The 144,179-nt window shown below is 42.9% G+C and overlaps 5 protein-coding genes, 1 long non-coding RNA gene and 1 pseudogene across 8 annotated transcripts in view; 5 read left to right on the top strand and 2 right to left on the bottom strand.

Annotated features, from left to right (window-relative positions):
• Positions 1-21,350: 21,350 nt before the first annotated feature.
• Positions 21,351-25,072, top strand: LOC109865276 (zinc finger protein RFP-like). Its single transcript, XM_020453379.2, has one exon. It carries the CDS (start codon positions 21,351-21,353, stop codon positions 23,025-23,027), a length of 1,677 nt encoding a protein of 558 aa, XP_020308968.1. The 3' UTR covers positions 23,028-25,072.
• Positions 25,073-39,532: 14,460 nt separating this feature from the next.
• On the top strand, positions 39,533-41,318 carry LOC109865206 (GTP-binding protein Rhes pseudogene; annotated as a pseudogene).
• A 3,057-nt stretch (positions 41,319-44,375) lies between these two features.
• LOC109865725 (phosphoribosyl pyrophosphate synthase-associated protein 1-like) lies at positions 44,376-72,506 on the bottom strand. 2 transcript variants are annotated; one of them, XM_020454118.2, is made up of 11 exons: positions 71,897-72,462; positions 61,692-61,744; positions 57,591-57,657; positions 53,809-53,981; positions 48,985-49,100; positions 48,792-48,847; positions 48,499-48,653; positions 47,342-47,386; positions 45,598-45,668; positions 45,212-45,358; positions 44,380-44,863 (listed from the first exon to the last, which is right to left on the bottom strand). In XM_020454118.2, the coding sequence occupies exons 1-11, from the start codon at positions 71,977-71,979 to the stop codon at positions 44,705-44,707; spliced, it is 1,125 nt and encodes a 374-aa protein (XP_020309707.1). In that variant the 5' UTR covers positions 71,980-72,462; the 3' UTR covers positions 44,380-44,704. The 2 variants fall into 2 exon arrangements, with proteins under 2 accessions (XP_020309708.1, XP_020309707.1); XM_020454119.2 differs by lacking the exon at positions 47,342-47,386 and having other exon boundaries at positions 44,376-44,863; positions 71,897-72,506.
• A 193-nt stretch (positions 72,507-72,699) lies between these two features.
• LOC109865726 (scaffold attachment factor B1) lies at positions 72,700-75,849 on the bottom strand. The gene is made up of 4 exons (XM_020454120.2): positions 75,716-75,849; positions 74,612-74,876; positions 74,281-74,483; positions 72,700-73,905 (listed from the first exon to the last, which is right to left on the bottom strand). Exons 1-4 carry the CDS (start codon positions 75,747-75,749, stop codon positions 73,568-73,570), a joined length of 840 nt encoding a protein of 279 aa, XP_020309709.2. The 5' UTR covers positions 75,750-75,849; the 3' UTR covers positions 72,700-73,567.
• A 5,164-nt stretch (positions 75,850-81,013) lies between these two features.
• On the top strand, positions 81,014-93,939 carry LOC109865179 (cytoglobin-2). The gene is made up of 3 exons (XM_020453285.2): positions 81,014-81,549; positions 91,026-91,257; positions 91,429-93,939. The coding sequence occupies exons 1-3, from the start codon at positions 81,401-81,403 to the stop codon at positions 91,591-91,593; spliced, it is 546 nt and encodes a 181-aa protein (XP_020308874.2). The 5' UTR covers positions 81,014-81,400; the 3' UTR covers positions 91,594-93,939.
• A 2,594-nt stretch (positions 93,940-96,533) lies between these two features.
• LOC116355397 (uncharacterized) lies at positions 96,534-104,428 on the top strand. The gene is made up of 5 exons (XR_004204419.1): positions 96,534-96,783; positions 99,676-99,879; positions 102,131-102,203; positions 103,375-103,425; positions 103,804-104,428. It is a non-coding gene; the product is annotated as an uncharacterized LOC116355397 (long non-coding RNA).
• Positions 104,429-130,564: 26,136 nt separating this feature from the next.
• Positions 130,565-144,179, top strand: part of LOC109865275 (sphingosine kinase 1-like) — a 31,818-nt gene continuing 18,203 nt past the window's right edge. Inside the window, exon 1 of one of the 2 annotated variants that reach the window (XM_020453378.2) lies at positions 130,565-131,662. Coding sequence is in view for 1 of the 2 variants with exons in the window: in XM_031799060.1 (XP_031654920.1) it covers positions 133,204-133,636 (433 nt within the window). In the remaining variant the exon portion in view is untranslated. Of the gene's footprint in view, positions 131,663-132,817; positions 133,637-144,179 lie in introns of those variants that run through there. The other variant, XM_031799060.1, reaches the window with a different exon arrangement.

Here is a 144,179-nt window from a genome sequence, read left to right as displayed (position 1 = left end):
CTCTGTTATCATTCATATCCAGTCTTAATGCTAACCTGTATTGAGTGAAGGACAGTTCTGTGGTTCTCTGTTTGACATGCAAATGTGGAGGCTCTCTGTGGACCTGTTTAGAACAGTGAATCGATGTGGCAATTAGTTTGTGTTGTAATACTCTTGAAAAGCCATGGAAACCAGTCCCTGCACAGTCACTGCACAGTAGAACTCAATATCCGTGTCAGAGATTGGGGAGAAGGAGAGAGAGAAAGAGGGGGATATACAAATCAAATCAAAAGTTAATTGGTTTACGTACACAGTTTAGCAGATCTTATAGCGGGTGCTGTGAAATGCTTATGTAACTTGCTCCTAATAATGCAGTAAAATGTCAGTCCAGTACACAAATAATCATAAATTATTGCAAAAAAAGTAGACAAAAATTACACATAGGAGAGGAGGAGTGAAGGGAAATGTGATGATGAATTTTTGAGCTGCCATGGGTTTCTCGCTAATGTCTTTCTGAGATAAGACATTCCAGGGTTAGCAAAGCCACAGGGGGGGGGGGGGGGGTGTGAGGTTTAGGAGGGAGATGTATTCATATGTGAGTGACAAGCACACGGATGCTCACCTGTTGATCAGAGCTAGGGAGGCGACTGAAATGGCTTCCTATTGCCACTTCAGAAACACCCCTGGCCTTTTGATGGTAGTAAGGGATCAAGAGGTGCTTTTACAGTTTTTCTCAGTCGCTTTGGTGCATTTCTTAGATCAAAAGTGCAATTCTTGATACTACTTGTACAAATTCCAAATCATCTAGTCACTTGTGCACATCATTAAAGCAATTTCTTATTCCTTTGAACAAATTGCAATTGATAATGTACAAGTGTCAGCTTTTTTCCACATTTTTTCCACATTATCTGTCCACCAATGTACAGTGCACTGTTACTGTATATAAGCAGTATACTGTATACTTCCTACAATGCTTCATATTACAGTAGTCCACTTGTATTTCACAGCATATAGAAATATACTCTATACAGGTACATACTGCACCTTACATGCACCCATCTGTATGTTTTACAGTAAAATGTGTGTTCGCATAGTTTTTGTCTATGTGGAAGTGTGCGATGCATCACTGCATTAATCCCCACATAGGACTGCAAGATTACCTCAAACCGGTGGCAGAGGACGCCTTTTCACACCTCAACAGGAGGAGGCTATTTGCACCATGGTCCGAGCAAACAATGCCATGAGGCTCAGGGAAATACAAAGGACCATTATAGAAGACAGCGATGTCTTTGAAAACATCTATACGGTTAGCATCTCAACCATTGACAGGGTGCTGCATAGAAACTAGATGAGTATGAAACAGTTGTACCGTGTACCATTCCAAAGGAATGAGGACAGAGTTAAGGAGCTACGGTACCAGTATGTACAGGTAAAACATATATCTATGCAACTACTTTACAGCAACATTTTATAGTGATACATAGTACCGTAAGCATAAACTGCACACATTTCCATTGCTGTGGAAGGAACATGCAATATGTACATTTTATGTCACTCTTCCTTACCAAAACAAATTCAACTGTGTGTTCTGGGATATAGCGTATAATGGAGTTGGAATCAAGTGAACCCTCTCACAACTTTGTATACGTGGATGAGGCTGGCTTCAACCTGACCAAATGCAGAAGGCGGGGTCGGAATATCATTGGTCACAGAGCTACTGTGGATTTGCCAGGCCAACGGGGAGGAAATATCACCAAGTGTGCTGCTATTTCGGTGCATGGTGTCCTAACCCATATCCCCCTTATAGGGCCATACAACACCCAGCATCTACTCAACTTTTTAGAGACTCTCTACAGGGCTCTCATCCCTGATGATGAGAGGGGTCTGTTTAGAGAGGATTTGCCAAAGTATGAGGTCATTTGTGATAATGTGAGTTTCCATCGATCACACATAAGGCAATGGTTTGTGACCCACCCGAGGATGCTCATAGAATTCCTCCCACCTTATTCACCATTCCTTAACCTAATTGAGGAGTTATTTTCAGCATGGAGGTTTATTTATTTATTTTTTTATTTTACCTTTATTTAACCAGGTAGGCAAGTTGAGAACAAGTTCTCATTTACAATTGCGACCTGGCCAAGAGGTGGAAGGTGTACGATCGTCAGCCACACACACAGATGACCCTGCTGGCTGCAAAGGATGCAGCATGTGAGGACATCACAGTAGACGCCTGCAGAGGATGAATAAGGCATTCCAAAAGATTCTTTCCACGTTGCATTGGAATGGAAAATATCCGGTGTGATGTGGATGAGAGTATGTGGGCCGACAGACAGGAACGTCTGGATGTGTAGAGACAGCACAACAGTGCTGCGGGCAAAGTTGTGCCTTAGGGGTGGTTTCCTGTGTTTCTTTCTAATTTTGTTTTTTCCTTGGTGCCCCTTGGGTTGTCCAGTCTCTTTCAATCAATAACCCACATACAGTAATATGCAAATAGTACTGTTGAAATTGATATATGCCATAGAAGTGCAGCCTTGTGCATTTTCAATACAGTAACTGTCATCCAAACTGTAGCCTAAGTTTACATCAGGTAATACTGTCAAAGTGCACAGTTATATTTACAACATGCCTAAACATTTTGACGACCTTGTTTGTGAACAATGACACAATGACTTATCATTCTGATGACACTGACATGATCATTGGCATGAATATTTACTTTTGAGAGATGTACTAAGGATTTTTAGTGACTGACTAGCTTTAGAAACATATCTATTGTATGTTGCAGTTTGTATAAATTGTTCTGAGAAATACACCTATTATTTTGCACATGTTAGGGATGATGTGAAAAATGCACCAAAGCGACTGAGAAAAACTGTAAGGGGATACGTGATCGAAAGGAGGATGCATTCCTTCAATAAAGAAAAGGGTGATTTATTCATTCATTTCATCTTGTAGAATACCTGACTGGTTTGTCTAATTATTCCATGACGGAGCATGCAGAAATAAAGTCCACTAGAGAAGGGAGATAATACGGTAATTGGTAATTGGTTAACCGGGAACTATATTGCAGTGATTATATCCGCAGGGGTTACCTTTTCCCTATGTAGTGCACTACTTTTGACCAGGGCCCTATGTTAAAGAGAATACTGTGCCATTTGGGACGTGACCCATGACTCAAGCCCATACATGAAGATAGCCCTGAGTCACAGCAGGCAGCTGAGCTATCACTTCCCCTGGCTCCTTCTGAAGTCTTTACACCACCATGTTCACACCCAGATCACGTTCCCCTGAACCAATTGAAAAGCAATCCACTCACAGGTTTTAGCAGCCTACTCTGTCTCTTTACAAATTAGATCTACATTTTCCACAGACACCCCTACTTCCTCTCCAAAGGATGCCTTCCTAGCGCAAAGGTAAGAAAGGTCATTCCAGAGCCGGCTCACAAGTGGATGTACAGCTATTACTGTTATCTCTCAGATTGATTTCCATCTGTGTATTATGTTCTGTGTATTGGCACATGGGGCCTGATTGCTTCTATTTGCGTAGGGACAAATGGAGGGACATGAGGGATGGGGCCTTCATTGTCGCACGGATCCGCTGTGGCTTTTTGCCAATCATTGAAATGCCATAGTGAAGCTCTTCATCACGTTGTGACAGGTGGAGGGACAGGTGTGATTGGAGAATGAGTGAAGGGCTGATGAAGAGGATTGTAATAAACACAGAACTAGAATGATTATATTTCTATGGTAACTTTGAGAGGGATGGAGGGAGAGATACAGTAAGATACAGCATTCAGTTGGCTAATTCAACTTTAATTTGTCTGAGGTGCTCACAGAGACAGATGGGATTGATGAATAAAAGGTTGGCAGCGGGGTAGCCTAGTGGTTAGAGTGTTGGACTAGTAACCGGAAGGTTGCAAGTTCACACCCCCGAGCTGACAAGGTACAAATCTGTCGTTCTGCCCCTGAATAGGCAGTTAACCCACTGTTACTAGGCCGTCATTGAAAATAAGAATTTGTTCTTAATTGACTTGCCTGGTTAAATAAAGGTATAAATATATATATATATTTTTTAAGTAAAGGGCTGTAAGAACTTTGAGATGGAGGTGGGTTGGACCGCAATAGAGCAAACAGTTTACTAATTCAATCCTCCGCCGGGCATTTTTCCCTCTTAGGCCTTAACCACATGATGGAGAGAAGTCTCACAAAGCCCTGATCAGAGCCACAGTGGAGAGCAATGTTGGTGAGAGGGAGGAGGGATGGGGGAGCAACAGCAGCACTCCTAGATAAGACAGAGGGAGACAGATACTGTATGTAGGTGAGGGGAAGTAGGTAGATGGATGAGAGTGATTTACTGGGACTGTGAGATAGATAGATACAGTGCCTTGCGAAAGTATTCGGCCCCATTGAACTTTGCGACCTTTTGCCACATTTCAGGCTTCAAACATAAAGATATAAAACTGTATTTTTTTGTGAAGAATCAACAACAAGTGGGACACAATCATGAAGTGGAACGACATTTATTGGATATTTCAAACTTTTTTAACAAATCAAAAACAGAAAAATTGGGCGTGCAAAATTATTCAGCCCCCGTAAGTTAATACTTTGTAGCGCCACCTTTTGCTGCGATTACAGCTGTAAGTCGCTTGGGGTATGTCTCTATCAGTTTTGCACATCGAGAGACTGACATTTTTTCCCATTCCTCCTTGCAAAACAGTTCGAGCTCAGTGAGGTTGGATGGAGAGCATTTGTGAACAGCAGTTTTCAATTCTTTCCACAGATTCTCAATTGGATTCAGGTCTGGACTTTGACTTGGCCATTCTAACACCTGGATATGTTTATTTTTGAACCATTCCATTGTAGATTTTGCTTTATGTTTTGGATCATTGTCTTGTTGGAAGACAAATCTCCGTCCCAGTCTCAGGTCTTTTGCAGACTCCATCAGGTTTTCTTCCAGAATGGTCCTGTATATGGCTCCATCCATCTTCCCATCAATTTTAACCATCTTCCCTGTCCCTGCTGAAGAAAAGCAGGCCCAAACCATGATGCTGCCACCACCATGTTTGACAGTGGGGATGGTGTGTTCAGGGTGATGAGCTGTGTTTTGTTTTTACGCCAAACATAACGTTTTGCATTGTTGCCAGAAAGTTCAATTTTGGTTTCATCTGACCAGAGCACCTTCTTCCACATGTTTGGTGTGTCTCCCAGGTGGCTTGTGGCAAACTTTAAACGACACTTTTTATGGATATCTTTAAGAAATGGCTTTCTTCTTGCCACTCTTCCATAAAGCCCAGATTTGAGCAATATACGACTGATTGTTGTCCTATGGACAGAGTCTCCCACCTCAGCTGTAGATCTCTGCAGTTCATCCAGAGTGATCATGGGCCTCTTGGCTGCATCTCTGATCAGTCTTCTCCTTGTATGAGCTGAAAGTTTAGAGGGACGGCCAGGTCTTGGTAGATTTGCAGTGGTCTGATACTCCTTCCATTTCAATATTATCGCTTGCACAGTGCTCCTTGGGATGTTTAAAGCTTGGGAAATCTTTTTGTATCCAAATCCGGCTTTAAACTTCTCCACAACAGTATCTCAGACCTGCCTGGTGTGTTCCTTGTTCTTCATGATGCTCTCTGCGCTTTTAACGGACCTCTGAGACTATCACAGTGCAGGTGCATTTATACGGAGACTTGATTACACACAGGTGGAATGTATTTATCATCATTAGTCATTTAGGTCAACATTAGATCATTCAGAGATCCTCACTGAACTTCTGGAGAGAGTTTGCTGCACTGAAAGTAAAGGGGCAGAATAATTTTGCACGTGCAATTATTCAGTTTTTGATTTGTTACAAAAGTTTGAAATATCCAATAAATGTCGTTCCACTTCATGATTGTGTCCCACTTGTTGTTGATTCTTCACAATAAAATACAGTTTTATATCTTTATGTTTGAAGCCTGAAATGTGGCAAAAGGTCGCAAAGATCAAGGGGGCCGAATACTTTCGCAAGGCACTGTAGATGAGGACAGTGTGTTCAACTCAAATCAAATATTATTTGTCATGTGTGCTGAACACGACAGATGTAGACCTTACAGTGAAATGTTTACTTACAAGCCTTAACCAACAGTGCAATTTTTAAGTCAGGGACACAATGCAGATGTAGCCATTTGATTACCTGTTCAGATTACCTGTTCAGGAGTCTTATGGCTTGGGGGTAAAAGCTGTTGAGAAGCCTTTTGGTCCTAGACTCTGGTACCACTTGCCATGCGGTAGCAGAGAGAACAGTCTATAACTGGGGTGGCTGGGGTCTTTGACAATTTTATGGCCTTCCTCTGACACCGCCTGGTGTAGAGGTCCTGGATGGCAAGCAGCTTAGCCGCAGTGATGTTCTGGGCCGTACTCACTACCCACTACCCTCTGTAGTGCCAGTCAGGATGCTCTCGATGTTGCAGCTGTAGAACCTTTTGAGGATCTGAAGACCCATGCCAAATCTTTTCCGTCTCCTGAGAGGGAATAGGTTTTGTCGTGCCCTCTTCACGACTTCTTGGTGTCTTGGTGTGTTTGGACCACTCTAGTTTGTTGGTGATGTGGACACCAAGGAACTTGAAGCTCTCAACCTGCTCCACCACAGCTCGGTCCTCCTTTTCCTGTAGTCCACAATCATCTCCTTTGTCTTGATACCATTGAGGGACAGGTTGTTGTTCTGGCACCACCCGGCCAGATCTCTGACCTCTTCCATATAGACTGTCTCGTCGTTGTCGGTGATCAGGCCAACCACTGTTGTGTCGTCGGCAAACTTAATGGTTGGAGTCATGCCTGGCTATGCAGTCGTGGGTGAACAAGGAGGATAGGAGGGGACTGACAAACACCCCTGAGGGGCTCCAGGGTTGAGGATCAGCGTGGCAGATGTGTTGCTACCTACCCTCACCACCTGGGGGTGGCCCGTCAGGAAGTCCAGGATGCAGTTGCAGAGGGAGGTGTTTAGTCCCACGATCCTTAGCTTATTGATGAGCTTTGAGGGCACTATGTTGTTAAATACTGAGCTGTAGTCAATGAATAACATTCTCACGTAGGTTTTCCTTTTGTACAGGTGGGAAAGGGCACTGTGGAGTGCAATAGAGATTGCATCATCTGTGGATCTGTTGGGGCGTTATGGAAATTGGAGTGGGTCTAGGGTTTCTGAGATAATGGTGTTAATGTGAGCCATTACCAGCCTTTCAAAGAACTTTATGGCTATGGATGTGAGTGGATCTGTAGTCATTTAGGCAGGTTGCCTTAGTGTTCTTGGGCACAGGGACTATGGTGATATGCTTGACACATTGGTATTGCAGAATCAATCAGGGACATGTTGAAAATGTCAGTGAAGACACCTGCCAGTTGGTCAGCACATGCCCGGAGCACAAGTCCTGGTAATCCGTCTGGCCCAGCAGCCTTGTGAATGTTGATCTGTTTAAAGGTCTTACTCACGTCGGCTACGGAGAGAGTGATCAAACAGTCAACTGGAACAGCTGATGCTCTCATGCATGCCTCAGCGTTGCTTGCCTCGAAGCGAGCATAGAAGTGATTTAGCTCGTCTGGTAGGCTTGTTTCACTGGGCAGCTCACGGCTGTGCTTCCCTTTGTGGTCTGTAATAGTTTGCAGGCCCTGACACATTCGATGAGCGTCAGAGCCGGTGTAGTACGATTCAATCTTAGTCCTGTATTGGCACTTTGCCTGTTTGATGGTTCATCGGAGGGCATAGCAGGATGTCTTATAAGCTTCCGGGTTAGAGACTTTGAAAGCAGCAGCTCTACCCTTTAGCTCAGTGCGAATGCTGCCTGTAATCCATGGCTTCTGGTTGGGGTACATACGTACAGTCACTGTGGGGACGGCGTCCTCAAAGCACTTATTGATGAAGCCAGTGACTGATGTGGTGTACTCCTCAATGCCATTGGAAGAATCCCAGAACATATTCCTGCAAAACAGTCCTGTAGTTTAGCATCTGCTTCACCTGACCCCTTTTTGTTATAGACCAAGTCACTGGTGCTTTGTGCTTGAATGTTTGCTTGTAAGTAGGAATCAGGAGGAGAGAATTATGGTCAGATTTGCCAAATGGAGGGCGAGGGAGAGCTTTGTACGCGTCTATGTGTGTGGAGTAAAAGTGATCTAGAATTTTTTTCCCCTCTGGTTGCGTATTTAAGATGCTGGTAGAAATTATTTAAGTTTCCCTACATTAAAGTCCCTGGCTGCTAGGAGTGCCGCCTCTGGGTGAGCGGTTTCCTGTTTGCTTATTTCCTTATACAGCTGACTGAGGGCCGTCGTAATGCCAGCATCCGTCTGTGGTGGTAAATAAACAGTCACGAAGAAAATAGATGAAAACATAAAATATGACCGTTTTTGATGTCCTGTTGGTAGGATATTTGTGATCGTACCTCGTCTAATTTATTGTCCAATGATTGTACATTGGCAAGTAAGGTTGATGGCAAGGGCAGACTTGCAGACTTCCCACTCGCCGGTAGGGGGATCCTTACGAGGCACCCCGCCCTGTGTCCTCTATACATGCGTCTCTGTTTGATCTGGTACCCAGCATGGTGCCTGTTAACCCTCTTCCCCCGCTGTGAGGACACAGCCGCTGGTCGGCCAACCCTGTGGGGAGTGCAGAAAATCGTTCTAGATGTTTAATCTCTTTTTAAGCTTGGTTTAAGGCGTGCTGTTGGTGAACCTTGTTGTCAAAGACGATATGTTTCATAAGAGAAAATGCTGTGTAACTTGAGTCTTATTCCCAATGGTGGTCCAAATTCGTCAGTATTTTGCAATCTATCTCACCTCTTTTGGGTTAGATCATTGGTTGCCAGTTGCATCATTTAGAATGCATTCACCTATGTATTTTCTTTCATCTAATTTGCGAAGCCAATGCACATATTTACAGTGCAATGCCATACAGCTGTAGTGTAAACTATGGGAACATTGAAAATGGGTCAAGAAGGAATTAAATTGTACTTCATACAAATCATTCTGATTTTTTATTCCTTCCTGACAAATTATTCAATGGCACAAAGTCTGCCTCATGTGAAAGCCAGCTGAGTGTTGAGTACTGAGTGTGGGGGCGCATTTAGTCAGCAGCAGGCTTTCATTAGCATGCATTACTCCGGGAATGGGTTGACTAGTCAAGCTGCTTTCTGGGTAAGAGGACACCTCTGCTCCACTTGGCATCCTCTTACCAAGTCTCTTCAGTCAGTGTGCCACCTACACACACACGCGTGCGTGTGCACACACACACACACACACAACCTTGGCACACCTCTATGTTCAAGGTGCACAAACTGTGGTTGGACACCATGTCCTTTATGTGATTGAGACCATTCACCTGACTTTCTTTTTGCCATTTTCTGATACCACAGGGTTAATAAAGTGGCCCTGAAGAAGGTGGGAGTCACTCATGACTTTTCAACCTGGCAGGTCCCATTTCTCATCCTAACATATCAACAATAGGATATTTACAGATTATTGGCCTAAAATAATAAGCAGTCATTTTGACAATGTGGATTTTACTATGGCATGTGGCCAGTTGACAGTAATGATGGTGAGACAAGGCATCTGGCTGTGTCTTTTCGTTCAACTCCAAAACTTTCAGTGGGATTGGATAAGGCTCTGGGCTATTGGAGAAGAACAATGAAGGAGGAATGAAGGTAATAGAATAGTGTTCAGAGAAACACAACTGTTGCCTTCTTAACAGCCATTGGACGAGTCACAAATCCAACTTTGTTGGTGACCTGCTGACCTAACAGTGGTTCAACTCGTGGTCCAGTGGACCAGACTAAGACCAGACTAAGACCAGCACAGTACGACCAGAGCGAAAGAGACACAGCAGCATAGATTAGCATACACACACAACCCATATTTTCCATTTGCTGTGCAAGCCTGAGTCACAAGAACTGACGTAGTTGCGAAGCAACAGAGGGTTGTGTGTGTGAGATACCTTGGCCATTAGCCACCACTCATGTAATAAAATATGACCTACAGTCTGCATGTTCCATACCAGTACATTTGAAAAAATTGATTACTATCCTATGATTGATTGTTGGTAGAATGTCTTTGGATTGAAAAAAAACATGAGTAATTCACTCCTCAAAGACTGAGTATAGCCAGTGCTCAACTTAGGTTCCGGTACTCATTTTGGGTGCCGGTACTGTTTATATTTAGATGCAGGAGCTCCACAAAACGCTCAAGGTAATATTCTATGAGGAACAGGAGCTCAAACAGTAGAACATTTGAGGTGCCGGTACTCAGCTCCGGTGAGCTCCTGCCCAAGTCGAGCACTGAGCATAACATTTACACTGGGCATGTGCATGTAAAGGGTAGATGTTTCCAGAGACCTGCATAGGGTTCTTGGTCAAGAACACCAGTTCACAGGCATGTTCCAGTCATTGCCTTGACTGCTCCATCCTTGTCAGCAAATTATTTGCCTCTTCTACCTCCTCTACCTGAACTCTTCATCGTGTTGTCTCTGCCCAACAGGACCATGTCATTAAACCTTGTTCTTCAGGTCCTTTGCTGTTTTCCAGGTTGTCTCTTTTTACATTTAAAATGCTGTTGTTGAACCAGATTGTTTTCCTACAGTTTTGGTGTAAAAGGGGTAGGCCTTCCCTCATCTTTTAAAGCTGGTTTTCATACCTGAAAGGTGAAGCCATATTGTGACTTTTTAAAGAACCGGTACATCGATATGGCATGAGATATGAAAGGTTAACTTCACTAGCAGGAAATACAGACTTACAGTAAAGCATTGCAATGCAGGTATTCTGTCACTCGACTGACGGTACGGAAGATCAGAGAGTTGATAGAAGTGGAATGTAACACATCTTGTCTCATTTTGTCTCATCTTCAGAGGTTTCCTACACAGCTGCACTACTAGGACTCAGAGTTGCGGAGAGAGCAGTGTCCACACAAACACATTCATACACACAAGCGAAGGTGAGTAAAGAGTTAGTCACAGCCCTTTCTGTGTCCTCACCTGTTTTAACTTGTTTGTCTTTAGGCAAAAAAAAACTCATTTGTATACAAAATGCGGAAACCTACCCTACAGTTTCAATATGTTCCATATCAGCTCAATGTGACGAACTACTCTAAATCTGAATTAATTTACAGTTATTACTACTTTATATACAGTGACTTCAGAAATAATTCACACCCCTTGACTTTTTCCAAATGTTGTTGTGTTACAGACAGAATTTTAAATGGATGTCAAAGTGGAATAATGTTTATAGAATGTTTTACAAATGAATAAAAACTGAAAAGCTAAATGTCTTGAGTCAATAAGCATTCAGCCCCTTTGTTATGGCAAGCCTAAATAAGTTCACAAGTAGAAATGTGCTTAACAAGTCACATAATAAGTTACATGGACTCACTCTGTGTGCAGTAATAGTGGGTAACCTGATTTTTGAACGACTACCTCATCTCTGTACCCCACACATACATTTATGTTTTAGACATTTAGTAGAGCACTGACAATTAGTGCATTCGATAGCTAAGGGAGACAACCACATTACCAGTCATAGTAAGTCAATTCTTCTAGATTTTTTTTCAGATCAGCAATGTCTCCAGATGGGTAGGCGAGTGAGACATGGTCACCATTTCGACTGATACAGGGTGTCTTTGGGTAAATAATATTTACCCCTTTCTCACCTGGGCACACCAGCCATTAGGGAGCCTGGTTCACAACAGCACAGTGTTGTGTTGACCCTCTGTTCTGCTGATCCACTGACCACTGCTCTTTTCACAGCATTAACACAGTGGGCTGCCTTCTATGCAGTGCTGGTTAAATGAGGCGGGGAGGGTTGGAGGGCCTGTGTTGTGGCGGTATTGAGAGTGGGTTCACCATTCTCTGCCCATGTACATCGCGTTCTTATTGTTGTGGCTTTTTCAGGCCAGTATTGAGGCTTGGGAGTCAGGAATCAGGGATGCAGAGAACAAGTTGGAGCAGTTTTTGATTTATTTTATTTATTAGGATTAGTTGTCATGTCTGCTTTTAGTGGATTTTTACAGAGAATTTCAGAAGTGGGGCCAACAACCATACACGCATGCAAACACACACACACACACATTCGCATTTTTTGACAAACTTCTTTAATTAATTTTTATGTGAATGCCAATTGTGATCACTTTCCCCCATAAGTACAACAATCTGACTGGTATGATTAATACATTACAGTGTGAAGGACAACATATAATCATGACACCTGTTCCCTGAGAAAAACATATATTAATACACTACAATGCCAATGGACTGCAATAGTAACTCTATTCGAATGTCTCCTTTGACCGACTATTCAATTACTTAAATTCGTTATCAGTAAACGGCCATCTATTGTATGGAAATCCACTTTAACTTGGTGGTTCTGACTGCATAAAGGACTCCTGACAGCCTCACCAAAATGCATCAAGCGTTTGTGGGTCAAGCACCTGTCAGTTTAAAAGCAAACTGACAACGCTGTGCTGAAATACATCAGACTGTATGGTGATGGTAGAGTATAAAGGGGAAGGAGACTGGAGGTTTTATTATCTGAGGTGATGTCAAACTGTGCATGAGCAGCAAACAAAGGAGAATTTCTGAGTTTTCCGAGACCGGCCGGAGGATTGTATTCTTCCTTACAACCAGGTTAGGAGGACAGTGTTCAAGCATTCCCACGACGGGGAGGCCTACTGCAGAAAAAAACATTGTTCTTGCACCTTTCATGAGGTAATCAAAATAGGCTTAGCCAGAAAATTCGAACGGACAATTGTAGCTATGTAGATCCTGTACAGCGTTGCAAAACTCAACTGACTGAAAACACATTTTTGCATTACAGCTACAAATACAAAGAGGAAGTGTTTTCCACTAAGCTGTGAAAAAAAAAATCAAAAACAGAATACTTCCTCCCTCAGCACTCAACTTTCTTTCCCCTTATTGATCAGGATCTTCACTCCTTCACCTTCAACCATGCTTCACCTCCAACTTCACCTCCAACCACATGGGTTACATGTTCAAGTCTGGAGTGATGCCAATGTCTCGTTAATCCAGAGAGCTGTTGATGACACACCTTGCCATAACAATGAGCCTCCCCCACCTCATCTCCTCAAACAGCGTTGTCACATCGATTACATGTCAAACATATTTTTTTTTTAAAGTATTTTTATACTTTGCCGTTATTTCCTGTTGTTTTACCCATAAACCACTTTATTTTTCTAAGACTGGGAAGCTGTTGTTTAACCAGATTTTGGTCTAAACAAACGTGCAATCTTTGGAGAATAAAATCGACGAGCTACGCGGAAGATTAAACTACCCCCGGGACATTAAAAACTGTAACATCTTATGCTTCACAGAGTCGTGGCTGAACGACGACACTGTCAACATACAGCTGGCTGGTTACACGCTATACTGGCAGGATAGAACAGCGGTGTCTGGTAAGAAAAGGGCCGGCGGACTATGTATTTTTGTAAATAACAGCTTGTCAACGATATCTAAGGAAGTCTCTAGCTATTGCTCGCCTGAGGTAGAGTAACTCAAGATAAGCTGTAGACCACACTATCTACCTAGAGAGTTTTCATCTGTATTTTTCGTAGCTGTTTTACATACCACCACAGTCAGAGACTGGCACTAAGACAGCATTGAATGAGCTGTATTTTGCCATAAGCAAACAAGAAAACACTCACCCAGAGGCGGCGCTCCAAGTAGCCGAGGACTTTAATGCAGGGAAACTTAAATCCATTTTACCAAATCAGCATGTCACATGTGCAACCAGAGGGGAAAAAAACTCTGGACAACCTTTACTCCACATACAGAGACGCATACAAAGCTCTCCCTCGCCCTTCATTTGGCAAATCTGACCATAATTCTATCCTCCTGATTCCTGCTTACAAGCAAAAATTCAAGCAGGAAGCCCAAGTGACTAGATCAATTTAAAAAAGTGGTCAGATGAAGCAGATGCTTAGCTACAGGACTGTTTTGCTAGCACAGACTGGAATATGTTCCGGGATTCCTTCGATAGCATTAAAGAGTACACCACATCAGTCATTGGCTTCATCAATAAGTGCATCAAGGATGTCATCCCCACAGTGACAGTACATACAGTGGAGAGAACAAGTATTTGATACACTGCCAATTTTGCAGGTTTTCCTACTTACAAAGCATGTAGAGGTCTGTCATTTTTATCATAGGTACACTTCAAATCAAATCAAATCAAATTGTATTTGTCACATACACATGGTTAGCAGATGTTAATGCGAGTGTAGCGAAATGCTTGTGCTTCTAGTTCCGACAATGCAGTAATAACCAACAACTAATCTAGCGAACAATTCCAAAACTACTACCTTATAGACACAAGTGTAAGGGGATAAAGAATATGTACATAAAGATATATGAATGAGTGATGGTACAGAGCGGCATAGGCAAGATACAGTAGATGGTATTGAGTACAGTATATACATATGAGATGAGTATGTAAACAAAGTGGCAAAGTTAAAGTGGCTAGTGATACATGTATTACATAAAGATGCAGTAGATGATAGAGTACAGTATATACGTATACATATGAGATGAATAATGTAGGGTATGTAAACATTATATTAGGTAGCATTGTTTAAAGTGGCTAGTGATATATTTTACATCATTTCCCATCAATTCCCATTATTAAAGTGGCTGGAGTTGAGTCAGTGTGTTGGCAGCAGCCACTCAATGTTAGTGGTGGCTGTTTAACAGTCTGATGGCCTTGAGATAGAAGCTGTTTTTCAGTCTCTCGGTCCCAGCTTTGATGCACCTCTACTGACCTCGCCTTCTGGATGATAGCGGGGTGAACAGGCAGTGGCTCGAGTGGTTGTTGTCCTTGAGGATCTTTATGGCCTTCCTGTGACATCGGGTGGTGTAGGTGTCCTGGAGGGCAGGTAGTTTGCCCCCGGTGATGAGTTGTGCAGACCTCACTACCCTCTGGAGAGCTTTACGGTTGTGGGCGGAGCAGTTGCCGTACCAGGCCGTGATACAGCCCAACAGGATGCTCTCGATTGTGCATCTGTAAGTTTGTGAGTGCTTTTGGTGACAAGCCAAATTTCTTCAGCCTCCTGTGGTTGAAGAGGCGCTGCTGCGCCTTCTTCACGATGCTGTCTGTGTGGGTGGACCAATTCAGTTTGTCTGTGATGTGTACGCCGAGGAACTTAAAACTTACTACCCTCTCCACTACTGTTCCATCGATGTGGATAGGGGGGTGTTCCCTCTGCTGTTTCCTGAAGTCCACAATCATCTCCTTAGTTTTGTTGACGTTGAGTGTGAGGTTATTTTCCTGACACCACACTCCGAGGGCCCTCACCTCCTCCCTGTAGGCCGTCTCGTCGTTGTTGGTAATCAAGCCTACCACTGTTGTGTCGTCCGCAAACTTGATGATTGAGTTGGAGGCATGCGTGGCCACGCAGTCGTGGGTGAACAGGGAGTACAGGAGAGGGCTCAGAACGCACCTTTGTGGGGCCCCAGTGTTGAGGATCAGCGGTGTGGAGCTGTTGTTACCTACCCTCACCACCTGGGGGGCGGCCCGTCAGGAAGTCCAGTACCCAGTTGCACAGGGCGGGGTCGAGACCCAGGGTCTCGAGCTTGATGACGAGCTTGGAGGGCACTATGGTGTTAAATGCCGAGCTGTAGTCGATGAACAGCATTCTCACATAGGTATTCCTCTTGTCCAGATGGGTTAGGGCAGTGTGCAGTGTGCAGTGTGCAGTGTGGTTGAGATTGCATCGTCTGTGGACCTATTTGGGCGGTAAGCAAATTGGAGTGGGTCTAGGGTGTCAGGTAGGGTGGAGGTGATATGGTCCTTGACTAGTCTCTCAAAGCACTTCATGATGACGGAAGTGAGTGCTACGGGGCGGTAGTCATTTAGCTCAGTTACCTTAGCTTTCTTGGGAACAGGAACAATGGTGGCCCTCTTGAAGCATGTGGGAACAACAGACTGGGATAGGGATTAATTGAATATGCCCGTAAACACACCAGCCAGCTGGTCTGCGCATGCTCTGAGGGCACGGCTGGGGATGCCGTCTGGGCCTGCAGCCTTGCGAGGGTTGACACGTTTAAATGTTTTCCTCACGTCGGCTGCAGTGAAGGAGAGTCCGCATGTTTTGGTTGCGGGCCGTGTCAGTGGCGCTGTATTGTCCTCAAAGCGGGCAAAAACGTTATTTAGTCTGCCTGGGAGCAAGGCAACCTGGTCCGTGACTGGGCTGGTTTTATTTTTGTAATCCGTGATTGACTGTAGACCCTGCCACATACCTCTTGTGTCTGAGCCGTTGAATTGAGATTCTAATTTGTCTCTATACTGACGCTTAGCTTGTTTGATTGCCTTGCGGAGGGAATAGCTACACTGTTTGTATTCGGTCATGTTTCCGGTCACCTTGCCCTGATTAAAAGCAGTGGTTCGTGCTTTCAGTTTCACGCGAATGCTGCCATCAATCCACGTTTTCTTGTTTGGGAATGTTTTAATCGTTGCTATGGGAACGACATCTTCAATGCACGTTCTAATGAACTCGCTCACCGAATCAGCGTATTCGTCAATGTTGTTGTTTGATGCAATATAAAACATATCCCAGTCCACGTGATGGAAGCAGTCTTGGAGTGTGGAATCAGATTGGTCGGACCAGCGTTGAACAGACCTCAGCGTGGGAGCTTCTTGTTTTAGTTTCTGTCTGTAGGCAGGGATCACCAAAATGGAGTCGTGGTCAGCTTTTCCGAAAGGAGAGCGGGGCAGGGCCTTATATGCGTCGCGGAAGTTAGAATAGCAATGATCCAAGGTTTTTCCAGCCCTGGTTGCGCAATCGATATGCTGATACAATTTAGGGAGTCTTGTTTTCAGATTAGCCTTGTTAAAATCCTCAGCTACAATGAATGCAGCATCAGGATATATGGATTCCAGTTTGCAAAGAGTCAAATAAAGTTCGTTCAGAGCCATCGATGTGTCTGCTTGGGGGGGGGGGATATATACGGCTGTATATATTCAACTGTGAGAGACGGAATCTCTCACAGAGAGAAAATCACATTGTATGATTTTTAAGTAATTTTAAGAAATTAATTTGCATTAATTACTACCTCAAAGGAGATTATTGTGGAGTACTGGAAAAAGAGGACCGAGCATGCCCCCATTCTCATTGACAGGGTTGCAGATGAGCAGGTTGAGAGCTTCAAGTTCCTTGGTGTCCACATCACCAACAAACTAACATGGTCCAAGCACACCAAGACAGTCGTGAAGAGGGCACAACAAAACCTATTCCCCCTCAGGAGACTGAAAAGATTTGGCATGGGCCCTCAGATCCTCAAAAGGTTCTACAGCTGCACCATCGAGAGCATTCTGACTGGTTGCATCACTGCCTGGTATGGCAACTTCTCGGCCTCCGACCGCAAGGCACTACAGAGGGTAGTGCAAACCTCTATACCAGGTGGTGTCAAAGAAAGGCCCTAAAAATTGTCAAAGACTCCAGCCACCCTATTCATAGACTGTTCTCTCTGCGGCAAGCGGTGCCGGATCGCCAAGTCTAGGTCCAAGAGACTTCTAAACAGCTTCTACTTCCAAGCCATAAGACTCCTTAACATCTAATCAAATGGCTACCAATACTATTTGCATTGCCCCCCCCCCCCTCCCCATCTTTACACCGCTGCTAATCTCTGTTATTGTCATCTATGCATAGTCACTTCAATAATCCTACCTACATGTACATACTACCTCAACTAGCCGGTGCCCGCGCACATTGACTCTGTACTGGTACCCCTCTGTATATAGTCTCACTACTGTTATTTTACTGCTGCTCTTTATTTACTTGTTACGTTTATCTCTTATTCTTGTCCATATTTTTTTTAACTGCATTGTAAGTAAGCATTTAACTGTGAGGTCTACACCTGTTGTATTCGGCACATGTGACTAATAAAGTTTGAATTGATTGAAATTACATAAGGGTGTGATCTATGAATGGTTACCTTCGCTAGCAGGAAATACAGACTTACAGTAAAGCATTGCAATGCAGGTATTCTGTCACTCGACTGATGGTAAGGAGAGAGAGTTGGTAGAAGTGGAATGTAACACATCTTGTCTTATCTTCAGAGGTTTTTTTACACAGCTGCACTTCTAGGACCAGAGTGGCGGAGAGAGCAGTGTCCACACAGACACATTCATACACACAAGCGAAGGTGAGTAAAGAGATAATCTTACATCCCTTTCTGTTTCCAAACCTGTGTTTACTTGTTTGTCTTTAGCAAAGAAACTCATTTCTATATAAAATCCTAAAACATACCCTACCGTTTCAATATGTTCCACATCAGCTCAATGTAACTAACTACTCAAAATGGGAATGAATGTACAGTTATTACTACTCTATATACAGTCCCTTCAGAAAATTTTCACACCCCTTGACTTTTAAGTTGTGTTGCAGACAGAAGTGTATGTTTTTAGAATTGTTTTACAAATCAATTACATATGAAAAGCTGAAATTATTATTCGTATCCCACAGCTGTTTGCTTCGCTAGTTAAATCAAATCAAATTTATTTGTCACATACACATGGTTAGCAGATGTCAATGCGAGTGTAGCGAAATGCTTGTGCTTCTAGTTCCGACAATGCAGTAATAACCAACGAGTAATCTAACTAACAATTCCAAAACTACTACCTTATACACACAAGTGTAAAGAGATAAAGAATATGGACATAAAGATATATGAATGAGTGATGGTACATAGCGGCATAGGCAAGATGCAGTAGATGGTAACGAGGACAGTATATACATATGAGATGAGTAATGTAGGGTATGTAAACAAAGTGGCATAGTTTAAAGTGGCTAGTGATACATGTATTACATAAAGATGCAGTAGATGATATAGAGTACAGTATATACGTATACATATGAGATTAATAATGTAGGGTATGTAAACATTATATTAAGTAGCATTGTTTAAAGTGGCTAGTGATATATTTTACATCAATTCCCATTATTAAAGTGGCTGGAGTTGAGTCAGTGTGTTGGCAGCAGCCACTCAATGTTAGTGGTGGCTGTTTAACAGTCTGATGGCCTTGATATAGAAGCTGTTTTTCAGTCTCTCGGTCCCAGCTTTGATGCACCTCTACTGACCTCGCCTTCTGGATGATAGCGGGGTGAACAGGCAGTGGCTCGGGTGGTTGTTGTCCTTGAGGATTTTTATGGCCTTCCTGTGACATCGGGTGGTGTAGGTGTCCTGGAGGGCAGGTAGTTTGCCCCCGGTGATGCGTTGTGCAGACCTCACTACCCTCTGGAGAGCCTTACAGATTTGGGCGGAGCAGTTGCCGTACCAGGCGGTGATACAGCCCGACAGGATGCTCTCGATTGTGCATCTGTAGAAGTTTGTGAGTGCTTTTGGTGACAAGCCGAATTTCTTCACCCTCCTGAGGTTGAAGAGGCGCTGCTGCGCCTTCTTCACGATGCTGTCTGTGTGGGTGGACCAATTCAGTTTGTCTGTGATGTGTACGCCGAGGAACTTAAAACTTACTACCCTCTCCACTACTGTCCCGTCGATGTGGATAGGGGGGTGTTCCCTCTGCTGTTTCCTGAAGTCCACAATCATCTCCTTAGTTTTGTTGACGTTGAGTGTGAGGTTATTTTCCTGACACCACACTCCGAGGGCCCTCACCAGCTCCCTATAGCCCGTCTCGTCGTTGTTGGTAATCAAGCCTACCACTGTTGTGTCGTCCGCAAACTTGATGATTGAGTTGGAGGCGTGCGTGGCCACGCAGTCGTGGGTGAACAGGGAGTACAGGAGAGGGCTCAGAACGCACCTTTGTGGGGCCCCAGTGTTGAGGATCAGCGGGGTGGAGATGTTGTTACCTACCCTCACCACCTGGGGGCGGCCCGTCAGGAAGTCCAGTACCCAGTTGCACAGGGCGGGGTCGAGACCCAGGGTCTCGAGCTTGATGACGAGTTTGGAGGGTACTATGGTGTTGAATGTTGAGCTGTAGTCGATGAACAGCATTCTCACATAGGTATTCCTCTTGTCCAGATGGGTTAGGGCAGTGTGCAGTGTGGTTGAGATTGCATCGTCTGTGGACCTATTTGGGCGGTAAGCAAATTGGAGTGGGTCTAGGGTGTCAGGTAGGGTGGAGGTGATATGGTCCTTGACTAGTCTCTCAAAGCACTTCATGATGACGGAAGTGAGTGCTACTCGTCGTTTAGCTCAGTTACCTTAGCTTTCTTGGGAACAGGAACAATGGTGGCCCTCTTGAAGCATGTGGGAACAGTTATTTAGTCTGCCTGGGAGCAAGACATCCTGGTCCGTGACTGGGCTGGTTTTCTTTTTGTAATCCGTGATTGACTGTAGACCCTGCCACATACCTCTTGTGTCTGAGCCGTTGAATTGTGATTCTACTTTGTCTCTATACTGACGCTTAGCTTGTTTGATTGCCTTGCGGAGGGAATAGCTAATGTTATCTAGTTAACATTGAACCTGGATGGTAAGCTCCCAGCATATTCATGCAGGGTAGTAACGACATGATGTTTATTGTCGTTTAACTAGCAAACGTTAGCTGGCTGGCTCGTTAGCTAACGTTACATTCACTTGTATGATCTTACACGTTGTTTACCTAGCTTGGTTCATTGTTTACCTAGCTAGATAGCTACATGTCTTAAGCTAAAGTGTACAACGCGTTGAATATGGGCGGTGTCAGTAAACGTCTGCAAAAAAGCGCAATAAAATTGTTGCTAGCAGAGCTGGTTAGGCTGTTTTCATGTTAAGCTAAACAAATCATCGGCCAGAGTGTCAAGTGTGCGCTCTGAACGCTCTGAGGGAGAAACGAGAGGGGTGGGGGTAAAGCTTAAGAGGGTGTGAACGATGCTGAATGGGTGTAGACAAAGAGGAGCTCTTCACTAGATACCAATTTTTTTTCTCAAAAGTTCTTTCAAAGCAGAATTACTTTCCCTTTGTTCCTCAACAATGCAGTGTAGCATTATAGATATAGCATTTTGTAGCTCTGAGTCTCCACTTTTATCCAATTGTACAATCCGGGTGTGCAAACCTCTTAGTGACTTACCTAGAAAGACTCACAGCTGTAATCGCTGCCGATTCTAACATGTATTGACTCAGGGGTGTGATAATTGTGTATTTCATTTTCAATACATTTTCTAAAATGTCTAAAAACAATGTTTTCATTTGGTCATTATGGGGAATTGTGTGTAGATGAGTGAGAAACAAATATATTTAATCAATTTTTTAAGTCAGGCTGTAACATAAAAAAATTTGGAATAAGTCAAGAGTTATGAATACTTTCTGAAGGGCACTGTATGTTTAGTGAGCAAAGATATTGAAGTTGACTCATTCCAATAACTGATTTAGCCTATGTTTTGGGGGTTCTTTACAGTTTATATTCTGTATGTGTTCCAGATATGGCATCCCCCAGCAGTCTCCTGTCTGAAGAGCAGTTCCAGTGCTCTATCTGTCTGGATGTGTTCACTGACCCAGTCTCCATCCCATGTGGACACAACTTCTGCAAGGCCTGTATCAAAGGATACTGGGATAGCACAGGCCTGTTCCAGTGTCCCCTGTGTAAGCAGATATTCCACATAAGACCTGAACCGGATGTCAACAGAACACTTAGAGGAGTTGCAGAACTTTTTAAGGGATTGATAGTGAGAGACAGAGAGGATTTCACTACAGAGCCTGGAGAAGTGGTCTGTGATGTCTGCACTGGCAGGAAGCGCAAGGCTCTAAGGTCCTGCCTGGTTTGTCTGACCTCGTACTGTGAGCCTCATCTGGAGCCTCATCAAATAGCCCCAGCCCTGAAGAGACACCAACTGATCAACCCTGTAAAGAACCTTGAAGACAGGATGTGTAAGAAGCACAACAAACTCCTTGAGCTGTTCTGTAGGACTGACCAGATATGTGTGTGTCAGTTCTGCTCTGAGACTGACCACAAGGCTCATAACAGCGTACCTCTGGAAGAAGAATGTGACCAAAGGAAGGCTCAGCTTGGGAAGACAGAGGCACAAGTGAAGGAGATGATTCAGGAGCGACTGCAGAAGGTTAAGGAGATCAAACACTCAGTAGATCTCAGCAAAAAACACACTGAGAGGGAGATGTCTGACAAAGTACAGATCTTCACCGCTCTAGTTCACTCCATTGATAAATGTAAGGCTGAGTTCATTTGTGTGATTGAGCAGAAGCAAGAAGCTTCAGAGAAGTGTGCTAAAGGTATCATTAAAGAACTGGAGCAAGAAATCACTGAGCTGAAGAGGATAAGCTCTGAACTGGGGCAGCTCACACACACCAAGGACCATCTCCAACTCCTCCAGAGCTCCCCATCCTGGTGTCTCCCTGTAAAGGCCAAGGACTGGTCGGAGATCAGTGTTCAAAGCCACCTGCACATGGGGTACATGAAGAGAGCTGTATCTCAGCTGGGAGACAAACTGACGAGTGAGGTAAAGAGATTTCATAATGAGATGGAGAATGAGCTGAAGAAGTTGTGTGAAGCTGAGATGAAGATTCTGCAGTATGCAGTGGATGTGACTCTGGACCCTGACACAGCATATCCTGAACTAATCCTGTCTGTGGATGGGAAGCAAGTGAGGTGTGGGGACCAATCACAGAATCTCTCAAATAACCCAAAGAGGTTTACTTATATATACAGTGTCCTGGGGAAGGAGGGCTTCTCCTCAGGGAAATTTTACTATGAGGTACAGGTGAAGGGCAAGACTGAATGGGATTTAGGAGTGGCCACAGAATCCATCAATAGGCAGGGGTGGTTACCGCTGAGCATTGAGGATGGAGTCTGGACTTTGGGGCTGAGCACAAATAATTACTATGAGGCTAATGACCCCAAAGTACAGCTGAGCCTGAAAAAGAAGCCCCAGAAGGTGGGGGTGTTTGTGGATTATGAGGAGGGTCGGGTCTCCATTTATGATGTGGATGCCACTGCCAGATCTCACATCTGCTCTTTCACTGGCCACAAATTCACAGAGAAACTCTATCCATACTTCCACTGTGGGTATCCTAATGGTGATAGAAACATAGCCCCTCTGGTCATCTCTCCTGTCAGTCATATGACTGGCCCAGTGCTACATTAGGGATGCATTTTGTTACGTTACAGATTTATTCTAAAATTGATTTTTTTTAAATATCCTCATCAATCTACACACAATACCCCGTAATGACAAAGCGAAAAACAGGTTTGAGATTCTAAATTGAGCTCAGATGCATCCTGTTTCCATTGATCAAATTTGATCAGATCTCTCAAATCAAATTTGATTTGATTTGATTTGATCATTCTTGAGATGTTTCTACAACTTGTTTGGAGTCCACCTGTGGGGAATTCAATTGATTGGACATGATTTGAAAAGGCACACACCTGTCTATAGAAGGTCTCACAGTTGACAGTGCATTTCAGAGCAAAAACCAAGCCATGAGGTTAAAATAATTGTTTGAAGAGCTCAGAGACAGAATTGTGTCGAGGCACAGATCTGTGGAAGGGTACCAAAACATTTATACAGCATTGAAAGTCCCCAAGAACACGGTGGCCTCCACCATTCTTAAATGGAAGAAGTTTGGAACCACCAAGACTCTTCCTAGAGCAGGCCGCCCAGCTAAACTGAGCAATCGAGGGAGATAGGCCTTGGTCAGGGAGGTGATCAAGAACCCAATGGTCACTCTGACAGAGCTCCAGAGTTCCTCTGTGGAGATGGGAGAACCTTCCAGAAGGACAACCATCTCTGCAGCAATCCACCAGTCAGGCATTTATGGTAGAGTGGCCAGATGGAAGCCTCTCCTCAGTAAAGGGGACATGAAATCCTGCTTGGAGTTTGTCAAAAGACACCTAAAGAGTCTCAGATCATGAGGAACAAGATGCTCTGGTCTGATGAAACCAAGATTGAACTCTTTGGCCAGAATGTCAAGAGTCACGTCTGGAGGAAACCTGGCACCATACCTACGGTGAAGCATGGTGGTGGCTGCATCATGCTGTTGGGATGTTTTTCAGTGGCAGGGACTGGGAGACGAGTCAGGATCGAGGAAAAGATGTACGGAGCAAAGAGATTATGGATGAAAACCTGCTCTTAAGTGCTCAGGACCTCAGACTGGGGTGAAGGTTCACCTTCCAACAGGACAACGACCCTAAGCACAAGACAACACAGGAGTGGCTTCAGGAGAAGTTGATGAATGTCCAGATCGAACATCTCTAGAGACCTGAAAATAGCTGTGCAGCAACACTCCCCATCCAACCTGACAGAGCTTGAGAGGATCTGCAGGGGAGATCGGGAGAAACTCCCCAAATACAGGTGTACCAATCTTGTAGCGTCAGACTCTAAGCTGTAATCGCTGACTAAGGTGCTTCAACAAAGTCCTGAGTAAAGGGTCTGAATACTTATGTAACTGTAATATTTCAATTTTTGATTTGTCTTTACATTTGCAAAACAGTTAAAAATAATAATATTTTTGCTTTGTCATTATGGGTTATTGTGTGTAGATTGATGAGAGAAAAATCAATTTAATCAATTTTAGAATAAGACTGTAACGTAACAAAATTTGGAAAAAGTAAAGGGGTCTGAATACTTTCTGAATGCACTGTATACTCAGGAGGTGGAAAAAGTGCCCAATTGTTGTACTTGAGTAAAAGTAAAGATACCTTCATAGAAGTGAAAGTCACCCAGTAAAATACTACTTGAGTAAAAGTCTAAAAGTATTTGGTTTGAAATATACTTAAGTATCAAAAGTAAATGTATAAATCATTTCAAATATTTCAAATTTAGTGAGTCTGCCAGATCAGATGCAGTAGGGATGACCAGGGTGACGTTCTCTTGATAAATGTATAAATTGTACCATTTTCCTGTCCTGCTAAGCATTCAAAATGTAACAAGTAATTTTGGGTGTCGAGGAAAATGTATGGAGTAAAAAGTAAATTATTTTCTTTAGGAATGTAGTGAAGTAAAAGTAAAAGTTGTCAAAAAAAGAAAGTAAAGTTAAGTACAGATACCCCAAAAAACTATTTAAGTAGTACTTTAAAGTATTTTTTACTTAAGTACTGTATACTACTGTATAGTAGCTAATCGCCTGGTAAAAATGTATGATTACAACTGTTACTCTAATTTATTATGTGAAAATAAAGAACAAGTACTTCCCTAAACTGTGTGTGTTGATCAGTCTCTGTATGTTGGAACAATGGCTGTAATAGGAGTGTGGGGAACAGCATTCCTGGCATTGTTAATTGAACTAATCTGATCTGGTCTGACAGGAACAACAGGCAGGTGTGTGTTCCAGCAAACACCATTTCACATCCAGTAATTCAGGCAGACTACTTGAACACATTTTGTGATGAAATGCATAGGCCTAAGTGATTTATTTAATGTAGATTCTGAGCTCTTTTTCATAAACATGATAATCTCAGGTCATATGCAGGTAGTACAAACCTGGGTCAAATGTACATTTGCTGTTTCAAATACTTCGGGTGCATTTTTGCCTTCCCGGCACAATGGAACCAATAGGAATAGATCCAAAAGTGCAAAAGTGCCCACCTGAAACACTGAATGTTAGCTAAATCAATCATGCCCCAAGTATTTTAAAGAAAATAAATATGCTGGTTATTGACTCAGGCCTAATGTGGCTTTGTGCCAGGCTCAAGTTACAGTATATGACTACTCTGACCACACCTCATCTAACTGACCCATAATTTGACATAAAAAAACACCTACTGAATCTGACATATCAATGCACAGTGTGCCCACACTATACAGTAGAATGTCCTAGATGCGGTTGTTTGCAGTAATGACAAAGCTAAATAGCAGTGCACAAATTACTAATAATTCCACACACATTAGAATGATAATGGTTCTGTTCCACCATTAAGTGAACTGTGGTGAAGGTGACCCATCTGTCAAGCCCACTTAATAAGGCAAATGTAATTATAATTCTGCACCTGTTTAAGGGTTGGGTGACAAAGACATTAGATGTGCGTTTCTGGGTCAGAGCCTACATGTTTGTAATGGATTTCCTCCTCTTCGTCTGAGGAGGAGTAGCAAGGATCGGACCAAGACGCAGCATGGTAAGTGTCCATGATACTTTAATAATCACTGAACATGACAAGATACAAAAATAACTATGAAAACGAAAACCGAAACAGTCCTGAATGGTGACACAAACAACAAAACAGGAAACAATCACCCACGAAACACAGGTGGGAAAAGGCTACCTAAGTATGATTCTCAATCAGAGACAACTAACGACACCTGCCTCTGATTGAGAACCATACCAGGCCAAACACAAAACACAACATACAAAAACGAACATAGACAACCCACCCTACTCACACCCTGACCATACTAAAACAAAGACATAACAAAAGAACTAAGGTCAGAACATGACAATGTTCATGTTGTTAATTGGGATCTTATGTAGGTCACTGAAACACTGGTGGAGATTGGACCAGGTTCTGTTACCTGAATCAGGGGGCACTGCAGAAGAAGAGAAGGACTTCTGCTGAGGAATTGATTTTTGGGGTCTTGTGTGTCTGAGTTTGACTCTGAAAAATGATATTAATATAAGCTAGGTTACTGTAACAGTGGTTGAGATCTGACCAAGTTCTGCTATCTGAGTCAGAGGGCACGGACTGCTGAAATGGAGCAGCATTTTCAAGGAATTGAGTTGTTGTGGTTGTGTGTCTGGGTTTGAGTATGAACATGTTTTTTAAAGGTAAGGCTGAACAGCAATGGTGTTCTTTTTGTTATTGGACTAGGTGGAATATAATAAAATGTGGGTCAGCAATGTAGGGTGAATTGCACAATATCACCTACACAGAGATGACTTACTACACTCACAACTACAAGAAGGCTCTTACAGCCATGCTGTAAGTGGGCTCTCCCTACTGCTTGCATATAGATGATTTCACTGCATAATGGCCCTTACAAGGATGTCCTGTTGAATGTTAAACAAATCCTTCCTGGTGTACAATAACATACACCGCCACGTACTGTGATACTTAGCAAGCGTGGGACTGTGTAATTATGGGTCAAACACAGACAAACAAATACATCCAGTTATTTCAGCTTCAGAAAACATTTAGTCAGTATCTGTTGACCAATGAATGGTTATTCCTATAACACGTCTGTCCTTCTCTTTCCCATGTCGTCAGTGCACTAGAGGACGTTAGCACTGGCTGAATGTCTGCTGTCATAGACGGTTAACATTAAAGAGTGTGTCTATGGCAAATGCTTGCCTGGGGAGGAGAGCCCAACAACATTTTCATTAGACTCTCAAGGATTTCATCAGAAACAACAGATTGAGGTGGCTCATCCTCGCTCGGTGATGAAGCTGCTATGACTTAACGCAGCACCTGTGCATGAGGAGAATCGGGACCGAGGCTGAGCAGTAGTGAGGAGGATAAACCTCTTATTTTCGGAATGTTCTGGCTGTTTCCCAGCCAATCTCACATGGCAGCTCGTCATGCGACGGGCCCAATAAGACGTGGCATAACGGATCTGTCCCTGTCACACACCATTAGGGCCAAAGCAGACTGGCAACCAGGCCATCTGTCTGCTGCTGTAGAGTCACACGCACGCATACACGCACACACACAGAAACGCATATAGAAATAGGCACATGCATACACCAACACTGACTCAAGCACACAAACACAGAAAAAAAACAGGAGTTGCATGCATCGCCACCAAGACACTCACATGCAGGCAAACTAAAGGATTTCAGACACACACACAAACACTCTTTTCCTGTCAGTGGTGTAGTAGCGTGTGTGTCCAGTGCCCACGCCCCACAGGCTCACAGTGCCTTGGCCTTTGAGAGTCTTATGTGTGTAAATATCTGAGACTGGCTCCGTTCCAGAGCTAAATCGATTGTAAACAGCATACATTAATCAATCAGATCTTCATTTGAATTCCCTCCAACACCAACATGAGTCATGAAGGTTATCTGTCAGGGTGTTGAGAGTGTTGTTTTGCTTGCTGCTTATTCCCTGTTACCACAGCGAGTCATACAATCAAATGTATTTATAAAGCCCTTTTTACATCAGCAGATGTCACAAAGTGCTATACGGAAACCCAGCCTAAAACCTGAAACAGCAAGCAATGCAGAAGCACAGTGGATAGGAAAAATTCCCTAGGAAAGCAGGAACCTATGAAGAAACCTAGAGAGGAACCAGGCTCTGAGGGGTGGCCAGTCCTTTTTTGGCAGTGCCAGGTGGAGATTATAAGAGTTCATTGCCATTAAGGCCAGATTGTGGTTGTAGAAGGTGAAACAAGTCAGCACCTCAGGAGTAAATGTCAGTTAGATTTTCATATGCGAGCATTCAGAGGTCGAGACAGCAGGTCCGGTAGAGAAAGAGAGAGAGAGTGAGGGAGATGGAGAGAGAGGGTCGAAAACAGCAGGTCCAGGACAAGGTACCACGTCCTGTGAACAGGTCAGGGTTCCGTAGCCACATGCAAAACAGCAGAAACTGGATCAGCAGCAAGACCAGGTGGACTGGGGACAACCAGGAGTCACCAGGCCAGGTAGTCCTGAGGCATGGTACTTGGACTCAGGTACTCCAGGAGGGGAGCAAGAGAGAGCGAAAGAGAGAGATATGAGAGAATTAGAGGGAGCATACTTAATTTCACACAGGACACCAAATAAGAGGAGAATTTCACCAGATAGGACAGACTGACCCTTGCCCCCAAGCACATAGACTATTGCAGCATAGATACTGGAGGCTGAGACGGGGGGAGGTTGGGGGATACTGTGGCCCTGTCCGACGATAACCCCGGACAGGGCCAACCAGGCAGGATATAACCCCAACCACTTAGCCAAAGCACAGCCCCCACACCACTAAAAGGATATCAACAGACCACCAACTTACTGCCCTGAGACTGGCTGAGTATAGCCCAAGAAGATCTCCTCCATTGCACGATCCCGAGGGGCCGTCAGACCGGACAGGAAGATAACGTCAGTGACTCAACCCACTGAAGTCGAGTATAGCGAAAAAAGGCACGACGTGAGTCATCCCTCCTTGGGACAGCATGGAAGAGCACTAGTAAGCCAGTGACTCAGCCCCCGTAATAAGGTCAGCCCCCGTAACAGGAGCATGTGTAAATGGTGATGATGCCGCTGTAGCCCTATACCAAGAACAGGGACTATATACTGATAGCTATGCCACTGCCATGTTAAACATCCCCCCCGTCATGTCATCTCAGCACCTGGGGCAACATTTATCTTCTGACAAGGAATGAATTTAAGATACTATTCTGCCTTTTGGCATCTCCATCTTGCAATTTCATTTGCAAAAACTTTTCTGAACCGATTTGTACATCACTGAGTAGGTTAGTGGAGGGGCATCCAAGATAAACATTCACTATTCATACTCCATATCTAAAGATCACACATTAACACACAATGCCTCCAGATTATTTCCATGCATGACAGTTTACAGCCAAATAAATATGTATGTAGACCAGAGGTGGCAGCACAGGTGTGGCGGGAGGAAAAACTAATCTGGGGCCCGTAGTTTTTCCTGATCTGGTAGCCTAACCAGGTAAAACTTCAAACCTTATACGATATGACGTGATTCATCTATTGTAAAAAGGTTTAATTTGGGCGATGATGGGACCAGAGTTTTTCTAATCAGTTCACAAAAAAAGAACAAATATATATCACATTTTTGTTCAGGTTTTTGCATGCCATTTTGGCATAAAAACGCGTCACATATCAGTTTGAAAACAATGTAAAAACATTTTTTGGAGTTAATAGTGCTGCATACAAACATGGTCTCTTTTTTGCTTTCTTGAATAAGGCACCTCCAAAATGCAGGTGTTTCAGTCTAGCTCAGTGCTGTCTGTGGTGGTGGTGGGGCAGCCAGTGGAAAATATGGAGCGTTAAAGTTGGTAATGTCAAATCAAATCAAATTTTATTGGTCACATACACATGGTTAACAGATGTTATTGAGAGAGTAGGGAAATGCTTGTGCTTCTAGTTCCGACAGTGTTCTCTAGTGCCGTGATTGGCTCAGTGTGCTGTCACTCATGGGGACACTACGTCACCGCAAAATATACGGGGAGAGCTCAAAAATTCAAGCCCCTTGGGTGCTACCATAGAGTTACATTAGGAGTGCCCATCCAAAAAGGCTCAAGGTCATTGGCCACAGATAAAATTACATCAAATCACGTTATATCTACCATAGCTTTGATTGATCATGTCAACATCCTATCTTCAAAATCTTAGCTAGCAGGCTAGAGAGCGTTGCACTAGTAACAGAAAGGTTGCAAGATTGAGTTCCCGAGCTGACAAGGTCCCTGAGCTACCCCTGAACAAGGCAGTTAACCCACTGTTCCTAGGCCGTCATTGAAAATAAGAATTTGTTCTTGCCTAGTTAAATAAAGGTACAAAATAATTTAATCAACAATCTACTTGCCAATCTTTTTCAATCCTTGACATATGAAGAGAAATTATACAGTGCAAAAGTATTCATCCCCCTTGGCATTTTTCCTATTTTGTTGTCTTACAACCTATAATTTAAATAGATTTTCATATGGATTTCATGTAATGGACATACACAAAATAGTCCAAATTGGTGAAGTGAAATGAAAAAAAAAACAGCTTGTTTAAAAAAAGAAAATGTTTAAAAAATATGTATTCATCCCCTTTGCTATGAAGCCCCTAAATAAGACCTCGTACAACCAATTACCTTCACTAGTTAAATAAAGTCCACCTGTGTGCAGTCTAAGTGTCACATGATCTGTCACATGATCTCAGTATATATACACAGCTGTTCTGAAAGGCCCGGAGTCTGCAACACCACTAAGCAATGGGCAACACCAAGCAAGCAGCACCATGAAGACCAAGGAGCTCTCCAAACAGGTCAGGGACAAAGTTGTGGAGAAGTACAGATCAGGGTTGGGTTATAAAACAATATCTGAAACTTTGAACATCCCACAGAGCACCATTAAATCCATTATTAAAAAATTGAAAAAATATGGCACCACAACAAACCTGCCAAGAGAGGTTCCGCCTACCAAAACTCACAGATCAGGCAAGGAGGGCATTAATCAGAGAGGCAACAAAGAGACCAAAGATAACCCTGAAGAATCTGCAAAGCTCCACAGCGGAGATTGGAGTATCTGTCCATAAGACCACTTTCACTGGGTGGGCTTTACGGAAGGGTGGCCATAAAAAAAACATTGTTTGAAGAAAAAAGAAAACAAACATGTTTGGTGTATGCCAAATGTGGGAGACTCCCCAAACATATGAAAGAAGGTACAAAAATCTGTCTTTCTGGCTCAAACACAACACCTCTCATCACCCCGAGAACGCCATTCCCACAGTGAAGCATGGTGGTGGCAGCATCATGCTGTGGGGATGTTTTTCATCAGCAGGGACTGGGAAACTGGTCAGAATTGAAGGAATGATGGATGGTGCTAAATACAGGGAAATTCTTGGGGGAAACCTGTTTCAGTCTTCCAGAGATTTGAGACTGGGACGGAGGTTCACCTTCCAGCAGGACAATGACCCTAAGCATACTGCTAAAGCAACACTTGAGTGATTTAAGGGGAAACATTTAAATGTCTTGGAATGGCCTAGTCAAAGCTCAGACCTCAATCCAATTGAGAATCTTTGGTATGACTCAAAGATTGCTGTACACCAGCGAAACCCATCCAACTTGAAGGAGCTGGAGTAGTTTTGCCTTGAAGAATGTGCAAAAATTCCAGTGGCTAGATGGGTATGTCTCTATAAGCTTGGCACAAGAGACTTGCAGCTGTAATTGCTGAAAAAGGTGGCTCTACAAAGTATTGACTTTGTGGGGGCGTTCTGTTTTTTTGTCTTATTTCTTGGGAAATAATAAAAATCACAATTAAAAATATTTAGCATCTTCAAAGTGGTAGACATGTTGTGTAAATCAAATGATACAAACCCCCAACAAAATAAGAAAAATGCCAAGGGGAGTGCGTAATTTCGCAAGCCACTGTAGAAAAAAATGTATTGGTGCTCATCGGCCATTGGACATAAACATTGGACAAGTTGGAATTCACAAATTCAACAACGAGTGGTTTGGAAGGAATCAGTGGCTAACTGCAAACATTGCAAAGCAATCACTAGCCTGCTATTCAGTAGTGGCTGTGTGGTCCAAGTCTGGGTTTAGGGGTCTCTTTTCCAAGCTTCCAAACATTCAACATTGGCCATGCTGTCAATCCAGCATGAATTCTGCCACATTCAAAACAACTGGATACTCAGAACTGGGAAATATCAGACTTCAGTGAGTTCAAGACAACTGGGAACTCTCTGACTGGGAAAATACGTTTTGAACGGTCATCCAACTCAGACCGAGGCTCCTGCGGTGGATGACTGGTTCAGGCGCGCGGAGGAGACATGGGAAGCTGTCCGTTCACCTTCAGTGGGCCGTGCTGTTGCCAAAAGGATAACGCAGACCGCCACCGCAGTGAGGCCCCGGTGTCCTCACCGGGGGACCGGGTCTGGCTCTCGACCCGAAACCTGCCCCTCCGTCTGCCCTGCCGGTAGCTGGGTCCGCGGTTTGTGGGGCCATTTAAAGTCCTGAGGAGAGTGAACGAGGTTTGTTATAGGTTACAGCCCCCCAATTACCTATTAACCCCCCATGTGTCTCTCTTCAGGCCGGTGGTGGCTGGCCCTCTCCAGGAGTCTGAGGTGTGAAAGGTTCCTCCGCCCACTCTGGACATCGAGGGGGCCCCGGCATACTCCATTCGCTACATACTGGATTCGAAGAAGTCGGGCGAGGGGCCTTCAGTATCTCGTGGAGTGGGAGGTGTACGGTCCGGAGGAAAGTTGCCGGGTTCCGGTCGAGGACGTGTTGGACCCTTTAATGCCGCAGGAGTTCCACCGTCGTAGTCCGGATCGCCCGAGGCCAGTGTTGACACGCAGCTGGAGCCGCGTGTCAAGGGGGGGGGGGTACTGTCACGACTTCCTCCGAAGTCGGTCCCTCTCCTTGTTCGGGCGACGTTTGGCGGTCAACGTCACCGGTCTTCTAGCCATCGCCGATCCACCTTTCATTTTCCATTTGTTTTGTCTTGTCTTCCCACACACCTGGTTTCAATTCCATCAAATACATGTTGTGTATTTAACCCTCTGTTCCCCCCATGCCCTTGTCCGGTATTGTTTATTGTAAGTGCTTGTGCACGTTATGTCTGGTGTGTGTCGGGTTTTGTACCCATTCATTGATTGTTCTAGTTTCCTGTGGGTTTTTATTATTAAACTGCGCCGTTGGAAACAGTTTTTGCTCTCCTGTGTCTGACTTCTCTGCCGCCAGTGCGCACCCCTTACATGAGAGCATACATCATTAACAGAAAGAACTTCAATTGTTACATCCCGTTGTGTTGTTGTCCTCCGGTGGCTAGCTAGCTAGCTAGCTAAAATTGCCCCTTTCCTAAATTAGCCATGGATGGAGATAGGGATTTGAACTTGTGGTTTTACTTCATTCTCTGTACTGGCCAATGACTATGATGGCGGTTCTGATCCAACTATTAATTCATACACTGTTGTGCCCCTGGCCTGAGAGGATGGGAGTTCAATATGTAGCCAGATGTAGAAGGCTAATGTTAACTAGCGAACGTTGCCCATGAATGTAAGTTAGGCTAGCGAGCAAGCATTTTATCCAGGTAGCATAGGACAACAAAATATAAAAGCATGCACTGTATGACAGAGTGATAGACCGTTGGTCAACATGGAAGAGAAGAGGATGGCATTGGCATTTCTAGTAGGGTGAGTCAACATGTTTTTCTACTTGCACGAACGTGCACACACGCACGCACACACACACACACACACGCACACACACAGAGAATCATTGACAGCCACATCATATTTAGTTTACGTTGAATTAACTAAATTGCTTTTGGTATCTTTTAGTTTCAATGTATTAGACTAAGCACAGGTGATTTGATGATGTTGAAACGCTGAAGTTGAAATGGTGCCGGAATAGTGGAGGCAGCTCCTGTTTTCTTTGTGACTTGCGGTACCTCTCCGTGGTTCTAAATCAATAGTTGTTTAGCGGTCCAAAAATGTTGGAAACATTAACTTGCTTGACCATGCTGTAGGTCATGTAACTGTCTGTTACTGTTGGCTTCCCCAGTGATTTTACTCACGTAACCGCTACTGGTTGCTTGTTGAGAATGCACAACAGTGTCTCCCTCGCTGCTTTCTATTACAACTGCCTTGGCCTGCACTGACCTCCATGCATTTTTCTCTGTCACCTCGCAGGGGGTATTGGCCAATTAAGCCTGTGCATTGAACAGCACTTCAGCACAGCTTCTCACCTGCCTTGGTTGTGTTAGGAGAGGTAAAATGTTGTGCTGACATAACCTCTGGTTATCAAGTCTATTTACAACATGGGCCCATGAAAGAACCAGGAGTCTGTCATTGTTTTACACCAATAAGACCTATTTGCCACACGCTGATAAAGGCTCTTCAGCCGAAACATTGGACAAATAAATCCACAGCAAGGAGAGGAGCGGGGGACTTTGTTTTAAACTAAGACATCATCCATTGGACCGAGCGCATATACGAAAGGATAGAGGCTCAGGAGCAACTATTTTAGCACAATGCTATTTTGACAGGCCTAAATATGGAACCTAGAAAGTAGAGGGGACCTGGGTCCGGCAGCCTTCTGGACAAAACCTAATCCGTTTTAGAGAGCATCTTGGAAGAGGACAAGGACAGTCAAGCCATATCACAAATCAAACATGAGTGACACTCGTGTTGAAGCCCAAAGAAAGGAGAAGTGGATCAACCCAAACCAACCGCGCAGGACATGGATAAGATTTTGAAAATGGCCTTGTTTCTCTGTCTTGAGTCAGTCAAGGGCAAAAAGCAGCAGAGGATAGCAAATGGAAAGAATGACATAAATAATTGCGTGTGGAATAGGCCAAAAGAGATGTACAGTGTTTATGGCGGAAGGCAACATTAGGTACAGTAGGATAGGTAGGGGATACCCTCTGACTTACTGTACTACCCATCCTTGCAAACATCCGATGAGCCATAATGTTGAGAAGATATGTGCCTGGCTAGAGTTGGATTACCGGATCAAATGATAGTGTTTGTTTTCTCAGGTAATTGTGCATATGATGCTGCTTTCTGGAATTCTAACATACGAGGAAGGGGGGAAACTAAGAGACTGTACTTAGGGAAGTCATATGGTGTAAATGACAGGACTTTGGTCAACAACAGCACATGTGACACAAATTACCAAAACATTGGTTTAATGACATTTCCATATCAACAGTTACTACTATACTACGATGAGGGAAGAGTGGAAACCAAGCACTAAACCTACAGTAAGCCCATAGAGAATGGATTTTCCACCCATCTAGGTAGATTTGTCAAACCCATCAAACGTGACCAATGAGTTGAAAAACTGGAAACATTTTCAATGGAAGATGATACTGTCTAGATCATGTTCCACTCCATGCATGCCTGGATTTTTCATTGAGGGAATTAAAGTTATTTCCTGGTCAGAAACATTGGAAAGATTACGCAGTCAAAAGTATTTACTCTTTTTGGTGGAACCACCACATCCGTTTGATATATTACAATGACAAATAAGAACACTTTCCCCCACCTACGAACATGTGCGAAAGAACAGAAGCTTTTTACAAAGCTCTTCCCACTCCTCTCCTCCATGTTCCTCCATTTCATCAACAAAAACAATAACAAAGGCGCTGCCGTGTACATGGTGCTGTTTCCCTAAATGCGGATTCAATCTTTAACTGGTGCAGGGTAATTCAGTGCCTCACATACACAATATACTATAGGCCTATACATTTTTGGCCAAATATCACTGTTGTCATCTCCACCGTCTTTTCACAGGGTTATGTTGTGTTCAGTGGAGCCTGCTGAGGGGAGGACGGCTCATAATAATGGCTGGAATGGAGCGAATGGAATGGCATCAAACACATGATGAAACCGTGATGTATTTGATACCATTCCACTTATTCCGCTCTAGCCATTATCATGAGCCCGTCCTCCCCAATTAAGGTGCCACCAACCTCCTGTGGTTGTGTTCCTCTCAGGGAATCATGGCACTGAACACATCCACAGTACACAAGGGCTTTGAGCCTGGATACAGCACTTGGCCACACACCACAACCCCCCGAGGTGCTTTAGTGCTATTATAAACTGTTTACCAATTAAATTAGAACAGTAAACAAGTAATTTTGCGTCATACCCGTGGTATATTGTGTGATTTACCACAGCTTTCAGCCAATCAGCATCCAGGAGTCAAACTACCCAGTTTATAATGATTGTTAATTCATGTCCAAGTAATGACTCTGGTGATTAAAAATGATTAGAAAGTCTATTGAAGGTTTTAGGTGATTGCAAATGAACGTCGCTGTGATCTTGATAATGATTGTAAATGAATGCTTGTGTAATTACCGTAGTAAATGGATGTCCGTCCAGCACTTGTACGCGTAACGTTCGAGCTGAAGGAGCGATAGAGCTTGGCACACCTGGGTGCGCGTGCAGCCTAATTGGGCCCTCCTACGCGGGAGGAGACCCACAGTGGTGGAGGGGCTTTGTCTTGGGAACATTAAACAGTCAAGGAGAAGAAGGACACGCGCAATTAGAGAAGAAGTGGACTGCATGAGTGCACATGATCGCCCCCCTTCGCCCAAACATCTCCATCACTGCCGCCATGACAACACAAAAGACACCTGTTGTCACGCCTGCTCCCGCTCTTCCCCCCTGGCGCTCGAGGGCACCAGGCTCCCCAGCATTACGCACTCCTGCCACCATCATTACGCACACTTGCGTTCCCCCATCAAGCACATCAGCGATTATTGGACTCACCTGGACTCAGTCACCTCTGTCATTACATCCCCTATATCTGTCTGTCCCCCCGCTCTGTTCCCCACTTCAGCATTGATTGTCTTATGTCCTTGTATACCCGTGTGCTGACGCTGGTCCTGTCTCGTTTCAATCAGAGGACTCATCTGTGATGTAGAGGAGCACAGGGATAGAACATTTTCCTGAGATCAACAGCAGGACAGGGAGAACCAGTGTCTTGCCTGGTGATGGGACATTGGCAGCTTTTGGACAGACTGTACTATAATATACTACCTACAGCCCCCCCCCCCCCATTATGCCCACGTCACAAGGGAAGAAAGAGGTACACTAATAAACGCAATGGAAGATAGGCCTATTTACTGGAAATTGGTTGTTCTGGACACATGACATGCTCCCAAATGAGCCCACTAATGTCTCAGGTCATGTCAGAGTGGACAGAACATCGTGAATGAATAAGAACGGTAGAACATTGATTATAATTCCAGAGTTGTGAGTGCATACGAGTGCAGTATACGAGTGCATAAGAGTAGTATACGAGTGCATGGCAGTCTTGGAACATAGATTGTATAGATTATACTTCCCAGGCTGCTCTGCTGCCTATCACACAGCCAGTGGTCTAGAGAAGATAACTGAGATCGGGTACACACCGTGGTGGGGAGGGAGTCCCTCCCTAGAGCTCAAAATGGTTCCATGCTGTCACTAGCCTGACGAGGCAGGGACAGGGAAAGTCACAGTCCGTCAAACGCTGCAGATCCCAGGGGAAATTTAAGAAGGAAATGGGCTCCTTTCTGTAAAGCATCTGGCTCTCACACAGGAGCGACGTGATTCAGTACATATCACTCAAAGGCTATGAAATGCTTTAGCCTACACCTAATTGGATGCTGAGGAAAGAGCATGTGTTAAAGATTCAGGCAATAAGGACAAATGTGCCTCAAGACATTTTCAATTTGTGGGAAGCATTACTGGAGTCGAAAACCAGATGTTCAGCAAACAACACCGTTCTTTTTATCAGTGAAATAGGATTACGAGGACTATATTGGATTTTGCAGGATTTTCAAAAGAGGTGCCACAAATACATCATTTCCTTGAGTCAGCGTGTTACAGCTGAATAACAATAACCACCTACTCCAACGTCTACCTGGCTGCACTACTCGCGGAACACAACACACCAGGTTGCCAATGGTGGACCGTCTCATCGGTTACAGTTTCCTCCTGGTAATAACGCAGTAGTGGAATGAGGGCTTTTGAAATGTTGTCAAATGTCATCAGAGCCGGACATTATGGCCGTTTCACTCCTCAGCAACACAGACCCCTGGTGTGGAAAGGTCAACTGGAATTAATTCCATACCTACCTGTACATGTCATTTACACTGACTGTCCATAAAAAATATATGAATAGGTGTTGTGATTAAGTTAATCTGATAAAATATTCAGCGTGTTGTGATTAAATTCATCTGATATAATATTCAGGGTGTTGTGGTTAAATTCATCTGATATAATATTCAGAGTGTTGTGATTAAATTAATCTGAGATAATATTCAGAGTGTTGTGATTAAATTAATCTGAGATAATATTCAGCGTGTTGTGATTAAATTCATCTGAGATAATATTCAGCGTGTTGTGATTAAATTCATCTGAGATAATATTCAGCGTGTTGTGATTAAATTCATCTGATATAATATTCAGGGTGTTGTGGTTAAATTCATCTGATATAATATTCAGAGTGTTGTGATTAAATTAATCTGAGATAATATTCAGAGTGTTGTGATTAAATTAATCTGAGATAATATTCAGCGTGTTGTGATTAAATTCATCTGAGATAATATTCAGCGTGTTGTGATTAAATTCATCTGAGATAATATTCAGCGTGTTGTGATTAAGTTCATCGGAGATAATATTCAGCGTGTTGTGATTAAGTTCATCGGAGATAATATTCAGCCCAACACTGCCAAAGGGTTTATTTATGTCACGCTAATCATCTATGTCATACATTATTTGCATGACCTATAGATATTACCATAATGGTCATGTGAGGTGAACGGCTTACTTAACCAGGAGGACCATAGCAATCCAGACAAGCTGTCCTTGCACTGGCAAAGAGTTGTTTATGTAGAAGAAAATGACAAGCACGAGTCATAAAGTGGGATGTCATCATTTTATTCTAAATGTATTATAAACACATTTAGACTGAGAGACTTCAACCATGAGGAAATACATAGCAAACAGCAAACTATAGTCTCCTTGATGGCATCTTTTGCTGTTGTAATCACTGTCAAACACATTCTATACTTGAAGCTTCTCAAGGTCGGAAGTGTGTCTCTTTGCTGGATAAATCAAACAAATCTATGCTTTCTTAAAGACAAGTACACACACCGATACCCAAATACAGTATTGAATTAAAGTCCATACTATAAATGTATAACTAAAGACACATTGTAATCACTACTCAAGGCGGATTTACTATATTTCAAAAATATATGTATTTTTTATTGTGCACATAAACATAAAATAGAATTTCAAGAGATCAGGCAGCTCTTTCATCTGTGAGTCTGCTTTGAATGATTTTCAGACTGCTGCTCCTAGCAAATTTTCTCCGCTCCACTTTTCCAGTAGCTCTTGTTTATACACTTTCAGATATCACCTCGTTTTCCCCTCCCAAATCTGTCTAGTACTCACATTTGCATGCAGACCAGTGATTGGCCGCTCGTATCTTACGCCGCAATAGACAACCATGTGCTGATTGGCTCCTGTCGAAAGAGGGCATGGAATCCCTGCGACCAAAAACACACATAAAAGGGACCGTGGAAAACGACAGAGGCAGACAAGCTCCTACCTATTACAAGAGAACTTTGAGCACAATCAGAGACCTTCTGCTAGAATCTGTACAGAAATCTCAGACAATCTACACTCAGTGTGCAATTGCGCAGCTGTTTCTACCAACAGCAACTTCACCAGAAGACAGAAGAGTTTGACTGGTCTTGTGTCCTACTATTCTACCTGTCTGCTGACAGAGACTGTCAGTGACTGAACAGTCACTAAAGATACTTTTAGAACCCAGACAAAAAGACAAAAAGCAGTATCATGTCTCTAGAGGTGAAGGAGAAGACCCAGGTGAGGCTGGTGTTCCTGGGGGCGGCCGGCGTGGGCAAGACGGCCCTGATCCGCCGCTTCCTCCAGGACACCTTCGAGCCCAAGCACCGGCGCACCGTGGAGGAGATGCACAGCAAGGAGTATGACATCGGCGGCTCTAAGGTCACCGTGGAGATCCTGGACACTAGCGGCAGCTACTCCTTCCCTGCCATGCGCAAGCTCTCCATCCAGAACAGCGACGCCTTTGCCCTGGTCTACGCAGTCGATGATGCAGAGTCGCTGGAGGCCGTCAAGAGCCTCCGAAACGAGATCCTGGAGGTCAAGGAGGACAAGTACACCCCGATCGTGGTGGTGGGCAACAAGTCAGATCGAGCAGGAAGCGACCGGCAGGTGGCAGCTGACGACGTACTGTCAACAGTGGAGCTGGACTGGAATAACAGCTACGTGGAGACGTCGGCCAAGGAGAACAACAACGTGATGGAGGTGTTCAGGGAGCTGCTGCAGCAGACCAACCTGCCCAGCCGGCTGAGCCCTGCTCTGAGGCGCCGCAGGGAGACCTTCCCCAAAGGAGACCCCAAGGGCATCCGGCCGCCCATGAACAAGACCAACTCCTGCATCATCTCCTAATGGGGCAGGTTGAAGGAGAAAAAGAGGGACAGGGTGTGGGCTAGTACACCTGTTAAAGTGCTGCTGGACAAGAGGGAGAGGGAAACTTGACTGTGTATGGGCTGAAAAGGTTGAGTTGAGGGACTGCCAGGGTGCTGAAACGTAACTCCCAAACACTCTTGATTCCACGTCTGCTTCCCTTGTCCAAGCAATGTGGTTGATATGGGAAGAGAATGGGTGACAACGAATGGTTATAAAAGAGGACTTGGTCCAACTAATGTAAACATTGTAAGGTGGGGAGATAAGGGTGAAAAGGTGACAAAGATGTTCAACTGCTCAGTTGTTACTCAGTAATTACTTAATGTAATGTGTTGCTACTTATTTGGTTAACAGGCTTCTGCTGTTTCAGTTTAGATCAATGTATAGCTTTTGTATTCAAATGATGCTAATTTTGCAATGTGTGTTTGACATTCACTTGCAATAAGACATTTGACTGTTGCAAACATACAATAAGAGTATTTATTGACTCAAAAGGAAGATTTATGTGCTGGGGTTTGTGCAAAGTCAATGGTTTGATGTAAAACTCCATCTATTCAGTTGGAAATTCACATGTAGCACAGCATTATTGTTTACAAAAGACTCGCTTGTATTCAAAAAAAATTGGATTGATTTGCTATTAAGCATGACTTGATTAATGTGTGTAAAAAGTGTCGACATGCAAATGTCTATTACATGCAATATGTTTTATTTTAAACATGTTTTTACATTCTTACGTTTTTTAAATTCACGATTTCTACATTAAACTGCTTCACCAGTGTTCATTTTACGATGGAATGTTTACCCCATAAAGCTAAATAAATAGTACACAAAAATAAAAAAGCTATGATCTCCTGTAATAACTAACTGCATTATGAATATGAGACACATACTTGCACTCTCAATAGAGAATGAACGACTGGCAGACACCAACTCAAGGAGTGAAATGGATATCACACACACATCAGATATCGCACACGTCAATCAAATAGCAACGGTCTATCTATCATCATGACCCCAATAGATGTGCAGGTGCACCATGATGTGGATCAAATTTCCACAAGCAAACTACAAAAACATACTACCAACGCCCACTTACTAGTGAACGTCTGCATTAGACCAGGGATGGGCAACTTTGATGGGGGTGGGGACTCATGAGGGGCCGCTGTGGCTCACGGGTCTGCACGCCCACATCCATACCCACACATGCAGTCAGAGCAGGCCCCAGGCTCCATTTTTTTTTTTTGGGGGGGGGGGGGGGGGATTGATCCGCGGGCCTACAAAAGAGCTGCCAGTTGCCCATCCCTGACCTAGGGTATAGCCTACAATTACACAAGGCTCAAGGGATTTTGCTGTCGTTACTATGCTGGCGTTATCAGGCTACCTGGAATACAGTTGAATGACATTAAGCCTGAACCTTAATTTGTAAAGAATAAGATAGGCTTATAAAAATTGCAGACATAGCTTACTGTGATTCAGTTCACACAGCCCCACTTCTTGGTCCAGAAAAGGCGTCAAACTGAATTGTGCAGGCTGTGTTATAGTCAAACAACGCCCTCTAACGACACTTGTCTTTCACTGCGCCCCCCTTCATAAAATATTTATCAACGTTATAAGCATAAATAGTTGCATTTCTTTAAATTACTGTATTTAATCAGTCTTCCTTTGAGACATTGACCGTTGCTCTCACAAACAAAATTTGGCTTAATTAGTTACACCTGCTGTGAGCAGTCTAGGCATGCGCCAGAAGCCTCAGTACTGTATGCAAAATTAGCATCATCACGAGACAATAGGCTACCTTTCTCAAATGATATTTAGCACAATATACTGCACTTGAGTGAGCCCATCTTGGTACCTTTTTACTTTACTAAACATATCCCTTACAAAGTATTGTATTTCTGTCTTGTTTCGATTGCCTTGCGCAATACATCAGATACGAGGAATGTTAAACTTCTGAAAGAAATATGTACGCGGATTTTCCCTGTATGTCATGAACACAGACAACACGGTCACAGCTCCCAACATACATGTAAAGTAGAGTACAACACACGACCTCCACCAATAGCTGTGGTTGGTCCCCTGTCCCCCCATCAGACGCATTGTTTCCTGTCTAATATGAGGAAGTGGCCTGATGAACGTTAGTCCTCTAGTTCCTCTTTCTGTCCAGTTAAAACATTCTTCCGTACTCTCCCCCTATTCATTCATGGAATGGACGACTGGAGAAGAGACGTCTATATATATACACACAGTCAAACAGGTACGTAGGCCTTTGAGTCACAATAGTGTTATTCAATGACACGACTGAGGCGTTTTAACTGCGATACCTAAAATTGGTTCTCATATGCAATAGTTCTGTCTGTGATGAGTGATTACTAAATGCAGTACTATAGCCTAACGTATTGAAATGACTTGGTTTATTTTGTAGAGAATCAAAATAAGTTACAAGTACATATCGTGTCCTCAGTTCAGATGGATGTTCAGTGTCTATAGTTGTCTCTGCCCCTAGACTTGGTCAAAGCTCCTCAGCAGATGTTTCAGAGAATCCTGAGGCGTTTAGAACAAGTTCAGGGTCCTGGGACTCTTTTTGACGACTACAATGCATCTGAAGATAAAACATTTGCTATAAAATGTGATGTGTTCTGTGAAGACAGATCAACAAGCTGGTTGAGACAACACACCAATTCTCTTAATATTCTGCTTGCAAGACATAGTTAGCAGGTGCCGTTTGACTCCACGTTCTAGTCCATAATGAACTGTTCTTTCAGCAATATACCATAGTTGCCATTAATACTGTATCCTCAGACAAGCATAAGTGAAATTAGGGGATATCACTAGCACACGTGGCAAAAAAAAATACTACAGAAAATATATACATTTCCTCACTTCTTTAACAGACTAGTTGCCAAATAGATCCATGCACTTGCCTCATTGCTGTACATTTAAGCTAGTACCACTTGCTTTCATGACATGGTTCAGATGGAAAATACAGACAAGCTTCATTTGAATTTAGAGGAACCCAGAACCAAGATGTTAACCACACGCAACCAAAACCACCGTCAACATTGAGACAATGTTTCCATTGAGTCATTGAGTGTGTGGTAGATCATTAAAAAAAATGAGAGAAGCGGGCCTATTGAATAAGCTGTCAGAAAGAGGCAATAACTGACAGACCCTCCAACATCAGCTCGACAGGTTTATGAACGTTGTAATTCATTCCACTGATGGTAAACACATAGCTGTGAGAGGGAGACAAAAGGGAGGCACACAATATCTAGACACAGAACAGGTCAATTCAATGCACCTCTGCAGAACATGGAGCCAGGTACTTCACTCAGACAGTTGTTTGCTCATGACGGACTTCAACAGAACACAACGCTTCAAGGGAACAAGCGAGAGGAAGAGATAATCTCTACACATGAAAATATGTAAGAGCAGATTTAAGCATTTGTTCTCTTCAAAGGCTTAGCCTCATCTACTTCCGTGTGGTTAATGGGTTCAGTAAAGTCCTCGATATGCATATTCCCTTTTTTCATCTATGAGCAAATGGAGATCAAATCCCCATGAAAACAGAGGAGTCTTCTTTGATAGCTGATAGACTGAGGTCCTCTGATTTGTCTATCATAATTTGCCAAGTGACAGAAAAAATAAACTATTCTTATTTTTTGTGTGCGCAGAAAACAGACTGTGCAAGTGTCTATTCTTGTCCGATTTCAGTTAGAGCGGTATCGGTATCTGTGACTAAAATAGGCCTTGCCACTTGTTACAATTCAGTGCTATAGTTCAACGGCTACGAAGAGCTTTGGGCCATAGGCATCTAACTACAAGCTAATTCAGTAACCTTTCGAACAGACTAACTACGTACCAGTCTTGCTTCAATATTGGAGTTCAATTGATCACAAATACATGTTCATCAAAAAAGGATTTATTAACCAAATGCTGTGCTGTAAGTAAACACTGAGAAGTTGCATACAATACACACACTGTATGATTAACTTAAACTAATCCAAGATATATCAGTGCAAATTGTTCTTTATGAGAGTGATGGGTGATGTATTTACCATGCATATAGTATAACACAGTACAGTAGTGGACTGAACAGTAGACATTGAGAATGCAAGATGTTTTTTTTTACATGGCAAGTCAACAAGAATGAAAAGAAACAACTGCCTATGTAACCGAGGTGAAAATCCTTGGTCTCACGGTGTGAACACAAGGTGTTTGTGCGTGTAGCTCAGTCATCTACTGTGATGTTACGGAACAGGTAAGCCATGGACTCTCCATTGTGGATGCGTCGGATGGCCTCGGCCAGGATCATACTAACGTCCACTGTCTTGATCTTGGGACACTGGAGCTTCTGGACCTCGTGAGGGACTGTATTAGTCACCACCACCTGGGGGGGGGGGGGGGCACAAGGACACAAAATGGAGAGTCAGGTTACAGCAGGACCTGTTTAAGAATGTCCTTTGAATTATTAGAAAACAGTAGTGTATTCGCAGAGTTTGAGTATGCATTGCATATTACTGTATTTGGGTATCGGTGTGTGTACTTGTCTTTAAGAAAGCATAGATTTGTTTGATTTATCCAGCAAAGAGACACACTTCCGACCTTGAGAAGCTTCAAGTATCGGAGCAGCACAGACTACTTACAATAATTGTCAGTTGTGTCGGTGTTAGAAAAGACAGCCATTTCAGGCTTAATAAAACGCCTGTGCGAGTACGGCCCATGACCTTAGTCTTACCTCGTCGATGGCGGATTCCTCTATGAGCCGGGGGGCCTCTGCTGAGAGCAGGCCGTGTGTCGCCATGATGTAGATCTTATAGGCCCCTCTCTCTTTCAGAATCTCAGCCGCCGCCACAAAGTCCTCCACGTCGTCTATGATGTCATCCTGGGAGAGGGAAACGACAAAGGCGGAAGGTTATTAGCGTCTAGATAAATAAAAAACACCAGCTCTATCATACAGTATGTCCAAATACACCTTACACGAGGACTTCCTCAGAACAGTGAGTGTGAAATTTCACTAGTTGATATAACACTCACTCTTGCTTGTTAGCAATAGTTTGAAGGTTTTTTTTGTCCCATAGGGGTTAAAGTTTAAACAGAAATAAGAGACGATCAAATTCTTACAACAATGATAGCGATGCGACCTCCCACATCTCCCACTACAGTGATTGGCGGTTTCTCCTTGGCCATCATTACTGAAAGAGAAGAGAGAGATTTATCATCACTTTCAAAACAGTGGTTCAGAGGAAAATGAGGGGGAAAAATGACATTGAAATTATTGGGAGAGGAGATTGAGTAAGGGATCAAGTTCAACACCTGCAAAGACCATGCAAGACAGCTCTACCTCAATGTCCACAGACTGCTACAACGCCTACAGAATAATCCTGAAACTCATTTTTTACAAAAAGACAACTAGGTGAAATGATTTGGGGTAAATATAGGGCAGCTTCAGGCATATTGCGATGATAGCAACACATGGCTTATGAGTATAGAGCTGTCTTCCTTCCCACAAATAAAACATCCGGTTTGGGATTTAGGGATCCACACAGCAACCCCATGCCATGCCAAATCACAACCAACTTCAAACCTGTTTCCTCATCGTCAGCCCAGAGGCATCCAACCAGATGTCTGCATATTTAAAAACTCAGGTTTGAATCATGAGGCTCTACTTGGAACTCCAAGGTGTTGACATTAGCAACAAAATGATTTTGTTCAAATAGATTTGGGGGGGGGGGGGGGGGGGGTTTAAATAAACAAGAATCATACCATTGCTGAATCAGCAAGTTGGCTTGAAAAATTGATCAAGAAAAAGGATGCAGGGGAACACAACCAAGCTTGCCATCATGCCTCACTCAACCTCTGAGGTGCTTGCAATGTTTCCTTCATCTCCATTGGAGTTATAGAGAAATTGCCCAAAATGACATAACATTTATGGGGCAATGATTGGCCCCATAAAATGTATGCCAATCACCAACCTGGCAGTGGAATACAGTAGGTGCCCTCTGGTAAGGCATTTGCATTAGCAGCCATTTTGTTGGTTGCTTTGAAGGGGTCAAAAGTCAGATAAATGCTACATTTGAGGCATGTTGAAGGGAATGTTGACAAGCCACATGGTTTCAAACTGGTATTAATTGTAGTGCAACTCCAAAGTATACATGGGAAAAGCCATGTATTTTTCCATGATGCTTGCATGAATGCATCCAGCAGATTCTTATTGCTATCGGTAGGGTTGAATGTGATGATTTTATTAGAATTTTGGAAGTTCACAGTTAATTGTGTATTAGACAAAAGGCATGTAATGTCAAAAATGTATCAAGTGAGGAATACCGTACAATGTAAACTTGGGATTATCTGAAAGACCTTCACACCAATTTGAGGTGAAGAAATCTGCTGTTTTACAGATATCTTGTTTCAATAAGCATACCAAATTTGGTGACAGCCAACAGTTGGAGGGGCAGCAATTAAAATGGATTATATTCAATTTTTTATTTTTTGTTTAAATTTGTTTAAATTGTCTCCTTTCCATCACTTTAGGAATTTCCGTTGCTCCCACGACTGTCTGGCTTTCGTTACGATGACAACTAGCAGGCTAAGTGAAAAGACTATAATTGTAGGACGATGATCATTCCTACACCGTTTAAAAACAAACAAAACTTAAACCCCAGGTATGTTTGACTGCCCGCCCTCGGTCTAAACACTTAACTGAACTGAGATCTTCACAAAGTGGAATTTAGAAGGTCAGTACTGCTAGAAATGGAAACTCCCTCGGTAGACATCAACATTACATGCAGGCAGGTAGAAGCGATCAAATAGTATTGCAGGATAGGGGGTTAGCAGGAAAAGAGAGAGTGGAGCATTACGGTCGTACTTGGGAGCTCTATGCCTGGGAACGAAGGCTGGTGCCTCCCTGTGTCTTCAAAAGATAAATGGTATATGTTAACACTGTCATATACAGAGAATATATAATAGACATACAGACAGACATAAAGGCAGCATACAGACAAACAACTCCAGAACTGAAGACAGGTCTTCTGGTCCCATTTATCCAAGGAAAGCAAATAAAATCAAGTTTAAAATAAAACACGGGGGGGGGGGGGGGGTCTTATTTTCTCAAAGATTAAAAGGTGCCTCTTTGCTCCGTATCTGAATGTAGCTGTTGTTTTGATAAGGGGAGACCAACCCTGTTCCTGTGTAAAGGAAGGGAGAAACAGAGAGAAGAATGAGAGAAAATTAGAAGAAAAAGGTGAGAAGAGAAATCCAGAAGCTGTTTTGGAGGAGAGGGGAACAGATGACTTATGGCCTGCAGTATTTCACAGGCATTGCCAGTAGTGTCAGGCTTCTGAGAATGATTGCTTTGTTGCTGAACCAACACATACTACAGCCCTGACTGGCTGAACCACTCCAGTTGCACACCGTCAGCATGAGGACAATGTGTGGAGGTCCTCTTTGCTACCAGTGCCTTTGGGCATTCAGGGCTGGATTTATTTTTTATATATATTTTTTTTAAAGAGCATTTCTGTGACAAATGGATTTGTAACAATAACTTTCTCTGAGCTATGGGTTGTTATTCGGACAGTCCATAAATGTAAAATACAGTTTGGTCTTTTTCTGTAAATACTGTTCCATTAGATCTCTGTAAAGCCTCCCTTTGACCCAATGCTATGTTTCAGTGTCTCTACAATGGATAGGATCAGAGTCTGGGTGTACGTGCGTTCACAAGTGTATGCATGCTGCATGGGAGGCCCATCCCAGTGTCATCTACTCCCCATAAGCAGTGGGGGTTTAACCCTTCGGTTCAGACTCATTACCTGTCTATGGATTCCTCTGATAGACAGCAGTCAGGGCTGAACTCATCCTGTCCTGACACTAGTGGTTACATAAACCAGCACTGTCTGCTGACTAGGCAGATTATATACATGAGAGCAACACAAGTGATTTGTGTGTGTTATGGTCAAAGGCAGGGATATTTCCTAGTGTGTGTGTGTGTGTGCGAACACACGCCTGTGCATGTCAGGGGTATCTTACATGGCAGCTCCAGACCAGGGTGGCCAGAGGTGGTGCGTCCTGAAGACATTGGAGGGGGAGAGTGTCTTCCGTCGGCCATGTCAGACTCTGAACACTGGGCCTCCCCGTGCATCACCGCCAGGCCCAGCCGCAGCCGCTCAGCATAGGATTGAGCTCTGGAATGAACGCACACACAAAAAAGGATTTAAATACATACAGAGCAAACAATCACAATTACACACAAATCTGCAGCCACAAACACTTCACATCATTCACTATCCATCTTGCTGGAAAACTCCCAACCTTTATGTTACCTTTTGGCCGCCGAAGGAGACTTTGCAACGATAATGGCATTTCTGTAGTCTGGAATCTAGAAACAAATACACATTATCCAACATGATTTCACAGTTCAACACCATATTAAAACTAAACTTTAGTCAACAAATACATTATATCATGATTGAAATTATACAAGTGACTGGAGGATTCTGGGTAATGTAGTCTTACTTCCTCCTGGATGTACTGTAGCAGGAAGGGCGAGGCACGCAGGTTATCAACAGGGAAACTGAAGAAGCCCTGGATCTCCTTCTGGTGAAGGTCCATTGTGATGATGTGAGTTAGCCCTGTGATAACACCAGTGGGTCAAGGCAGTGGTGTAAAATAGTTAAGTAAAAATACTTTAAAGTACTACTTACAGTGGGGCAAAAAAGTATTTAGTCAGCCACCAACTGTGCAAGTTCTCCCACTTAAAAAGATGAGGCCTGTAATTTTCATCATAGGTACACTTCAACTATGACAGACAAAATGAGGAAACAAAATCCAGAAAATCACATTGTAGGATTTTTAATGAATTTATTTGCAAATTATGGTGGAACCTAAGTATTTGGTCAATAACAAAAATTTGTTATATACCCTTTGTTGGCAATGACAGAGGTCAAACGTTTTCTGTAAGTCTTCACAAGGTTTTCACACACTGTTGCTGGCATTTTGGCCCATTCCTCCATGTAGATCTCCTCTAGAGCAGTGATATTTTGGGGCTGTTGTTGGGCAACACAGACTTTCAACTCCCTCCAAAGATTTTCTATGGGGTTGAGATCTGGAGACTGGCTAGGCCACGCCAGGACCTTGAAATGCTTCTTACGAAGCCACTCCTTCGTTGCCCGGGCGGTGTGTTTGGGATCATTGTCATGCTGAAAGACCCAGCCACGTTTTATCTTCAATGCCCTTGCTGATGGAAGGAGGTTATCACTCAAAATCTCACGATACATGGCCCCATTCATTCTTTCCTTTACACAGATCAGTTGCCCTGGTCCCTTTGCAGAAAAACAGCCCCAAAGCATGATGCTTCCACCCCCATGCTTCACAGTAGGTATGGTGTTCTTTGGATGCAACTCAGCATTCTTTGTCCTCCAAACACGACGAATTGAGTTTCTACCAAAAAGTTATATTTTGGTTTCATCTGACCATATGACATTCTCCCAATCTTCTTCTGGATCATCCAAATGCTCTCTAGCAAACTTCAGACGGGCCTGGACATGTACTGGCTTAAGCAGGGGGACACGTCTGGCACTGCAGGATTTGAGTCCCTGGCGGCGTAGTGTGTTACTGATGGTAGGCTTTGTTACTTTTGTCCCAGCTCTCTGCAGGTCATTCACTAGGTCCCCCCGTGTGGTTCTGGGATTTTTGCTCACCGTTCTTGTGATCATTTTGGCTCCACGGGGTGAGATCTTGCGTGGAGCCCCAGATCGAGGGAGATTATCAGTGGTCTTGTATGTCTTCCATTTCCTAATAATTGCTCCCGCAGTTGATTTCTTCAAACCAAGCTGCTTACCTATTGCAGATTCAGTCTTCCCAGCCTGCAATTTTGTTTCTGGTGTCCTTTGACAGCTCTTTGGTCTTGGCCATAGTGGAGTTTGGAGTGTGACTGTTTGAGGATGTGGACAGGTGTCTTCTATACTGATAACAAGTTCAAACTTGTAGTTTTACTTGAGTAAATATAAAGATACCTTAATAGAAAATGACTCAAGTATGGCAAATTTGGTTATTTTTCCATCACTGGGTCAAGCAACACCCAAGCTAGACCGGCTCACATATGTGCTTGTGCAAATTATAATTTTGTCCATCCCCAACCAGACACATGTGACAACCAAGTGTAAATCAATTATATTAATTTCAGGGCAGATCGGAAAAAAACCATGAATGAACATTTAGCTAGCTAGCTAGTTTGCCTTGGAGATTAACATTGGATTTAACCTGACATGCATATGGTCCACTTTTTAGCAGGTTCTTTGTAGAAGTTTGACACTGTGTTATACAAAATAGTATTTCTCTACTCTGACGATTAATCCACAGATAAAAAGTAAAACATAGTTCGTTTTTAGTTTGTTATCTTTGATTATTCACTCCTCGTTCGTCTATCAACCACCCACGTGGGTTTGTATCCTCGTGAAAACCAAACCAAGTTCTATTTTAGCGTTCGGCAACACAGACGCTCGTTGACGCACGCGAGCAATGTGGATAGAATTATTGAATAACATGCATGTGTAAAAAAAAAATGTTTTAAATGCAATGCTAGCGCATGCAACGTGCCCGGTCTAGTCAGTGTTAGCTTTTACAGAGTGACGCAATAAGTGTTTCCCTACTAAAATACCATAATATGACCGTTGGCTTTTCTGCTAGCTGCATGTGGTGACAGAGTTCATGGACTTGCTATGGTGTAACGTTACCCAGCCCGGTCTCAGATAATTTCATATTATTCTGTACGTAAATCGGAAAACACTCCATTTAATATAATATGTTACGTTTCATTTGGTATTTATTAATTTGTGGATGTCCATCACCCATTTCGTATAATATGTGATGAATTACAATTTGTATTATGTCCATATAGCTCAAGCAGTAGGAAGCGCTCTCATCCATTTATATACAGATAGTCTTATACTCAGCTGGCCCCTCCCTGGATTTTGTGTTAAACGCTCTACAAAGCTTTCTTAGTGTCCAACAAGCTTTCTCTGCCCTTAACCTTGTTCTGAACGCCTCCAAAACAAAGGTCAGTGGTTTGGTAAGAAGAACGCCCCTCTCCCCACCGGTGTGATTACTACCTCTTAGGGTTTAGAGCTTAGGTAGTTACCCCATACAAGTACTTAGGAGTATGGCTAGATGGTACACTGTCCTCTCAGCACATATCAAAGCTGCAGGCTAAAGTTAAATCTAGACTTGGTTTCCTCTATCGTAATTGCACCTCTTCCACCCCAACTGCTTAACTAACCCTGATTCAGATGACCATCCTACCCATGTTAGACTAAGGAGACATAATTTATAGATCGGCAGGTAAGGGTGCTCTCGAGCGGCTAGATGTTCTTTACCATTCTGCCATCAGATTTGCCACCAATGCTCCTTACAGGACACATCACTGCGCTCTGTAAACTGGTCATCTCTGTAGACCCATCGCAAGACGCACTGGTTGATGCTTATTTATAAAACCCTCTCAGGGCTCACTCCCCCCTTATCTGAGATGCCTCGTCAACCTCCACATACAACACCTGTTCTGCTGGTCACTCCTCTTTTCAGTTAGATGCAGCGAGCAACTGGAACAAGGTGCAAAAAACACTCAAACTGGACTGTTTTATCTCCATCTCTTCATTCAAAGATGGAATCGTGGACACTCTTACTGACAGTTGTGGCTTTGTGCTGTTTTCTGTGCCCAATATTTGTACCATGCTTCGTGCTGCTGCCATGTTGTTGTGTTGCTGCTATGCTTTGTCGTCGTCTTAGGTCTCTCTTCATGTCGTGTTCTCGCGTCGTGATATGCGTTTTGTCCTATTTTTATTTATTTTAAATCGTAGGCGGGCTTTTGGTAGGCCGTCATAATAAATAAGAATTTGCTCTCTACTGACTTGCCTAGTTAAATAAAAAGGTAGAATAAAAATAAATTACAAATTTGCAAAACGTATGATACGGTTAAGGTTAGCTAAAAGGGTTACGGTTAGGGGAAGGGTTAGCTAACATGCTAAGTAGCAAGTCGTTGAAAAGTAGCTGAAACACTGAAGTTGTCCGTGATGATATTTGAACTCACAACCTTTGGGTTGCTAGACGTTCGCCTTATAAGCCCGCCCACCCACCCGGCTTCAATTTTTGCCTTAGACCATTGTGTCTTATGTAACCATACGTAACATATCATACAATTTGAGTGTCCGGGATTTACATTTCCTGTTACGTCTAGTAGATCATCAAGGACAACAACCACCCGAGCCACTGCCTGTTCACCCCGCTATCATCCAGAAGGCGAGGTCAGTACAGGTGCATCAAAGCTGGGAACGAGAGACTAAAAAACAGCTTCCATTTCAAGGCCATCAGACTGCTAAAAAGCCATCACTAGCATATTAAAAGGCTACTGCCCTATATATACTTGAAATCATTAGCGTTCGGCAACACAGACGCTCGTTGACGCACGCGAGCAATGTGGATAGAATTATTGAATAACATGCATGTGTAAAAAAAAAAGCCATCACTAGCATATTAAAAGGCTACTGCCCTATATATACTTGAAATCATTAGCGTTCGGCAACACAGACGCTCGTTGACGCACGCGAGCAATGTGGATAGAATTATTGAATAACATGCATGTGTAAAAAAAAAAGCCATCACTAGCATATTAAAAGGCTACTGCCCTATATATACTTGAAATCATTAGCGTTCGGCAACACAGACGCTCGTTGACGCACGCGAGCAATGTGGATAGAATTATTGAATAACATGCATGTGTAAAAAAAAAAAGCCATCACTAGCATATTAAAAGGCTACTGCCCTATATATACTTGAAATCATCACTGGCCACTTTAATAATGGAACACTAGTCACTTTAATAATGTTTACATAATTTTGCATTACTCATATGTGTATACACTGTATTCTATCTTAGTCTGTCGCTCTGACATTTCTCATCCATATATTTATAGATTCTTAATTAAATTCCTTTACTTAGATGTGTGTATTGTGTGTTTTGTTATGAAATTGTTAGATATACTTGTTAGATATTACGTTCCCACTGTTGGCGCTAGAAACACAAGCATTTTGCTACACCCGCAATAATATCTGCTAAACACGTGTATGCGACCAATAAAATTTGATACCAGACTGTGTTACCTCACTGTAAATAGGTAAAAAGAAAAGGTTTTAATTAACTACGTGTACAACTTATCTTAGCAGTGTTGTAACCATCTTCCTACAACATTGTAAACTACTCTGCAAAAAATAAAAAAATAAATCACTATTGGTATCACAACAACGAGAAAGCCACATGATGCATACAGTAGCCATATAGTAACATACCGGCTTTAGCAAGCATGGAGGCCAGCAGCTTGCAGACAATGGAGCCTCTCTTCCTCATCTTGCACTGCTTGCTGTAAGGGAAGTAGGGGATGACCCCAATGATGTTCTTGGCACAGTTAGTCTTGAGAGCATAGGCCATGACCAGCAGCTCCATGATGGCAGTGTTCACATCTCTGGGTAGGACAAAATAACCATTCAAGAGACAATGGAGCAAGATGGACAGAGATAAGATAAGCAAGAGTGAGATCAGAGTAGTTGTAGATATTTCAGTAAACTGTTGAATAAAACTGGCTGTTGTGTTGTCATGGTTTTAATTTGCATGTCGCAGTAACTGACGGGGTATAAAATTCAAGATGTCGGCATGTCTCAAAACCACATTAACACACTCAGAGCGTTCGCTCTCGGAGTAAACACTCGTCTTTGTTCAAACACATTCACTACACATTTAAGTGAGTGAGTCTATGACGCTAGTCAGTATCCTACAATGTTAAACTTACTTGACTACGTGCCCATTGTCCTGGCATTAATCGCCACATTGTAAGACGTTGAGCGCCACACTAATAGTCGATCCCTAAACCCTGAAGTATAACCTTGAAAGCTATGGGGCATTTCTAAATAATTAAGCCTCAAGATCGTATCGAAGAATGACTCCATTGTTGTATGGGATTCAGCCAGTTCATGAGAGAAGCAGAGGCAAACTTTGTTGGGGACTTGATGCACTTTTATTAACACTATAATTAGTCATCAAAGATAACGTCTTATTACTTAACTAATACAAAGAGTGCAGTAAGGTAGTGCCAAAGAAGATTTGACCTAGGCAGCCTCCTGAAACAGCAGAGCCAACCACAATCATTAAAAAGGGCAACTCAACCCCAATTTCACCCGTTGCATTTTCTAAAAAATGCATTCAGGCTAGAAGTTGTGGGTGGAAGGAATTGGTAAACATGGTTGTACCTGATCCCAACACTTTCTCACTAAAGCATAATCTGACAATAACATTATGTGCATTGTGAGCAAATACATCTCTGGACAGTTAGCGCACAGTGGTTAGTCACCAAGTTCCTGGCATCTATTGCCACTTGCGGTTTAAAATCAAATCCCACTTGGGGTGCAAAAAACATATTTTAAATGTGGACTCACATTGCAGGATTGTGCTGAGGGAGAAAAAAAATGCAATCGTCACCTTGAAAATTAAGATTAGGGGCTCAATTCAATCCAACCTATATTGTATTATTTACGCAGTAGCTCTTCTTCCAACGATCAAATTAACTCAGATTGGTCTTGGGTACCAGGGCCGGCTCGCTCATTAGGTAGGATTAGGCGTCCACCTTTTTTACATAAATCATGTAGCATATGGTAGAAAGAGTATGTGGTCTTTCCTGTAGCCTAAAGGCTAGAGATAAAATGTATAACAACGTAATGAGACTAACCATTTTTACATCATGCAAGTTTCTCCAATCTAATTGCCTAACCTAAATGGCGTCCAACCAAATCAAGAAAGCGTTGACATCTTGACAAACATCCTAAAAACAGGATGGGTCAAAGTAAAATAGACAATATGGAATGGACAATCAGGCTACTCACAATTGCTGTCCAGGCCTTTCATCCTGTGTGCTAAATTTCATGTGTACGCCTACATGTTTTTTTACAAGCTGATATTAGCGAAAAATTAAATCCTGCATTTCCCACTGTGTAAACACATGACAAATAGGCTCCGGATAACGCCTACTGATACAATTGGATTGCTGATAGTCAGAGCTTAAAAAGCCAAATTGATTAGTCACAGGAATCAGGACTAATAAAGCCAATGCAACGGCCTGTTTTAATGTTTTTAATGGGCCTACACCACAAGGATGGGCATTCATACATTTCCATTGTGGTCAGACATGGTTGACTACACCCCTGTAAGGACGGACCGACAGTCTTTTGGACATCTTTGTTTTTCATAGGGTAGGCCTATCACATAGATAGCATTCCTAAAATTCTATTTTAGACAACACTGTAGGCCAGGGATGGTCTCCAGTCCTCTAGGGCCAAACTCGTGTCACACTTTTGCCCCAGATAACAAATCTGACACCAATAATCAACAAATGAGCATCTGCAGTTTAGAATGGAATTAAGTGTCAGCGGCTGTGTTGACCAGAGATGTGGAACAAGTTTGACACCTCTCCCAACCCCAAGGACTGGAGTTGACCATCCCTGCTGTAGACTATACCTCGGTAAGAACGGACCGATACGGACGCCTTTTGGACTTATTTTTTTGGCCGGTCTGGACCAGCCTTTATTTGCAACAAACATACGTCTATGAATTACATCTTGTCAACTTTCATTCAGAACCGAAAATGAATCTTCAACGTCTTCAACTTCAACGTCTGGAAAAATTGACTTTAGATGTCTTTCCAACATAATTTTGCTTACTGGGACTATTGTTGAAGGGGCGCCAATTTTTGTTGTCTCGCCTAAGGGTGCAGAAGGGCCAGGACCATTCCTGTAGGTACTGTATAAAACCCTACAACTACTACCAGGGATAAATATTGTAAATTAAGGATTTGAAATAAAAAGTATCTGCTCCATGTGGGATTAGAAATCACAGCCATTGAACTATGAGCCACCAATTAGTCATAGCAGTTGGGAGAAAATACGAGTTGACAGCACCACCATTGTCACCCATTTCTCATTATGATGGATATAGCTACGAATATAAATTTATAATCCTCAAAGCCTACATGTTTTTATTCTTTGTAAAAGCACATAAGTGTATGAAACGTTAAGCAAAAAATGGATCATATGCGGAAATGTGCCTTACTGCCTTTTGAATTTTGTGTAACATCAGTAGTCTAGTCAAGGAAGCCTTATGCAAAATATACTGACACTCCACTTACCAGACCATTACCAAATAAGGCGTGTGGTCACCTGCTTTTATAGTGAGCCTCGAGGTGGTACCACCTAGCACATCTAGAAGGGAGTGTATTTCATACCAAACCTCTCCCTTGAGATGAAGAGGCACCTTCTCAAGGTGCCTTCTTTTACATTACAATTTCAATGGTTGAGTTTAACCATTAAGGACAAAAAGAGCTAGATTTACTACTAAAATACCTAAATATATCACTTTTGTAACAAACTGTCAAAATGAAGACCAGAATTGATTTGTTTCACTATAAATAAGCCTAAAACATCAGGTTTTAGACTACAAAAATACATTAAAAAAGTTCAGGAAAGTTACTTGTTACAGGTCAGTGCCCCCTAGCTGGCTGTTAATATTGCAATCTCAATTTCCCAGGCAGCTCCTGCCAACCAATGAATGACATAACCACTGGATGAAAATATGTTTGTGGAAGACAGATGTATCGGATGTGAAACAGCTAGCTTAGTTAGCGGTGCGCGCTAAATAGCGTTTCAATCGGTGACGTCACTTGCTCTGAGACCTTGAAGTAGTGGTTCCCCTTGCTCTGCAAGGGCCGCGGCTTTTGTGGAGCGATGGGTAACGATGCTTCGAGGGTGACTGTTGATGTGTGCAGAGGGTCCCTGGTTCGCGCCCGGGTATGGGCGAGGGGACGGTCTAAAGTTATACTGTTACACAGACACCCATGGGGGGGGTCATATTCTGACTGATCAGCGATGAATCAACAATGTCTGCCTAATTTCACAAGGGAATACATTTACGTTCCTCTCATCTAGTTTCTATTGATCAATTTGGTTCTGTGGTGATACTGCAAATCCAACCAACTAGAATATACACACTTTAAGACGGTGTAGCAGACATGACACCCGGATCCTCTCACCTTGGAATGGTCTGAATGATAAAGATGTCTTGACCACGAACAGACTCTTTCACATCCACCCTGGTTTCTGTAAATAAAAAAACAAAGCAAATCAGTTTCAGGAGCAAGTAACCCCAGATACAGTATGCCGACCATCATCTACGGTGCATTCGGAAGCTATTCAGACCCCTTGACTTTTTCACGTTACAGCCTTGACCGAAAATGTATTCAATAAAAATGTTTCTTCAATCTGCACACAATACCCCATAATGATAAAGCAAAAACAGTTTAAAATTGCACAATTACATACAAATTAAAACTGAAATACCTACTTACATAAGTATTCACACCCTTTGCTATGAGACTCAATTGAGCGCAGGTGCATCCTGTTTCCATTGATCATCCTTGAGAGGTTTCTACAACATGATTGAAATTCAAATGATTGCGTATGATTTGGAAACACACACCTGTCTATATATAATGTCCCACAGTTGACAGTGCATGTCAGAGCAAAAACCAAGCCATGTGGTCGAAGGAATTGTCCGTAGAGCTTAGAGACAGGATTGTGTCGAGGCACAGATCAGGGGAAGGATACCAAAAAATGTCTGCAGCATTTAAGGTCTCCAAGAACACAGTGGCCTCCATCATTCTTAAATGGAAGAAGTTTGGAACCACCAAGACTCTTCCTAGAGCTGTACGCCTGTCCAAACTGAGCAATCAGGGGAGAAGGGCCTTGGTCAGGGAGGTGGCCAGGAACCTGATGGTCACTCTGACAGAGCTCCAGAGTTCCTCTGTGGAGATTGTCCTCCTTCTGGAAGGTTCTCTCATCTCCTCCAAACAAGCCTTTATGGTAGAGTGGCAGGCGGAAGCCACTCCTCAGTAAAAGGAGTTTGTCAAAAGGCACCTAAAGACTCTCAGACTACGTGAAAGAAGATTATTTGATGTGATGAAACCAAGATTGATCTTTGGCCAGAATGCCAAGTGTCTCGTCTGGAGGAAACCTGGCACCATCCCTACGTGAAGCATGGTGGTGGCAGCATCATACTGTGGGGATGTTTTTCAGCGGCAGAGACTAGTCCGGATTGAGGGAAAGATGAAAAGTAGAGAAAGATCCTTGTTAAAAACCTGCTCCAGAGCGCTCAGGACATTGATCCTAAGCACACAGCCAAGACAATGTAGGAGTGGCTTTGGGACAAGTCTCTAAATGTCCTTGAGTGGCCCAGCCAGAGCCCAGACTTAAACGAGATCGAATATCTCTGGAGAGACCTGAAAATAGCTGTGCAGTGACTCTCCCCATCCAACCTGACAGAGCTTGAGAGGATCTGCAGAGAAAAATGAAGAAACTCCCCAAATACAGCTGTGCCAGGCTTGTAGCATCATACCCAAGAAGACTTGAGGCTGTAATCGCTGCCAAAGGTCTTTCAACAAAGTACTGAGTAAAGGGTCTGAATACTTATGTAAATGTGATTTTTAATAAATTAGCAAAAATGTCAAAGCCTGTTTTTGCTTTGTCATTATGTGGTATTGTGTGTAGATTGAAAGAAAACAATTGAATCAGTTTTAGAATAGGGCTGTAACGTAACAAAATGTGGAAAAAGTCAAGGAGTCTGAATACTTTCCGAATGCACTGTATACCAGGGATATTTAGCTCTTACACTACGAGGTCCAGAGCCTGCTGGTTCTGTTCTACCTGATAATTAATTGTAAACCTGGTGTCCCAAGGCTTAAAAATCCTTTTTTACCTAAGACAATTGAGACATGGATCGTGTATGTGCGCCATTCAGAGGGTGCCTTTGAACAGGGTATGGTAACAGGTGCACCGGTTTGTGTCAAGAACTGCAACGTTGCTGGGGTTTTCACACTCAACAGTTTCCCCGTGTGTGTCAAGAATGGACCCCCACCCAAAGGACATCTAGCCAACTTGACATCTCTGGGAAGCATTGGAATCAACATGGGCCAACATCCCTGTGGAATGCTTTCGACGAATTGAGGCTGTTCTGAGGGCAAAAGAGTGGGGGGGTGCAACTCTGACTTGTTTCAGGAAAACTCCTGTCACGTGTAACTACTTAACATAAGTTATTTGAACACAATTTTTTTTTTACTCAAAATGCTTTTGGAATGTGTACTCAAGTTGCTTTAACAAAATCGTATGCCATTTGTAAATACGAATAAAATAATTTAAAATACGAGCCTAGTTGGTTTAGCCACGGAAAAAAACAGGAACCTTTCCAATGGCTATGATTGGCTGAGATAATGGATGGGCTGGTCAAGCCAATTGGATTGGTCTGCCATGTAGCTTCTTTCTTTAGAGTGAGCTGCTCAGTATGTGTAGGGAATCCTTTCGAACGCTTTTTGAAAGATATCACAAAGAACTGCAAAAGTGTTGCTAATGCTCTCCACTTTCATGAGGACAGTTTTGAAATTGGTGGAATGCCCGGTGGATGCAGAGTATGACAGCTAAGGAGATAGAGAAAATTCTGCCGTTTGATTGCAAATACGCGGAGGGAGTCAAAAAGAGAACACAGAGAAGGCTGTTGTATAAAACACTTGTCTCCGGATTACATCTTCAAACTAAGGGCAACCATAGCATCAGTGAGGGAGAAGCGTTAATCTATGAATACATGTAAGAGTCTAGCTAGCTACAATTTCCGATATTATACGTTTCTAATTTTGGCAAAAAATAATTTAGCTGGCTAGCTGTCTCACTAGATAACATTACATGTATGATATGTGTAGTAATATTATTCATACCTCAGAGCCATTTGAATTGCTACCTATAGCCTAATGTTACCTAGCTAAGAAACATTGAACCTAGTTGGTTAGCTTTACCTAGCTGAAAATTCATAAAGGACAGTAACGTTATGAGTTGGGATTATGGTTCATTGTTGAGCTAGCTAGCTAACAAAAAAAACACTCCACTATGCAAGTAAACGTTCACTATACCATTTACACCTTCTGTATCATATGCGTGTGACAAATAAACAGATTTTATTTAATATTGTGCGTGTTTACCAGAGACGGTAATGTGAAGAACATGACCAGCACCGAAGTCAAATTAGATATAACGTTAGGCCAACTAGACAGTGTCCAAGTTCAATAAATACAATTATTTGTCACAATCACAAGCTATTTTCTGTAGTTAGCTTGCCATTAACTTGTAAATAATGATCTTGTTGTGAGTTTATTTACCTTAAATAATTCATACAAATTAGGTCAATAAAAACGTTGTCAGCTATATGATATGGTAATTACCTGAACTGGCAAGTCAGCTAACAAGCTAGAAACTGACCAAAACGTTGTCAGCTATATGATATGGTAATTACCTGAACTGGCAAGTCAGCTAACAAGCTAGAAACTGACCAAAACGTTGTCAGCTATATGATATGGTAATTACCTGAACTGGCAAGTCAGCTAACAAGCTAGAAACTGACCAAAACGTTGTCAGCTATATGATATGGTAATTACCTGAACTGGCAAGTCAGCTAACAAGCTAGAAACTGACCAAAACGTTGTTTAGAAAGTTGCTTTTATTTGCCTGGTTTGCTCGATTGACATATAATAAATACATTTTTAAACAGATTGGTTTATTGGTGTTAAAATACACCAGTTATGCTATTTTGGACCACCAGGATGCTGATGTCATGCAGCCTGTTGTTTTTGTTCATGTCACTGCGACAACTGTATACAGACATGTCAATAGACATAGTATAAACCTTTAGTCTTGAAATCTTTGGTTGTTTAGTTCACTACTGTACTCACTCGGTTTAGCACGGCCTCACATGTGAATCCTTAAAGAGACGGGTGGTGCTTAAGAGGGTGTGAACAATACTGAATGGGTGTAGACAAAAGATTTCTCCAATAGGCATAACAAAACATTCAAGGGCCATTTTATCAAAAATGGGGTTACCAGTTTATCAACTTTCAAAGCAGAAGTACTTTCCTAATTGTTCCTCAACTGTAGTGTATGATATCACATTTTTTAGCTCTGAATCTCTACTTTTAGAGACTCACAATTTTGTAACATAAGACTGAATCGAGCTGGTCGTTCAGGAAGGGGTCCTTCATGTTTTGTACACTCAGTGTATACTATATGAAGCTGAAAGGGTTAACCTGGCATCTCACCTCTGTTGGACTCTTGGTAAACAACCGACTTTCCCAAGTCTACGCCAAGCCGTCTGCAAGGAGAGAAGGAAGGTGTTAGACAGTAAACAAACAAAAACACACAACTAAAATCGTCCACACACAGGAGGAATGCCCGCCTTGAGTAACTGGCCCAACTCATCAATCATTATTATTGTGGGTGCTTATGTTTGTCCTATTTAAGATAGAGTTGAAGTCAGAAGTTTACATACACTTAGGTTGGAGTATTAGAACTGGTTTTTCAACCACTCCACAAATTTCTTGTTAAACTATAATTTTGGCAAGTCGGTTAGGACTTTTGAACTCTAATAGTGGTGGTGTAAAGACATTTGTTTATTATAAATGAAATGTTTATGAATACCTGTCATTAAAATGACTTAGTACATCTGTAGAATATTAGGTTTCTACATTGTGTAAACAATGTTTCTATTGAGATGCATTACATTGAAAAATTGTCCACCATCTCTAAAAATGTCAGGTGCAAGAGAGATGTCATTCATTCTTTGCTATGATCATTGATATCCTGAAGAAGCCATCCCTTTTCTTTCTTTGCCTGAAAATGTTTGGATATACTGGTGAAGTTACATTGTTAATTAGCTAGTCAATGAAGTAACATGACTGAAAAATGTGTAAATCAATGGTGAGTAGTTTTGGTAGGCCCACAACATTTAAAATGGGGTCCCGGTAATCCGCAATAGGAAGATAATGTTGCACCATAGTGGTGAGAGAACTCGAGACGTTGGAACACAACTATACAAGTGCTTATTTCCAAAGAGCGCTCCGTAAGCCAAGCCCCAGTGGGCAGAGCTAGGCATGTTGCACTTGGGTACGTTTTAATATGGGAAGATTAGCCTCTCATTTTACAATGGGTCAGTTTGGGTCAGTTTGGTTCCGTGTAGCCTGGTTATGCTAATATACAGTATATATATATATATACACACACACACACACACAAAAGTGTGTACACCCCTTCAAATTAGTGGATTTGGCTATTTCCGACATATCCGTGGCTGACCAGTGAATAAAATCAAGCACACATCCATGCAATCTCCATAGACAAACATTGGCAGTAGAATGGCCTTACTGAAGAGCTCAGTGACTTTCAACGAGGCACTGTCATGGGATGCCACCTTTCCAAGAAGTCAGTTTGTCAAATTTCTGCCCTGCTAGAGCTGCCCCGGTCAACTGTAAGTGCTGTTATTGTGAAGTGGAAACATCTATGAACATCAACTGTTCAGCCGCGAAGTGGTAGGCCACACAAGCTCATAGAACAGGACCGCCGAGTGCTGAATCGTGTAGCAAGTAAAAATCATCTCTCCTTGGTTGCAACACTCACTACCGAATTCTAAACTGCCTCTGGATGCAACATCAGCACAAGAACTGTTCGACGCGAGCTTCATGAAATGGGTTTCCATGGCAGAGCAGCCACACACAAGGGAAAGGGGGATACCTAGTCAGTTGTACAACTGAATGTCTTCCGCATTTAACCCCTCATCATGCGCAATGCCAAGCGTCGACTGGGGTTGTGTGAAGCTCACCGCCATTGGACTCTGGCGCAGTGGAATTGTGGTCTTCTGAGTGATGATTCACGTTTCACCATCTGGCAGTCCGACAGACGAATCTGTGTTTGGCCCATGCCAGGAGAACACTACCTGCCCGACTGCATAGTGCCAACTTTAATGTTTGGTGGATGAATAATAGTCTGGTGCTGTTTGTCATGGTTCGGGCTAGGCCCCTTAGTTCCAATGAAGATAAATCTTAACGCTACAGCATACAATGACATTCTAGACGATTCTGTGCTTCCAACTTGTGGCAACAGTTTGGGAAATGCCCTTTCCTGTTTCAGCACGACAATGTCCCCATGCACAAAACGAGGTTCATAATGGTTTGTTGAGATCGGTGTGGAAGAACTTGACTGGCCTTCACAGAACCCTTTACCTCAACCCAATCGAACACCTTTGGGATGAATTGGAACGCAGACTGCGAGCCAGACCTAATCGGCCAATACCGGTGCTTTCACTTCAGCGGATGGGGAGTTGCCATGTCATAAACCACTCCCTTTGCCATTCTCACTCAATGCTTTTGTATAGTAAGAGCATTTTGAGGAACGAGAGTGGACTAGTTAAGTAGCCTGGCGGTTAGTGTTGGGCCAGTAACAAATGTCGCTAGTTCGAATTCCCAAGCCGATAACGTGGAAAATCTGCCTAAGTGCCCATGAGCAAGGTACCGTTGATAAAGGCAGACCCTAGGTGTGACCCCTCTCCGAGTGTCTCTCGTTGAGTTTGAATATGCAAAAAACACATTTCCAATTCATACGTGCATAATACATACAGTTGAAGTCGGAAGTTTACATACACCTTAGCCAAATACATTTGAACTCAGTTTTTCACAATTCCTGACATTTAATCGTTGTAAAAATTCCCTGTCTTAGGTCAGTTAGGATTACCTCTATTTTAAGAATGTCAAATGTCAGAATAATAGTAGAGAATGATTTAAGCTTTTATTTATTTCATCACATTCCCAGTAGAAGTTTACACACTCAATTCGTATTTGGTAGCATTGCCTTTAAATTGGGTAGCCTTCCACAATAAGTTGGGTGAATTTTGGCCCATTCCTCCTGACAGAGCTGGTGTAACTGAGACAGGTGTGTAGGCCTCCTTGCTCGCACACACATTCTCAGTTATGCCCACAGATTTTCTATAGGATTGAGGTCGGGGCTTTGTGATGGCCACTCCAATACCTTGACTCTTGCCACAACTTTGGAAGTATGCTTGGGGTCATTGTCCATTTGGAAGACCCATTTGAGACCAAGCTTTAACCTCCTGACTGATGTCTTGAGATGTTTCAATATATCCACATAATTTTCCTCCCTCATGATGCCATCTATTTTGTGAAGTGCACCAGTTCCTCCTGCAGCAAAGCAACCCACAGTATGATGCTGCCACCCCCGTGCTTCACGGTTGGGATGGTGTTCTTCGGCTTGCAAGCCTCCCCTATTTCCTCCCAATGTAACGATGGTCATTATGGTCAAACAGTTCCATTTTTGTTTCATCAGACCAGAGGACATTTCTCCAAAATGTTATGTCGATATAAGACCCATATAATCTGTCTGTAAACAATTGTTGGAAAAATGTGTCATGCACAAGGTAGATGTCCTAACCGACTTGCCAAAACTATAGTTTGTTAACAAGAAATTTGTGGAGTGGTTGAAAAATGTGTTTTTATGACTCCAACCTAAGTGTATGTAAACTTGCGACTTCAACTGTACCTAGAATTCATATAGGCCCAATATAAGCTGTATCTCAATATTGATTTTATTCTGGTGCGCTTAAAACTTCATGAGGCACGTCTTACTTTTTGTAGTGCTCCTAACAGCAAAATGTTCATTTAGAGCCCTGCTGATCAGGCCTAAAATTTCCCGCCGGCATTGATGGCCCTTCTGTGGCCATAACGCCCACTAAAAACATGAATGCATTGTGGCCAAAGTGCTCCGAAGCACGGCTCGCAGCTCTCATATCTCAATTCTTATTAGCCAATGCACATCACGTGATCGTATCCTTCTCACAGAAATAGCAGCTCTGAAGTAGGCTACTAGTGAAGACAGACACATCGGGGATGCAACGGTGCAAGTCTTCCTTATCGAATCCAGAGGTGCGTATTGAAGATGTTAGAAGAACCGTCAGCCAACAAGTTGAGTAAAACACCAAAAGCACGAACCTGTGTCAATCTACTATTCCCACATTACAAAAGTCAACCTATTCCATTGGATAGCTTGTCATTCGGTGCGAGAAATAAATATTCCAAATAGACTGGGACAGTTGTTGGACAAAGAATATCAAATGAATACAACCAGAGTATGTTTTTAAAAAGCAATGAGACAAGATCACAAATTGGATAGCACAAAATTGGGGATGACATTTATCATTTCATAATAAATATAATTGTAAAAAGTTCCCTGCCTCCGCTCAGATTGCAAGGTGGGTGATGTTGCAATGGGCAAGAGGCACTGGCCTTTCCGAACAGTGCCTCAAGTATGACAGAATCAAGCCTTTAGACGTTAATATTAATTATCCTACATCATATTTGTCAAGAATGACTGTAGTTTAGCGTATGTATCTATGACCCGTTTCAGGAAGCTAGGTGTATGTCGCACGTCACTACTTCACAGGAAAGGCATATATACATTTTTTTTAATCAACATTTTTGGGCAGAAATGTTTTCTGGAATATGAACTTCCATGTGCCTCAATAAGAAATGTGTATGCCATCTATAAATACAATTGTTAAATTATGAGCCCAATTGGTTTAGCCATGGGAAAAGAGAGGAACCTTCCTGCTAGCAATGATTGACTGAGATAATGAATGGGCTGGACATGCTGAGAGAGGAGTTTGGATTGGTCTACCATGCTTCTGTCTATAACATGAGCTACTCAGTATGTGTAGATAATCCTTGCTACCTCAGCTTTTTGAAAGATATAGTAGCCATGGAGAACTGCAAAAGTGTTGCTACTGCTCTCAACAGCATTTCTGCCCTGAATTTAGCAGGCGCTATCAACAAAGCTCAGTAGGGAAGAAGTTGCGAATAATCAGATGAGGAATTGATGATTCCTGACTTGGGCAAAAACATTTTGACTGAACCAGACATTGTAGAGTCTTCTGATGACAGTGGTGGAGAAGAAACAGCAATCAACAGTGTTGTCACGGAAGAAGTTGACTTTTTAATAAGTGGAATGCCCGGTGGAATACCTGCAGATTCATACTACACCATTTCATGGGATTGTGGTTCATTGTTTAGCTAGCTAGCTACATGTCTAAACAAGACTCCACTGCGAGACAGGAGGGAGTACCAGAAAATGTCTGCATCGGTCTGGACATGAAGACTGTAGCCAATACACATAGGCTATCACCTACACTTTCACATGCAGGCAAATTATTTATGTACATTTACAGACGCGTTTTTCTGAACAGAATAGCAGTGTTGCAGTTTGCAAATGGGCTATTAAAATGTTATATTTTGATTCGTGGCCTTAGTGCCCGAGCAGATGTCCTTGCTGCTTTCACAGATTGGGCACCTCTTGAAGGCCAAATGGCCTTGCCCCTAAAATCACAAAATTCCAGGCCTGCTGGTGAGCAATGTTCCCTTTATGGCTGCGATGGCTGTGATCGAATAAACACAATACGAACGCAACAAACGCTAGCGTCCCACCTCGACAACAGCCAGTGAAATTGCAGGGCGCCAAATTCAAAACAGATATCCCATAATTAAAATTCCTCAAACATACAAGTATTATCCACCATTTAAGATAAACTTCTTCTAAATCAAACCACAATGTCGATTTCAAAAATGTTTTACTGCGAAAGCACACCATGCGATTATGTTAGGTCAGCACCTAGTCACAGAAAACCATACAGCCATTTTTCCAGCCAAAGAGAGGAGTCACAAAAAGCAGAAATAGAGAAAATTAATCACTTCATGTTACACAATACATGTATGTTTTGTTCAATAAAGTTTATATTTATATCCAAAAATCTCAGTTGACATTGGCGCGTTATGGTCAGAAATGCATTGTCTCAAACATCCGGTGAAAGTGCAGAGAGCCATATCAAATTACAGAAATACTCAAACATTGATAAACGATACAAGTTTTAAACATACGAATAAAGATAAACTTCTCCTTAATGAAACCGCTGTGTCAGATTTTAAAAATGCTTTACGGAGAAAGCACACTTGGCTATTATGTTAGGTCTGCACCAAGCCACAGAAGCCCATACAGCCATTTTCCAGCCAAGGAGAGTGTCACAAAAGTCAGAAATAGCATTCAAATTCATCACTAAACACCTTTGATGATTTTCATCTGGTGGCACTCCCAGGTCTCCATGTTAGACAATAAATGTTTGTTTTGTTCGATAAAGTTCCTCTTTATGACCAAATACCTCCTTGTTAGCACGTCTTGTCCAGTAATCCGAATGCTTAAGGCGTGGGCAGGGCACTAAGTCCAGACAAAAAAACAAAAAAAGTACAATAAAAGTTAGTAGAAACATGCCAAACGATGTTTAAAAATCAATCCTCTGGTTATTTTTGTCATAAATAATCAATAATATTTAAACCGGACAAAAGCTTCGTCAATAGGAAAGGAGAAACAAGAAAGGCGCGTTCCCGATCAGGCGCATGGCTGATTGAAAGTGCTGTATCTCCCTAATTTTTCAGAGTAAAAGCCTGAAACAACGCCTAAAGACTGGCCACATGTAGAGGAAGCCACAGAGCTTGTGAACTGGGTCCTAAGTCTTTGTATGGTGGATAGGCTTACAATGGAAAAACAGCCTTTCAAAATAATAGTACTTCCTGGATGGATTTTCCTCTGGTTTTCACCTGCCGTATCAGTTCTGTTACACTCACATATATTATTTTAACAGTTTTGGAAACTTAAGAGTGTTTTCTATCCAAATCTATTAATTATATGCATATCCTATCTTCTGGTTCTGAGTAACAGGCAGTTTAATTTGGACACGCTTTTCATCCAAAATTCCAAATGCTGCCCCCTACCCTAGTGAAGTTAACGAGAGAATCACTGACATGATGTCAGCTGGTCCTTTTGTGGCAGGGCTGAAATGCAGTGGAAATGTTTTTGGGGGATTCAGTTAATTTGTATTGCAAAGAGGGACTTTGCAATTAATTGCTAATTCATCTGATCACTCTTCATAACATTCTGGAGTATATGCAAATTGCCATCATACAAACTGAGGCAGCTTTATCTACACTGATTGAAGTATATTTAACAAGTGACATCAATAAGCTTTCATAGCTTTCACCTGTTCAGTCTGTCATGGAAAGAGCAGGTGTTCATAATGTTTTGTACACTCTGCACAACTGAATTCCACCCATCTCAAAATCCAATGGTTTCTAACAGAGATCTAACAGAGATATTCTCTTCTTGCTTTGGCCATGCAGTGGGCCTCCATGTGATTGCTGCACTCATTATGAAATTATCTACTTTACCCTGTATATCTAAAAATGACCATATATACCGATTGTTTAATGCAAAATTACCAAAACCTGATCGTGAACCTAAACACTCAAAATAAAATCTATTGTAAGGCCTGTTCAGCAGTTATAGCCAGATGAGTCCGTTTGGGATCCTGAGTGGCGCAGAGGTCTAAGTCGCTGCATCACAGTGCTGGAGGCATCACTTCAGACCCAGGTTCGATCCCGGAGTGTATCACAACTGGCCATGATCTGGAGTCCCAGTAACGGCGCACAATTGGCTCAGCGTCATCTGGGTCAGGGGAGGGTTTGGCAGGGGTAGGCAGTCATTGTAAATAAAAATGTGTTAACGGACTTGCCTAGTTAACTCTTTTTTTTTTTTGTCTCCAGTACCTTACTTTCCTTCCGGTAAAAACATTTAACAGCGCATAGATGGGGCTCCCGAGTGGCACGGCGGTCTAAGGCACTGCATCTCAGTGCTAGAGGCGTCACTATGGGAGTCACATAGGGCGGCGCACAATTGGCCCAGCGTCGTCCAGGTTTGGCCGTAGGCAGTGATTGTGAATAAGAATTAGTTCTTAACTGACTTGGTTAATTAAATTAAATAAAAATAGATAACAAAAACCTAGCAAATTACATAGATTGTCACTCAACTAATAAAGCACAAGCTATTTTGAATTTGAATGCTGAAAGTGCCATGCAGTTGAGCAAGATCCGGAACAGCCCGCCTACCTTGCGTTGGTCAGCGTGTGAAGCTGGGCAAGGTACGAATTTGACTAGGATAAATAAATACAGGTAAAAAAATAATATATTGCCTGAGATTTCTCAGCATGCAAAATGACTTGTAGCTCAATGACTGTCAACACAGTTACATGCAGTTCGACACTGAAGGAGAGGACTCATCAGTTGCAGAGTATGTAAGCGGGGCTGGAGCGAGATTCCCAAAAGGCTGGAGCGTTGGCCTTCTCGCCCGCTCCAATAGTGCTCACTTCACAAGCTCAGGGCATGCCCGGCCCAGCATGCACTTGTAGCCTACTTGTGTGCTGCTACAGCCCCTTGCTTTAGCTACTGTCATGAGTTGGCTAAATATTTTCATAAAGAAACTGATAAAACACAGGGGCAAAATCAAGATGACTTACAAATACGAGGACCAAGAGTAAGAGAGGGAGTGTGGTGATGTAGTGTCCACAACTAAAGAATCCATGTGGAATCGGTTAAAGATAAGTATTCTGAAAGCATGGTGTACTTACTATGTGCACCTGCTAAAAGAAAGGAGAGGTGGATAGATAACTAAGTGTCATTGTTACAAAGTATTTCTAAACTAACAATCAAATCTCTTTAAGTTTTGTTCACTATTGTTCTATTATCTATACAATAGGCCAGAATTGATTTTGGCCCAATAGGCCTGGCATATTCCCACTTCAAGGAACTTTCCGTTTTGATTGGGTTATTTTGCCATAAAATCTTTAGGCCAACCTATAGAAAAATAAAACTCTGCATCTCTGCACAGCCTGGCAAGAGTGGCCAAAAGGGTGTTTAGCATCCGCAGTGGCTCCACTGCTAGCCTGCTTTCCAGGCACCTTCACATGAGCCTAAAGCCACAGAATGGCCAAACTCCTGTTTCTAAAAATGACGTAGCCTATTTGAAGTGATGAGCGCTGCTTTTTTTTCATGGTATCCAATTGGTAGTTAGTCTTGTCTCGTCACTGCAACTCCCGGTATGGACTCGGGAGAGGCGAAGGTTGAGAGCCGTGCGTCCTCCAAAACACAACCAAGCTGCACTGCTTCTTGACACAATGTCCGCTTAACCAGGAAACCAGCCACACCAATGTGACGGAGCAAACACCGTACACCTGGCAACCTTGTCAGCGTGCATGCCTGCCCGACCTGCCACAGGAGTCGCTAGAGCGCAATGGGACATCCCTACCGGCCAAACCCTCCCCTAAACCAGACAGCGCTGGGGCAATTGTGCGCCACCCAATGGGTGTCCCGGTCGCGACCTGCTGCGACAGAGCCTGGACTCGAATCAGGATCTCAAGTGACACAGCTAGTACTGCGATGCAGTGTCTTAGACCGCTGCACCACTCGGCAGGCCATAAAGAATGTAATTGAATTAATATTCTGACCAATGGATGTTACATTTAGATCAGTTTGGGGTCAGCAGACCGATGGATGTAGTGGGGCTATCCCACCCTTTACTTATTTTATTGTATAGGCGAGAGGAAAGTTAAGAGTTTTTGCTGAAAGAGCACTGGGCCGGATTCAAACCCACACTGGCAGCGGTACATGTTCTCTAGAAGCAGCGGCCTATACCGCTAGACCAGTGGTTCCCAGGGGTACTAGGACCCCTAGGGGTACTTGGCCTTTCCACAGGGGGTACTTGAGAAGACTCATGAGACCATAGGCCCACTGGTAAAATGCACACGAGGGGTTACTTCAGGGGTAATCCGGCAGAGCAAAATTCAGTTGGTGGAACAGTAACGTAAACTCACCCCATTCCGTACAAATGTGGGCAACCGCAACATTCAAACGAGGCTACAAAGAAAACTAATGGGAGTGTTAGCGACTGTGTTGACTTCAAAATATGGGGTGTGAACAAAGTTTCTATTCAAGCATTGGTTGACATGGTAATGGCTCTATAGTGTTGGAGAAAAGTTGAAAAAAACGGACCCTCCGTTACATCGTGACGTGTCATGCAGTAACGTACAGCACGCATAAAGCAATGACACATTATATAAACTCTTTATAGTGTTTTATTTATATTTTAGAGGCGATAAATTGGACAGATCGAGTGAAAAAAAGCTGTTTTCCCCACACAACATATCTCCTTCTCACTATCACGCATTAGTATCGCTTCCCCACCTGCCATTTTTAAAAAGACCTGACGGGCTCATTGCCTTCTTGAATCATGCAGCGTGGGGGTAATGTAATTGATTCTGTTGGAAAGGGGAGAAATTGTGCTTTACAATGGTATTGTATTACAGTTGACCTGGAAGTATTACGTTTTTGGGGCGCTAAAATAAGGTCAATTGTACAGACCGAGGCGATGTACAAAAGTGAGTGAGTTTACGTTAACCGAAAAAGTTTGGGAACAACTGCGCTAGGCCACCACTATAAGTAGTCTTTTGACTACTTTCAAATCCAGTTGAGGGAGAAAAAAATTGAGAGTTGCAAGATATTCATTTGAATGCGCAGCATATACTTACTCCGTGATCTTCTTGGCAAGCTCGGTGCATGCGGTGGTCGAGTTGGCAGAGAAGACACGGTACCCACTTTTTGAGATATTCATTGTTGAGTGACTATAGGAAAGCTTTGAAGTTCGAGAATGACAGACGAGATTTATAGGGCCTTATAAAAGTCCACGTACTTTGCCTACTCACATTGACAATATCGACTCCTTTTATAAATGCAGGATTTAAGAACACGGAAATACGTCGAGTGAGGAATGTTACAAAATCTCAAATAAACACCGGCCTAACCCACATAACTGGCGTAAGTAAACACATCTACTTATCGATCGCAGTATGACTGGTCTATCAAACTAGAAAACTGAGTTTTTCCACATCCGCACATAGATCTGTAGGCTACTCTACGAAAAACGCGCTCCACCTAATTCTTCAACTGGAAACATATTTTGCAATAAAAGTACACTACAGCAGACTCGTGTAATCTCAAAAAGTGTATATAATGTTGCTTCTAGCGTAGCTAATGTAAACTTTGTAGCAATGAGGTCGCGTCAAAGAAAATAAGAGTAATTTCATTGGGTAGCCAACGATTAACATATTGGCAGTATAATAATCCAATGTGATTGCTGCTTTGGAACAGAGGGCGGTTGTTCGAATTTTCAACCACTCAGAGCACTTCAATTATGCGCGAGGTCAAAGAGTAACCTTACGTAGAAGGCGTAAAAAGACGTAAAGAGACGCTCAAGTAATGAGTTATTATGAAGAAGAAACATGTAGGTAACATATTATGTTTTTAAATACTTTAAGAGTGGTATTTCAGGGGGAACGGTAGGTCATGTATAATTTAATATAATACAAATCAAATAAAAAATTGTTACACAACTTTGTCATATTTCCTAGAAATCTAACTAGCCTAATGAAACTTTTCTATACTCTTTCCTCAATTAACAAATACAGTTTCAAAATTGCTTGTAGTCATCCCATATCATTAGGAGGTTACGTAAGTACTTTCTTGAATTTTCAGCAGGAACAGCTTCATAATAATGACCACAAAGTCAGAATTGACTAAAGAGTTAATTGACATTGGGAGAATTTCTTGCAATTTTGTCTTTTCACTATAAAAATTACCCTTGATGAACAGCTTGTTATTCTATCACCAAAGGATTTGTTTAATAAGATAATGTGTGGGTATGTACAGTGTAAGAATATGCTACCTATTCTTTTGTCAGTGTCCTTGTGGAATGCGGTCATCCAGCTTAGCTCAATGCTAGGCATGGATCTCCACACTTATATATGGGTGTCACAGCAGATTCCTTCACTAAGGCCATTGGCGTAGAACAAGGGGCAGAGGGTGCGATCCAGAGGTAGTACCACCCTCCCAACGTCTTAATGTTATGTCCATGTAACCGATGTGAAATTGCTAGCTAGTTAGCGGTGGTGCGCGCTAATAGCATTTCAATCGGGTGACGTCACTCTCTCTGAGACCTGGAGTAGTTGTTCACCTTGCTCTGCAAGGGCCGAGGCTTTTGTGGAGCGATGGGTAATGATGCTTCGTGGGTGTCAGTTGTTGATGTGTGCAGAGGGTCCCTGGTTCGAGCCCAGGTAGGGGTGAGGGGACAGAAGTTATACTGTTACATCCACACCATACACCTAGGGTTCCTGCCCCCCTCCACCACCACCCCATCAATCCTCTCATCCTTTGAGCACCTTCTCCTTTAGCAGGTCCAATATGACCTGTCTTTCCTGGCTCTCCAGCTCGAACCTCCTCTCCCTCTCCTTCCTCTCCGCCCCCAGCCTCTCTCTCTCCAGAGTGATCTTACTCCTCTGGATCTCTAGCTCCTCCCTCCTCAGCAACAACTCCTCCTCCCGCAGTCGTTGTTCCGCCTCCGAGCGCTTCTCCAGGAAGCTGAGGATCTCTGAGTAGGTCTGGCAGCAGCATTGGCAAGGCTGCTTGGCCATGGGCGCCGCCGAGACTAGCGAGAGCTCCGCCAGGTTCTCCTGCTGCTCCTCGGGCTCTGGGGTCGTGGGGACTGAAGGGGGCAGGGAGGGGAGAGAATAGAGAGGGAGATAGTTGGTGATGGGGAGGATAAAGTCTCAAAAGGTCAAAATTTTTTGGTTATAATTTCTTTGGTCGTAGTCACTCAAAAATGATGCTGAGGAGCAAACATGTCACTGTGTGTCTCTTTGAGTACCAGCACACACAGAGACAACTGTTTTAGGCGGGGCAAGGGCAGGGCAATCTAAGCAATTGCAGGGGAACCTCTGGTTTGGTCAAAGTAGTGCTATAATAACAGTAATCTCTTCAGATGTGTGTCCTATTTCCTTCCTCCATTTGAATATAATCACAGATCTAAAAGTTATTCTCTCACCTCACAGATCTTAACAGACTTGGATGGGGTTCTTACCTTTGGGTTGTCCTGTTTGTGTGGAGATAATGATGGGTTTGTCCTGCTCTGGTTGACTAGCCAGCTCTTCCAAGGCTCGTTTCCTGAGTTCCTCATCCTGGTACTTACTCTCCCCGCTGGCCAGAAGACCCTTCTCTGCCTCCAGCTCCAACACCTCATGGAGTAGGTCTTCTTTCTGGGCATACAGCCTCTCTGTCCCAAACCTGAATTACATACAGGCACATAAGCATGAACAGACACAGACACACAAGGTTGGGTATCAGCTTCTAATACATTCCTCCTATTAAGCGTATGTATGCCTAATGTCAACTTCTGGCCAGTCTTGACCAACCTGCGTAGGCTGGGGAAGTCCTGCTTCTTGTAGTAGTCCAGCAGCAGCATGGTCCTCTCCCTGCAACGCCGGGCGTCAACCTCGAAGCTCTCGTCCTGCAGGGCAGCCGTGATGATCTCCCCGACACGGGCCCAGATACGACCCGACTCCTTGGAACAGAACGGGTTCTGAGCAATGACCTCACGGAGCAGCAGGATGTCGTGGCGGGCAGAGAATCGCACCTGTCGCTTGCGGGGAGTGGTGGAGGGGCCGGCGAGGGAGAAACCTGGGGAGAGCAAGGGGGATGGAAAAAGTGACTATTGGTATAGAATCCTCAGATATGACCTTTGCCAAGAGGTCTGGGCCCCTAGTGTACTTATACTGTAACACTGGTTCAAGCCTCACTGACTGTTCCTCCTCAATTGCTACTTCAGAAAGTAAATAGACAATCCAGATGGTAAGGAAATAACTTGAAGTTCAACATGGGGAGCTGCAAGATAAACGACTGGGCTGAATATAAGGGGTTCACATTGGTGAATGTTTGGGACACATACCTTGGTTGTAGTCCTTTTGGAAACCGTTTCCGTTAAAGAAGGAGACGTAAAGAAAAACGGGTGAGACCCTATTTGAATTTGTCCCAAGAGAAACTCTCGTTTGCGGTTTCCGTTTGAAGTAAACGGTTTTGCAACAGGGCGAAACGATTTGTAACAGATTAAGCTAATGATTACAACCCATGGCAAAGTATTTAATCACATACGTAATTTAACTGGGAACGACCTGTAGGCTATTTGTTGGCGATTGGGGATCAGCTGTCATACAAAGCAAAGCCGATATTATCACTTTCACTGTCAAAGCAACAGCCGAAGCCCCCTATTTGCCTGGTGATGTAGGCTAGTTGCTAAAACGCTTTGCCATTCCAGGCACAAGTGCAAGCAACACGGCACGTCTATCCATGCAGAGGCAACGCAGTTAAAAAGATTGAAGTATAAATGTTGCATTGTTTATTATGGGCCAGCGCGCGCACAGGAAAATCACACGAGCCGCATAAAAATGACAAATGCTGGTTATGGATTTATGAACAATAAAATATGTAATGTCAGACGTAGCAGTTTATGTCGGGCTCACCACCGTTATTTGCCATCTCCACCACACGTTCCATATCTGCATGTATCCGGGATCAGCTGATACACACAAAATGTTGAGGTCACAGTACACGTCCACTCACCAGTACAGGTTCCATTCTGACGTGTAACTCAACTTCTCTGGAAATCTGGCAAAACTGGCCAGGCGAAAATTGTGCAGGACCGCGGAGTGTCCACAAGATGGGGTCAATGTACCGCGCGTAAAGTTTCTGGTATATTCTGACAAGTGAAGTCAATTCCATCATCAAAGAGAAATGGGTCTGGATGCTCTGTGCAATCCATAATACAGAACATATTCACTTGTGGCTTTGACTTGGCGTGGTAACAGGCAATCTGGAATATATAGTTGACCTACTTAAGATTGCTCTATTCTGCATCTGATTTATTTGTATTGATCATAAACAGTTGAACAATGCACTCACTTCAGAGTGAGTGGCACCTCAAATGTCATAATTCACTCTCCAGGTCAAGAGCTATTTACTGGAATGATGTGTTGAATAATTACATTTGAATATCATCAGTATTCAGGTGGTCTCTTACCTCCCACCTTTTAACCCCATCCACCTCACTCACTTACACACAAGTCACTCTGCCCCCCCTGCAACTCTCTCACATTTTAGTCATTTAACAGGCGCTCTTAACCAGAGCGACTTACAGGAGCAAGTGCCTTGCTCAAGGGCACATTGACTGATTTTTCACCTAGCCTGCCTGGAGATTCGAACAAGCGACCTTTTGGTTACTGGCCCAACGCAAGGCACTTATCTTGTCACGGTGACTTGGAGCTAATGAAATCTACTGAGGTATTGGACAGGCTTAATGTGCTGTGTATAACACATCACCATAATAGCTATGAAATAATCATTATAATGGTCTCTACCCCATCAGACCAGAGTAGGCGCACTCCTAAAAACACACATCTAGGCTGTATCCTAAATGGCAACCTATTCCCTATATATAGTGCACTACTTTTTAACAGTGCCCATAGGACTCTGGTCAAAAGAAGTGGGCCCTGGTCAAAAGTAGTGCAAAAGTAGGGAATAGGGTGCCATTTGGGACACTATTAGAGATGAGATCCAACTGGCAACTGACCTACTTGACCAGTGTCTCATTGAAGAAGTCAAATGTACATCTACACTGAGTGTACAAAACATTAGGAACACATAATATTGAGTTGCACCCCTTTTGCCGTCAGAACAGCCTCAATTCGTCAGGGCATGGACTACAAGGTGTCAAAAGCGTTCCACAGGGATGCTGGCCCATGTTGACTCCAATGCTTCCCACAGTTGTGTCAAGTTGGCTGGATGTCCTTTGGGTGGTGGACCATTCTTAATTCACACGTACAACTGTTGAGCGTGAAAAACCCAGCAGCTCTGCAGTTCTTGACACACTCAAACTGGTACGCCTGGTACCTACTACCATACCCCGTTCAAAGGCAGTTAAATATTTTGTTTTACCCATTTACTCTCAGAATGGAACACATACACAATCCATGTCTAAATTGTCTCAAGGCTTAAAAATCCTTCTTTAACCCGTCTCCTCCCCTTCATTTACACCAGGGGTTTCCAACAGGTTAATTACGAGCTACCAGTAGCTCATAGCCCGTAAGCTACCAGTAGCTCATAGCCCGTAAGCTACCAGTAGCTTGTAGCCCGTAAGCTACCAGTAGCTCATAGCCTGTAAGCTACCAGTAGCTTGTAGCCCGTAAGCTACCAGTAGTTTGTAGCCCATAAGCTACAAGTAGCTTGTAGCCTGTAAGCTACCAGTAGCTCGTAGCCCACCTATGAGTAGCTCGCCAAACGATTCTGAAAGTACATGCACATGTGCCCTTGTGGGTTGACAGAAATACTTTCCCCCGAAACCTTCTCAATTAATAAGGATCGGACCCTTTTTTTTCCAATTTTCGACTAAAATGACATACCCAAATCTAACTGCCTGTAGCTCAAGACCTGAAGCAAGGATATGCATATTCTTGATACCATTTCAAAGGAAGCACTCTGAAGTTTGTGGAAATGTGAAATTAATGTAGGAAAATATAACACATTAGATCTGGGAAAAGATAATACAAAGAAAAAAACATGCATATTTATATATATATTTTTCATCATCATTTTTTTTCATCAAATACAAGAGAAAGGCCAATATATGACTTAGGAAAATAGGTGCAATTTACATTTTGGCCACTAGATGTCAGCAGTGTATGTGCAAAGTTTTAGACTGATCCAATTAACCATTGCATTTCTGTTCAAAACGTTGTATCAAGACTGCCCAAATGTGCATAATTTGTTTATTAATACATTTTCAAGTTCATAACTGTGCACTCTCCTCAAACAATAGCATAGCATTAGTGTTCTTCCAGACCAATTTGTTTTCCTTCTGATGTGATTTAAGCATTGACATGGACTCAGAACATCCAATTTCATTGTTTCTCTATTAACAATTGTAATTTTAAGGGGGAAAAACAAAATCTAAATCAAGGAAAAATACAACTGAGAATCATATTTGGGACAAGATAAAACATAATTCGTAAAAGAAATCACATATTTTATAGGGCCCCCCTTGGAGTTACCATTATTTTACCAGGTATATTGACAGAAAGGACCCGGGGAAGAGTTGCAGGGAGGAGAAGAGAAGAATGAGGAGCAAGCAAAAAAAAATTGGAATGCCCAAAAATGTGTAGCTCGTGATATGTTAAATTTTTTAAGCTAGAAAAGGTGGGAGACCCCTGATCTACTCTGATTGACGTGGATTTAACAGGTGACATCAATAAGGGATCATAGCTTTCACCTGGATTCACCTGGTCAGTCTTTGTCATGGAAAGAGCATCCGTTCCTAATGCTTTGTACACTCAGTGTACATGTTGTTTACTTACAGCAAGGTCTGAGATGGAGAGGCGATAATATGAATACTATCATACACTATGATCATAGATGCTAACTTGGCCCCAAGCTACATTTACACAGTACAAATGCTTTATACATGAATGAGTAGCCTGTGATTCGGTCTTCATAATCTAGTGAGATTTTGAACAAACTTCGCCAATTTGCAAAATGCTTTGTGTTTCAGTAGATGTTAGTGGCCAGTAACTTTATTTTCCATACATGTATTCTGTATGTATATGAGCAGGGGGTCATTTAATTATGTCCATATAGGTTTTAGTATTTGACTTAGTATTTGCTCACCCTAAGGCTGCGTTTACACAGCCAGCCTAATTCTGATCTTTAAGACCCATCAGATCAGAGCTATTGCTAATAATTGGGCAAAAGATCAGAATTGGGGTGACTGTGTAAACGCAGCCTAAGTGACACGTGGAACGTCTGACAGACATTAGTGTGCAATTCAGTTTAGTGTTGACGGGTGCCACACTGTACAGAAATCTGTCATCTTTCAAATGCTGTGACAGCTCTGTCTCAACGGCAGGCAGGCTTTTTCTATAGCCTCCATGGCACAATAAAACTGTCACCGTAACCTCCTTTTCTCTTCGCCCCCCCCCCGCCCCCTTTTTTTGTTGTCTAGCCAGCAGTTTGTTAACCGTCTCCTCTGGCTGTGAGCGAATGTCACTGAGCGAATGTCACTGAGCGAATGTCACTGAGCGAATGTCACTGAGCGAATGTCACTGAGCGAATGCCACTGAGCGAGTGTCAAACGTGGCATTTTCAATATCTTCAACACAGATTGACCCCTCCAGTAGCAGCTTTCTTCAATCGTCTTGTGTTAGTCTGTCTGCACTGCACAAATCAAAGAGTCATTTCAAACCAGACGATCCAAGACTTTTGTTGAATTTACTTTTGAATGGTTTCATCAAGATGTTTTATGAATCATACATCCAATACAATTCAGTCAGTGAGATGTAAATACTCTATGACAGATAAAGTCATTCATATTTTACACTTTGTTCTTGGCCTCCATGATTTGTTTCATAATTTTCTCAATAGCCTGAACGCAAATGGTAACCTCTCTCTCTCTCTCTCTCTCTCTCTCTCTCTCTCTCTCTCTCTCTCTCTCTCTCTCTCTCTCTCTCTCTCTCTCTCTCTCTCTCTCTCTCTCTCTCTCTCTCTCTCTCTCTCTCTCTCTCTCTCTCTCTCTCTCTCTCTCTCTCTCTCTCTCTCTCTTCTCTCTCTCTCCTCTCTCTCTCTCTCTCTCTCTCTCTCTCTCTCTCTCTCTCTCTCTCTCTCTCTCTCTCTCACTCTCTTCCCCCCTCTCTCTCTTTCTCTCTCTCTCTCTCTCTTTCTCTCTCTCTCTCTCTCTCTCTCTCTCTCTCTCTCTTTCTCTCTCTTCTCTCTCTCTCTCACTCTCTTCCCCTCTCTCTCTCTCTCTCTCCTCTCTCTCTCTCTCTCTCTCTCTCTCTCACTCTCTTCCCCTCTCTCTCTCTCTCTCTCTCTCTCTCTCTCTCTCTCTCCTCTCTCTCTCCTCTCTCTCCTCTCTCTCCTCTCTCTCTCTCTCTCCTCTCTCTCTCTCTCCTCTCTCTCTCTCTCTCTCTCCGATCTCCTTTACCTGTCAAACTGTCAGGCACAATGTCCTGTGAGAGTCTGTGGAAAGACAGAGGCTTCCTATAGCTTTTTCTGTCACAGTCTATACAAGCTCTCTCATGAGACGACACAGAACCCCACCACGCTCGCACATCCACGCACACACTCTTTCTCTCTTTCTCCGTGTCTTTGTTTCTTTCCTTCTCTGGTAATGGAGGTGTCTTCTCTCTGAACTGCTGTGTTTGTCAGGACCTGATGGAATGGAGGAGGGAGTGGGAGAGAGAGAGGTGGAGAGAAAAGAGGGGGGGTGGGGAGAGATAGAGAGAGGGAGTAGAATAGAGAGCATCTAGGATGTCTGTATTGTCCCCCCGCCTCCCTCTCACACACTCTCCTATCTCTCCCCTCTCTTTCTCTCTTTAATTTTGTCTACCTAATGTGCGCAGACATGCAAACACACACACACACGCGTATGCACAAACATGCAAGCACATGCACACACGCACATACACTCTCCTCACACTTGTTTGTCTGCCTGTCTCTCTGTGCCCTCCCAGGGATGGAGACAGAGAAATCGCTCTATAAAAACAGTTGTGAGGAGTGTGTGCGTGTGTATGTGTGTGCCCTCGCGTGCATGTGTGTGCATACATGTGTGTGTGTGTGTGCGTGCGTGTGTTTGCGTGTCTACAAAAGCGAGAGAGAGAAAGAGAGGGGGAAGGAGGGAGAGATAGGAGAGTGTGTGAGAGGGAGGCGGGGGGACAATACAGACATCCTAGATGCTCTCTATTCTACCCCCTCTCTCTATCTCTCCCCACCCCCTCTCTTTTCTCTCCACCTCTCTCTCCCACTCCCTTCGCCATTCCATCAGGTCCTCACAAACACAGAAGTTCAGAGGGAAGACAGCTCCCTTACCAGAGAAGGAAAGATACAAAGAAACGGAGGAAGAGAGAAAGAGTGAGGGGAATAAAAAAAGAAGTGTTATTAACAGTGGAGGACAAGTTTTGGAGGAGAGGAGAGCAAAGGGAGAGAGGGGTGGTTTGGGTGGGGGGTGGGTAGCGTACAAGGCTGCTCCGTCTGTCTCCTCCATCCCTCCCGTCTCCGTCGCCGTGGGTTCACAGCTCTCCCTCCCCCCCTCCCTCGCTCCCTACCTCCCCCGCTCGCTGCTGGCGGGAGCCTCCGAGCTGCTGCGGCGGAGGTCGTCTCGGATGGAGTCGCCGAGAGACGTAGGAGGAGAGACGATGGAGCGCGGGGAGCGGGCCGAACCACTGACCGATGCCGAGCGGGAGATCATCCAGAACACCTGGGTACACGTCTACGAGAACTGCGAGGACGTGGGCGTGTCGGTCCTCATAAGGTATGTGGTCAGGTGGGTGGGTCCTCATAGTGGTGGGGCTGTTGGTCGCCATTGTGGTGGGGCTGGAGGTCCTCCTAAGGCACATATAGGGCTGATGTTCCTCATTGAGTACGTGGGGCTTAGAGTCCTCATAGTGTTGAGGCTGGAGGTCCCCATAAGGTACGTGAAGTATCAGGGGGTCCTCATAAGGTTTGTGTAGCTGGTGGGGCCGGATGGCATGGGGGGGGTGTCTGCAATTTTAGTGGAGTACAATTAAAAAATGACGTTCTCATGCACAGCATCTTATCAGGCATAGAAAAGTTTGGGCAAAGAAGTTGTGAGTGGAGGGTGATTGGGGTTAATGGGGACTAGACTCGACCAACATACAGACACAGATTTCCACTGATGTTTCCTGCAGCTGAGCACCGCTGAACGTGTGTTTTCCATAGATACGTGCAGATTGGAGGGGGGTCATGCATTTCTATGAAAGCCCACAGAAGGCTCTGGAAAAGGCAGGGGGATTGAGTCCACACTGCGCAGACCACACACACACACACACATAGACTATTCTGCTCTCATTCACTCACTTCTGTCCTCATTTAAAAAAAAGCAATTTCTCAGAAGCCCTCTTCATTCTACAGACTATTTTTGTAAGACGCGATAATTGAGGGAGAGCACATGTTTCTGCTTAAATGTCCTCCTGTCTGAGGCAGACATTCCTGTTCTAGCTGTTCAGTTGGTGCTTTACACCTATTTCACATCTTTTACCTGTCACATTTTCACTCTAAACTTGAAGCACCAGTTTAGCAGGTACCGTTCTGTGGCACCTGGATGACTGCTTATTATTCTCTATTTATTGAATTCTAATATTACAAGTTGTCTGTCACTCAGTCTTAATGCTGAGGCTCTGCATCTGAATAAAGAGTCGCTGTCTGACTGAGCTGGGATGCGTTTGACTTTTGTCCCAGTGTTGTCTCAGTGTTGTCCCAGTGTTGTCTCAGTGTTGTCCCAGTGTTGTCCCAGTGTTGTCTCAGTGTTGTCCCAGTGTTGTCTCAGTGTTGTCCCAGTGTTGTCTCAGTGTTATCCCAGTGTTGTCTCAGTGTTGTCCCAGTGTTGTCTCAGTGTTGTCCCAGTGTTGTCTCAGTGTTGTCTCAGTGTTGTTCCAGTGTTGTTTCAGTGTTGTCTCAGTGTTGTTCCAGTGTTGTCCCAGTGTTGTCCCAGTGTTGTCCCAGTGTTGTCCCAGTGTTGTCCCAGTGTTCCACATGGAACGCCGAGAGGGCTCGTTAAAACGGACAGTAAGGCGCCGCTAAGGCAGTGATGTGCTCTGATTTTGGGTCGGAGCGACAAGATAGTCCCTAAGGGAAAGCTCTGAAGGCAGAGAGTGTGTAGAGTTGTCTCTGTGTGTGTGTGCGTGCGTGCATGTGTGTCGTTCTTATCTGTGGGTAACAGCAACAAGCTTTGGCACTTCACTCTCTCTCTAGACTCTCCCTCTCGGTCTCTGTCTCATTCTCCGTCTCTGTTCCTCTCTCTCCCTCACTTTCTTTCTCACTATCCGTCTCCCTCCTATTCTCTCTCGCTTTCCTCAGTCTCCCTCCCATTCTCTATTCCTTATGTCGCTTTCTTTCTTTCTATCTTTCATTTCTCTCTTTCCCTTGACAACAAGATCACAGGCTCTCTTGACATGCCCAGGCTTGAATACTCTGCTGGGTCTGATGATCCTCCTGAGTGCAAAGCCTCTCGACTGCACCTACAGTACCAGTCAAAAGTTTGGACACACCTACTCATTCAAGGGTTTTTCTTTATTTTTAATTATTTTCTACATTGTATAATAATAGTGAAAACATCACAACTATGAAATAACACCTATGGAATCATGTAGTGACCAAACAAGTGTTACACAAATCAAAATACATTTTATATTTGAGATTCTTCAAAGTAGCCACCCTTTGCCTTGATGACAGACAGCTTTGCACACACCTGGCATTCTCTCAACCAGCTTCATGAGGTAGTCACCTGGAATGCATTTCAATTAACAGGTGTGTCTTTTGAAAGTTAATTTCCTTAATGCATTTGAGCCAATCAGTTGTGTTGTGACAAGGTAGGGGTTGTATACAGAAAATGGCCCTATTTGGTACTTGACCAAGTTCATATTATGGCAAGAACACATCAAATAAGCAAAGAAAAACGACCGTCCATCAATACTTTAAGACATGAAGGTCAGTCAATACGGAACATTTGAACAACTTTTATCGCGAAAACCATCAAGAGCTATGATGAAACTGGCTCTCATGAGGACCGCCACAGGAAAGAAAAATCCAGAGTTGTATCTGCTGCAGAGGATAAGTTCATTAGAGTTACCAGCCTCTGAAGTTGCATCCAAAATAAATTCTTCACAGAGTTCAAGTAACAGACACATCTCAACATCAGCTGTTCAGGGGAGACTGTGTGAATCAGGCCTTCATGGTCAAATTGCTGCAAAAAAGACAGTACTAAAGGACACCAACAAGAAGAATATACTTGCTTGGGCCAAGAAACACGAGAAACCTGTCCTTTGGCCTGATGAGTCCAAATTTGAGATTTCTGCTTCCAACCGCTGTGTCTTGGTTAAACGCAGAGTAGGTGAACGGATGAACTCTGCATGTGTGGTTCACACCGTAAAGCATGGAGGAGGAGGTGTGGGGGTGCTTTGCTGGTGACACTCTCAGTGAATTATAAACAATTCTGTGTGATCACGCTCTCCGTAGCCGACGTGAGTAAGACCTCTAAACAGGTAAACATTCACAAGGCTGCGGGGCCAGACGGATTACCAGGACGTATGCTCCGGGCATGTGTTGACTAACTGGCAGGTGTCTTCACTAACATTTTCAACATGTCCCTGATTGAGTCTGTAATACCAACATGTTTCAAGCTGACCACCATAGTCCTTGTGCCCAAGAACACAAAGGCAACCTTCCTAAATGACTACAGGCCCATAGCACTCATGTCCGTAGCCATGCTTTGAAAGGCTGGTAATGGCTCACATTAACACCATTTTCCCAGAAACCCTAGACCCACTCCAATTTGCATACCGCCCCAAAGCTTTGGCACTTCACTCTCTCTCTAGACTCTCCCTCTCGGTCTCTGTCTCATTCTCCGTCTCTGTTCCTCTCTCTCCCTCACTTTCTTTCTCACTATCCGTCTCCCTCCTATTCTCTCTCGCTTTCCTCAGTCTCCCTCCCATTCTCTATTCCTTATGTCGCTTTCTTTCTTTCTATCTTTCATTTCTCTCTTTCCCTTGACAACAAGATCACAGGCTCTCTTGACATGCCCAGGCTTGAATACTCTGCTGGGTCTGATGATCCTCCTGAGTGCAAAGCCTCTCGACTGCACCTACAGTACCAGTCAAAAGTTTGGACACACCTACTCATTCAAGGGTTTTTCTTTATTTTTAATTATTTTCTACATTGTATAATAATAGTGAAAACATCACAACTATGAAATAACACCTATGGAATCATGTAGTGACCAAACAAGTGTTACACAAATCAAAATACATTTTATATTTGAGATTCTTCAAAGTAGCCACCCTTTGCCTTGATGACAGACAGCTTTGCACACACCTGGCATTCTCTCAACCAGCTTCATGAGGTAGTCACCTGGAATGCATTTCAATTAACAGGTGTGTCTTTTGAAAGTTAATTTCCTTAATGCATTTGAGCCAATCAGTTGTGTTGTGACAAGGTAGGGGTTGTATACAGAAAATGGCCCTATTTGGTACTTGACCAAGTTCATATTATGGCAAGAACACATCAAATAAGCAAAGAAAAACGACCGTCCATCAATACTTTAAGACATGAAGGTCAGTCAATACGGAACATTTGAACAACTTTTATCGCGAAAACCATCAAGAGCTATGATGAAACTGGCTCTCATGAGGACCGCCACAGGAAAGAAAAATCCAGAGTTGTATCTGCTGCAGAGGATAAGTTCATTAGAGTTACCAGCCTCTGAAGTTGCATCCAAAATAAATTCTTCACAGAGTTCAAGTAACAGACACATCTCAACATCAGCTGTTCAGGGGAGACTGTGTGAATCAGGCCTTCATGGTCAAATTGCTGCAAAAAAGACAGTACTAAAGGACACCAACAAGAAGAATATACTTGCTTGGGCCAAGAAACACGAGAAACCTGTCCTTTGGCCTGATGAGTCCAAATTTGAGATTTCTGCTTCCAACCGCTGTGTCTTGGTTAAACGCAGAGTAGGTGAACGGATGAACTCTGCATGTGTGGTTCACACCGTAAAGCATGGAGGAGGAGGTGTGGGGGTGCTTTGCTGGTGACACTCTCAGTGAATTATAAACAATTCTGTGTGATCACGCTCTCCGTAGCCGACGTGAGTAAGACCTCTAAACAGGTAAACATTCACAAGGCTGCGGGGCCAGACGGATTACCAGGACGTATGCTCCGGGCATGTGTTGACTAACTGGCAGGTGTCTTCACTAACATTTTCAACATGTCCCTGATTGAGTCTGTAATACCAACATGTTTCAAGCTGACCACCATAGTCCTTGTGCCCAAGAACACAAAGGCAACCTTCCTAAATGACTACAGGCCCATAGCACTCATGTCCGTAGCCATGCTTTGAAAGGCTGGTAATGGCTCACATTAACACCATTTTCCCAGAAACCCTAGACCCACTCCAATTTGCATACCGCCCCAACAGATCCACAGATGATGCCATCTCTATTGCACTCCACACTGCCCTTTCCCACCTGGACAAAAGGAACACTTATGTGAGAATGCTATTCATTGACTACAGTAGTAAATACCTCCCTCTGCAACTGGATCCTGGACTTCCTGATGGGCCTCCCGCAGGTGGTGAGGGTAGGTAGCAACACATTTGCCACGCTGATCCTCAACACTGGAGCTCCCCAGGGGTGTGTGCTCAGTCCCCTCCTGTACTCCCTGTTGACCCACGACTGCATGGCCAGGCACGACTCCAACACCATCAGTTTGCAGACGACACAACAGTGGTAGGCCTGATCACCGACAACGATGATAGGGAGGACCTGGCCAGGTGGTGCAAGAATTACAACCTATCCCTCAACGTAACCAAGACTAAGGATATGATTGTGGACTACAGGAAAAGGAGGACCGAGCACTCCCAAATTCTCATCGACGGGGCTGTAGTGGAGCAGGTTGAGAGCTTCAAGTTCCTTGGTGTCCACATCAACAACAAACTAGAATGGTACAATCACACCAAGACAGTTGTGAAGAGGGCATGACATAGCCTATTCTCCCTCAGGAAACTAAAAAGATTAGGCATGGGTCCTGAGATCCTCAAAAGGTTCTAGAGCTGCAACATCGAGAGCATCCTGACTGTTGCATCACTGCCTGGTACGGCAATTGCTCGGCATCCGACCGCAAGGAACTACATAGGGTAGTGCGTACGGCTCAGTACATCACTGGGGCTACGCTGCCTGCCATCCAGAACCTCTACACCAGGCGGTGTCAGAGGAAGGCCCTAAAAATTGTCAAAGACCCCAGCCACCCCAGTCATAGGCTGTTCTCTCTACTACTGCATGGCAAGCGGTACCGGAATGCCAAGTCTAGGACAAAAAGGCTTCTTAACAGTTTTTACTCTCAAGCCAGAAGACTAATCAAATGGCTACCCGGACTATTTGCATTGTGTGCCCCCTCCCCAACCCCTCTTTTTATGCTGCTGCTACTCTCTGTTTATCATATATGCATAGTCACTTTAACTATACATTAATGTACATGCTACCTCAATTGGGCCGACCAACCTCAATCAGCCTGACTAACTGGTGTCTGTATGTAGCCTCACTACTTTTATAGCCTCGCTACTGTATATAGCCTCATTACTGTTATTTTTCACTGTCTTTTTACTGTTGTTTTATTTATTTACTTACCTATTGTTCCCCTAATACATTTTGGCACTATTGGTTAGAGCCTGTAAGTAAGCATTTCACTGTAAGGTCTACACCGGTTGTATTCGGTGCATGTGACAAACACACTTTGATTTGATTTGAAAATTCAAGGCACACTTAATCAGCATAGCTAGCACAGTATTCTGGAGCAATACGCCATCCCATCTGGTTTTCTCTTAGTGGGACTATCATTTGTATTTCAACATGACAATGACCCAACACACCTCAAGGCTGTGTAAGGGCTATTTGACCAAGAAGGAGAGTTATGGAGTCCTGCATCAGATGACCTGGCCTCCACAATCACCCGACCTCAACGAATTGAGATGGTTTGGGATGAGTTGGACCGCAGAGTAAAGGAAAAGCAGCCAACAAGTGCTCAGCATATGTGGGAGAAGCATTCCAGGTGAAACTGGTTGAGAGAATGCCAAGAGAATGCCAAGAGTGTGCAAAGCTGTCATCAAGGCAATGGGTGGCTACTTTGAAGAATCTCAAATCAAAAATATATTTGGATTTATTTAAAACCTTTTTGGTTACTACATGATTCCATATGTGTTATTTCATAGTTCTGATGTCTTCACTATTATTCTACAATGTAGAAAATAGTACAAATAAAGAAAAACCCTTGAATGAGTGGGTGTGTCCAGACTTTTGACTGGTACTGTATGTCACACTCCCTAACATCCCTCCGATTCAGGGAAACGGAGACATCACTGTACCCACTAATTGGCCTGCTCCTATTAACAAGCAGATGGCCCGAGTAAGCAGGTCATCTGTGTGGAATGGATAATGGTCTAATAGCTATCCTGAAAGCACGTTGAAGAGTGGATGGATACTGGGTCAAAGCCTTCCACGGTTCGGTTGACTTCCATGGTTCGCCATGTGAATGCTTAGCTATTTGCATTTCTATCCTTCTGCTTGGATGGTTGGAAAGAATAGACAGTGACAATTAGCCTCGGCTAATGTCATCATCAATGCGCACAAATGCAATTTCACCCGTGAGGAGACCACCTCCGGCCATCTCGAGTACTGTAAAAAAAATGGCAGCTCAATGAAATCAACCAAACATCGAACAATAGTACTAGGCTGTGACTGGATGCTTCTGATACTAGCGTGATGGATATGGAGTTCTCCAAAGTGGTCCGTCTTGAGGACTGAGGAGTCGAGACTTGATTTGATTTCATGAAGTGCTTCGAACGACCACAAAGGGAAACCATCCCTCTGTGCTGTGTCTGATGCTCGCTCAAGTTAGTTAAGGTTGTTTTTCTCAGTACTCGAAAGCGCGTTGCCTTCCCGAAAAGAACCCTTCAAGACTAATTTGAATGTGACTAACAAACCACTAATGGTGCTGCTTTGATGACTTCATTGAAATGCAGCGACAGGTTGGGGGAATTCAGTGTGAGAGCATCTTTGACACTCCAGACACTCCATTCTCACCCTCTGGCTCTGGTTTTGTTAGGGTTTCAGGGCAAATGTTTTGACAGTCTTGCATTATAGAGATATCGAGATGTAGAAATATACATGCAGATATGAAAGTGAATATACACTGTTTGTATATTTAACAGTATATTATTGCACAATACTCTTGTACCTATAAAGGAGGCCCTAAAGAGGATTGGCGAGGTATACGAAAAAAGTCCTTCATTTCTGACTTCTAAGAGAAAAAGTCCTTTCCTCACACAGCTCTAAGGGACTTTCATGTTTATCTGCAAGGAACAACAAAGTGTTTCAAAGACAAAGTGAAGCAGCGACAGCTGGGAGAGCTTGGCTTAGGGACAGCTACAGGCAAGCAGGCGCCTCTTTAGCGTAGCATAGCATAGCATAGCATAGCATAGCTTGTCACAGGATCTGCGGGGATGCAGTGTAGTGTAGCGCTGCTGCCAGGGGCCAAACCTAACCAACGCTGAATAACTAAACCCTCGTACCCATTCAGCCACACTAATGTAAAGCACTTACATGAGTCAAATTGGGTCAGGGGTAAAATAACACGAGAGTGTATGTGTGTTCCAAGTGTTCATTTGTTTACATATAAAGCATGCTGTGCTTTCACCAGAAAGGGTGAGAGCAGAGTCAAAAATCTAAAAAATATCCCCCGTATATCTCCTTGTACGAGCAGTGTAAGCTTGTGAAAAGCTCATTATAGTCTTGGTTGGAGAATGGGCGTTACTGTACGGCCCTAAAAAACAACATGCAGTTCAAACTAGTCCATAGACGGCACACACATCAGTCACAGTACCCTCTGTGTGAAGTCCAGTAATCCTCAGAGAGGTGCTCTTTCCTTTTGAAGTTCCATTCTTTTCCGTTCAGGACAAGTGTGTCGTTCTGCAGGATATACAGTATCTGTGACTAGGGAGGGGAGGTCTTGACAGAAGCACTTTAGGACGTGCAAGGCTCACATAGAGGCTGGTATCTACTGTCACTTTTGTGGATGACAAAGCAGTCGCAGGACATAGAGTTTTTTTGCATCCTTTATCGGCTGTGTGTGGCCGATAAAGGGTATTGTTATGTGGCTCGTAATCAATGCCAAGCCATTTAGGCAGAGGAAACATCCTACGCACAGTCACCGCGGGTGAAGTGCTCCTGGAGGAACATCGACTGCCAACAGTCTCGCTCCTCCGGCCCCCAGCAGCACCTGCCTCTAATTATACTCAAAGAAACGTAACGATCTTGGCGCTCCTCGCCTCATCAGCACCACTTTACCGTTCGCGCCTGCCAATCACCCCGTGCTGCGTGTTGGGGGTGCCCTGAGCAGATTCTCCAAGTAGACACGAGAAATCATTAGAAGTGCGCCGCGCACTCCACTCGCAGAGGCGTAAACACTTGAGTCGTAAAACCCAAGTCGTGACAAAGTGTAAGTAAACCCAATCACCGAGATGCAGATGAGGCTATGTTAATAGGCTGATTACAACTCGAGGCACATTGTGCATTTTGACAACTTTGAGTCGTTTTCATTAGCTCTAGGTCACACATACAACGAGCAGTAATGTCTCCAGAATTTTTCTTTGTAACGCAGGTGACTTTATGACCACAGGGCATCTGTTCAATGAGTAGATTCAGAAATCATAAAGCTTGAATGCTTCGAACAAATGTTATGAAGAGTACATATTCCCCAACTAGTACCGATTTCACTAACTTCAGTCATTTCAGTGGCTTTTGCCCAGGGTCTAAACTGACATGTTATTCATCCCTCATTTTTTACACTGACACCATTTGATTGCCTGTGGGCATGTTGATATCTTCTGGGTTGCTCTGTGTGGATTGCGAGGACATTCGAATAAGAGTGCTCTTGTCTAATTAGAATGTCAACGTCCTGGAACATTTGAAAACCAGCATGGATGATATCCACATAAGTTGTGCTTGTACCGTCATGGCTCGGCACTAACTCTAACCCGGACTCTTTTGTCCCCCAGTTTCTTGGACTTCCCCTGATATTGTTTGATTGCACGGTCGTTCTGTGAGTGTTATGATATTATGAGTACACTAACTTCTACCCAGAGCCATAGATTAACCTTGACACCAGAAGTTCCAGGAAAATCACAGAGTAAGAATGGTAATTGCTCTTTCTGTCCTCCAGGTTCTTTGTGAACTTCCCGTCGGCCAAGCAGTACTTCAGCCAGTTTCAGGACATGGATGACCCAGAGGAGATGGAGCGCAGTGTCCAGCTGAGGCACCACGCCCGCCAGGTGATGGGCGCCATCAACAAGGTGGTGGAGAACCTCCACGACCCAGAGAAAGTGTCCTCTGTTCTGGCTCTGGTGGGCAAGGCGCATGCTGTTAAACACAAGGTGGAGCCTATGTACTTTAAGGTGAGAGGGCGTGGCTTGTCTGTCCATAATGGTCCATAATGTCCCATAAAGGCTTTGAGGGTGTCTTTTTTTCATCTGGCAATTTGTATTTTTCTTTACATCTTGCCATCCTCTTCCTCTCACCTTTCTCCTCAGTGTTTATCTCACTTCCTCCCTTTCTCCATCTCTCAGATCCTGTGTGGTGTAATGCTGGAGGTGTTCTCGGAGGACTTCCCAGAGTTCTTCACGGCAGAAGTGCAAATGGTGTGGACCAAACTGATGGGGGCGGTGTACTGGCATGTGACGGGCGCCTACACAGAAGTTGGCTGGGTGCAGCTCTCCAGCTCGGCAGTGTGAGGGGCGATAGCAGGGGAGATTTTTAGGGCTGAGACTGTTCATAGAATATCTTGTTGTGTTCAACTTTTGGGGGAGTCTTTTCCCTCTCCCTGCTGACTCATTGTGTGTACTTTACTGTATAGCCCCTGAGATGTTGTCTGTATAGCCCCCGAGGTGTTGTCTGTATAGCCCCTGAGGTGTTGTCTGTATAGCCCCAGAGGTGTTGTCTGTATATCTCCTTAGGTGTTTTCTATATAGCCCCTGTGGTGTTGTCTGTATAGCCCCTGAGGTGTTGTCTGTATAGCCCCTGAGGTGTTGTCTGTATGGCCCCTGAGGTGTTGTCTGTATGGCCCCTGAGGTGTTGTCTGTATAGCCCCTGAGGTGTTGTCTGTATAGCCCCGGAGGAATTGTCTGTATAGCCCCGGAGGTGTTGTCTGTATAGCCCCTGGGGTGTTGTCTGTATAGCGTACAGTAAGTGAGCGTGTGTATTCTCTATGCCCTCATCCAACCCTCATTGTAGTATTGTAAATCTCCAATGCTTTCAAGGGAACTAAGGGCTCCATTTTAGGGAGTTTTGTTGCTCACTGAATGTATGCCACTTTGGATTCCCAAACTCACCCTGTCTCTTTCCATGCCCATCTCATGCACTATACAAACACACCCATCTGCTAACACCCTGTCCATACGGCAAATGGCTATTTAAATGTAGAAACAATTTCAAAGTGATGGGATAGAGCCACAGGCTGACAGACCACTGTTAAGGTGCCATCTCCTCTTTATAAGCATGCATGCACGAGCACACACACACACACACACACACACACACACACACACACACACACACACACACACACACACACACACACACACACACACCACTCTGCCGACTTTGACCGCCCACATTTACAGAGCATTTACTTGGTTTACATTTCCTCATTAAACTCTCCATTAAGGGTTTAAGAAACTGACTCCAGAGGTCTCTGGAAATACAACGGACCCTTTGAAGTAGCTTCAGTGTATCTTTCACCTCTGAACCACTAGGGTAAGAAAAAATATTCATATCGACCATATCTGATATACTAAGCACTCTACAACCCTACGAAGAGGTCTATACACTTTGGTACAGTTTAAACCATGTTGGGTTGGCATGTACAATACGGTGCCACAAGTTGCTGCTCCCAACTTTTCCCCTGAATACACTACAAATGGATTTTGAGTGTCAGTTTAGATCCAATCTCCTCTATGTCTCTGATAGTAACTCCTCTGGTCCCTCTCAGATTTGTCATTTACCATTAATGAAGAAGTAATGGGGCTCCGATCTTCCTCTTGTGGTCATTCATCAAATATCTCCCCTACTCTCTCATCCTTTCTTTCCTCTGGCCAAATTCTGAGAGAGAACGGCCCTCTATCTGCTTTGCTACCATGGCTACTTGGCTAATAATATAATTCTACTCATATTCTACTGCCTTCTCCTTTGTTGTTCCTTTGGAGGCCAGCAGTAAAGTTACACGATCAAAGATATACAGTTGGCTTATATGGCTGATAAATAACCGCCACAGGAAGTTGAGCTAATACAATATGACAAACTCATTCAGCAAGAGACCAGTGGCTGTGGATGAGAGGAAATGAGGTGGATTACTGTAGAAGTTGTTGTCTATAATAAATGATCTCTCCCATTACACCTACAGTACAATACACTCACCAGTCTCACACTGCTAGCAAAACATTTGACCTTAGATCTGGAGTACAAACCCGTTAGAGGTCAGCGTCCTCTGTTCCTCTGAGTAGCTCGGGGAGTATTTGTGTTAGGCGTGAGCCGCCCCGACAGGTTGTTTTATTAAACACGTCACCCATAATTCACAAAATGGATACATTTATTTTAAAAATTCTCCCTTCAGCTGTAAGCTCGTACCCTCCATCTGCAGAGTTTTCCTCCCTGACACTCTCTCGTGAACACACACACACACACACACACACACACACACACACACACACACACACACACACACACACACACACACACACACACACACACACACACACACACACACACACACACACACACACACAGAGAGAGACATCATATACTACATCTGGGACTTCTTGTTGTGAATAGTTTTTTTGTCAGTGAGTTTTAAAGCTTGGACTTTATATTTTTCTAAATATATAAAACACAATAATTATCTGTTTATGTATTTGGAATGGAATACTTTATATAACTATGATTATATACATTTGTTGCCTGGGGCAGTGGGAGTGGTTTTGTGCTGTTTTAGCATGTTTGCACAGCCTCCTACAGACGTGTACCTTTGCAGACCTGGTGAAATTAACTATCAACAACTATCAATAAAGTGATAATTACCTACACTTGTTTCAGGGCGTTTGGACTGTCTTTGAATGTGTGACCATATACTGTAGGTTTTATGTATTTGAATGTGTATGATATATATCTACCGAGAGCATATGTGTTGACTATCCAAGACTGTGCAGGATTTCCTAGGAATTAAATAGAGTTTGTCAATTCTACTCAGTTCTCTATTCTCGTCTCTTAAAGTGCCCGTCTAAGAGAAGTAGCCTGGTCCCAGATCTGTTTGTGCTATCATTGTCAACTTCTTGTCACCCACTGACAATGAACAATGGAATTGGCAAGAGCAAAAACAGATCTGGGACCAGGCTAGGCTACTTCTCTTCCCTCCCCTTCTCCAGTCTGGTGCAGAAGACTGAAATAGCACAACAGGACCTCTTGCCTATAAGTGCACAGAGGTACTCGGTTTTCGAGGCCCTCTGTTTCACTCTGCTAATTCAATAATGAGATGTAAATGTCATTAATCAATGATTCATTAACGTGCCTGTTCGCTGGTTGATGCCCAGAGCAATGCTTTTTATCAAAGGGCACCGGTGAGAGCTTCAAACAGTGAAGAAGGCATCCTTTTTTAAATTCCGGGTCTCTTGCCGATATATGATCATGTACTGTATCATCAGAAGTGGTTATAACTTTGCTTTATTGTAAATGTATGCAAATCCAATGACTGCTCGGAGTTTCACAGTGTTGGCGGGAAGAACTCCCACTATCATGGAAACTTCCAGATATTGGTTTTAATTGAACGCTAAAGCACTGTAGTAGATTCTACATCTCCCACCTCCTACTGTATCAGCAGAGGAATATCTCCAGTGGTATTTAGCAGTGTGTGTGCTCCCCTGTGTGCTGTGTTGACAGGATGGTGACGTTTCACCATGGCGACCAGTCTCTTGTCACCAAGCTTGTCATTCTAGCCAGCGCTGGTGACGGTCAGGGACTCATTTGGACAGGCTCCCATGGTGATAACAAAGACACAAACACACATGTGCACCTACATCAACATTCAAAGCTGTACAGTAAGGTGAGAAGTGCCGGCGTATGAGAAGAGAACACACACACACACACAAACACACGCATGTGCACACACACACACACCTGCCTACCTATCTGACTCAGCAGTTGCAGGGATGTTGGGATTAAATAGCCTATTAATAGTGTCAGGGACAAGAGAACAGCATTTGGCAGCAGATCCGTCATGCATCACCTATGTGGCTACGCAACCTTCTCATAGTACAACGGGTAATGTCAACACATAACCTCATCCAGAGGCCCTGTTGGTACTTGAACTCCTAGCAGCATACAGGTCCTCTCTAGTCATGAGAGGAGAGGACTTAATAAGCATTGTTCTTACTACCATGGCTACCGCATCATCCCCAGCCTCCAATTGATTCATAGAACCCCTCTCTTCTCCATTGTAACTCATGACCAAGTCGTTGCTGCAACTTGGTAAAATAAGGGTTAAATATACCAGGTTGCGATACATTTGGCCAGGTCATAAGAGCAGGGAGTGTCAAACTCATTCCACAGAGGGCCGAGTGTCTGCGGGTTTTTGTTTTTTTCCTTTCAATTGAGACCTAGACAACCAGATGAGGGGAGTTCCTTACAAATTAGTGACCTTAATTTATTAAACAAGTACAAGGATGGAGCGAAAATCCACAGACACTCGGCCCTCCGCGGAATGAGTTTGACACGTGGGCCATATAGGGTTAAGTAATAGCAATGTTAACAACAGTCTGATGTCACTGCACTCAACCAGGTTTGGAGATGTCATAATAACAAGCATCCTTTCACTCATCTGAATGTGGATCTATATGAGTTAAAATAACGTAGACTTGGTTAAAAATAGCTGGGGCAAGATACCAAAACCATGCAGGTGGCAGTGGTTCTTAGATACATATCTCTTGGTGATTTATGGATCCAAGAGGCTCTCCGTCATGACAGGGCTGTGGAGGAGAAACCTGAGGACTCCACAATTAGGAACACTTCTCCAAGCCAGAGATGAGATGCTCACATAACTTGCAGAATTCACATTCCTGGCAGTGCCCCTGTGAATCCCAAACCATCCGATAACCACGCTTCAGAGCATTCCTGACAGACCTCGAGGAGTCTGTGCCTGCCTACATGGGGAATTTCACATCTCCGGTGCTGATAGATTGCCTTGAGAATGGCCATCTCGAGATGCCTGGGTCACATTCACAATCTCCTCACTCTAACAAGACAGGGGAGGATGGTATTCATTGACATCCGGGACAGAGAGCATCCATCCCTTCTTTGCGCCTTTCCCTGCAATGGTTCATTATGTTGCCAAGGGTCTGGCATTCAGGGGCCTATGAAAAGTTTTCCATATAGGAAGTCGTCAATATAGGCTCCAGTGGGGCACATCATGGTAGTAGCATTGATAGCCTGTGATAATACTGGTTGATAAACAGGAAGATGATTCATCTTGAGACTTTTTCTAGTCCAGTGACTCAAGCAGAAATTCCATATGTAACTGGTATACGTGTCTAATTAGAGATTCATGAGAAAGTGCGTACACATCACATAGTGGCTTATAATAGTACAGTATCAGTGATCTCATCTGGTCTAATCCCTACCTGCTAATCCAGCCAGGTTTTAGCAGGCGTCTAGGAAAGAAGTATGGGCAGCGGACTGGAACAGGCTAACAGGCTAACGCTTACGCTACGCTAACTTGGCCCCTCGGGATTGTGGGACAGAGAGCCCCCATGAGCTGTTCATGCTGACCCGGCCTGCCTGCTGGGTGTGTGGGCCAGGTTGATCATGTGCACCACGATCCTGATCATCTCGACCCTGTCAGTCATTCTGCGCAGACGATTCAACAACCGAGTCAAACCGTGAGTACATCCAAGCCTACCCACCGATACACAATTTATACCTTTACATTTCCTGCTTACCAGTGTCTGGCATAGAGAAAGTCAACTGGTCTACACAGAGAGCTCCAATCCCTATCATGCTCTGGTTGGGGGCTCTAAGTTTGGTGTCTGAGGGCTATAGTCTTGTTTGATGGCTTTATTCTTGTGTGGGATTTGCAATGAGAAAGAGTCCGTTTTGCCAGCACTTGGGCTCTTCAGTTCAAATCATTTGTTTGAATCATTTGCCATCTCCTAATCATTTGTCATCTCCACTCTCTGTCTCTACTATGTGTGATGAGTATAATGCCAGTACAGAGTACACCAGATGTATGTGTTCTAGTTCCCCCCCAGCCTTAAGGCCCTCCCTGTCCTTGAATGTCATCTCAATGTGACTGTCAGAGTCTGGGAAAAGAGGCAATTAAGTGGTGTGAAAAACACCAGGGGTCGAGGGTTGAATTGATTCCAGGTGATTTTGTGCCCGCCGAAGCTGGCGTCGTTAGTGTGAAGTGTGCTCAGTTAGTTCCCTGCTGAATGTCATGTTGAAGGACAGCTCTTGGAACAACCATTCGGGGAAAAAAAACAGAGGTTTCTAGTAAATATTAATTGTTAACGCCACGGTGGCCATAAAACTCAAGATCATGGGGAGGAAATCAATTGCGGTACTACAGCATGAGACCCAAAATTACAGACGATCTCTTCATGCAAAGCTGAGAGAGGAAGGAAAGCTCAATATGTGAGGCTATTTTGTTTTGAGATTTGAGGAATGTAAAAACACCACTATGATGGATGGATTGTCTATAGAGGCTTGGATGTGGTGGTTTGGATGGCAAGCTGATGCCAAATACCAGCCTGTACCCGGTGTGCCAGCCTCCCAGTCAACTCTGAACTCAAAGCAAATTGGGCTATAAGATTGTTTACAACAACAGAAAACGACCCAAGCTTCCATCGCCTCACGTGTTGTTTTGTACCATTATGACTCATGGATTACTGTCAAGCCATTAAAATCCTTCCCTAAATTGCTTGTCAAGCTAATCTTTGAGATAATCTTTCTCTGCTCACATTTGTCTAACTCTGCAAAACAAGGCAACAGGCTGTGATCGGGTTGAAAAGTTTGAGTTGAAAAGTTGAGGGTAGACATTATGGCGTTATTAGAGTTCAAACCAGTTTGTCAGGGAGGAGATGGGACAGCCTGTTCTTTCGCCATAAGATGTACGACCAATGTGAGCATTCTATTGTGTGATCAATTTGACTGGGTGGGACAGTGCTACTGTAGTGTTTCACCATCCGATCTGATAGTCATAGTCTTAGATTGGCCTGATACACTATTGGGTAACACTTTATTTGAATAGGCCATCTGTAGATGCTCTACAGACTATTTGCAGTCTATCAGTAACATTTAAAATAACTATCTACTAAGCCTAACCCTAGACATACCCCTAACCTTAACCCTTAACCAGGCTGTATCACATCCGGAGGTGATTGGGAGTCCCATAGGGCAGCGCACAATTGTCCCACCTAAACCGCAACCTTAGCAAGCAGTTGCTTATCAACAGATAGTTTGTTGATAGTATGATCATCTGTAGAACATCTACAGATGGACTATCCAGACTATCCAAATAAAGAGTGACACACTACTGTCCTTGGAGAGCCTTGTTGCTGGAGAATTGAGTAGAGAGAGAGGCCACTGAGGACATTCACCTGACAGTCCTTCCCACAAGCACATACTTACACAGACAACGTTATAGACACTCCTCAGCCACCCCACAGTATTACTCCCACACAACCAGTCCAAAGAAATAACACACTTTTAGTAACAGTACCTCTTCGGCAATATAAAATGACCAGATACACCTGATTTTTTTTTAAATGACGGCCTACCAAAAGGCCTCCTGCGGGGACGGGGGCTATTATTCAAAATAAATACAGTTAAATAAAAACGTAGTGAAATGTGTTGTTTTACAGGGTCAGCCATAGTAGTATGACACCCATGAAGCAAATGAGGGTTAAGTGTCTTGATCAAACGCACATCAACAGATTTTACACCTTATGGGCTCAGTTTTTGAAGCCAAAACCTTTCAGTTACTGGCCCAATGCTCTAACCACTAGGCTACCTTCCGCCCTGCCACCAAGTTCACTATGTGAGAGCATTCTCTCATCAGCATTCCCCATCAGCTCAGTAGATGGAGATGCCACAGTGCTGGGCGTGGCAGGAGTGGTTGGAGTATATTCAAACATCTCCCGTGGGACTGAGACCCAACGACACAGATCTTCTGTTTACCCCTGAAGCTGATTAACACTCTCTCCATGAACCTCTGGCCTGCCGTGCAATCTCTGGAGGCTTGTTTTAAATCATGTAAACACACACGAGCACACACATATACAGGCATTACAAGCGAAACAGGCTGCTTGACATATGCTCGGGTAGTAATTCTCTCCTCTGTATATTGAACACTGACTACATTACAAGGACCAAACATTTTCAATGCAGATTGTGGAACACTGCTACCCACCAACCTCGAAACAGTGACACATCACTTTGCATTGAACCAAACGGACTGTGCTTGAGCCGCTAAAAGGAGAATCCCCCTCAAAAACCAACAAAGCAACCAAAAAGCATGTCCTCAGAGTAATCTGTCTCTCTCTTTCTGGCAGGAAGTCACTGAGTCACTGAGGTAATGGTGACTCTGAGGTAATGGCCCATGCCAAGAGGCGAGCAGTCACCATACTTACACTTAGAACCCCCAGAGGTATTCAGCTGTGGGAGTTTATCTGTCACACTCTCCTCTCCTGTGCTAATACGATCTTTCACCTGCTGTCCACCCACCGCTCCACCCCTGCTTTCCTCTTCTCTCCGCCTTCCATCCATCCTTTCAGCCATCCGGATGAGCTGGGGGAGAAAGAGATGGCATACGTGCAGAGAGAACTGCAGCCCATGGAGAAGTGAGGCTTCCCGTCCTGTCAGGCATCAGTTCCAGGTCCATTACTACAGTAAAGTTGGATGTACGCCAGACCGACATAGCCTTCTAAAACATACACCTGTCATCCTCTTCGGCCTCTAACGGAGTTCACCTGCAGTTTGTGAGTAAACAATACAGTTTGTTGTGTCTGTAGTAAAGCTGTAGGTCAAAGAGGGGTTTAAATGATGCTGTGGGAAAGTATACCTACATCAAAGACCGTCAAGCACAGTAGGCATACTGTACAGCACCAGTCCAAATTCTGGACACACCCACTCATTCAAGGGTTTTTCTTTATTTTTGCTATTACTAAGACATCCAAACTATGAAATAGCACATATGGAATCATGTAGTAACCAAAAAAGTGTTCAACGAATCAAAATGTATTTTATATTTTATATTCTTCAAAGTAGCCACCCTTGCCTTGATGACCGCTTTGCACACTCTTGGAATTCTTTCAACCAGCATCACCTGGAATGCTTTTCCAACAGGTTTGAAGGAGTTCCCACATATGCTGAGCACTTGTTGGCTGCTTTTTGTTCACTCTGCGGTCAAACTCATCCCAAACCATCTCAATTGGGTTGAGGTTGGGTGATTGTGGAGGCCATGTCATCTAATGCAGCACTCCATCACTCTCCTTATTTGTCAAATAGCCCTTACACAGCCTGGAGGTGTGTTGGGTCGTTGTACTATTGAAAAACAAATTATAGTCCCACTAAGCCTAAACCAGATGGGATGGCATATCGCTGCAGAATGCTGTGGTAGCCATGCTGGTTAAGTGTGCCTTGAATTCTAAATAAATCACAGACAGTGTCACCAACAAAGCACCCCCACAACATCACACCTCCTCCTCCATGTTTCACGGTGCGAATTACACATGCAGAGATCATCCCTTCAGCTACACTATATCTGACAAAGATCTCAAATTTGGACGTGTTTCTTGGCCCAAGCAAGTCTCTTCTTCTTGTCCTTTGTTAGGGGTTTCTTTGCAGCAATTCAACTATGAGGACCTGATTCACGCAGTCTCCTCTGAACAGTTGACGTTGAGATGTGTCTTTTATTTGGGCTGCAACTTCTGAGGCTGGTAACTCTAATGAACATATCCTCTGCTGCAGAGGTAACTCTGGGTCTTCCTTTCCTGTGAAGGTCCTCATGAGAGACAGTTTCATCATAGCGCTGGATGGTTTTTGCAGCTGCACTTGAAAAAACATTTAAGTTCTTAAATTTGTCTGCACTGGCTGACCTTCATGTCTTAAAGTAATGATGAACTGTCTCTCTTTGCTTATTTGAGCTGTTCTTGGCATAATATGGACTTGGTCTTTTCCCAAATAGGGCTATCTTCTGTACACCACCCTTACCTTGTCACAACACAACTGATTGGCTCAAACAAATTAACTTTTAACAAGGCACACCTGTTAATTTAAATGCATTCCAGGTGACTACCTCATGAAGCTGGTTGAGAGAATGCCAAGAGTATGCAAAGCTGTCATCAAGACAAAGGGTGGCTACTTTGAAGAATCTCAATATAAAATATATTTTGATTTGTTTCACACTTTATTGGTTACTACATGATTCTATTTGTGTTATTGCACTTTTTTAATGTCTTCACTATTATTCTACAATGTAGAAAATTGTCAGAATAAAGAAAAAAAAACTGGAATGAGGGGGTGTGTCCAAACCTTTGACTGGTACTGTAAATAACAGCTCAAGCTCAATAGATAGTTTTCAAGTTTAATCATATCTACAGATCACTTGTTGCTCCAACAGGTGGAGAAAGAGCATGAGAGAGACACAGGCTTGTTATGGGAACGGGTTCAGGAAAAAGTATAAGACCTGCTCCCTCTGGTTTCAATCCAGCAAATTAGTCAAATTAGAATCTGGAACCGCTCTTCCCCAAATGCATCTGGCTGGCTAGTCTTTTCGTTTCCATGGCAATACCAGCGAAGCTTCCTGGATGGTAGGCATCAATAATCACCCAATCAAGAGTTTAGGCTTAGTGCTAGTGAGGTGCCGCAGGCTCCGGGGCCCGCATTCACAAAAAGTCTGAGTAGGAGTGCTGCTAAAGGATCCGTTTTGCCTTTTAGATCATAATGCATACGATTATACGGACAGGAGGGACCCTACTCGGAGACACTTTTTTAATACGGGCCCTGGATTTACTACACGGAGACTTGGTATGACTGCAGTAGTGGATACTTTAAACAAGTGTCCAGGAGTCGAGCCAAAACCAATTTAGTCCCCAGGTGGCAGTGCGTCAGGCTAGCTAGGCACGCTAAACTCTCATGGCTAACACATGTTTTTCACAGTTCAGCCTATGTACTTATACAAGACAGTCTACTGGTTTAAACTTTCTGGTTGGAAATTCCTCTTTTCAGATCCTCAGGCAGCAGCAACCAGTCGTGAACACACGGGGAAGGTGACCAGGCTGTATGAAAGGAAAAGGAACAGGTGAGAGAACAATTATTCTCGTCTAGTCTTTTCTGATTTCCAAACGTGTTCTCGATATTACTCCTCCATATAACCGCACGAGTAGCTACAGTTTGTCATAATTATGATTCAGCAGCAGTGCTAGGACAGTAAATCATTAAATCTGTCTTCACATCAATAATGGCTCTTTCTTTTGTCAGATCGTTTATAATGCAGAGAGAAATAAATGGATAGATCATCTTTCCCGTAGATCAAAGCCTTCTCTGTTACATGGCCAGCCCAATGACACAGCTAGTTGAGGTTGAAGTAGCTTTTCGGATATTTGAGGTTGACTAAGTCAGAGATGGTTTAGCCTTACAGGGTCGTGACTAGGGGCAGGATGTACTGAATGGCAATGAAAGAGCCTTGCCCTAACCAGAGGAACTCTAGCACACAGGGAAGAGTATCAATGTCTCAACTCAAGTTGCAAATACAGAAAGAGTGTCAGTCACCTGAGACCGACAAGAGGGTGTAATCTGGCCAGAAACCCCCAGCTCTGTTTGGGACAATTCCAAACACCAGTGGACAGGGACTGTCTGGGAGTCAGAAGGGAGAGAGCGGATGCTTCTTCAGCATGCCTGGAGCAGAGGATAGAAGGGTGGCTTGTGCTCGCCTGCCAGGGCACTGGAGAGACGTGAGGGAGTGGAGCATAGAGAAGAGACAGAGCCACAGAGTAAGACGTCTCTCACATGCACAATCTCTCTGTGTTTTGTCATCTCAGGCAAACTTCCAACACTCCATTGTTACAACTATACCTTGGAAGGGTTTTACTCTTCTGCTATGTAGTTTTTGTAGTATGTGACTGTGTGATGAGGTGACTTAGAAATGTCACTTCATCAAGACTTGAGACCAAGGGTACGCACAGAACCAAGGGTACGCACAGAACCAAGGGTACGCACAGAACCAAGGGCACAGTTACTGGGGAGAAATCCAGCATGCGGCTAAATGTTTCATGGCAACGCGAGGCGGAAAACGTCTCCCTTTGCAAAACTAGGCCTAGTGTGATAAAATGTGGCATAAAGAGATTCTGTTTCGCAACAACGTCTCGCTCTCTTTGAATGATTCATGTCCTTGCGTGTCAGCTGCTTATCATCCCCTGGTCTGCCTGGTCTCTCTTTTCCCCTCTCTACCTCGACCTCTCTCTCTTTCACAGATGTGGGTCCAGGATGTCGAAAATGTCCTCGGTTCAATGGCTAGGCAACTGGTGAGTCGATCCAAGTCTCTGTGTGATTTTGTGATTGCCACCACTCTAGCGGACATCTGTGCTGTTTGAAGTTGAATTCTGGAACGTGTTTCAAAGGATAACCTCGTCTTTGGCGATTCCCTGTACAGGAATATTTACACATTGATATATCCTGTGTCAGCTGATAAAGACTTTGAACCATGTGGTAAAGGAGATACGTCTACAGCCTGAAAATTCTATACTCAATAGACAAAATAGTTACAGTTTGTAATAGTATCAACAACAAAAAAGTTTTTCAGGATGGTTTCGTTGCTTTTAACCTGTGTCACAGTAGTATTAGTAAGTTAGATAGTCGGCAGCTAACTTACAAACTAACTGCCTCTCTCTTCCCTCTCCCAGTGTGCTTCCCTGGATAAATATCCTCGCCACGAGCCTGGGGATGGCTCAAACCACTTCTCCCCTTCCGTCCAAGACTGGTTTCCCTCCCGTCATCCAGCCCTTACTTACAGACAGCTGTAGGTCCTCTACACCCACAGACTGAAGAGCCATGGAACATATTGCTCAGCAGCTAAAATGGACAATGGCAGAACGAAGCCTTCATTATTGATTGATTTGAAATGTTTATTGGTGTGAATCATCTAGAAACCACCATAGGTAGTGCTACCACAGAGGAGGAGTCAAAGATATTCAGTTATATACCAGAGCTCATGAAAATACATTTCTACCCTTGTCTGAATCTCTCATTTCGGGGTATGCATTGAAAGCAAAGAGGAACAGAGGGGATGCAACCGTTCCAAAGCATGATGTGTACTCATCTATGATAAGTTGCTGTTTGACATTCTGGAGAGGTGTAATCATATAAAGACACAGATGTCCTCCAAGAGTCACACTCTAATAAAGGATGATGATAAGTCAAACAGAGTCCAGAGTTTACAGTCTGACCTTCTCTGGTCCAAGAGGCTAGAGACCAATTCTTCCCTCACGCAACCCTCCCCTCAATTAAATAAACTTGTGATTTATCTGAGCTACTCTCTGTTGTATCTTTGTCTGAAAATGTTGGAAATCGGCCAGTGGAAACAGAACACACATATCAGTCTGTACACCAAATGTTTAAAAAGAAAGGAAAAAAAGGCAAGTTCGGGTACATTCCAATGCCCTTTGACCTGCAGACCACTTGACTAAGTATCCATTTGAGAAGTTATTGATTCTATTGAATGCTCTGTGGCTTAGGAGGGAAATGGGACTGTGTGGTTGGTAGTTGAATGATTTCTTGGAAGCAGATATGATTTGGTGTCTATATATAGGGTCTCAACAGACGGAGCAGTGTGACCTGTACTGTGTCAGCTGACTTCCTGGTCCCAAGTCTCCTCGGTCCCCCAAATGAGATCCAAGACGCCATGCTTCCTGGCTGATTAAATAAATGATTGAATCCTTGTTGTTGCTGTTGATTTTCTCCTGTTGTCCTGGGGATTTCATTGGCTTGTTTGTTTTCATCCGTCAGCGTCACAAAGGGGAGGCAAGATTTTTTTTTTTACGAAAAAGTACAAAATGCATTGCCATAAAGGGATTTTGGCGGCATTTAGATCCACTCTATTTAAGGGACATTTCATCATCTCCAGTAAGTCGGACCCCAGTAAGACTACCTGTCACCGTTGGCGTCGGCTAATTGGGATTCTAATAAATTAAAAAATCTAAGCACCACCCCAACATTAACATACGTGAAAAAGCTGGCTTCTATGTTTTGTAGTAGAAAAGATGGCGGAAAGTAAGTGTTTCCAATGACATCATCAACCAATTAGTAGACAATTACTAGGCAATTATTAGGTAATGCCTACTTATAATTGCTTAAAATCACACTAGCTTCTGTCCTCCTCTGGGTAATTTGACTTCAATACAAAACCTAGGAGGCTTGTGGTTCTCACCCCCTTCCATAGACGTACACAGTAACTATGACAACGTCATAGTTGAACAAATTAATTTCTTCCTAAATTAAGGAGAGGCAAGAGAGAGAGAGAGAGAGAAAGAGAGAGAGAGAGAGAGAGAGAGAGAGAGAGAGAGAGCATGGAGAGAGAGAGAGAGATAGAGAGAGCTATATTTGGTTATATTGTTTTTACTTTCACTTAGCTAGCAAATACAGCAAGCTAGTTTAGCCTACTCAAACACCTGGGTAAAACAGAGAGGGATGCTATGTTGGCTAGCTGGCTGTGTCTATCCAACACTCGAACTCTTCCAAGTCAAGGAAACTTTTTGGTTTTATTAATGTATTACTGCTAAACTGCTTTCTGACTGTACACTGTACTGCATGATTGTAGCGGGTTTTTCTAACCCATTCGTTTTAGTAGTTCTAGTTGACGATGACATGACAACGATGTAGGCTGTGTGTAGCGGTTAGCGGTCCTAATATGAAGGTTCGGCTTAGACATTGTTTTTCTGCCTGGTCTCAGAGAGTTGATGTTGTGCACTGAAGTTCACAAGCGAAGGGAAAAGGTGAGAGGAGGAGAGCGTGTAGAAAGACAGTTGCGAGTAAAGTGATCATGCTGTTTTTATGTGGCTGCTATGAAAGTGAGCTGTTTTTGTGTGATCAGGGGTGTGGTCATTCCGCCAATTCTGTTGAAAAAGGTTTCTTAAACAGAAGCAAACGGAACGAAACGGGGAGTAAACATACCTGAATTTGTCCAATAGAAACTCTCAATTGTAACTGTTGGACTAATGATTGTAACCCTTGATCAGCTAGATGCAGGCAAAGAGTGTGCAAGGTGGTTTTGAATGTGTCACTGTCTGTCACCTTGATTACTCAAAATTCTCTCAACCTGTGCATCTGCGTTTTAGGCTAGGTTGTAGCAACCTCATGATGGGTACAGGGGAAATTAGAGTATCATGTAGCACTGACTGGACAAACTACCAACTCCCAACCGTACATGGCACAATGTCAGCCGCACCCAGCAGAAAATAATGGGGATTATGTACCCTGTGCATCTCCCGCCCGCCTGCCAAGCGCACACTCTTAATCCGCCTCTGTAATCAAGAGGATGCAGGACATGCATATCAGGCGGAGAGTGGCGATAGCACTCCCTATCTCGCTGCCGGCACGATGCTCCCTAGTGTCTCAAATTAAGAGGTGAAAGCAAGGAGCTTTTGTGCAGTGAGTGGAGCAGAGTGGAGCAGAGGCTCCTGTGGGTAATGAGCATGGCCTTCCTGCTCTCCTCTCTCTGGCTGGCAGACTTGGAGAGATAATTTAATGGCCAGAACTGAGGACAGGGCCATGCTGCTCTAATGGAACCTGATAGAGAGGGGCCAGGGGACAGAGAGATAGTTAGGGCCTATTATACTGTAAACTGGGTTATCCGAGGCCTGAATGCTGATTGGTATAACAGACCGTATACCATGGGTATGACAAAACATTTATTTTTACTGCTCTAATTACGTTGGAAACCAGTTTATAATAACATTAAGGCACCTCGGGGGTTTGGGGTATAGGACCAATGTATCACGGCTAAGGGCTGTGTCCAGGCACTCCGCATTGCGTCATTCATAAGAACAGCCCTTAGCCATGGTATATTGGCCATATACCACACCCCTCATGCCTCATTGTTTAAACAGAGTCTGCACAGCAACTCTCAAATCAATGTATGCCCAGGTACTGGAGCCCATTGCTGGTTTCACGTCTCATTAGCCTAATATTTGCATGGGTCCAAGCCCAAACATTGATAAACACAAACAGAGATGGAGACAGAGAGGTAGAGGTAGAGACTGGGGGAAAGAGAGCGAAAGGGATTAACTGATTGACCAGTAGGAGTTTTAAGTTCCCCAGAGAATTGTCTCACCATGCACAATATCTAGTTACTTTTTAACATTAATAAGGCAAGTGCAGAGCACATGAAGCCACTGGCACACATCCCTCAGCCTTCTACTTATCCCCCTTTCCTCTGGTCCTCCTGGCCCCCAGGTTCCTCTCCTCTTTGCCCCTTTCCCATTCCTCTATTCCTTTCTACTCCATTCCGTATTCTTTCTACCCCCAATTTCCTCTCCTCAACCCCCTCTCCACCCATCTGTCCCCCATTACTCCTGTCCTTGTAACCCACATGTTTTTCCTCCCCTACCCTCCCTCCCCCCAGAGGAATTAAGGCCTGTGGATAACCCATCTCCTGAGGTAATCCTCACAGAGTGGGGCAGCATAATGAACCCTGGGCTGATACAGCAGCCTCCCGCAGCAACCCTCAAACAACTGACAAGAGGCTCTGCAGGCAATTACATCAAGCTTGAGGGCACTCAAAACACTCTGCCTCCCTCCACTCCGCAGGGGTCACAGGGTCAGGTGTCAGGGACTCATCCTTCTTCTATCCACAATAGCAAGGTATCCTTTCGATTCGGCTTTTCTTCATTCTCTCACTCATAGTTGCCACTTCAGGCACGAGGCAACACTTAGGGGCACTGAGGAGCTGCATCTAATTGGCCTTTCATTAGCATAGAGAAATGACCCTCTGTGTTTGGCGGTGGAGGGGTTGAAGAAGCCTAGCTAACAACAAACGTTCCAACAACTTTAGAGAATGTTCCCTTGAGAATCTCATTAGGTCATTACCTAACGTTTTCCTAGGAACTTTCAAGTGATGTGCAAGGACTGTTTCCAAGAGAACATTCCCTAAACTGTCAAACGGAACTTACCCAGAATGTGGTTACCATGTTCTCAGAATATTCAGTATTAATGTTCTTGTCACGACTCTCGAAGAAGTCGATCCCTCTCCTTGTTCGGGCGGCGTTCGGCGGTCGATGTCACCGGCCTTCTAGCCCTCGCCGCTTCACCTTTCATTTTCCATTTTTTTTGTCTTGTTTTTCCGCACACCTGGTTTACATCCCCTCATTACTCTACGTGTATATTATCCTCTGTTCCCCCCATGTCTGTGTGTGGTATTGTTCGGTCGTTACGTGTGTGATGCTACAGGCTGGTTTTGCGCCAGGTATTTTGGTGTAACCTGTGGTTTTGTTATTTGTACCATTTTGTATATTTGTGCTCTCCCGTTTTCCTTGGGCCGGAGTGTTGTGATGCAGTTTTCCTCTGCCTGGTTAGAGTGCCTGTTCACTCATCTCTGCTCTCCTACACCTGACTTCCTTCGACCAGTTGCGCACACTCTGACAGTTCTAACCATGTTTCATTGGAACGTTGCTAGTGGTGGAAAAGGTACCCAATTGTCATACTTGTCATACTTGAGTAATAGTAAACATACCTTAATAGAAAAAAGTAACCCAGTAAAATACCCAAGAACCCAAGATGGCACCGAAGAACATGGCTGAAGTTTTACATTCTCCAATCCAATTGTGCTATTTGTTCAGGTTTTTTTGCATTTTGTGTAACTTATTTTTTTACTTATTGTGTACATAATGTTGCTGCTACCGTCTCTTATGACCGAAAATACCTTCTGGACATCAGAACAGCGATTACTCACCGCGGACTGGAAGAAACTTTTTCCTTTAACGATTCCGATGAGAAGGATATCCTGCTTTCACTGGAACAGACCCAGATCCACACAGATCGGTCGCAGATCGGACAGCCTTCTAAGAATCCGTAGGCGAGGACAATACAAAACAAGGCCAGCATCTCAGAGTCGCCTCTTCACTGTTGACTTTGAGACTGGTGTTTTGCAGGTACTATTTAATGAAGTTGCCAGTTGAGGACTTGTGAGGCGTCTGTCTCTCAAACTAGACACTCTAATGTACTTGTCCTCTTGCTCAGTTGTGCACCAGGGCCTCCCACTCCTCTCTCTATTCTGGTTAGGGAATAGTACACAGCGTTGTACGAGATCTTCAGATTCTTGGCAATTTCTCGCATGGAATAGCCTTCATTTCTCAGAACAAGAATAGACTGGTGAGTTTCAGAAGAAAGTTATTTGTTTCTAGCCATTTTGAGCCTGTAATCGAACCCACAAATGCTGATGCTCCAGATACTCAACTAGTCTAAAGAAGGCCAGTCTTATCACTTCTTTAACCAGCACAACAGTTTTCAGCTGTGCTAACATAATTGCAAAAGGGTTTTCTAATGATCAATTAGCCTTTTTAAAAGGATAAACTTGGATTAGCTTACACAATGTGCCATTGGAAAACAGGAGGGACGGTTGCTGATAATGGGCCTCTGTACGCCTATGTAGATATTCCATAAAAATGCCATTTTCAGCTACAATAGTCATTTACAACATTAAAAATGTCTACACTGTATTTCTGATCAATTTGATGTTATTTTATTGGACAACATTTTTTTGCTTTTCAAGGACATTTCTAAGTGACCCCAAACTTTTGAACGGTAGTGTACATGAAGTAAATGCTGTAAATAATTTTGAATTCCTATATTAAGCAATCCAGACAACATGATTTTCTTGTTTATTATTTTCTAACATTATTTACAAACAAAGCATGTGTTTAGTGTGTCCGCCAGATCAGAGGCAGTAGGGATGACAACATGTTCTCTTGATAAGTGTGTGAATAGGACCATGTTCCTGTCCTGTAAACCATTTAAAATGTAACTAGTACTTTAGGCATTTAAAATGTAACGAGTACTTTAAGCATTTAAAATGTCTCGAGTACTTTAGGCATTTAAAATGTAACGAGTACTTTAAGCATTTAAAATGTCTCGAGTACTTTAAGCATTTAAAATGTAACGAGTACTTTAGGCATTTAAAATGTAACGAGTACTTTAAGCATTTAAAATGTCTCGAGTACTTTAAGCATTTAAAATGAAACGAGTACTTTAGGCATTTAAAATGTAACGAGTACTTTAAGCATTTAAAATGTCTCGAGTACTTTAAGCATTTAAAATGAAACGAGTACTTTAAGCATTTAAAATGTAACGAGTACTTTAGGCATTTAAAATGTAACGAGTACTTTAAGCATTTAAAATGTCTCGAGTACTTTAGGCATTTAAAATGTAACGAGTACTTTAAGCATTTAAAATGTCTCGAGTACTTTAAGCATTTAAAATGTAACGAGTACTTTAGGCATTTAAAATGTAACGAGTACTTTAAGCATTTAAAATGTCTCGAGTACTTTAAGCATTTAAAATGAAACGAGTACTTTAAGCATTTAAAATGTAATGAGTACTTTAAGCATTTAAAATGTAATGAGTACTTTAAGCATTTAAAATGTAATGAGTACTTTAAGCATTTAAAATGTAACGAGTACTTTAGGCATTTAAAATGTAACGAGTACTTTAGGCATTTAAAATGTAACGAGTACTTTAAGCATTTAAAATGTCTCGAGTACTTTAAGCATTTAAAATGTAACGAGTACTTTAAGCATTTAAAATGTAACGAGTACTTTAAGCATTTAAAATGTAACGAGTACTTTAAGCATTTAAAATGTAACGAGTACTTTAAGCATTTAAAATGTAATGAGTACTTTAAGCATTTAAAATGTAACGAGTACTTTAAGCATTTAAAATGTAATGAGTACTTTAAGCATTTAAAATGTAACGAGTACTTTAAGCTTTTAAAATGTAACGAGTACTTTAAGCATTTAAAATGTAACGAGTACTTTAGGCATTTAAAATGTAACGAGTACTTTAAGCATTTAAAATGTAATGAGTACTTTAAGCATTTAAAATGTAACGAGTACTTTTGGGTGTCAGAAAGAATATATGGGTGTAAAATTTTAGGAATGTAGTGGAAACAAAGTAAATATTGTCAAAAATATAAATAGTAAAGTACAGATACCCCCTAGAAAATACTTAAGTAGTACTTCAAATCATTTTTACTTAATACCACTGAACATTGCAAGAATATTCCAGTGTTTTCTGAGGGTTAGTTTCCTAGACACATTTCATGGGAACATTACAGGAACATTCATGTGTTCAGTTTTCAGAGGTTTAGGAGTATATTCCATCAACGTCACACCAAACATACACAGAACATGGTTGCCATGTTCTCAAAATATAAGGTATTAATGATCTAGACACGTTTTATGTTTTCAACTTACAAATTTGACAAACTTTGACATACATGATTCCATTGCATTGCATTGTCTGTGTCAGCTATCAGTTCATCTGACTATTTTCTCATCATTAATTTAATTGATTCATTACAGACATTTTCTATATACAGTACCAGTCAAAAGTTTGGACACCTGCCCATTCAAGGGTTTATCTTTATTTGTACTATTTAATTTTTTGTAGAATAATAGTGAAGACATCAAACTATGAAAAAACACATGGAATCATGTAGTAATTCCATGTGTGTTAAACAAATCAAAATATATTTAATATTTTAAATTATTCAAAGTAGCCACACTTTGCCTTGATGACAGATTTACACACTCTTGGCATTCTCTCAACCAGCTTCATGAGGTAGTCACCTGGAATGCATTTCAATTAACAGGTGTGCCTTGTTAAAAGTTAATTTGTGTAATTGATTTCCTTCTTCATGCGTTTGAGCCAATCAGTTGTTTTGTGACAAGTAGAGGTGGTATACAGAAGATGGCCCAATTTGGTAAAGGACCAAGTCCATATTATGATAAGAACATCTCAAATGAGCAAAGAGAAATGACAGACAATTATTACTTTAAGACACAAAGGTCATTCAAGAACTTTGAAAGTTTCTTCAAGTGGAGTCTCAAAAAACCATCAAGCGCTGTGATGAAACTAGTTCTCATGAGGACCATCACAGGAAAGGAAGGCTCAGAGTTACCTCTGCTGCAGAGGATAAGTTCAGTAGAGTTACCAGCCTCAGAAAATGCAGCCCAAATAAATGCTACGCAGAGTTCGAGGAACAGACACATCTCAACATCAACTGTTCAGAGGAGACTGCGTGAATCAGGCCGTCATGGTCGAATTGCTGCAAAGAAACCACTACTAAAGGACACCGACATAAGAAGAGACTTGCTTGGGCCAAGAAACACAAGCAATGGACATTAGACCGGTGGAAATCTGTCCTTTGGTCTGATGAGTCCAAATGTGAGATTTTTGTGTCTTTGTGAGATGGAGAGTCTTTGTGAGATGGAGAGTAGGTGAACGGATGATCTACACGTGTGGTTCAGGAGCAGGAGGTGTGATGGTGTGGGAGTGCTTTGCTGGTGACACTGTCTGTGATTTATTTAGAATTCAAGGCACACTTAACCACATGGCTACCATACATTCTGCAGCAATACGCCATCCCATCTGGTTTTCTCTTAGTGAGACTATTATTTGTTTTTCAACAGGACAATGACCCAACACACCTCAAGGCTGTGTACGGGCTATTTGACCAAGAAGGAGTGTGATGGAGTGCTGCATCATATGACCTGGCCTCCACAATCACCCAAACTCACCCTAATAGAGATGGTTTGGACCGAAGAGTGAAGGAAAAGCAGCCAACAAGTGCTCAGCATATGTGGGAGCTCCTTCAAGACCGTTGGAAAAGCATTCCTCATGAAGTTGGTTGAGAAAATGCCAAAAGTGTGCAAAGCTGTCATCAAGGCAAAGGGCGTCTACTTTGAAGAATCTCAAATCTCAAAAATATATTTTGATTTGTTTAAATTGTTTTTGGTTACTGCATGATTCCATGTGTTATTTCATAGTTCTGATGTCTTCACTATTATCCTACAATGTAGAAAATAGTACAAATAAAGAAAGACCCTTGAATGAGTAGGTGTGTGTCACGACTTCTACCGAAGGTAGCTCCTCTCCCTGTTCGGGCGGCACTCGGCGTCGCCGGTCTACTAGCCATCACCGATCCCTTTTTCCTTTTCTGTTTGTTTTGTCTTTGGTTCTTTTTCACACCTGGTTTCATTTGCGTTAATTTCTGTGTTGTATATATGTATGTATATATATATGTTGCCTGCCTAAGTTTGTGCGGGATTGGTCTTTCATTGTGATGTGCTTGGTGAGGTTATGCCGTTATTTGTTTTCACGGATCCTTAAGTATAATATTGTCAGAACTTTGTTTGTTCCTCTGTGCGTTTGTACGGGTTCTCTGTGGTCGAGGGCGTTGTACTTTTTCGATTGTGCCATTCCTGTGTTGGTGGACTTTCCTATTAAAACACGCTTCTCAGACATCCCTGCTCTCCTGCGCCTGACTCCTACACCTACCACTTAGACGCAACATTATCACAGAGTGTCCAAACTTTTGACCGGCAGTGGATATATCTAGTTGGTAGGACTTATTACTCTATTTTAATGTTACTCCTTGATCACTATGATAAATCAAATAGTTTTTCTTGGGTGTACTTCGAAGTGCAAAGTGTAGCAATACAAGTGAAATCAGTCACTGACACAGACATGGGGCTGTAGATCGGAATACTGTGAGCCAAGAGGTTGTGAGTTCAAATCCCTAGGTGAGGATATAATAATGAATGTATACATTGACATGCTTGTCAAATATGTAAGTTGAAAGCAATGTTTGTGTTGTGTGTCCTTACCCTTGCCAACAGACAAAGAGCTGTGAGCAAAGAGTAATCAGAGAAAGTCAAATGTTACTTGTCACATGCTTTGTAAGCAACAGGTGTGGACTAACAGTGAAACGCATACAAGGTAATTGAGGTAGATACTGTATGTACATATAACTAGACATAAAGTGCCTTGATGGGCTTACCAACAGTAACAAGGGGCAATGTGTAATGAAACAAGTGTTTCTCGGGACGTCCCCAGAACAAGCCAGGAACTAGACAAAAACCTACAGGGGACCATGACAGAATGTCCTAAGTTTTAAACAAAAATGTTCTTGAAAAGTGTCTAGAACATTAATATATTATATTTGGAGAACATGGCAATCATGTTCTGTGTATGTTGGGTGTGATGTTGATGGAATATTCTCCTAACCCTCAGAAAACTGGACACATTAAATGTTCTTGCAACGTCCCATGAAACGTGTTCGAGAACCTTAACACTGGATATTCTGAGAACATGGTAACCAAAACATGCTAAATTAGTTCTCAGAAGGTTTTTGCTAACATAGACAGAATGTTCCCATAACCTCTTGGAACTACCCATCCCGGATCCGGGAGAATTGTCATCAACTACACTAATTAGCATAGCGCAACGGTCAAAAAATATTACTAGAAAATATTCATATTCATGAAATCACAAGTGAAATATAGTGAAACACAGCTTAGCCTTTTGTTAATCACCCTGTCATCTCAGATTTGGAAATTATGCTTTACAGCCAAAGCAAGACAAGTGTTTGTGTAAGTTTATCAATAGCCTAGCATAGCATTATGTCTAGCTAGCAGCAGGAAGCTTGGTCACGAAAATCAGAAAAGCAATCAAATTAACCGTTGACCTTTGATGATCTTCGGATGTTTTCACTGACGAGAATCCCAGTTAGACAGCAAATGTTTATTTTGTTCCATAAAGATAATTTTTATACCCAAAATACCTCTGTTTGTTTTGTCCCATGAAACATGTCGAGAACATTAACACAGAATATTCTGAGAACATGGTAACCAAAACATGCTAAATAGGTTCTCAGAAGGTTTTTGCTAACATAGACAGAATGTTCCCATAACTAACGGAAAACTGGACACTCAAACATCAGGGGAACATTACGGGTAACATTACAAAAACGTTCTCTCTACCTAGAATTGTTAGCTGGGAGGACCCTGCCTGGGAGCTGCACAAGCAAGTGCCTGAGAGGAAAGACTGTAAAATATGACTTGATCAGTGCACTAGGCGAACTCATTTTAGACCAAGAAAACAGTAAACACATAAAAGTGCTGACTTGGATTGACTGCATTCGTGCTTTTCCACTGAGAGGCACATAAGTATGCTGATGGGTTCCGGCTTCAAGGCTCCGATAAACACATCACACTGGATCTGGCTGAAGAGATGCCACACATCAGCGATACCCACTGGCCGCGGGTCTCACATCGTTGCATAAACGGGCTGACGTTCAAAGAGTTAAATGGAGTCGCTTTAAATGAAATAGGCAAGTCGGCTCTGTCATCTCACAAGACTGCCTCCCACTCATACAGCATGAGTCCACATGACACATATCAACATGCATATCATCATTTTAGGCTAACCCCCACAAAACAACAAAGTCGGAACAACTCCCAACAACCAAACCAGGTCATGGGAATGAGGGTGATGAGTATGACCCAGTGCCACTACCACCCACCCACACGCAATGACTAGTGATCCCCCACCTTGGAGGGGAGAGCCTGGGCTTCCCCTGCCTGCCTGTCTCCACTGGATGGTGTTCCCCTCCACATCAAGGGCATGAGTCACCCTTCTGTCCTTACTCACCCCTCAGGCAGGCAGCCCTGGATGGGATGGATGGGTGGAAGAGTTGAGGAGTAGGGGGAGAGAAGGCTGAGTGTCTGAAGAAACAGAGCAGAATTAAGGGGAAGGGGGCGTAAGAGGGAAGGCCAGTACGACAGGCGGAAAACCCTCTGTAAGTCCTCAGAACCTAAGAGGCCCAGACAGGGGACTTTGTCTTGGTTGACTTCATAACTGTAGAGACGTGACAGTCTCTCCCTGCCTCCCGCTTTGTGTGTGTGTGCCTGTGTATGTGCACAGGTGTGCGTTTGTGTGCATGTGTGTGTGTGCATGCGTGATTCCTATAGCTGGTGTGATCATAACAACATAACATACAGGAACTCAAGTCCTTCTGTTCATCTGACTTAGAATTCCTCACAATCAAATGCCGACTGCATTATCTACCAAGGGAATTCTCTTTGATTATAATCACAGCCGTACATATTCCCCCCCAAACAGACACATTGATGGCCCTGAACAAACTTTATTTGACTCTATGTAAACTGGAAACCACATATCCTAAGACTGCATTCATTGTAGCTGTGGATTTTAACAAGGCTAATCTGACTACCTAAATTCTATCAGCATATCGATTGCTGGATCAATGTTATTCTACCCTCCGCGACGCATATAAGGCCCTCCCCCGCCCTCCTTTCGGAAAAGCTAACCACGACTCCATTTTGTTGCTTCCAGCCTACAGACAGAAACTAAAACAAGAAGCTCCCGCGCTAAGGTCTGTTCAACGCTGGTCCGACCAATCTGATTCCACGCTTCAAGACTGCTTTGATCACGTGGATTGGGATATGTTCCGCATTGCATCGAACAACAACATTGAGGAATACGCTGATTCGGTGAGCGAGTTCATTAGAAAGTGGATCGGCGATGTCGTACCCACAGAAACTATTAAAGCTTTCCCAAACCAGAAACCGTGGATTGATGGCAGCATTTGCGCGAAACTGAAAGCGCAAACCACTGCTTTTAACCAGGGCAAGGTGACTGGAAACATGACCGAATACAAACAGTGTAGCTATTCCCTCCGCAAGGCAATCAAACAAGCTAAGCGTCAGTATAGAGACAAAGTAGAGTTGCAATTCAATGGCTCAGACACAAGAGGTATGTGGCAGGGTCTACAGTCAATCACGGATTACAAAAAGAAAACCAGCCCCGTCACGGACCAGGATGTCTTGCTCCCAGACAGACTAAATAACTTCTTTGCTCGCTTTGAGGACAATACAGTGCCACTGACACGGCCCGCTACCAAAACTCTCCTTCACTGCAGCTGACGTGAGTAAAACTTTTAAACGTGTTAAACCTCGCAAGGCTGCAGGCCCAGACGGCATCCCCAGCCGCGTCCTCAGAGCATGCGTAGACCAGCTGGCTGGTGTGTTTATGGACATATTCAATCAATCCTTATCCCAGTCTGCTGTTCCCACATGCTTCAAGAGGGCCACCATTGTTCCTGTTCCCAAGAAAGCTAAGGTAACTGAGCTAAACGACTACCGCCCCGTAGCACTCACTTCCATCATCATGAAGTGCTTTGAGAGACTAGTCAAGGACCATATCACCTCCACTCTGCCTGACACCCTAGACCCACTCCAATTTGCTTACCGCCCCAATAGGTCCACAGACGACGCAATCGCAACCACACTGCACACTGCCCTAACCCATCTGGACAAGAGGAATACCTATGTGAGAATGCTGTTCATCGACTACATCTCAGCTTTCCACACTATAGTACCCTCCAAACTCATCATTAAGCTTGAGACCCAGGGTCTCGACCCCGCCCTGTGCAACTGGGTACTGGACTTCCTGACGGGCCGCCCCCAGGTGGTGAGGGTAAGTAACAACATTTCCACCCCGCTCATCCTCAACACTGGGGCCCCACAAGGGTGCGTTCTGAGCCCTCTCCTGTACTCCCTGTTCACCCACGACTGCGTGGCCATGCACACCTCCAACTCAATCATCAAGTTTGCGGACGACACTACAGTGGTAGACTTGATTACCAACAACAACAAGACGGCCTACAGGGAGGAGGTGAGGGCCCTCGGAGTGTGGTGTCAGGAAAATAACCTCACACTCAACGTCAACAAAACAAAGGAGATGATTGTGGACTTCAGGAAACAGCAGAGGGAGCACCCCCCTATCCACATCAACAGGACAGTAGTGGAGAGGGTAGTAAGTTAAGTTCCTTGGCGTACACATCACGGACAAACTGAATTGGTCCACCCACACAGACAGCATTGTGAAGAAGGCGCTGCAGCGCCTCTTCAACCTCAGGCGGCTGAAGAAATTTGGCTTGTCACCAAAAGCACTCACAAACTTCTACAGATGCACCATCGAGAGCATCCTGTTGGGCTGTATCACCGCCTGGTACGGCAACTGCGCCGCCCACAACCGTAAGGCTCTCCAGAGGGTAGTGAGGTCAACACAACGCATCACCGGGGGCAAACTACCTGCCCTCCAGGACACCTACACCACCCGATGTCACAGGAAGGCCATAAAGATCATCAAGGATAACAACCACCCGAGCCACTGCCTGTTCACCCCGCTATCATCCAGAAGGCGAGGTCAGTACAGGTGCATCAAAGCAGGGACCGAGAGACTGAAAAACAGCTTCTTTCTCAAGGCCATCAGTCTGTTAAACAGCCACCACTAACATTGAGTGGCTGCTGCCAACATACTGACTCAACTCCAGCTCACTTTTATAATGTAAATTGATGTAAAAAATGTATCACTAGCCACTTTAAACAATGCCACTTAATATAATGTTTACATACCCTGCATTACTCGTCTCATATGTATATGTATATACTGTACTCTATATCATCTACTGCATCTTGCCATCTTTATGTAATACATGTATCACTAGCCACTTTAAACTATGCCACTTTTATGTTTACATACCCTACATTACTCATCTCATATGTATATACTGTACTCGATACCATCTACTGCATCTTGCTTATGCAGTTCTGTACCATCACTCATTCATATCTTTATGTACATATTCTTTATCCCTTTACACTTGTGTGTATAAGGTAGTAGTTATTAGGTTAGATTACTCATTGGTTATTACTGCATTGTCGGAACTAGAAGCACAAGCATTTCGCTACATCTTCTAACCATGTGTATGTGACAGACACATTTGATTTAGCTGATACAATGATCTGCCTCAATCTAAGTAACATAATAAAATAATCCGCAAAATCCCTCAATTTAAGCTAGAGATATCAGTCTCACCACTGCGTCTCAATCCACCACATCTGCCTATGTCGGCCTTCCACATCCCCGATGGAAGGTGGCCGAGCTACAGCGGTGTTTGTCAGACCATGAGACATCCTGGAAATCGGTCTTCTCATGAAAACGTCTGTAGCGTCAGAACGGCCTACAAACTGTAATGACCACTCTATGGAAAGGGGAGACTCACAAGAACGCGATGGTGAGCTACAAACTATTATGACCCCACTAAAGTAAGGGGAGACTCTCACAAACACAATAGTGTTCTCCATTATCCTCTATGACCTCTCGCCTGAAGGTAAACAACAGAAACGAATGGAATTATGGAGGTAGTTTTGTGCCAACAAAAATAAGGGGTTAAATGTGTCTTTAAAACAACAACAATATTTCCTGAGCTTTCTTATATCTCCTTGATATAGGACACACACTTCTAAACCTTATTCTTTAGGATGCATTTGTTACTGTTTTTTTTTGCCATTTATGAATATTTTATTCAATGCTTTTCTATGGGCTGTAGTCGTAAAGGCCAAATTCGATATTTGGGTCCCATCCCCTGAGGATTGAAATACAAATGGAGAATAGAGAGGTTCAGCCAGGTAAAACATAATGAGCACTTGACATCTCTGCACCTTGGCAACCAGATAACACTCCTGAGTTATTTATCCGAAATCCAAATCAATTCAATTGCTTTTTAGACCAATGTGGCCTGTTGTGGTTGAGCACGGAGTGCAAGTCTTCAGGGAGTGACTATTGTGCTGTGGCTGCCGTAGCTACATCTCAGAAGTTAATTGGTGATTGAGGCCAAGGTTATCTGAGGAGAATACATCTGCAGAGGCGTGACTGACGGAGAAAATAGAGCAGGTCATTTAGAATGGTCCTCTCATAAGTCTTATAAAGTAAAAGGGGTTTGGACCTCCTGAAAAGGACTAGATGGGAGGCTGCGTCCCCCTTGGAGGCAAGCCTGGTCTCAGAGCAATACAAAATATACTTTACGTATTTCTGAGCACCTCAAAGACATGTGATACCTACTAATTTACATATGGTACCAGAAACGAAAGTATTGAGGTTGGTTGGGGAGGATGGGTGGGCGTAATCTGAGACAATCCAAAGTTTGCATGTTCAAGTCGGGAACAACTGTAGCATTTTAGTTAGCCCTTGGATTGAAAGTTACCTATCTAAAAGAACAGAGGGTTTTTTCTCTCATGCAAATTCGACTGATTGTGGTATACAGCAGAGCAGCCAGCTTGGGCCATTTTTGTTTTCTGATTTGAATAATGACCTTCCACTGACCTTAAATAAAGCCTGTGTGTCTATGTACACTGACGACTTAACAGTTTACACACCAGCTCCATGTTTTGTTTCCTGTTTGGACCCAGCTAATTGGGAATCCGAATAAAATACAGAAAAATGCTAAATACTCAACTTAATCCAATTCGCCTACGTAAATTCACCTAACCTTTGTCATTTTAGCTCTGCTCTAACCTATGTAGTTAGTTCCCCTAACTGGCAAATTAAATTCTCCCCGTAATTCTCCTTTGTTATTATGCGCAATAAGCAACCTGGTCTTAGATAAAGGCGTGCAATACTATACGTCCTAAAAGAGGTATGATATTGTAAGACTGCTATTCCATTCATAATGTAACCTAACGTAATATAGCATATCATACTAAATAGAGTGTCCCAGATTTAGGTACAGAATGATATGAATTGCCCTGAAACCACATTGCGGAAGTGCACAGGCTAGAAAGCTCACAGCTGGAGTGATGAGGTAAAAAAAGACTCAAGAGTTGACATTTTCAGCCCACTCAGAGAACTTCTCAGCTGCGTAATTTAGTGTCAATGAGGAGTCCACATCTTCACGTCTCCCCCCCAATTTGAAATCAAAAGCGTCTTTGTGGAGAAATTGATCGGATTCTGTGATCTATATAGTCGCAAGCTGGGGAAACCGGCATGTTTCCAGAAATGTACACACACACGCGCACTCGTACAGACACACACATACACACCATAAAACACATTACATAACATATTCCCTTCCCTATTAACCTTGAAAGCATACATATTTTAAACACTCACTATCCAAGCGGGAATGCATCTACCCTTCTTTTCAGCGTGGATTAGGGAGGGGGTTAACACAGTAGCTTTTAGTATCACATCATGTGGTACAAGACTTGCATACGAATGAGATCATCTCGTCTCTCCTCCGGGCCCAGGTGTTTACTGAGACCCATAATTTCCATCTGCATAAACTCATTCAACCCTCCCTCCCACAGCAGGCTAGCTAGAGAAATGTGCCAATGCCTGGAGCACCAGCCCAGCCAACTACCACCTCTCATTATGGATGCCCAAAGCATGATAACATGGACTCTGATTTTCAAACAAGGAGGTGGTCAGATTGAGGGAACACTCACCTTGAGTTCAGTCTGCTCCCTGGGTCCAAAATTGTGTTGTGGCGTCTAAAATTGGCAATTCAGTAACCAAAAATGATAGTCTTTCATTTGGCAAAGCATTATGGCAACATTAGCTTTGGTCTGTTCTCTGATCCAATCCAACACTGCCATCTGTTGGTGAATAGTAGGCTATACTGTACCTCAAAGCACCATTAAACTATAACACGTAGAGCCATGTGATACTGATATCAGTTGCGGACTTTCAATTCCCTCAGTAAAGTGCTTTATTTTCAGTATTTGGTGTTCAATATCTCGGTGAGTGTGAGCAAAGTATTTGGTGTTCAATATCTCGGTGAGTGTGAGCAAAGTATTTGGTGTTCAATATCTCGGTGAGTGTGAGCAAAGTATTTGGTGTTCAATATCTCGGTGAGTGTGAGCAAAGTATTTGGTGTTCAATATCTCGGTGAGTGTGAGCAAAGTATTTGGTGTTCAATATCTCGGTGAGTGTGAGCAAAGTATTTGGTGTTCAATATCTCGGTGACTGTGAGCAAAGTATTTGGTGCAATGCGTGTGTGAGTCAAAGGTTGGAGTTAATTGTCTGTTTAAAATGTCCAAAGAGTTCTTAACATAAAGAGAGGGGATTGGAAGAATGAGGTGTCAAATATGTAAACAAGCACAGTACACAGGTATAATCAATGCTTTGAAATGGATTATGAAGATCCAAATGGAATAGGAAAGGACGTTCCAAGACAGCTCCACAGACACAGTAAGCTAGCCTACATTTATAACAAGCTATAATACGCTTGTATAATGTTTTCATGTACACATTTGGCAATTGTTTTCCTATTTGAATTGAACAGAAACCATATTAGGCCTAATCATAAACGAGTAGGGGCCTACAGGTGTCATGAAAGTGGTGACAGATTTACGTCATAATGGCCAAGGTTCTAATTCCTAATTCTATGGGCCAAGATTGTAAATCAAATGGTTAGCAGATGTTAATGCGAGTGTAGAGCAATGTTTGTGCTTCTAGTTCCGACAGTGCAGTAATATCTAACAAGTAATCTAACAAATTTACAACGACTACCTTATACACACAAAGTAAGGGGATGAATAAGAATACTGTATTTACATATTGTAACGGTTCTCTTTAGTTGAAGGAGAGGCGGACCAAAATGCAGCGTGATGATGATTCATGTTTCAGACTGCCCACCCCAACTCACGCCCTGACCATACTAAATAATGACAAAACAAAGGAAATAAAGGTCAGAAGGTGACAGTACCCCCCCCCCAAAGGTGCGGACTCCGGCCGCAGCGCCGGACAGGCGGGAGACTCCGGTAGCAGCGCCGGACAGCCGGGAGACTCCGGTAGCAGCGCCGGACAGCCGGGAGACTCCGGCAGCAGCGCAGGACAGGCGGGAGACTCCGGCAGCAGCGCCGGACAGGAGGAAGGCTCCGGCAACGCTGGACAGGCGGGAGCACCTGTAAGGATGAGCCGGAGAGACAGCCTGGTGCGGGGGGCTGCCACCGGAGGGCTGGTGCGTGGAGGTCGTGACGAATAGACCGGACCGTGCAGGCGCACTGGAGCTCTTAAGCACCGAGCCTGACCAACCTTACCAGGTTGAATGGACACGCATAACACGGTGCCTGCCCGGTCTCTCCAGCCCCCCGGTAAGCACAGGAAGATTGCGCAGGTCTCCTACCTGGCGTAGCCATACTCCCTGTGAACCCCCCCCCCCCCAACTGATGACACCTGCCTCTGATTGAGAACCATACTAGGCCGAAACATAGAAATACCCAAATCATAGAAAAACAAACAGACTGCCCACCCCAACTCACGCCCTGACCATACTAAATAATGACAAAACAAAGGAAATAAAGGTCAGAACGTTGACACATATAAAGATACGGATGCGCATTAGATGGTATAAGATGGTATAAAATGCAGTATATACATGTGAGATGAGTAATGTAGGATATGTAAACATAATTAAAGTTACATTATTTAAAGTGACTAGGGATACCATTATTAAATAAATGTATTCAAGTGGCCAGTGATTTGAGTCTGTATGTTGGCAGCAGCCTCTCTATGTCAGTGATGGCTGTTTAACAGTTTGATGGCCTTGAGATAGAAGCTGTTTTTCAGTCTCTCGGTCCTAGCTTTCTGGATGATAGCGGGTTGAACACGCAGTGGTTGTTGTCCTTTATGATCTTTTTTGCCTTCTGTGACATCGGGTGCTGTAGGTGTCCTGGAGGGCAGGTAGTTTGCCCCCGTTGATGCGTTGTGCAGACCGCATTACCCTCTGGATAGCCTTGCGGTTAAGGGTGGTGCAGTTGCCATACCAGGCGGTGATACAGCCCGACAGGATGCTCTCGATTGTGCATCTGTAGAAGTTTGTGAGGGTTTTCGGGTACAAGCCATGCTGTCTGTGTGCGTGGACCATTTCAGTTTGTCTGTGATGTGTACGCCGAGGAACTTAAAACTTTACACCTTCTCCACTACTGTCCCGTCGATGTGGATAGGGGGGTGCTCCCTCTGCTGTTTCCTGAAGTCCACGATCATCTCCTTTGTTTTGTGGATGTTGAGGGAGAGGTTATTTTCCTGACACCACACTCCGAGGGCCCTCACCTCCTCCCTGTAGGCTGCCTCATTGTTGGTAATCAGGCCTACCACTGTAGTGTTGTCTGCAAACTTGATGATTGAGTTGGAGGCGTGCATGGCCACGCAGTCATGGGTGAACAGGGAGTACAGGAGAGTGCTGAGAACGCACCTTTGTGGGGCCCCAGTGTTGAGGATCAGCGGAGTGGAGATGTTGTTTCCTATCTTCACCACCTGGGGGCGACCCGTCAGGAAGTCCAGGACCCAGTTGCACAGAGCGGGGTTGAGACCCAGGATCTCAAGCTTAATGATGAGTTTGGAGGGTACTATGGTGTTGAATGCTTAGCTGTAGTCAATGAACAACATTCTTACATAGGTATTCCTCTTGTCCAGATGGGAGAGGGCAGTGTGCAGTGGGATGTCGATTGCGTTGTCTGTGGACCTATTGGGGCAGTAAGCAAATTGGAGTGGGTCTAAGGTATCAGGTAGGGTGGAGGTGATATGATCCTTGACTAGTCTCTCAAAGCACTTGATGATGACCGAAGTGAGTGCTACGGGGCGATAGTCAATAAGTTCAGTTACCTTTGCTTTCGTGGGAACAGGAACAATGGTGGCCATCTTGAAGCATGTGTGGACAGCCGACTGGGATAGGGATTGATTGAATATGTCTGTAAACACACCAGCCAGCTGGTCTGCGCATGCTCTGAGGACGCGGCTTGGGATGCTGTCTGGGGCGGCAGCCTTACGAGGGTTAACATGTTCAAATGTTTTACTCCTGTCAGCCACGTTGATGGAGAGCCCACAGTCTTTGGTAGTGGGCCATGTCAGTGGCACTGTATTGACCTCAAAGTGTGCAAAGAAGTTGTTTAATTTGTCTGGGAGTGAGACGTTGATGTCTGTGACGGGGCTGGTTTGTGCTCGGTTTGATTCAAGTCGCCTTGCCATGATTAAATGTGGTGGTTCGCGCTTTCAGTTTTGCACGAGTGCTGCCATCAATCCACGGTTTCTGGTTAGGGAAGGTTTTAATAGTCACAGTGGGTACAACATCTCCAATGCACTTCCTAATAAACTCACTCACCGAGTCAGTGTACACGTCGATGTTATTGTCTGAGGCTACCCGGAACATATCCCAGTCCACGTGATCGAAGCAATCTTGAAGCGTGGAATCCGATTGGTCAGACCAGTGTTGGATAGACATAACCATGGGCGTGTCCTGTTTTAGTTTCTGCCGAAAGGAGGGGAGCAACAAGATGGAGTCATGGTCAGATTTGCCGAAGGGAGGGCGGGGGAGGGCATTGTATGCATCGCGGAAGTTAGAGTAGCAGTGGTCCAATGTTTTGCTCGAGCGGGTACAACAATCAATGTGCTGGTAAAAATTAGGTAGCCTTGTTCTCAGATTAGCTCTGTTAAAATCCTCAGCTACAATAAATGCATCCTCAGGATATATGGTTTCCAGTTTACGTCGAGTCCAGTGAAGTTCTTTCAGGGACGTCAAGGTATCTGCTTGGGGTGATATACACGGCTGACTATAAGTGAAGAGAATTATCTTGAAAGATAATGTGGTCGGCATTTGATTGTAAGGAATTCTAGGTCAGGTGAACAAAAGGACTTTACTTTGTGTATGTTATGATTACACCATGAGTCATTAATCATGAGGCATACACCCCCGCCCTTCTTCTTACCAGAGAGATGTTAGTTTCTGTCAGCGCGACGCATGAAGAAACCCGGTGGCTGTACCGACTTTGACAAAGTATCCCGAGTGAGCCATGTTTCCATGTCGCTCTGGAAGGCGACGCGTGCCCTATTTTCATCCACCTTGTTGTCTAGAGGCTAGACATTGGCGAGTAGTATGCTCGGAAGCGGTGAATGGTGTGCTTGCCTTCTAAATCTGACCAGGAGGCAGCTCCGTCTGCCTCTCCTGCAGTGACAACATTGTTTTGGGTCGGCCTCTGGGATTAGATCCAATGTCCAGGGTGGAGGTCCGAACAAAGGATCTACTTCGAGAAAGTCATATTCCTGGTCGTAATATTGGTAAGTTGACGTCACTCATATCCAATAGTTCTTCCCGGCTGTATGTAATAACACTTCAGATTTTCTGGGCTAACAACGTAAGAAATAATACATTAAAAAACATCTCCGTTGGCGCCATCTTGTCTTAATTGAACCACTTAGCTAAATACACACACATCTCTTCAGACCCTCTCTGCCTCTCAGGAGAGCTGGAGAGAGGAGAAGGGAGATCTTGAGAGACGGATCAGAGAAGTCGAGAGAGAGATGGCCGACTATAAACTCTTCGATGTTCTCCTGGAGTACATCAAGAAAGAGCAAGAACTCAAGCTGAACACTCTCCGGGAGACCCTCCGGGCCTTAGACAAAGAAGATCTCCATGCTGCCATGGCCAAGGAGGAGAAGTGGCTGGCCAGTCAAAGATGAATGAAATGAGAAACAAACACTCTCCATCAGGTCATAGGTCGAAACATAAAACATGATGGGGAAGCTCAAGCAGCAAGAGAAGGGACTCGAACACACAAATGGCCATTAAGCTACAGCTGGCTGAAAAGAGACTTTAAACAGAGGCTCAGAGCTCTGTCAAACCATAGATGACTGGATAAAGGATGAATCCAAAAGAAAACAAGCCATGGCCCACCTCGAGGCTCAGTCCGCCAATCAGGAGGACACATGGAAGTTAGAGGGAGAAGAGCTGGAGAGGTTGAGAGAGGCAGAGAAGGGATGGATGAAGAAGGAAAGCGAGAAAGAGGAGGAGGAGGAGGAGATCAAGTCCCTTGTGCTGTCCCCGCTTATGAATATCTGGATATCAAAAAGCATATTGATTAATTTGTTAAGAAATTAAGAATTAAAACGGGCTTATTTTGTAGGAATAGGTCACGGCTTTCATTAAATAGCAGAAAACAAACCATTCAGTCAACATTCATACCAGTTATGGACTATGGCGATATTGTCTATATGAATGCAGCCGCCACTGTCTTGAAGCCATCTGACGCAGTTTATCATAGCGCACTAGGCTTTATTGTGGGCGTTAGGTTCAGTACACATCACTGCATTCTGTATCAGAAAGTACTGTAGGTTGGCCCCCTCTCTGAGTCCCGTAGATCAACTGATAGTAATGTTTTTTTTTTATAAAGCCTTCCTGCATAAACTTCTGCTGTACCATACTCCATTGTTAACAGAGATGGCTAACTATGGAGATCCCTTTGATCTCCACTGAGTTAGGTAAATCTGGTTTAAGTTTTTTTTTCACCTTACTTGTGGAAAACTCTTCATGGGTCTCTAAAATGTGATGAATTGGTGCCTCTGGGGTCATTCAAAAGGATTGAGGACCTTTTACTGAAGGATGTTTTGTTTTCTATGATTGTGTTTTTCTTTTTGTGTATCGATTTTGTGTATCGATGTGTATAATATATTGATGTGTATAATATATTGAGTATAGTGTATCGATGTGTATAATATATTGAGTATAGTGTATTGATGTGTATAGTGTATTGATGTGTATAATGTATTGATGTGTATAGTGTATTGATGTGTATTGATGTGTATAATATATTGATGTGTATAGTGTATTGATGTGTATAGTGTATTGATGTGTATAGTGTATTGATGTGTATAGTGTATTGATGTGTATAGTGTATTGATGTGTATAGTGTATTGATGTGTATAGTGTATTGATGTGTAGTGTATTGATGTGTATAGTGTATTGATGTGTATAATGTATTGATGTGTATAATGTATTGATGTGTATAGTGTATTGATGTGTATAGTGTATTGATGTGTATAGTGTATTGATGTGTATAATGTATTGATGTGTATAGTGTATTGATGTGTATAGTGTATTGATGTGTATAGTGTATTGATGTGTATAGTGTATTGATGTGTATAGTGTATTGATGTGTATAGTGTATTGATGTGTAGTGTATTGATGTGTATAGTGTATTGATGTGTATAGTGTATTGATGTGTATAATGTATTGATGTGTATAATGTATTGATGTATATAGTGTATTGATGTGTAGTGTATTGATGTGTATAGTGTATTGATGTGTAGTGTATTGATGTGTATAGTGTATTGATGTGTATAGTGTATTGATGTGTATAGTGTATTGATGTGTATAGTGTATTGATGTGTAGTGTATTGATGTGTATAGTGTATTGATGTATAGTGTATTGATGTGTAGTGTATTGATGTGTAGTGTATTGATGTGTATAATGTATTGATGTGTATAATGTATTGAATGTGTATAGTGTATTGATGTGTATAGTGTATTGATGTGTATAATGTATTGATGTGTATAGTGTATTGATGTGTATAAATGTATTGATGTGTATAGTGTATTGATGTGTAGTGTATTGATGTGTATAATGTATTGGATGTGTATAATGTATTGATGTGTATAGTGTATTGATGTGTATAGTGTATTGATGTGTATAGTGTATTGATGTGTATAGTGTATTGATGTGTAGTGTATTGATGTGTATAGTGTATTGATGTGTATAATGTATTGATGTGTAGTGTATTGATGTGTATAATGTATTATGTGTATAATGTATTGATGTGTATAGTGTATTGATGTGTATGTGTATTGATGTGTATAGTGTATTGATGTGTATAATGTATTGATGTGTAGTGTATTGATGTGTATAGTGTAGTGTATAGTGTATTGATGTGTATAGTGTATTGATGTGTATAGTGTATTGATGTGTATAGTGTATTGATGTGTATAGTGTATTGATGTGTATAGTGTATTGATGTGTATAATGTATTGATGTGTATAGTGTATTGATGTGTATAGATGATGTATAGTGTATTGATGTGTATAGTGTATTGATGTGTATAGTGTATTGATGTGTATAGTGTATTGATGTGTATAGTGTATTGATGTGTATAGTGTATTGATGTGTATAGTGTATTGATGTGTAGTGTATTGAGTGTTATTGTATTGATGTGTATAGTGTATTGATTGTAGTGTATTGATGTGTATAGTGTATTGATGTGTATAGTGTATTGATGTGTAGTGTATTGATGTGTATAGTGTATTGATGTGTATAGTGTATTGATGTGTATAGTGTATTGATGTGTATAGTGTATTGATGTGTATAGTGTATTGATGTGTATAGTGTATTGATGTGTATAGTGTATTGATGTGTATAGTTGTATTGATTGTGTATAGTGTATGATGTGTGTATAGTGTATTGATGTGTATAGTGTATTGATGTGTATAGTGTATGATGTGTATGTGTATTGATGTGTATAGTGTATTGATGTGTATAATGTATTGATGTGTATAGTGTATTGATTGTGTATAGTGTATTGATGTGTATAGTGTATTGATGTGTATAGTGTATGATGTGTATAGTGTATTGATGTGTATAGTGTATTGATGTGTATAGTGTATTGATGTGTATAGTGTATTGATGTTGTATAGTGTATTGATGTGTATAGTGTATTGATGTGTAGTGTATTGATGTGTATAGTGTATTGATGTGTATAGTGTATTGATGTGTATAGTGTATTGATGTGTATAGTGTATTGATGTGTATAGTGTATTGATGTGTATAGTGTATTGATGTGTATAGTGTATTGATGTGTATAGTGTATTGCTGTGTATAGTGTATTGATGTGTATAGTGTATTGATGTGTATAGTGTATTGATGTGTATAGTGTATTGATGTGTATAGTGTATTGATGTGTATAGTGTATTGATGTGTATAGTGTATTGATGTGTATAGTGTATTGATGTGTATAATGTATTGATGTGTATAGTGTATTGATGTGTATAGGTATTGATGTGTATATGTATTGATGTGTATAGTGTATTGATGTGTATAGTGTATTGATGTGTATAGTGTATTGATGTGTATAGTGTATTGATGTGTAGTGTATTGATGTGTATAGTGTATTGATGTGTATAGTGTATTGATGTGTAGTGTATTGATGTGTATAGTGTATTGATGTGTATAGTGTATTGATGTGTAGTGTATTGATGTGTATAGTGTATTGATGTGTATAGTGTATTGATGTGTATAGTGTATTGATGTGTATAGTGTATTGATGTGTATAGTGTATTGATGTGTATAGTGTATTGATGTGTATAGTGTATTGATGTGTATAGTGTATTGATGTGTATAGTGTATTGATGTGTATAGTGTATTGATGTGTATAGTGTATTGATGTGTATAGTGTATTGATGTGTATAGTGTATATGATGTGTAGTGTATTGATGTGTATAGTGTATTGATGTGTATAGTGTATTGATGTGTATAGTGTATTGATGTGTATAGTGTATTGATGTGTATAGTGTATTGATGTGTATAGTGTATTGATGTGTATAGTGTATTGATGTGTATAGTGTATTGATGTGTATAGTGTATTGATGTGTATAGTGTATTGATGTGTATAGTGTATTGATGTGTATAGTGTATTGATGTGTATAGTGTATTGATGTGTATAGTGTATTGATGTGTATAGTGTATTGATGTGTATAGTGTATTGATGTGTATAGTGTATTGATGTGTATAGTGTATTGATGTGTATAGTGTATGATGTGTATAGTGTATTGATGTGTATAGTGTATTGATGTGTATAGTGTATTGATGTGTATAGTGTATTGATGTGTATAGTGTATTGATGTGTAGTGTATTGATGTGTATAGTGTATTGATGTGTATAATGTATTGATGTGTATAATGTATTGATGTGTATAGTGTATTGATGTGTATAGTGTATTGATGTGCTCATTTGTAAAAGAGGCCTTGGTCTCAGCATGACTCCCTGTCAAACTAAAGATTCTTATAATATAAATGAAAATGGTTCAACAGGAGTAGGACGGTCCAGCTGCAGGAAGCTCTGGAAGAAAATGTACAGACATTTGACTAATCTTCCATAGATTGATTTATACATTAGAACTTCATTGGAACATGTCAAACAGGAAGAGGATGAGGATGATGTTGTCCTGCAGTGTTTATTAGTGAGGGTAATACTGTGTCTCTGTTTCAGAACCAGAATAGCAGCAAAGTCTGTCTGAAAGCCCTCTGGGTCAAGAAGAAGACGCCAGAGAAGAAACCAGAGGGAACAGAGAAGAAGAAGAAATGGTTGACATAAATTAAGAGGGGGGGTGGAGGAGTATTAACAGGAATGGTCTATCGTGTATCAACCCTTTGATATGTCATAATAACGATACAAATTAATCAACAGGAATGGTCTATGGTGTTTTGATCCCTTGAAGAGGGAGTTCACTGTCCTAGTCAGCTTAGACCCTGTGCTGATGGGGTCTAAGCCAGTTACTATTAGCGGACATAGAGTGCCCTATCTTAAAATGTACACAGTTAAAATGCTTTATACTCAGTTTACAATACACTTTGAGTAGAGTACTTCAATCCATCAGTTGATAGGTCCTACTGAGTTATTAGGTTCTGCAACATCAGAGCCCAAATTGTCTTTGCTGTTTTTATCCACACACTGTTTCGATGACTAATTTGATAAAAGGGTAATTACACTGAGATAGATGTTCTCCCCCATTCTGACACCCCGGCGACGGGCTTGTGGTAGAATAGAGTGTCTTGATGCCAAAACCAATTAATCACACCCTCTTTATCTAGAGCTGAGAGAGCGAGAGAAAGAGAGAGAGAGTTCATTATCAAATGAAACCAGAGGCCTCCTGTATGAAACTGCCCTGACCCTCTCCTCTGCCACAACAACCATGGTTATAGCAGACCCTGGACCAAGTCGCAGCTGATCAATCCAAGTCTGTCTCGGCAGCTTGCAAGGGGTTCGAGCCATTGCTGCATCTTCAGTACAACGCCGTGTCAGTGTAAGTACAACAGTGCTGATAGGTTTAGCCTAAACTGTTATAAGGTGTAATGCATATTACACGTCATTATCAGGCTTTTAAAAACAATGCATGTAACAGCTCCATAGCAACACTCAATATCAACACAGAGTGTTGCTGGGACATTTTTTTCAAATAATAAAATAAACATTGATGATCATCACATGACATATTAAGAGTTTATTTCCCAAATGTTTTATTTTTTACCTATTTTTCAGATGTATGTTTTTTCATCAGAAACTATTATTGCTTACCTTCATGTGTGTGTGTAAAATATTACCTTTCTCCGATTTTTTATTCATAGACTTTGGATTTGTATGAAATTGTGTTCTGTTGCAAAACGCTATATATCTATTGTTTAGCTGGAATGTCATTTCATATCCTGTATGTTTGACTGTGATATGTGGTTCTTTTACTGAGCTACAGTATCTTAACATGTTTGCATTTCATGTAAGTTGCGCTGAATCAGACCATCTGCTTAATGCATAAAAGGTCCAATCTAAATGATTTACATACAGATCTCAAATTACTTGATTGAAAAAGGTTTAGATATTGACATCACAAAGGTATCATTTATGTCTTTATTAAAAATGTAGCTATTTGATACATTTGACTGTAAAACCTGGCAGTCTACTTATTTCTCTGAGAGTGAGACATATTGCATTTAGCAAAAAACATGGTTATTTGTGAAGTGAAGTTACCAACATTTCTGAAAACGGATATATAGCGTTTTGGAATTAAACTCTTAATTTCTAGAGAAAGCAACATTTGCCACTGAGGTTTACTGACCAACACATTAAAATAACCTATGATACGCACTGGCATGCCGCACTAAGTGGCAGAATCCTCCACTCCCTCTTTCTGATACTAGTGGTGGACCCCAAATGGTGACAACACAAGCTCAACTTCCTCCAAAGAGCGCGCTGTAAACACAGACCGCAGATAAGAGATATTGGGATGAAGAGCTGAGACGAATGTTAGACTACTGCATTCCTTTCCTCTTCACTCTAGTCTAGGCAAATTTGGAATTTCCCCTGAGATTCTACTGATATAACAAGTGTACTTTGCCCTCCACTTTTCCGCTCCCCATTTCCTGCGCGCTTGGTGCGTTGATTAGCGAAGAGAAGCCCATGCAGACTACATTCTTTCGAAATGACACAATGGTCATACACTTTGTAGACAAGGTCTGATGAAAAATTCTTAACATAATGTAATTCGTTGACAGGTCCCATGTGAAATATACTGTTAAAAAAAAGTGTATCTTATTTCGTGGGCAAATCTAGACAATCACTTTTGGTACAGGCGCCGTCCACAACGCTTTAATTGTCGTTCCTCAATTCTATCACTAGAGAGCGACCTGACACATTTTTCAAATGGCAAAAAATCTTAATTGCGTTGAAATCACTCGCAGTCTCTTGCCCTGCGGACCGCTTGCTTCTTCCGCCGGTATATGACTGTGTGCGTCCCCCTATCACGCGCAAGCAGGTCTGCGGATCGCGTCCCTTCCTCCCTCTGCGCGCAGGATGGAACCGAAGATAACCGAATCGGACCCTCCATCATATCGCAACGGAATCACCAAGGTTCTGCGGTACGGGGAATTCACGACCACGGGCAACCGAAAGGTGAGGTACGCGGTGAGTTTAACCGAGAGGGACCTCACCATTCAGAAGATCACGTCAACACCTGCGGGACGGAGCAAGGTGGTTTTCAACTTGAGGGATTGTGTCGGCTGCCGGGCTTTCAGCGCAGATGACAACGCGGACGCGGGAGCGTACTTCTCGGTCTATTTCTACCCTTTTAAAAGACGATGGATGAGCTCTGGGGTGGCCAGGCAACGTGTCGAGCAGTGCTTTCGGGTGGCCCTGTTCCAGGACCCACGCGCCAACCTGGAGGAGGCAGAGAAATGGGCTGGCACCATCCGGGAGAGCTCTGTTCGTCAGCAACATTTGAGAAATCGTGAGCAAGTCATTAATTAAATGAGTTAACCATATAGTATCGTATAATTTTCTCATAAGCGGTTGAAAGTGCTGTGTGTGCTTATCGCATTCATGTTATTTATGAAGTCGGTATACCTGTCTAGTGCACATTATTTAGTCATAGACAAAGGGTTGTTTTTGCGTAATCTAGTCTATTGCTGTGGAGCAAGTTCCGCACTTTCTTATCAGTGTCATCTGTCTCAGGCTATTCTATTACCTTTTAAAACTAATTTCCGTAAATGAATAAAACAATAGGACTGGTCAGACAGACTCAATTTACAGAATGTTCACTAAGCAACCTTTAACAGCCCAAAGTAACAACAAAACGGCATCTAGAATAACAATAACCATCTCAAACTTGGCTTGATGATTAGTTGACTAATTGAATCAGGTGTTTAGGGTTAAAACTAAAATGTGAAACGTCTGGGAGAGGGTTGAGAAATCCTGATCTAGACCAGGGCTGCCTAACCCTCTTCCTGGAGATCTACTGTCCTGTAGGTTTTCAGTCCAACCCTCTTCCTGGAGGTCTACTGTCCTGTAGGTTTTCAGTCCAAACCGAATTAAGCATCTCTGATTCAGTCTTGTTGAGCAGCTAATTAGTAGAATCAGGTGTTTTAAATTAGGGTTGGACTGAAAACCCACAGGAGGGTAGATCTCCAGGATCAGGGTTGGGCTGAAAACCTACAGGAGGGTAGATCTCCAGGAAGAGGGTTGGACTGAAAACCTACAGGGCAGTAGATCTCCAGGATCAGGGTTGGGCAGCCCTGGTCTTGGCAACAGGCCTACTAAAGGTATGAGTGCTAAGGGATATAAGTCTATAATTACTCTAGTGGGAAAAATGCACTTTAATTGGAAGGTTCAGAAACAAGGGTCAACCCACGTCATTGTCTCTTACCTTGTAGACATGGTAACAATGCAGGGAACCAATAAAAGATTGATCCGTTCAGAAGGAAAGTGCCATGTAAGTCTATAGTCATCCAATTACACTAACTTAACAGATGAAGGTAGCCTATAAACCGAGATGATGGGAATTCTTTAGAGAGGCTTTGTCAAAGGATGTGAGCTATTGAAATTCCTCAGCAAAGTGAGGTATTTCTATTTACGCAATGCATTAATATATACCTGTGTGCCGTCACATCTAGTGGTGGGGGAGCGGTGGGCTGCTGCACAATCTAACTACAACTGTTCAAACTGTCCAATGATCAAGCTGTCCAATGATCAAGCTGTCCAAGAAGCAAGATAGTGGAGTGATGAGCTAGAAGTCAACTTTGCAAGATACTGTACTATGGATATTATAGTTCCCTTTGAAACTTGACAATGATATCGCCTCAACGTTGACACAACCATTTTATTACCATAAAACAACATACCATTTTAGGGAGCCGTATCGCTTGTTCATCTGCCTGTAAATCAACATATCCCGCGGCACCCATGTCATTACAGTGCATCTGTAGCGTGAAATGGAACTGAGTCCCAAATGGCACCCTTTTGCATGGGCTCCAGTCAAAAGTAGTGCACTGTGTAGGGAATGGGGCACCATTTGGGACACAGTGCGGATAAATGAATAAGACAGGCATCATTGTCCCATACCTCAAGGGCCTCTCCTTTCAGCAACAAAGCAGGTCACTTCCAGCACACTCAATACCATTACTAATATCTTACCCAGTGGCCCCTTCGACAAACCAGATCCACTGCATGGACAACAGCATGCATTACAATAGACATTTAGAGGTTTGGGGTATAGTAATGAACATGGTGTAATCATACAACATAGCATATTAAATGTTATTTAATACTAGGATGACAGCATATTGTTATTATATATCATTTCACACATTGATATTCTATTGGAGTTGACTGGGTGTAATAATATACTATTGTATGTTATTGATCCTGGTTGAAACGGATCAATATACCACGGATTTCCACTGCTACAGCATTATCTTTTATTCCCAATGCTAAGGGGCGTGGTTTAGCTTCTAGTTATTGTTTTTTTTCTAGGAAAATAGGTAGCATTGAGTTCTCTGTGTTCATACATCTGTTCCTCTGCTTCAAAAGCAAGAAGAGAAAGAGGGAGATGGAAAGTCGCGTGTGTTTTTTTTCACTAGGAGGCCCCAGCAGTGAGACAGCAGTCCTTTCCCTGAGGACTCTTGTCGGATGTTCTCCAAGATGAGCCTTGACGTGCTGTCAAGACCTCTGACCTAGCCCATCTCTCTCTCTCTCATTCATTCACTCACTCACGCATGCACACGCATGCACACGCATACACACACACACACACACACACAGACACCTCTCTCTGGGGCCTTCCCTGTTTAGACCCATGGGCTCACAGCAGCTTAGTGTTTCAGGCCACTCAGTGAAAATTATAGAAGTAAAAAGAGGAATTACAACACACTCACACAATCTGGACGGAAAATCAGCTAAATGTCATTGTCACTCAATAGTGTTGATAGGAATTTGGATCTGTTTCTTCTCAATGTACAGCACATTGAATGAGAATTGAATTACATCTGTATAGCAATGAAAAGAAAGTGAATGTCCTTATCCGTTTATGGCATGCTGTGTTCTTTTCGTGTTCTCTATTCGGCTAATGACACAACAATGCCTCAATCACGTTTCAACGAAGACCAAATCCAATTTTATTTGTCACATACACATGGTTAACAGATGTTAATGCGAGTGTAGCGAAATGCTTGTCTATTATCATCTATGAGAAGGGCAGTCTCTCACTATGTGGTTGTGGGTTTTTCACGATGGGTATCCAGCTTCCTCTACACACAGCTTTATCTGTAAGGTATCATGGCTATAATCTGCTGTTATGTTACGTTGCATGTTTACAGACCATGTACTGTAAGGCATGTAAGCTGCAAGTCTTTAGTTATTAAATCTGAGTGATAGTTTAATTCTATCAAATGCGAAAGTCTTGTCAGTTATAGGTTATAAAAATACGTAGCGTTTTTACTTCAGTCGTTTGTTTTAATTCAACACAACTATCTCACCCCACTGCCGAAGTTACCCAGGAGACACCACTCAAGAGGAGAATGACAGCCAGTGGGTGGTTAGATCCTCTCCGCTCCTCTCTCTCACTTTGTCTCGCGCTGACTTTACGCTCTGTATCTTTCCCTCATCTCTCTCTCCATCTGCATCTGTGCCATTCTCTCTATCCTTCTTTATCTTTCCCTCATCTCTCTTTCCATCTGCATCTGTGCCATTCTCTCTATCCTTCTTTATCTTTCCCTCATCTCTCTCTCCATCTGCATCTGTGCCATTCTCTCTATCCTTCTTTATCTTTCCCTCATCTCTCTCTATCTGCATCTGTGCCATTCTCTCTATCCTTCTTTCTTTCCCTCATCTCTCTCTCCATCTGCATCTGTGCCATTCTCTCTATCCTTCTTTATCTTTCCCTCATCTCTCTCTCCATCTGCGTCTGTGCCATTCTCTCTATCCTTCTTTATCTTTCCCTCATCTCTCTCTCCATCTGCGTCTGTGCCATTCTCTCTATCCTTCTTTATCTTTCCCTCATCTCTCTCTCCATCTGCGTCTGTGCCATTCTCTCTATCCTTCTTTATCTTTCCCTCATCTCTCTCTCCATCTGCATCTGTGCCATTCTCTCTATCCTTCTTTATCTTTCCCTCATCTCTCTCTATCTGCATCTGTGCCATTCTCTCTATCCTTCTTTATCTTTCCCTCATCTCTCTCTCCATCTGCATCTGTGCCATTCTCTCTATCCTTCTTTATCTTTCCCTCATCTCTCTCTCCATCTGCGTCTGTGCCATTCTCTCTATCCTTCTTTATCTTTCCCTCATCTCTCTCTCCATCTGCGTCTGTGCCATTCTCTCTATCCTTCTTTATCTTTCCCTCATCTCTCTCTCCATCTGCATCTGTGCCATTCTCTCTATCCTTCTTTATCTTTCCCTCATCTCTCTCTATCTGCATCTGTGCCATTCTCTCTATCCTTCTTTATCTTTCCCTCATCTCTCTCTCCATCTGCGTCTGTGCCATTCTCTCTATCCTTCTTTATCTTTCCCTCATCTCACTCTCCTTCTCTTTCCCCTTTTTCTCTCCCCCATCTTTCTCCCAATCTCTGAATCCCTTTCGCTATCCTCTCTCTTTCTCCCCCTCTCTCTCCATGTCTCTCTTTCTCCCCCTCTCTCTCCATGTCTCTCTTTCTCCCCCTCTCTCTCCATGTCTCTCTCTCTCGCTCGCTCTCTCTCTGAGAACAAATCACCAGACCAGGCATCTCCTCCCTAGACACCCTTTGTGGTCGGTCTGGTTTGAGTCACAACTCAGCCAGGATCTGCTCACTCGCTCGAACACACTGCCCCGCTGTTGTGTACAAGACTATTCTATTTGTGTTTGTCTTGGTGAGGTACCATCAGACGCATTTAGGTTGGTGAGGGACTGTTCATGTAGGTATACAAATACGATTTCAGGATCGATATGAAAAATATATATATGATAGGGGAAGTAAAACAGCCTACACAAGACACATCTGATTTGTATCTTACCAGCACAAATACAGACAGTTAAGCTAACTACATTTAGTGGATGTGCTAGCCTATGACAAATCCATTCAATATTAAGGCTAGGCTTTAACATCATATCACAATATTTTTGACAGTATTCGATGTTTCTGAGTAATACAAGTTCTAAATATGTTTTATGACCAGTGCATGGCCCTAGGATGGCATCAAATTAATTTAAGTGTTTTTAATAGGCTTTCTCCGTTCTGATGGTTTAATGCTCAACAAAACATGGACAAAACTTTTTGTAAAACTTTTGTTTATTTAGCATTTTATCAAAATGTAATTATAGACGGTATTGTAAAAATCTTTACCGGTATGTGGATTCATAACGGTATTACCAGCATTCACGGTATATCGCCCAGTCCTTTTCCATACTATACTTAAGATATGTGTTATGGCTGCTAGTGGCCAAATGGGTGATGATAACCTATAATCCAGAAATCCTTTCATGTGGAAACTGGCTTTTCTCGTGATGGGGGTTGGTCCAGATTTAGTACTACCTACACCTGACGTGTAGGAGTGCATTGATGGGTACATGCAATAATTAAGCATGACTTGGCTTGCTACCATTGTACTATTTAAGAGTCTGTTGGTGTTGAGCTTATCATGGTAGGTTATGTACCTACCGTATTATGTACTAACTCAGGAATTCTTGAAAGTCGGGACAATCCTTGTCTGGCAGGCAAGCTTTCTTTTTATAGTTGGAAAATATTTGATTTTGTTTTTATTATTTGAGCTTAAAAATTACATTTAGGGGAATTTTATAAGGGGGGAGTTTTTTCTTTTGGAATTTTCTAAATATTTTCAATATTATTCAATTCCATGTGTTGCTCAAAGCCCAGAAATGCCCTTGTCCAGAGCAAAGGCACCCAATTTAAAACTCTCAAAGTGTTTAAAATTCTAAAATGGGTAATAAGGAATATTAACTGAAAATCTCTTGTGTAGTTTCTTGCAATAGCCCTCTCTGACTTTAAACCAAATGTATTTCAAAACTATGATTCCTAAAAAATGTGTCTGGAGATTTGGTCAATTCAATGAATCATGAATGAGCAGGGTCAGCTCTACCATAAGGACCCCTTGTTCATGTCCTCATTACATGTAGTGCAACAGGACAAATCATGGTCTGTAAAGTTAAACAAACAATATTGAAATCGCCATTGTTACAACCATAAACTGTCAGCTCCATCTGCCCGATGGATTAAGATAGGATGTGAATTTTGTTGCAACTTTTTGCAAATTTTGATGCAACTCCAAAAATATATAACGTCAAAGTGCTGAAAGATCTGATGAAATGGTTATATTTTTGAGGGTTTTCAAATTAATAATTTATATATTTTACAAATATTTATATTGAAGTAGTTTTTTTTATAGGCAAAAATATGTATTTTGAGTATTTGTTGTTAACTCCATCAGTGGCTTGTCAACTTCATCATGGATGGCTAATCGACCTTAAGATCCATATTTTTGTCATTATAAATATAAAACATATATATTTAAATCACTTTTCTGCAACATATGCTTAAACTATTGACGTATTTTCCGTGCTAGATCCAATGGAAAATGTTTGCTTTCTAAATGTTGTTTTATGTTCTGAATCTAAAAGGACATGCCAAAAAGAAAAGAAAAACAACTAAATTAGCACTGGAGCATGATATAGTGCTAGAAAACAAAAATACGTTTGGAGATTTGTATTACATATTTGAATAATCTATTGTTAAAATGAATAATATCAAGGCCTTTAAACACTTGGACAATAAATGTAAAAATCAAAGGTCTTTTATGGTGTCTGACAGAATTGGCAAATCCAGTTAGTTGCATTTTATGAGAAAAAAAAATAGAATCAGGAGGTTGTTCCTTTACATTTTATGATAGCTGATACCTTGGTCTTTCAAAATATACAGTACCAGTCAAAAGTTTGGACACACCTACTCATTCAAGGGTTTTTATTTATTTTTACTATTTTCTACTTTGTAGAATAATAATGGAAGACATCAAAACTACGAAATAACACATATGAAATTGTGTAGTAACCAAACAAATGCTATACAAATCAAAATATATTTTATATTTGAGTTTCTTCAAAGTAGCCACCCTTTGCCTTGATGTGAGCTTTGCACACTCTTGGCATTCTCTCAACCAGCTTCGTGAGGTAGTCACCTGGAATGCATTTCAATTAACAGATGTGCCTTGTTAAAAATTCATTTGTGGAATTTCTTTCCTTAATGCATTTGAGCCAATCAGTTGTGTTGTGACAAGGTAGGGGTGGTATACAGAAGATTGACATATTTGGTAAAAGACCAAGTCCATATTATGGCAAGAACAGCTCAAATAAGCAAAGAGAAACGACAGTCCATCATTACTTTAAGACATGAAGGTCAGTCAATACGGAAAACTTCAAGAACTTTTCAAATTTCTTCAAGTGCAGTCGCAAAAAACATCAAGCGCTATGATGAAACTGGCTCTCATGATGACCGCCACAGGAAAGGAAGACCCATTGTTACATCTGCTGCAGAGGATAAGTTCATCAGAGTTATCAGCCTCAGAAATTGCAGCACAAATAAATGCTTCAGAGTTCAAGTAACAGACACATCAACATTAACTGCTCAGAGGAGACTGTGTGAATCAGGCCTTCATGGTTGAATTGCTGCAAAGAAACCACTACTGAAAGACACCAATAAGAAGAATATACATGCATGGGCCAAGAAACACAAGCAATGGATATTAGATTGGTGGAAATCTGTCCTTTCGTCTGATGAGTCCAAATTTGAGATTGTTGGGTCCAATCGCTGTGTCTTTGTGAGACGCAGAGTAGGTGAATGGATGATCTCCGTATGTGTGGTTCCCACCGTGAAGCATGGAGGAGGAGGTGTGATGGTGTGGGGGTGCTTTGCTGGTGAAACTGTCTGATTTATTTAGAATTCAAGGAACATTAAACCAGCATGGCTAGCACAGCATTCTGCAGCAATACGCTATCCCATCTGGTTTGTGCTTAGTGGGACCATCATTTGTTTTTCAACAGGACAATGACCCAACACACCTCCCAGGCTGTGTAAGGGCTATTTGACCAATAAGGAGAGTGATGGAGTTCTGCATCAGATGACCTGGCCTCCACATTCACCTGACCTCAACTCAGTTGAGATGGTTTGGGATGAGTTGGACCACAGAGTGAAGGAAAAGCAGCCAACAAGTGCTCAGTATATGTGGGAACTCCTTCAAGACTGTTGGAAAAGCATTCCAGGTGATGCTGATTGAGAGAATGCCAAGAGTGTGCAAGGCTGTCATCAAGGCAAACGGTTGCTACTTTGAAGAATATAAAATATATTTTGATTTGTTTAACATTTTTTTGGTTACTACATGATTCCATATGAGTTATTCCTTGTTTGGATGTCTTCACTACTATTTTACAATGTAGAAAATAGTACAATTAAAGAAAAATCCTTAAATGAATGGATATGTCCAAACTTTTGACTGGTACTGTATATTTCAAATGTTGTTCAAATTTAGAAAAACATTTGAAGAAAAAGCAGAGATTGTGTCTTTCAATAATACCTGAACTGACAGTGTCATATAACTGACAATATAATGTACCAGAGTAGTTTCATTTGGTTGAATTTAGGTCAGACTACTATGGTCATAAAGGCACATAGACACCTTGTATGAGTTGTGTCTGAGAAACACGTTTTAAAGGTGCAATCCCAGTCAATACCATTTCTTCGGGTCAAAACAAGCCGATATAAACATCTGTACTACGACCTGAATGTAACATACGTTATAGTAAACTGTTTGCTATGAAACTGTGACGTCTGGCCCGGGACCATAAAGTGTCTGAGCCAAAGTGTTTAAAGGTGGCAGATGAGGTCCTTTTAAAACCCTCTTAAGGAAGACATCTTTACTTCCTCCCTACTTTTAAAGTCACCACTGATCTAACTAACAGTCAGATAGATGAAAGCGAGCACGCCACTGCGTTGTTTACACCAGTAATCATGTTAGATCAGGGATTACTCCAAAGGAAGGGAGGACAGATGCATGTTCAAACATTGTTAGAAGTGAGCCTGAGTAAGTGAGGTGGGGGAAAGAGATAGCAGGATAGCAAAGTTCAGATTCGAGGAAAAGCGAGTGTTAGCTAATAAATAAACAAATGCTCCGTCTTCAATGTCTTAACGAGAACAGACACTTCACTGAGTCGCAAGCGAGATCTGTCACGCAATACTGTGCAAGTTTGCTATTCTAAGATGCTGTCCTAAGCCGAGACCAGAAAAATACTCTTTATGGGGTTTTTCTCCCTTCCCTTTCATTTCAACTGGAATTTCCTGCGGCGAATAGCAGAGCAGTGATTATTTCATTAAAGTTCAGGACAAATTGTTCACTCTTACATTTTGAATTCTACAGATGAGACATTTCTTAATCACCGCACTAGTGAATTCAGTTGAAATGTCACTCAGACAGCAAGCGTTCCTTTGGAATTGTTTGGTTTACCACTGTCAAGATGGTTCTACAGTAAATCGGGTTTGGATAGTGCCTTTTTTTGTTGTTGAATTTTAACCCCTTTTTCTCCCCAATTTCGTTGTATCCAATTTTTAGTAGCTACTATTTTGTGTCATCGCTACAACTCCCACACGGGCTCGGGAGAGACGAAGGTCGAAAGTCATGCGTCCTCCGATACACAACCCAACCAAGCCGCACTGCTTCTTAACACAGCGCGCATCCGTGCACCTGGCCGTGCACCTGGCAACCATGGTTAGCGTGCACTGCGCCCGGCACGCCACAGGAATCGCTGGTGTGCTATGAGACAAGGATATCCCTACCGGCCAAACCCTCCCTAACCCGGACGACGCGGCCGGTTGCGACAGAGCCTGGGCGCAAACCCAGAGTCTCTGGTGGCACAGCTGGCGCTGCAGTGCAGCACCCTTAACCACTGCGCCACCCCGGAGGCCCTTGGATAGTGCCTTTTTAATGGCATCTTTAACCATCCCGAATAATAGCTTGTGGCCAATTTTCCTTCGTTGTTCTACAGTAATTCTATTGCCTTTTTTAAAAATGGTGTCTTAATTGTGTCATAATACATACTATCAGTGTTTACCTACCTAACCAAGGGCAACTGACTAAAACAAATAACAACCGGACTATAGTTTTATAGTAGTCTGCTACCACTACATGTCGCAACCATAGGATGTTGAGAATTAAGAGATTGACCTTTAATGACACGATTATGACCTTTTAAGGGCATGGCAAGTGTTGTTGTAACTTTATCCGCCCCCACACTACTGTGTTACCTCAGTGCCCACTGGGCATGCTCAGATGTGATTGTTAAAGGGAGAACACAGATCTGTTCAGAGCTCTGACCACAACAGGCCAAAACCAGATTGCTAATTTTTCTCTCTCTGTTTGGGTGTGTGCTTTGTTGGTTTCGTCTAGATGTGTCATGTGGCAATGAGCCAGTGTCGTTTAGCTGATAATGGGTTATACTGGATGTTCCCCGATTTGACCAGGAAAACCTCCAAACCCTAGTTATAGGCTATAGGATACTAGGGCTATACTATGACTAGGGCCAAGAGCTTTCGTGGTCAGGTCAGATAGAGACCAGTTTCACCTGGAAAAACTCCTGACCCTAACCATTGAATCTTGCTGACAAGCAAGACCGTAGGTGGAGGTGGTACTCTCAACCACAGCCAGTTTATAATGAAGGAATGTTTAGGAATTTGCTAGGTTGGCTAAAAGGGAGTGTCAATGGGTCGAGACAAGACAGGCCTTGCGGGTAATGATGATGCAAAAACACAGCATGGTTGGGGCCCTTTCCAGCTGAGTTGGCACAGGTCCATGCCAAATGATTTATGAGGGAACTGCCCCGGGGCCTCATTTATAAACCGTGCTTATTTTTCATGCAAAAGTTGGCGTTTATAATAAATTGACTTGATGTGAGAATGTGCTCACCTCTCCACAAACTCTAGACCACGCGTACACACATCTGCGAGTGGCTGAAAAATTATATTGCAA

Source organism: Oncorhynchus kisutch, linkage group LG20 (assembly GCF_002021735.2).
Source record: "Oncorhynchus kisutch isolate 150728-3 linkage group LG20, Okis_V2, whole genome shotgun sequence".
NCBI lineage: Eukaryota > Metazoa > Chordata > Actinopteri > Salmoniformes > Salmonidae > Oncorhynchus > Oncorhynchus kisutch.
The sequence above is the reverse complement of the archived record's forward strand: the minus strand, read 5'-3'. Positions and strand labels throughout refer to the sequence as shown.

Excerpts from the sequence above, each read along its gene's own strand:
- LOC109865276 (XM_020453379.2), top strand. The coding sequence starts at position 21,351 with ATGGCATCCCCCAGCAGTCTCCTGTCTGAAGAGCAGTTCCAGTGCTCT.
- LOC109865725 (XM_020454118.2), bottom strand. The coding sequence starts at position 71,979 with ATGAATATCTCAAAAAGTGGGTACCGTGTCTTCTCTGCCAACTCGACC. Across the intron at positions 57,658-61,691 it reads TTACCAAGAGTCCAACAGAG|AAACCAGGGTGGATGTGAAA; the intron begins GTGAGATGCCAG and ends TTTTATTTACAG. Across the intron at positions 48,654-48,791 it reads TCTCCTTCGGCGGCCAAAAG|AGCTCAATCCTATGCTGAGC; the intron begins GTAACATAAAGG and ends CGTTCATTCCAG.
- LOC109865726 (XM_020454120.2), bottom strand. The coding sequence starts at position 75,749 with ATGGAACGTGTGGTGGAGATGGCAAATAACGGTG. Across the intron at positions 74,877-75,715 it reads GGAGATGGCAAATAACGGTG|GTTTCTCCCTCGCCGGCCCC; the intron begins GTGAGCCCGACA and ends TGCTCTCCCCAG. Across the intron at positions 73,906-74,280 it reads ACAAACAGGACAACCCAAAG|TCCCCACGACCCCAGAGCCC; the intron begins GTAAGAACCCCA and ends TGCCCCCTTCAG.
- LOC109865179 (XM_020453285.2), top strand. The coding sequence starts at position 81,401 with ATGGAGTCGCCGAGAGACGTAGGAGGAGAGACGATGGAGCGCGGGGAG. Across the intron at positions 81,550-91,025 it reads GGCGTGTCGGTCCTCATAAG|GTTCTTTGTGAACTTCCCGT; the intron begins GTATGTGGTCAG and ends TCTGTCCTCCAG. Across the intron at positions 91,258-91,428 it reads TGGAGCCTATGTACTTTAAG|ATCCTGTGTGGTGTAATGCT; the intron begins GTGAGAGGGCGT and ends TCCATCTCTCAG.